Source organism: Amblyomma mixtum, chromosome 1 (assembly GCF_055824585.1).
Source record: "Amblyomma mixtum isolate Tamu chromosome 1, ASM5582458v1, whole genome shotgun sequence".
NCBI lineage: Eukaryota > Metazoa > Arthropoda > Arachnida > Ixodida > Ixodidae > Amblyomma > Amblyomma mixtum.
Genome location: NC_143012.1, coordinates 45099230 through 45243408, shown reverse-complemented (window position 1 = coordinate 45243408; position 144179 = coordinate 45099230). Strand labels below are relative to the sequence as shown.

At 47.7% G+C, this 144179-nt stretch overlaps 2 protein-coding genes across 6 annotated transcripts; both read right to left on the bottom strand.

Moving 5' to 3' along the window:
* Positions 1-59711: 59711 nt before the first annotated feature.
* LOC149366204 (putative sodium-dependent multivitamin transporter) lies at positions 59712-105028 on the bottom strand. Of its 5 annotated transcripts, XM_089549422.1 has the most exons (17): positions 104896-105028; positions 102160-102428; positions 101831-101896; positions 100436-100487; positions 98335-98402; positions 91016-91173; positions 90026-90166; positions 88537-88666; positions 87153-87241; positions 85747-85856; positions 85383-85450; positions 83864-83950; positions 82427-82593; positions 70178-70278; positions 68385-68482; positions 67875-67956; positions 59712-59793 (listed from the first exon to the last, which is right to left on the bottom strand). In XM_089549422.1, exons 1-17 carry the CDS (start codon positions 104966-104968, stop codon positions 59762-59764), a joined length of 1791 nt encoding a protein of 596 aa, XP_089405548.1. In that variant the 5' UTR covers positions 104969-105028; the 3' UTR covers positions 59712-59761. The 5 variants fall into 5 exon arrangements, 3 of the variants coding, with proteins under 3 accessions (XP_089405548.1, XP_089405540.1, XP_089405566.1); XM_089549414.1 differs by lacking the exon at positions 59712-59793 and having other exon boundaries at positions 67265-67956; XR_016283636.1 differs by lacking the exons at positions 59712-59793; positions 70178-70278 and having other exon boundaries at positions 67906-67956.
* Positions 105029-113336: 8308 nt separating this feature from the next.
* LOC149366203 (sodium-coupled monocarboxylate transporter 2-like) lies at positions 113337-143554 on the bottom strand. Its single transcript, XM_089569856.1, has 15 exons — positions 143178-143554; positions 140469-140534; positions 138074-138125; positions 136729-136796; positions 134720-134877; positions 133417-133557; positions 129697-129826; positions 126693-126781; positions 125608-125717; positions 123806-123873; positions 122969-123055; positions 121919-122085; positions 117169-117269; positions 114464-114561; positions 113337-113492 (listed from the first exon to the last, which is right to left on the bottom strand). Exons 1-15 carry the CDS (start codon positions 143457-143459, stop codon positions 113337-113339), a joined length of 1773 nt encoding a protein of 590 aa, XP_089425982.1. The 5' UTR covers positions 143460-143554.
* Positions 143555-144179: the final 625 nt, after the last annotated feature.

Here is a 144179-nt window from a genome sequence, read left to right as displayed (position 1 = left end):
CTGCCGTCATGTGTGTCTCTCCCGAGTCAGCAATGCGATACCATCAGCGAACAGAAGATTACTAAGGTATTATCCGTTAACTTTTGTCGCAGGTTAGGAGTAAAGGCGTGGTGAACATTCTCGGCGAGATCGTGTCTTCTGCCCGGTCACCCTTCCTTAGTGTAAATGTAATTATATCTCTGTTAATGACTATCTGCAACCGCTATAATATATTACAATACTCTTAAATACGCCTCTTCTGCACCATAGTTGCGCTACCCCACCATAACGGCTGTGGCCCGTACACAGCTAAATGCTTTTTTGTAATCTACGAAGTGCTAATATTTTTCATGCCAGTAATGAAGGCTACCAAGCATATGGCGTATGTCACATGCATCTTGCTGAAATGGTTTTCGATCACACCTCTCCTTTCAATAATATTGATAATTCGGCCGCGAATATGTAGATGTAGATGAAACCCTGTGGGTCTACCGGTACATATGTACACGTGCATCCTACACGTATATGTAGAGAAGTTTTCAGTTCGACATCAGAGAGCAACATATGAATCTTACGTAATCTGGCCTGACGTAACTGGGCCCGCGTACACTGAATGCAGTCAGCTAGGAAAACGTGTGTTATCTGCTCGTTATTACAGCGATGATTACGACATGCACTATTCATTCTGCGTGGGACATACGCAATATATGGAGGCTTTTTCCATGCAAGCGCTCAGCGAAGCAGCTGCGCTGTTCGACTTCGATGGCGAAAAAAATAAGGAAATGTCTACAACTCTTAGCGCCACAGTGAAATCCGTTTCCAGGTACTGCATCTGCGCTTGTAGCATCCGAGCCGTATTCGTTCTGAATGTAGTTAGTTGAATAAGCGTGACAAATATTGAAAGCTGAGTGAAATATTGAAAGGCTAACGGTTATCTTGCCTTCGCATTACACGCCCTGCCCAAGCCTGTTTATTCCTCTTGATTTTGACAAGGATGTCATTAACCCGTTCTTTATTCCTGACCCACTCTGTCTTCTTCCTGTCTCTTATGTTTACACATATCATTATTCTTTCCAGAGCTTGCTGTGTTGTCCTTAAGCTGAACCGTTTTCGTTAGCCTCGACTTTTCTGCCCCGTAGGTGAGTACCGGTAAGATACACGTGCCGTATACTTTCCTCTTGATGGAAGTGCCAATATCCCAATACGGAGGTAAATATATTAGATGAATTTCTTAACGTAAAAAATAGCATGGTCGGATCAAAAGTCATGTAACCCTCCAACAAAAATATTCAATTCCTTTCTCATAGAGCCCATTTCAAAATTTGCAATAAATGGAATATCCTTCAGTGCGCTCAGGAATTCAAATACCTAGGTTATGTTTCAATTGAAATTCAAGAAAGCGTCAGTTGATCTGTCGATGAGCCCAAAAACTTTGCGGTCAGCCTTCTTAATCTTCAGGAGTAGCGGCATTTGGGCCAGTTAGTGTTGACACAGAATGGAAACATTTCGTAGCATGAACTAAGATAGTGAACAAGAAGACCAGGACGAGAGCTGTCAGCGCCTAGAGAGGTTCGATTTGTTAGCAACCAGTAACTAATAATAAATCCAGAAATAGCCTTCCATAAGTGATTAATGGAAGTGGAATGCGAGGCTGTCATATTTAAAGTGTCAGCTAAATTACCTTGCAATTTCTCTCGTCACCTTCCCGACGGTGATTGTGCACAATCAACTGTTTCAGTTTTGAAAACAGCATTTCACAAATTTTCATCATAATAAGGTATTTTCTTAAAGAGGATGGCTTACTCAGGCTACATGCAATAATCGAGGCCACCTGTGAATTTGTTCTATCACAAGTAATGTATTGAAACGTCACTACAGTTTAAGAAACTAAATAACAGCAAGCAGTAGCTATCACGAGGCAAAGAGTTCAGCTGGCAACTAATAGGCCTAATTACGCGGTGAGGCATTCTGACCTGATCTCCTCAATGATGGCCGACAGGGCGACGTAGATCTTTCAAGGGAAATAAGATAGGGCAATAGCGACACATGGGCTAGTTTAGACACTGGCTATCTAAGAAAAAAATAGCGCAAAAAGATCACGGACGCAGAAAGGTGCTCGTCGTGTATGTTCGTTCCGTGTCTCCCAGTTTTTGTGTTATTTTTTCGAAGATAAGAATGAGGAGGAGAAACCAGAGAGGCTCACACTAGCCCGTTAAAACCTTGAACGTTTCCAGAAAACGAACAACTAGGAATGTGTACTGCATAAAGGAGAATTGATGCAGTCAACGTCTCTTCAGGGTGCCCAAACAGCTTTGACGTCCTCTTAAAAACGACCTAATGAGGTGATTAAGAGAGTGTAATGGCTTTTTTAGCGTGAGTCCACCCACCTTACCTAACACTTTTTGAATTAAATGATCACTGTGAGGATTGTGGACGAGTAGACGAGCTATTCAATCTTAGAAATTAAGTGGGCCCATAGGTGCTCATAACCGGTTAGTAGTGTTTTGGCACCTTTAAAAAAACGACAAAGAGTACGGAATGGTGCGTTAAGCGGAATTATTTGAAATGCGTTTTCGATTTTGTTTTCTCTTTAGTGAAGGTGTATGGAGATACCTGAGACGACGACACGCAATGGTTGTAACTGTGGTTCATTTCTGTTCGAATCACTAAAACATCTCTGTCACAAACAGAAACTCTCGACCCGGTCCACTCAGGTGCAATACCAGGAGGTAGACTCGGCTGGGCCATGGATTTCCAGTAGCGTAGCAGCACCGTTCCTTGTTGCAGCAAGAAATGAGCATACTGTGCTCTTGTCCTATGCAAAAAAAATATTCCCTGCTTCGCTCTTCGCTTTACTTACGACAAGATAGCACATGCGCGGCTGTCTTGTTATCTTTATTTTACGCAGGCTCTTACGCCACACCAGACAACGGAAATTTCCAGGTGTGCCCCTCAGCCTTTTGCTGAGCTCTTGGATGCTATATACATACATGTTGGTGCACAGTACATGCATGTAAAGGTATTTCGTAACGGCTAAATGTTTCCATACTTGTACGAGTATTTGTTCAAATATAAACGTTCATAAAAGGCTACACTGAGCCCCAAATACTTCGAGCAAGAAACACACGACACATGTGACATGCCAGGACAGCCTTCTTGACATTCATCAAATAGGTGCCACTTCACACTAATTCTCAGAAGCGCGCCTTTGTCATTCCCATTTTGAAAATTTTATTACGCACTGCCTCGAGTTTCAGGTGTGGAATGAACGTAAGTGATAGTGGGGATATGTGAATCTGACCACAAGGCATAACATTTGCAGCCGATATACCAAAAGACGACTAATCGCAGTTTTAGACATTTGAATTAATGAGAACTAAGATCACACTGGCTGTTCGTTCAGCGTCAGAAGCCACTTTTGATATTCAATTCAGGGTATTCGTAGGTTGTCCAAAGAGGTATGGCAAAGGCGCGCTTGTTACAGGCAATCGTGAAGTATTGCCACTTTCATGTGTAAGAGTCTTGACCGTCAAGTTATCAGGTTTAAAAAAGGTGGCTTTCGGGTGCATGAAATCAAAACGGTAGCGGAGGATTGACTGAAGATACGAAAAGGATGTGTCTCTCCTTTGTGAGGCCATGAATAGGAAAGAAAAATGCTAATCGCTATATAATATGTGCTTAAGCTCAGGTGCCACATTAAAACGGTAGCCAGCAGGCACAACCTCGAGTCTGTCCTAGCTACTCCTAGTCGTCCTCAATGTGTGTCTTGTTTGTTCAAGTACAGCGCGGTTTCCACACGACGAACCAACAACTAGTCGCTAGAAGGCAAACCGCGCCCGAACGCAAGACAGCACAGTTTAGTGGGGCTGGCAGCATATGGAAGCATTTGTGCGTTGCCAAGCGCAAGTAATTTACCCCATTTCTTTGTCTTGCGGAGCCATTTTGGTCGCTGTTTAAATGACAGGATGCAGGAACACCTACGAAACCTGGGATACATCAGGGCGCCGAGTTTGCTTCTAACATTGCAACTGTTGCGAACGTTGCAAAACAAAAAAAATATATTAGGAAAAAATTGCTGTTCTGGCAATGTGCAGTCAGAGTGAACAGGTAGATTATGGAGGCGTTCTTTATCGCCAACAAACGTGGCGATTGGGTCAGCAGCTCTTCAATAGCGCTAATGCCGTGCGAGACGGCGTTGGTACCCAAACAGTTGAAACATTTGATAAACGAGAACATTAACACGCATGCGTAGTGGTGGCGCCTATTTCGGTTTAATATGGTTTGGTTTGGTTTGGTTTATGGGGTTTAATGTCTCAAAGCGACTAAGGATATGAGAGACGCCGTAGTGGAGGGCTCCGGAAATTTCGACCACCTGGGGTTCTTTAACGTGCACTGACATCGCACAGTACACGAGCCTCTAGAATTTCGCCTCCATCGAAATTCAACCGACAGATGTGGCTAGGTGTTTTGAATAAATAAATAAATATCAGTTTCGAAGTTCATCAAAACACCCACGCGTTAGAATATTGCGGTCTGATTGGGCAACAACACACAACAACACACACAAGGTGCTCGGTTGCTAACCCGCGTCTTTCGGGTTAGCAACCGAGCACCATAGCCACTGAGCGACCGCGGCCGCTCGGCTATTGCAGAATAGTATTGCCAGTGTTGGCGCACATCAGGAAGGTGGCGATTCATGCTAATGAGCTCGTTTACTAATTTTTAATAGTGAACTTTTTAACTTGTGCAGTTAGGCGCCTAGTTGCAATTAGAGACGAATAATGAGTTCAGTCGAACATCGAGCCTCTATACCACTGTTAGCTGAATACATGTCAAACGTTCATGGACGAAATTTTTCAATATTAGAAGATTGTAAGCTAGTCTTATAGAAATTTTGATGACAATGGTCCATTCTTCCGATGTGTGGCAAAATATTCCTCAAACTTTTTTTCATCGATTGCATGAAGCAGTTGAGACTGGCATAAAAAACTAATGGGCAACGCTTTTGAAGATAGAAACGCTAATAGCAAAAGAAATGAAAGCTTGTCAAAGGGAGATCTGCGTATATAACGATTGTTATAGTGAAATCTCACGATATAAGAAAAAATAGCGTTAATGAACCCTTTTCACTTACAGATATTTTTTTCCAGAATTGTTGGGCACAAGCGTTAGATCTATCAGCTGGTCCTTCCAAGCGCACTCTAGAGCCTATCCTAGATCTCTTGTTTCAGAGCAGAAACTAACTCGGGGGTTTTGTGTTAACAAATCTCCAATGCATCCTGATCTGGAAAAAAGTCTGTAAGGATGCGCACAGCATAATAGTAAGAGAGAAAGTGCATTTTGCTGAAAGAGATGAGAACAGGTGGGAAGGGTAATCAGGAGAAGGTAAAGTATATCTCGCAAAATTAATGGAGGGATATGAAAGAGATAGGCAGAGTTAAAATTGAAGAACACTGCAAAATCAGTGCACACAGAGCAGGCACGAATCCTTCAAGCGTCATGGTAGGCACGCTCGGTACTGCAGGACAGGCTCCCCAAAAAGCAGAGTCCAAATGAACACTGCCCCGAGCTCGATGAGGCTAGTGCGATAAAAATATAAGACTGCTGAGAAACTTGGGTGAAAGAAAGGAATATATTTTTATTCTCTCCCAATTCTAACTTCCTCAGATGACTGGAACAGCAGATAGTCATGACGTCAGAGTAGCATCATTGGTCCCGAGTGTATCCCGGACTAAGGGTAGAATTTTTCGGGCATGTCTTCGCCTGCATGTAAAGAATCGAGAAGCACGTATTAAACTAAAGGATTTTTTAACATTTATATGATCATTTGCACTATAGAGAGCATTTAGCGCCGGAAAATTTCACGCTCAGAATGTTCACATTTTAGTGCAATCAGTGCCCTTTATTAGAAACAAAAGACTTCGCATGCATGGGATCAGAAAATACGCTCCTAGAACATTGGTTGCTAACTACTTTTAACGCAAGCTTAGAAACAATTAACCGACCCGTAGGCCATGACAGGTGTTTACTTACACCCACAAACTTAGTAATTCTTTACTTCTAACACGTCTTGAGGTGGCTTTAGGAAGATAGCGTAATTAGTCGTGCGGCTCAGGAGCGAACGAAAATCATTGAAGACAAAGTATAGCTTCGCAGTACTTCCGTTTACGAGCAAGCATGTCGTGTCAGTGTTCAGTAGCAGTCCTTTACAAAATTTGCGCTAGCAATGGCACGCAGAAAAAATGTTTTCCAGTTACTGGTTAATGCAGTTATCTAAGTGATTTGCGCTTAAACTCACAGAAAAGCGACCCATTCTTCAGACTTAAGTTCGTGACCTTGCGGCACGGCTTTCAGTGGAGGTTTTTTTTTGTTTTGGCTCTTTAGGAACGGAAATGGCGCAGTATCTGTCGCACATACCTCGACGGACACCTGAAACGCGCCGTAAGAAAAGGGAGGGAGGTGGGAGTGAAAGAAGAGCGAAAGAGTTGCCGTAAGGAAGGTCTTTAGAAGATGCAGTTGCTTTTATTAGGCGTGGTTGAGATGCGTCTCACGAACTTAGGCATGCCTGGTTGAGGTGCGCCTGACGAGCTTAGGCTTGGTCGAGGTGCTCCTCAGGAGCTTCATATTCCTTCACCTCAATCGGTTCGTTACAATATTCGGCCGCCGCGTTCCGTATTACAAAAAAAGGACGCCTAGAGGTGGAATACGGACCCGGTATCCATATCCACATCCATTATCGTATCCATCTTGAGAGCATGTGTGGAGCAGTACAGAAAGAAATCTATCAGCACGATTGCTACTGTGTAACACCACACTCAGTCAGGTCTGTATGTTAATATAGAAGCATTAGATGGCTCGTCGAACATTAAAACGGCGGCTCTCAGAGAGATCTGCTTTTAGGAAACTCGATCGCGATTGCTCGTAAGAACAGTGCGCCGTCATCAAAGGGGGATAACTCGAAATGTTAACCAGTAATGGTCAGTACTAGCAGTTATAGCTGCAATAAATACAAGGAAATGAAATATGATAAAGTAGAACTGAATATGAATTCAAATAAGACTAAATTGAATTAAATTAAGAATTAAGATGAAAAGGACTGGAAATTGCCATTCTTTCGCATTACTCGTTCGTACGTTTCTCACATGCCCCCGTCAATTTTTTTTTCATTTTGCCATATATTCATATAAATAGTTTTATTGTGACGAGAGCATAAATGAGTGAAAAGAAAAGTGTGGTAATATAAAATGTTCCTATAAACTGAAAATATCCCGGGTACAAACACAAACTTTTCTCGAGCCGATGATGTATCAATCATTGACATACTTTCGCTTAACTTCGATGCCTTTTCAGATAGCACGGATGATGTGCATTCGCTTTGGTGCAGGTTTAAAAAATTAGTAAAAGAGTGCATTGACCGTTTTGTCCCGCTGATAACTAAAAAGAAAAACGGTAGGAACCCCTGGATCTCCCGTGAGACGTTACGACTCCAAAGGCAATTGAAGCGTCTTAAGAAAAGATTAAAAATCCATGCTGCACACGCGGTCAAAAAAAAGATTGACGAAATTTCCTCCCGCCTTAAAAATCAAGTATATGCCGATAAACAACGCTACTATGGTGAATCACTGCCCAGTTTCATAACTACAGCTCCAGAAAAGTTTTGGCGTTCTATTTCTCCGACTTCCAAGGAATGTGATGTATTTCATGTTGATGGTAAAGATGTGTGCGATGGCAAGGTAATAGCAAATGCATTTAATAAACATTTTAAGTCCGTCTTTACTAAAGATAATGGCGTAATGCCGTCTTTCGAATTACCTACGTCACCTATACCCGATGTTAAAATAAGTGAAACAGGAATACTAAACATGCTTTTAAATTTGGACATTAAAAAGTCTTGCGGTCCGGACAACATTCCAAACACATTTTTAAAGCGGTATGCAGAATGGGCCTCAAAATACCTGCACGTTCTGTTCACGAGATCATTGTGCGAGGGACAAGTGCCGAGCGACTGGAGGACTGCCAGAGTGAAGCCACTACATAAGGCAGGAAAAAAGCAGTGCATTCAAAATTACCGCCCAATTTCTTTAACATCTACGGTATGTAAACTTTTGGAACACATAATTCATAATCATATCTCAGAATTCTTGGAGAAATATAATATACTTACGAAGCATCGACATGGTTTCCGAAAAGGCTACTCTACAAATACCCAATTGGTTCTAACAGTGCATGACTTTGCTAAAGCAATTAACAATGGGAAACAAATAGACGCTGTTTTTATGGATTTTTCAAAGGCTTTCGACAAGGTGTCTCATAAAATGTTACTTCACAAATTAGATGCAATACTGAAAAATTATCAACTAATTAACTGGCTTCCGGCTTATCTTGAGAACAGAGAACAAGTTGTTGTTTTTAATGACCATCATTCAGAACGACTTTCAGTTGGCTCTGGCGTCCCGCAGGGCTCGGTGCTTGGGCCTCTTTTGTTTCTTTTGTTCATTAATGATGTACTGCATGGCATTCCCGTTAAGGTTAAACTTTATGCTGACGACTGTGTATTGTACTCAGAAATAGAGAACGCCGCTGACCAGGAACTGCTGAACAATGCCTTAGGACAAGTTGTTGCCTGGTGCAAAGCTTGGGAAATGTCAATTAATTTTCAAAAAACTGTTTTTATGACCATTACACGCAAAAAGCACAAACTTAAATATCCATATGCTACTAACGACATATTTCTCTCCGAAGTAACACACTACAAGTATCTAGCACTCTGGATCACTAATGATCTCACTTGGACTAAGCACCTTGAATATGTAGTAGCTAATGCTAACCGCAAATTATTCTTCTTGAGGAGGGCTTTGAGACTTTCCACCCCTTCTGTCCGTCTGCTCGCATACAAAAGTGTTATTCTGCCGATACTAGACTATGCATGTGTAATTTGGCACCCTTTCACCAAGACTAACATCACCAAGATGGAAATGGTGCAAAGAAAAGCAGTTCGCTTCATATATAATAGCTCTGGACGTACATCAGTAACCGAACTACTAATGAAAGCAAACCTGCCACCATTAACGCAAAGAAACCGTGTATCACGACTAAAATTCCTCTTTCAACTTATTAACGGTCATTATAAAACCGACCTCACGGGAATAGTTATTCATCTGGGTATTCTACAAGGCAGAGACACAGTCGCACAATAACCGCCTTTAGCACCCATAATAACTGTTTTAAGTAATCTTTCTTTCCCCGAACAGTAACTGAATGGAATCTACTAACCAGTAATCAAATTTCAAAATCATCACTGTCGGCATTTGTTTTAGGTATTGTTTAGAAACCTGTTGTCTTTAACTGTTTATACGCTCCATGGATCTAATTTGTATTATATGCTTTGTCTGTGTTATTGTTTTCATTATGTATTTATTGTATCCCACCCTGCTAAAATCCCCAGCGGGGATTGCAGTATTGATAAATAAAAAAATAATAATAAAAAATTTTATTTCTTCGAGCAGTTTTCGGTCCAGTTATAAACTTGCCGCTGCCAGGACTGTCCGAGGGCGTTTTGTTTCATTTCATTTTCATTTTCGTCCTTTCACGGGCGCTTCTCATTATAAAATGGTAAATTGGTTTTGAGGAAAGGAAATGGCGCAGTATCTGTCTCACATATCTCTGTGAACACCTGAACCAGGCCGTGCTTCGCATAGCATTTTCCAATTATGTTCTTCTATAATATTACTTTCCACTATTTTCAAGCCATAAATTTGTGCAGTTTCAAGTATTACTGCGTATTCTTATACAGGGGGTTCCACCGGAAACTTTACACTTTTTTTTTAATTTAGGGTTATTGAGTTAGAAGAGCGCTTTTTTGGGCATAGCATGCGCTGTGAAGCACATTAAAAACGACAATTAGTCAAAATTTTCATAGCCATTGAATACGGCGTCCCTCATAGCGTGGGTCGCTTTGGGACGTTAAACTCATGTTGCGAACATGGCTATACATCGCTGCCAAGTGAACATGGTCATTGTTTATGTTCAAACACCACAACTTACATGGCATCCGGTCAAGGAGGCGTAATACGGCGCTAAGCACCTCTGGATCCTTATAGCGAATCATGGCGGTGAAATAAGAGAGCCACTCGCAGGCAATCGGCCAAATGTTGATCGGATATCCGTGCTTATGGTCGTTTTCCACAAAGCACTGTAAATGCAATGTAGTCGTTAACTTATATTGAGGAGCGCAAAGCGATCACCGTGTAGAAGCGAATTATCAGCTCTATACTATTTTAACTCTGCAGCACTGCCTCTTTTGTTCGAAGAACATCATATACAATCGCATAACCGCTGCCGCTGTAGCCACGAAATTGTTTCTTAGAACATTTTAAGTAGCCTATAGGAAAGGAATCTCAATATAACGATAGGTATTACATTTTAGATAAAAAATATGAATACTCAACATTATGTACAGCGCGAAAAACTAAGACAGGGGAAGAAACACGCAAACAAACAAGCGCTGACTATCAACTGAAAATTTTATTAGGAAACTCGTGGTTATAAAGGCTTCAACCCAGCACGCGCAGGCGCACAAAGCATGAAACAACAAAACAACAAAAACAGTAAAACAGAAACAGCAAACCAAACCACACGTGCGCATTAGCCTCATTGCACTGCCGCAGTACTATCAAGATACTCCAGTTCTACCTGGTGTAACGCCACCGAAGGTTTTGCAACGCATGGAATGCGCGATGTGGCGATCAGATACGCCTCTACTATTTCCCGGCACTTCTGATCCAAGTGCCTGAAGACAACGTCAGCACGCCCCAAGTCAGGAGTACACACGCTGTCATTTTCTTTACTGCAGTCACGGCAGTGCAGAGCGAGATTAGAAGCGGCAGACGTCCCCAGCGACCTCTCGTGTTCTCTCAGGCGGACGTTGAGGCACCTTCCAGTCTGCCCATAATAAATTTTCCCACATGATACGGGTATTCTGTACACAACGCCCATGTTGCACGGCACGTATCTGTTGGCGTGTCTGACAGCGCATGCTCCTGGAATGGGCCTCGACTCTTCCATCCTTCTCCTGACCGCGGCACAAATCTTGCCAACCTTATTCTCAGCAGTAAAAACCACTTGTATGCCAAACCTGCCTGCGACTTTCTTTAGACGATGGGAGACACCATGGAGATATGGAATGAGAACAACCTTTTTGTGGTCGGAACTTTCCTGGGCTTTTTGGCAACCCCCTTTGATCTTCACCAAGAGCCTCTCCGCCAGACGCGCGAGGCTCTGTACCGAAAAGCCAGCCTCTTTGAGCCTAGAAACCTGTGCGTAGAAGCTTTCCTCTGCCAAGTGTGGGCAGGACTTCTTCAACGATGACCCAAGGCATGACATTGCTACGCCATCTTTAACAAGCCTCGAATGACCAGACTCGTGGCTCAGAAGGGGCTTCTGAGATCGTGGTGCATATTTCCAACACACGTGATCTTCCGTAAAGAACATATTGATGTCCAGAAACTGTATATGTCGACTATCTGGCAACTCAAAGGTAAATTTCAAGCCTTGTCCCTTTTCCCTAAAAAGTTTCAACACGTCTACCGAGGTTCTCATGTCACTCCCTTCTCTAATGAACACCAGGTAGTCGTCCACATACCGGAATACTTTGGTTGCTAGAAGCTTGATATCTTCTTCGAGGGCCCTGTCCACCATCCCAAGGAATATGTCGCTGAGGATTGGGGCAACTCTGGAACCTATACACACCCCCGACCGTTGAACGAAGCACCGATCGTCCCACTTCACGAAGGTCGAAGCCAGATAAAAGGAAAGCAGTTCAAGAAAACTGTCAACAGCGACACCACTGGCATTCACAAACGCAACCTCATCGTTGTCCTCAGTTATCCACTGTTTCACTGCCTTCTACAGGCTGTCATGTGGAAGCGAGTAGAAGAGGTCCTCTACGTCAATGCTCAGCGCAGAGGAGGTCCCTGGATTCTGCTGCGCAAGGAACTCAATAACGCTACTGGAACCTGGGATTAGGAACGGGTCCACAATCTTCAGAGACCTCAGTGTCTTCTGTAAAAATCCCAACACCTCATACTGCCACGTTGACTTTTCGGAGACGATAGCGCGGAACGGAATGCTTGGCTTGTGCGACTTAGCACTGAAAAACAAGTCCAGCTGACACCCCTCGGCCGCCTTGACTCTTGCGTACAACCCTTTTAGATTGCATTCATTCAGAAGAGCGAGTGCTTGTCTTTTGACCGTAGCCTTGTTCACCTTTACTTCTCTGAAGTTCTTTTCCACCCCCTCGGAAGCTTTCTGGTTGAACCAGCCTTGTGGAACCACAACGAAAAAACCCTCCTTGTCGGAGACGAAAGGAATCAATCCACTGGCGGCCAGATAATCAACCAGAGGCCTCAGAGTGGCCTGGCCCCGTCTGCGTTGCTTGCGGCCTATCACGTGGGAAAATTATCATGTATCATGTGGGAAAATTTATTATGGGCAGACTGGAAGGTGCCTCAACGTCCGCCTGAGAGAACACGAGAGGTCGCTGGGGACGTCTGCCGCTTCTTCTAATCTCGCTCTGCACTGCCGTGACTGCAGTAAAGAAAATGACAGCGTGTGTACTCCTGACTTGGGGCGTGCTGACGTTGTCTTCAGGCACAGGGATCAGAAGTGCCGGGAAATAGTAGAGGCGTATCTGATCGCCACATCGCGCATTCCATGCGTTGCAAAACCTTCGGTGGCGTTACACAAGGTAGAACTGGAGTATCTTGATAGTACTGCGGCAGTGCAATGAGGCTAATGCGCACGTGTGGTTTGGTTTGCTGTTTCTGTTTTGCTGTTTTTGTTGTTTTGTTGTTTCATGCTTTGTGCGCCTGCGCGTGCTGGGTTGAAGCCTTTATAACCACGAGTTTCCTAATAAAATTTTCAGTTCATAGTCAGCGCTTGTTTGTTTGCGTGTTTCTTCCCCTGTCTTAGTTTTTCGCGCTGTACATAATGTTGAACCTTCACCAACTCGCCCAGTTTTCTGTTCTGCTTAAATATGAATACGATGCACCGAAATAGCAAAGCATGACACACGCCATTCATTTTCATTCTTTTGTACTGCTGTGCAGGCCGTGGATAGCACACTTGTAAAAGGAAGAGCTTTAGAAGTAGAAGGAAAGTACATCTTAAGCCAAGTATTGAGTAGTTGTAGCAATTATTTAGAAAGAAAAATACAATGCTAGTGAAGATAGTCTAGTGAAGACAGTGAAGAAGACAGTGAAGCTAGTGAAGTCAGACCAAATGTACTTGGTCCCTCCTTTTCGTGTCTCTAGCATTGAAGATGTAGCAAAAAAAGCTTGAATTGATACTTTCACGTGTACAATTTATTGGTCAGGAAGAGGTAAACGCAAAAAATACGAATAATAAATTCCTAGCTTCTTTGCTAGGCAGGGGTAAACATCAAGGCCAAACTAAATTCTACACTGTTCAAAGTTCCAGAAGGCAGAAGGCAGCATACGCCCCAGCGAGCCCTTGATATCACAACGCTTCTTTACGCGCAGTTTTTTAGCAGCTAAGCGCAGTTTCAAGGGAAGTCATCTTAACATTGCACGACCGAATCGAAAAAAATTAGGCAGTGGCTTAGCTCTGGTTAAGCCTGGATATACAAGCGAAAAGCTTCAGTTATGCTTGGTTTGACGTCAAGGCTGTCGCAGTTCGCGCACAATGCACTGCACAATGCACAATGCACTCCACAATAACGGTGGAGGCGTTCGGCCGTCCACACACTGCCTGTACGGAGGCGGAGGAGGAGACGGAAATCGGCGTGGTTAAAACTGCCCGCAGGAATGCGGAGAGGAGGGTTGCTGGCTGCGACGCGGGCAACACACGGCTGCAACGAAAGGTCAAACGGAGGGCGAGGAGACGAAGCGCAGTTGTAGCGACAGCGAGGAGGCGACGAACATGGCCAGTAGCGCGCGGCTGCGCCGAAAGGTCAGGGTATGGAGTCGGTGGCGGCGACGGCTGCGGTAGCGGCGAGGAGCGACCACCTACGCGTGACGTGACGTCACTCGGTTTCGCGCATGCGCATAACTCACCAGTTCGGCTCACGCGAAGCTCGGCTCTGACCCGCGTAGTGAAGCTTTTCGCTTCAAAAAAAAAACAAACAAAAAACGAGGCATCACAGTATTCTGCCCGAGGGTACCGATGTAAGGGTTCAACGTCAGCAAACATTACATTTGCACAGGGTGTGGTTCTTCGCGTCCACACCCGAAGAACGCTGGTTCTGCAACACATTTTACCAGCAATAACGGGCGCAGGCCGAAAAAGAATATTCGATAAGCAAATGGAATGCGCAATTAGCCCAACCGCTTTCAGTTGTGCTTGGCACTGCGCTGTCTACTTTTTGTACGGTATGCTCAGGCTTGGCCTGCATACGTATTATTAAAACTTCTCACGATGTCTAAGTTCTGTTCACTGCCTCCCGATTGGTTGATACTCAGAGGTAATAAAAGAGCCCCGCTGAAGACGAACGAAAGCAGAAAGGGCCAGAAATCTGCAGTGAACAATCGGTATTATAGCTGGAATAAAATGTGCCGCCTATGTATGTAACAAACAGGCGAAGCGAAATAAATGAAACTGAGCAGCCCTTATGAACTTTCTCTGCGTTAAAAGAAAGGACCTACCCGTATTAGGTGGGAATATTTATCAGCCGTTTTCTATCCCGGCAATTTTTTTGTATAGTGGTTACATGTCAGCCTCTGGATAACATGCATGTTTTTGCCGTTGTTTATGAGTTTTTCTTTCATTCATGACCTAATTTGTACGAGCAGGTGGCGCAATAAATGTTTTAAATCGCCTCTTTAGACACAGCTCGCATGTTCCTCTGTACATACCAAAAACATAGCGCTCATCCTTTCCTGAAAAAAAAATAACCGAGCACATTAGAAACGCACAATGCTTGTAATACATATGTGGTCATTATCATAAATAAGCCCCCAAGTATCCAGGAGTGTTCCATAGGGCGGATATAAAATATAGTGCTAGAAAAGTTTTTAGCACATTAATATCTAACACAAAGGAGCAGAAACAACAAATCTAAAGGCATTTGAGGGTGGTAACCATACATATATATGAATATAGATTCATATAGGTACATGCACACGCATATGCATGCATATAAATATCTATGTGGTCCGAAGGGTCAAGTGTGAAGAAAGCGAATCTTAGCGAGATAATGAAATTCTTCTCAGCGGAAGCAAGTTGCTTAAGATTTCACGGTGCACTTATTAAATCGCACAATGACAATTCGTCTCCATTTGTCAGGCAGGCGTGAATGCAGATATGACGAATGAATAAAAATGTTTCCTTTATAATGCCATCTAGGTTGTTTTGACTCCTCTTTTAGGTATACATATGTATGTTGTGCGTGTGTAAGTTTATAAGGGTTGCACGCTTTGGAAAAGTTTCCTATTTCCGTTTTGGTCCGAAATGAATGTTCACGTAAGCAGGTTTACAATGACGCCATGAATCTGTTTATTTTAATTGTAATGGGCATACCTCTATATACATATAGCTTATGGATTTCATTGTGAAGACAGTCTACATTCTTTCCTTCTGGTACACCTCGGATTACACATTTTCCCTGAACCTCCACTTAAACTCAAGCACATTCAATAAACAAGAGAAACTTAAAAAGGAAGAAGGACCATCTCAGGTACAAAATAATTCATTACTGCGTGAATGTTGCGCAGTAGTGTTGCGCAATGTTGTGCGATCCAAGAGGCAAAAGTTGGGACCAAAGGCCAGGCTGCCTCTAAAGCACCGTTTTCCAACACATTTAAGCACGCGCGCGGTGTCTTGTTCATTTCCCATTTTATAATTTGTCGTAAATTGTTTTCACACCAATGTAAACAAAATATCAAGTGGTTTTTAAAAATTGTTTCTACGCATTAAGTTTAGTTGAATAGCAGGTTTTCATCACTTCCAAAAAGTGCCCTTGTTAATATTTCGCGTTGTAAAACTAGCGACCATTTAATACTTGCGCAAGCACAATTAACCATATGATTCTGTAAATCTGAAAAAAAGTATTAATTAAAGCTATCTGGTGTATAGTTATGAAAAAATTGGTGCTAAAAGGGAAATGACCAGAATTTCTCAGTAGCCACTTACGTAGCAGGATCCTTCATTTTTCGAGCACTGCAGAAGAAAGAAGAAAGAATGGATAAAATTATTTTGCTTCTAATGATCCAACACGCTGCCCCTTAGATCACCACATTGTTAGCAAAAGTAGGAAGCACCAAGTATGTATAGAACGCCAGATAATGCGCCTTTCTTAAAGCGGTAACAAAGAAGCAGCCACTGTCATAAATTCGGCGCGTACGTTTTTTTCGGAGAAACGATCCCCCCGGACTTTTAAGCTCCGCGATGATAAAACTCTATACGTCTAGCCTCCATCTTTCGGGGCAGCGATGTGAATCAAATCATGGGGGTTTTCAGACGGCCGCCGTAAGCTGGCGCCACTATTCCATGTCAAGCAAAGCCGACTTAAAACGTTTCCAGTAGGGGTGTGCGAATATTTGAAATTTTCGAATATAATTCGAATATTATATTTTTAGTATTCGTATTCGATTCGAAATCCAAGTATTCGTGTTGTTTCGAATACTCGACACGACGCGAATGTTCGTATCTAGCCGAATATTCTATTGCGAGCACCGGCTTTCATTTCGGTTCGCAAGTCCTATCGACAGAGACATAACAACATGGCGGCGCCCAGAGCAATGCTCCTTCTAGCCACCATAGTATTGCGTAACGTTGGGCCATGGAGTAGCTGACTGCTCTGGTGAGCTTCTTTGTGAAGCTGGTGTAGTCAGGGCTGTGCACGAAATACCTCGCAATACGCGCCAGTTCAGTGCAAATTGAGAGGGCATTTTCTTTGGCTGGAGAAGTCGTTTCAGCTAGAAGGGAACTACTTCTGCCTGACCATGTGGGGCAGCCGGTTTTCCTTCACGACAACCTTTTATGTTCATCCAAGCAACGCGCTTTTGTGCTTATGGCAAGCTAGCCTTGATCAATGCTGTGTACTAGCCATCTTATCTGATATTTCCACTCTTCTAAGAACAATGTTCGAGACTTCGATACTTTTTGTGCAGCCACACACACCTTTTGTGCTCATTTCATCACTGATAGTTGAACTGTGATGTTTTTGGGTGCTCAAATAAGTGTTTTGTAGTGGTTAAATGCGTCTGTCCTTGATTATTCGATATTCGATTCGATATTCGGAACCAAGTATTCGTATTCGAAAAATTTGATATTCGCACAGCCCTAGTTTCCAGACAAAAAGGCGTGACGTTGTTTTGCCGACACAATGCGGGGGGTGACGTGGCACATGGGTTTCTGCACACAGCGCAGATGCCGCCTGTTCTGTTGAACGGGAGCCTAGAGGCTACTGCTTTAGCTTATTCCCCAGAAGCAGTATTCTTCGCCTGCTATGTATGCAGCCTACTGTAGGTGTCCTGTAGAATGCGCTGGCCTTGCTCAAGCGTCGTCTTAAGATTACTGGGACAGCAATAATAAGTTGATAAAAGCCGTGGTTCTTGGTGGAATTTTTGTGGCGAAATTCACACACATGACACGGGAAAAATTTCCCCCGCAACACCACATATGTGAGCCTGGGTGGCGATTTCTCCCTTTTTGGAATTTTGGCAGACGGGGTCGTATTCCCCGTCTGTGATGAGTGAGAGCCTAGAATGGCTAAGGATGGAGTGTGTCTGCAACCGGCGGAGCAAGGTGGCTTGCTCTCGATTTAAGTCGGGGTGGGGAGGCGAAACTGGCTTCAAATCGAACTCTGCATGTTGGCAGCCATTCCTCTTATCATGGTTTGGTTTGTGGGGGTTTAACGTCCCAAAGCGACTCAGGCTATGAGGGAAGCCGTAGTGAAAAGCTTCGGAAATTTCGACCACCTGGTGTTCTTTAACGTGCACTGACATCGCACAGCTCACGGGCCTCTAGAATTTCGCCTCCATTGAAATTCGACCGCAGCGGCCGGGTTCCATTCCTCTTATCAGCTAGCGCATTAAAAAGCATTGATGGCCCCACGCCAAGCCCGTGGCATGTTTTGCTGGCTACGGCTTGTTCTCCACCCTGAAAGGGAGCCAACGTTTATTTGTGAGGAAGAAAGACAGGGGCATGAAATGAGCTTTGCTCGCGGTGGCTGGTCGCTGCGATAGCGCTGTCCGGTGGTTTTACTTCTCCATATGAGCAGCGTAACGAAGTGGTTGCGGTGCTGAGTTCGTTGTCCAGCTATAAAAGAAGCGGCTGATGGCGGTGTCAGCTCATGCTGTGGAAGCAGTGAGAGACCGTGTGCACTGCTGAGCTCTGAGAACCGAAAATTTGGGAGGACGCTTAAGCTTCGCCTTTAAGAGTGGAACGCGACAGCATCTTGCAGCGCTGCCAGGGAGTCCAAGGAACGCCATCGTCCGTTCGGCGCGACGGCTTGCCGTCGGACAAATCGAAAATTGTTCGTTTTTTATGCGAAGCATACTAGCCGCACAACCGAGCTCTTCCTTGCTGCGCCGCGCACCGCCGCGTAGCTACCACTTGACCTTCATCGGCGCACCACGTGATATGACGTCACAACAGCTGTGAAAGCTGGGGCCTCGTGCGCTCGCTTGCGGACGCGCAGCCTCCGCCGGCGGCCTAACTCCCGCTCCTACCGCTAGGAGATACTGACGTCACGCAATTGTATAGAACGTACAGATTACGGAGCATGGAGTTAGTGATCTGTTCAGCACCAGGTGCGGAGTTTGCCCGGAGAATCAGGGGGGCCGCTATGATTTCCGTCTCCGTGATGTCGGTGTCGAGTGTAGGATTTGCTTGTCCTGTGTAGTGTGGGGGCGCCTGGAGACGTGTGGGGGCGCCTGGAGAGGTGTACATGGTTTAAAGTTTGTCTAGGAGGGTGTCGGGATTGTCAAGGCGTTCGTTTGTGAGGCGTGTCACGTGGTGTTGTGTTGCTGATTTGGTGTGTGCGGGGTCAATGAGGTGTCGCAGGAATTGCCATGCACGTTTGCTGGACATGTTTCCGGCGATGCCGTCACATAGCTGGCCCCAGTTGGACCGGCAGAGCTCCTCAGAGTGTTGTTGGATTTGTGTCTGCAGCGCGCCCAGCCGCTTTTTAAGTGTCCTATTATGTATGTTGCCTTTCCAGCGTTCCAAGAGGCTGTGATAAGCCTCCCAGAGGTGGGCTAGGCGTGTGTCGAGGGTAGGGGTTTCGGTTGTAGTTTCAATGTGTCGCGTGTTGTGGTGAACGTCATGCCTAAGTGATTGCACCCATGCATCGATGTCTGCGATGCGAGTGTCTGGGAGGGCGGTGCGTACAGCGCGAAATGCATCCCAGTTAATGAGTTCGTGTGTTGTATTTCCGTGACGGGGTGGTTTGTATGGGACAGTGATTTGTATAATGTAATGATCACTGCCCAGTGTATGTTGTGTTCTGTTCCAGGTAACACCGCGGATGTAGCGGCTCAGCGCCAGGTCTGGACTGGTGTCCATGCTTACACTGTTGCCGATCCGCGTGGGTGTCTTAAACCTGTTGTGCAAAGTGAGTTGGAGGTTCTGCAGGAGCAGCCAGAGCCTGCGACCTCGATGTGTCGTGGGTGTGTATCCCCAGTCAGTATGCTGACTGTTGAAGTCCCCACCGATGAGTGGGGGATCTTTCCCTGCTAGATGGTGTATGTTTCGCAGAAGTGATTCTAGCGAGGCCATCGGCTGTGACGGGGGTTGGTATATGTTTGCTATAAATATAGAAGGAAGTGAATGTGCGTGATATATAAGTTCAGTGATCACGCAGGGCGTCTCAGACGTGATTTGATAAGTTTTGTAGGTGAGGCTGCGGTGGATGAGTGTGGACGCCCTGGGTGTGTTAGTGGTATCTGAGTGTGTAGATGTGAAGCTGGGGAGGGTTGCCCGGTGTGCGGTCTCCTGGAGAAGAAGTATGTGGGGCGTGGGTGTTATGGTGGGAAGGAGAAGCTGCAGAGGTGCGCGCTTGGCCCGGAAGCCGCCGCAGTTCCAAGTTAAAATGGGGAGATAATTAATGCTCCTCCCCCCTTGCCATATTGGATAGTGGGGGGATTGAGGAGGGTAGTAAGACGGGTGTCAATTGGTATGTGTTGTTCAGGTGGTTTGAGCTTGCAGAGGTAGGATGGGGGTAGTGGAGGGGGTTTGAAGTTGGGTGAAGCGATGGATAAGATTATGTTCCAAGAGTTCCATCATCTTGGTAAGCATAGCGTCCATGCGCTGCTCAAGTTTTTCTGTGAGGGTGGAGGCAAGGTGATTGAATTTAGCCTCGAGGCGGGCGTCTAGCTCTTTAGTTTGTACTCAAATTTGGCTTCTATCTAGTGCTGCTAATTTAGCATCTATTTCTGGGGCACGGGAGGGGTTGTGGCGTCTGAGGTGCGTTGCTTCTTTGCAGGAGGGGTGCTCGAAGTGTCTGTGGATGATGATGTCGGGTTAATGGCAGGGGGAGCGGGTTGAGGGGGCATGGAGGGGGAGGGGGTGATTAGGAGGGAGGAAAGGCGGCTTACCTCGCCACACAAGGCCTTGAGTTCGTGGTCTCTGCCTTGCACGTACAGCACCCACAGAATCTGGCACCATCAGCTGCGCCTCAAGTAATTTGGGGTTGGGCTACTTTGCCCATGGTCTAGGTCTCCAATTCCGCCAGTGGCGACCGCACTTAGAATTAGGCGAAATGCAAAATCCTGTAAGATAGCTACACCTGTGGCTATCAACCCCCACAAAAACACTTAATATGGGTATCAGGTCATCAGGGCATCCCAGGGAACGAGACAGCACATGCCTCAGCGCGAGCATTTCTCCCCCGGGCACCCAGTACGGATGCCGCGGAACCTCCCACCCTAGTACTAACTTACACCGACATACTTCAGCACTTAATGTTATCCCGTCTGGTCTACGCTCCGCCGGCTAAGACACTATAAAGGGGAGGAACAACACCTCCGAAAGCTACAGACACTCACTTACAACAACCCACGAAGACTACATGCCATAGACCCGGAGTCATTTGACTCAGAATGCGAATTCTGCGCGGAGAAGGCGGACCTGTACTATATGGTATGGGCCTGCCAACGAAATCTGGCGCTCACTGCGTTGGCTTGTCTGCTGTGGCAGACAAGCCAACGCAGGAGGGGTGGGAGGCAGCTCTGTCCAGCTCGGACGAAAAGAGTCAAAAGCAACTCATCGAAAGAGCCCGGTGTGGTGGTGGTGGTGGTGGAAAACATTTATGTACAGGTATAATACCGGAGGTTATGCATGAGCTGACCCAGAGGGGGCCAGCCCTTACAAATACTAGGTGGAGGTCCCTAGTTCGGGACCCCAGTGGCATCGGCCGCCGCCCAGGCTCGCGCGACCAAGGCCTGTCGGGCCTGCAGGTCAGAGCAGCCGAGCAGGGTCGCCTCCCAATCCTCCCGGGTTGGGTTGGGGTGAGGGGGGATAGCAGGGTTGGAGGGGCAGGCCCACACCATGTGGTAGATGTCCGAAGACTTCTCCACACAGTGCGGATAGCTGCCCGAGAAAGAAGGGTCGAAGTGTTTCAGAGCTGCCGGGCACAGCAAAATATTAGTATACAGGCGGAGCAGAAGCCGCTCCTCCGCCTTTGACAGACCTTTACACGGGCGGGTATAAAGACCATGGCCAGATTGATAGAGTAAAACGATGTCTTTGAAGGTGTAAGCTGGAATAAATTCGAGTTCCTGATCGTCAGGGTCGGAGGGGAATGTCCGGTGAGAGAGCGCGCGGGCGGCGGCGTCAGCTGCCTCATTTCCCTCAAGGCCCATGTGAGCGGGAGCCCAAACGACAGCAGCCTACGCTAATGGCGTTCCGGACTGAGAGCTCCAACAGTCGCCGCAACCTCTTAAACTATTTCATTAATATTAAGCATGAAATGCTTTTAGCTCCCGTTGTCGGCAGTGTGGTGACGTCACGCCGAGACCGAGAGCCATCATCCGGGCACTGAAATCCACTCATCCGGGCACTGAATTCCAGTCATCCGGGCACTGAAATCCACTCATCCCGGCACTGAATTCCAGTCATCCGGGCACTGAAATCCACTCATCCGGACACTGAATTCCAGTCATCCGGGCTCTGAATAAAAGGGAAGTTTATTCAGCAGTGCAAACAAACAAAACATTGGAAACACACTCATGACTGAGGGCAAAACAAATGTATACAAAGTGGGTGGCCACCCAGAAACACCATGACCTTATTTTAACACACCGTACATATCACAAATTACAGCCTATAGTGCATAGAACGAACACTGGACAAATAAGAATCAGCCTCCCGTAGCAACGAAGCACGGGGGGGGGGGGGGGGGGGGCAAGGATCTTTCTCAGGGTGATTGGCCCTTTCAAAATTATACACCACCATCCTCGAACAAACCAGCATAGTCGGTAAAGAGAGAGGGGGGGGGGGGGGGGGTCGGCCCGGCTAATACCGCAGCGCCGGCATAACCAGCCGACCTTCGTGCACGACAAAGAAGCGTGTGTGCCACCGTCGCAGAAACCGCGTCTCCCCATCCGCTGCAAGGCTTTCAGACAGGTATTGCCAGATAAGGAGACGCAGGCTCTGCAACGCGGGGTACATAGCCGTCGCCGGTTGACGCCGGGCTACGGCCAGACAGCGGCGACGCCACAAAACAAACATAGCGGACATAAACACTAGTTTGCCAAAATAATCCCGTGGTTGCCGGATGCCTGGCCCGGCACGAACTGAAAACATCCGATACACCTGCCACCACATTATCCGGGCAACACGGCACTCAAAGAAAGTGTGTCGCGCTGTCTCTCGCGCTCCACATTGCGCGCACTGGGCGTTGGGCACAAGGCCCCATGATAAGAGGCGTTCGCGCGTTGGGAGGACTCTCCATCTCCTCCTCCACTCAAAGTCGCGGACCTGCGGAGGGAGACGACTTGTGCACCACGTGCGCCACTTGCGTACCGCGGTGCGCCGCTGGTCGTCGGCGCCAAGGCGCACGCACGCGATCATCTCGCTCAGCCGAGACGCGGGCGTCTCAGTCAGGTCGACTCCTGGCATGTCAGTACAAACAGACTTCTTAAAACCAGCAGCCGCTCTATAGAAGCGCAGAGGTCTCTCGGCCTGTGGACCTATATGGCGCTCAGTGGTGAAGAAGCGCCGCACTGTGCTCATCCAATAAAACATGAGCGAGAGTGCAGTGGGGTCGTGCGGGGACCCTGGGGCGTGCCCCGAATTCCTTTGTAAATAAAGTTTTCTCTCTCTCTCTCCACCAGCGTGGTTACGAGCTTGGCGCTGAGCGCACGCGCCATGGTGGCTTCACAGGGCAGCCCGAGTCCTCCTCTAGAAGGCGGCAGCTGGCAAAGGCGTCGAGCGATTTGCGCCGTGCCACCGTCCCAGACAAAGGCGCCCACAAGGGACGCGAGCCGACCCGCCGTACGACGCGGCATCACTGCTACGCGGGCCACATAGTGGGCAAAGGCGCACGCGCGGCCCTTGATGACGCTCACCCTGGCCTCCATGGAGAGGCCGAACTGCGCTGCCATCCTTAGCGCGCTCGTCGTGCGCGCAACAACTTCATCCCATGTCCGGGACGACACACCGCTCTGCTCAAAAAGGACTCCGAGCACTCGGACCCCGTCCACGAAAGGAATGGGCACCGGGAGGGGATCGATGAAGGTCCCAAAACGAAGCGCCCTGCTCTTGCTGGCGTTGAGCTCGGCACCAGACAGCGCCGCGTAAGTAGTAAATACGGCCAGGAAGGCCTCAAAACTCCGGGTGTCTCGGACGAAGATTGAAATATCGTCGGCATAGGCCGAGACGACGATTGTTTCCTGTCCTGTCAATGGAAAGCCGCGGATGCGTTCGTTGGAGGCGACGCTGCGCAGCAGGGGGTCCAAAGACAGGACGAACAGAGCTGGAGAAAGAGGGCATCCCTGGCGCACGCCACCTGTTACGGGGAAAGGAGCGGTGACTGACCCGTTCACCAAGAGTTCGGCCGTGAGGCCCGAGTACAACGATTTGATGCGCTCAATGAAGCTGGCAGGCAGCCCAAAGCACCGCAAAACGGAGTATAAGTAGCGATGCTCTACTCTATCAAAGGCCTTAGCTTGGTCTAAGGAAACAAAAACCCCGCTAGTCCCTTTCGCGTGTGCGTATGCGAACACATCGCGCGTGAGCGTGAGCGACGCAAAGACCGAACGGCCAGGAACAGCGCAAGCCTGGAAGGGGCTAACGAGGTTTGGCAAAAGAAGACGCAAGCGAGCGACGAGAATCGAGGCGACCAGTTTGTAGTCAGTATTGAGCAGGGTTATCGGCCGCCACGCCGCCGGGCATGACGCCGTTGTTCCCTGCTTTGGTATCAACACGATTCGGCCCGCACCGAGAGACGGTGGCTTAGCTCCTTCCTCGAGGAAGGCGTTCACCAAATGCGTGAGGAAGTCCGCGAGCACATCAAAGAAGGTGTAGTAAAACCCGGAGACTAGACCATCTGGTCCGGGTGCGGAGGCGCGATTCATGTCGCTTAAGACTGCGTAGACCTCCTCCCGCGTGGCGCGAGCGCAAAGAGCCGATTCCGCGTCGTCGGGCGCGTGGGGAAGGGCGGCGCAAAAGGCGTCTACAGCAGCGTCAAACCCATCCCACTCGCACAGGCCTTGCGACGCATAGAGATGGGCAAAGTGATCACGGAAGACGTGCTCGATGTCTTGGACCTGCTAGGAAATCGTGCCATCTGGCATAGTTACGCTTCCAATACGGGCCGGTCGGTCGCTCTTGTGGCGGCAGCTGTTCGCGTGAAAGAGGTCAGCGCGTTCGTGCGACGGCATGCGGAGATTCGCTGCGGTACAGGAGGCCTGGGACCCCTCTTCCAGGATGCGGTGGTACCGGACGCGAAGAGTGTCCAGGTACTCTCGCATCGCAAAGGTGAGCTCACCCCCACGCATGCGGCGTAGCACGAGAACATCCGGGCACCGTACGAGACAACGAGATTTAACGACTCTCTCTAAGCCCTCCTACGCGACCGGCATGCAAGCGCCGGTTGGTCTCCAAACGAGACAAAAAATAACTGCTGCCAGTGCCTTCTCAATGTTTATCAAGATATCAGTGGAGCTGTGGGTTTGATAATGCACGGAATTATAATTTCCGATTTCTAATAACGCGTGCAGAAAGCAAATAAATGCCACGTTACACTTCGTTGTCATACGTGATCTCTTAGGGGCTTCGCGCATCGAAGCAAAGCCGCGCAGGCGCGCAGGGGCCCGGGGGAGAAGCGCTGCGTTCAAAGGGCAAGGCATCGCGCCGAACGGGTGGTGGCGTTCCTCCCTTCCTTTACGGTGGGGGTTCGGGTGTCCTCCGAGATGGCAGAGAATTGCTGCGCCATTTCCTTTCCTCAAAAAACCTTGCGTTCAAATGGCAAGGCATCGTGCTGAACGGGTGGTGGCGTTCCTCCCTTCCTGTACGGTGCGGTTCGGGTGTCCACCGAGATGACATTAGGCCCGTAAACATTTCATGCTTACTCTACTCTCGTTTACGGGAGAGGCAGATACTTTTTTAGAGCGCAGCTCTTTGGCGTCCGTTCCTGGGTTTCGCGTCGTCGTCGGCGTCGGCGTCGGCCTCGTAACCAGCTCCGCCCCCAATGTCACGCTTTTCAATTGGTCGAAATGCTCGTGACATCACAGTGCGCGAATTTCAAATGGGGCCAATTGTACTTTGGCTAGTAACCATGCAACCAATCAAAGGGATCGTATAGTGATGCTGCAACTAAGTTGGACTGAGTTTAGTTAATTGCTTAATTAATCAATTAGCCTAATTAATATAGAGGAGAATGAAGAGGTCAGAAGAAAAGAAAAGAAAGACGCGCGGCGCAGCGACAACAGCGTCCGCGGAAGGAGACGCTGCTGAAAAAAAACAGATAAGTACGAAGCCGCGTTCCCTCCACCACCACGCACTTCCCCCTCAGTAAGACGTTGCTCGTTTCATATACGTTGTGTCGAACATCCTAGACAGTTCCAACAATTGACAGGTTAATGACAGAACACGATGGATAGAAATACAATAATATAAATATGAAATAGCCTAATTAACCTTTCTAGTTAGACCGCATAAATCAATAAAACCGAGAACGAAATTGGTCGAGTTGGGGAATCGAACCAGGGTCTCCGGAGTGCGATACGAGCACGCTAGCCACTCCGTAATGCCAGCTGAATGGTTTGGAATGAACAAAGGCGCGTCTAGCTAATACGGCTTCTTCGTTCACTCCCATCTTCCCCCTTTCCCTTACGGTGAGGTGCAGGTGTCCACCCAGATATGCGAGAGAGATACATTTCCTTTCCTCAAAAAATAAATTTACCGTCCAGCAAGGCGTACAGCCGAATTGGCGATGGCGTTCTGTGGACTCCCTGGCAGCGTTGCAAGACGCTGTCGCGTTCCACTCTTACAGACGAAGCTTAACATGTTAACCACACATCAGTAACACACGCAGACAGCCAATGGACGCGTCATTCGCTGGCAGCACTTGATTCATCATTCACAACCACATTCTTAACGTACGCTCCCTTGCCGCACATGCCAAGGACGTACACCACGATCACATTCTGCGCCATTCCTCTGTACTTTGCTTTGCTGAAACCTGGATGGATCCCGAAGAGCCTCTCGAAATCATAGATTTCCTATACTGCTGTGGTGCTCGCAGAGACCACAGCAGAGCGGCGGGAGTCGCTATCTACTTGCGCACAGGTCTCTCTGCAATACCAGTCGAAATGTTTGGCACGTCACATGAAGTTGGCGAACTGTGCGCCGCAAAGTTGCCCAACGGCTTGCTGGTAGTATCTGCCTACTTCGCTCCTACCGCACTCACGAAAGACGTCGTGCACTTCCTGCAACTCGCATTAACCGTCCATCGATCCACACCGATGTTAGTAGTGGGGGACTTTAATGTTGACATAAAGACAAACAGCAATTTCCTAACACTTATGCGGGAGAACATCCCGTTCCTCTCGCTCGTAACGCGTCCCACGGCTGTGACAACCTCGCGAGGCACTTGTATAGATCTCGTCTTTGAGAATCAAGCATTGGTGTACCAAGTCGAACATATATCACTCTATTTCTCCGACCACAAAGCTTCCTTCATGACTGTCAAGAACTGTTAGTGGAGTCTTTGTTAAAGGAATACGTGTGAAAAATAAAAAAAAATTCTGTGATAGCGCATACATGTGTTGCTCGATTTCTTTGCCTCAATCTATCGAAAAGGTGAAACAGCTTATTTGCTGCGCTCAAATTTCGCATTAGGAAGTAACGTAATCGTCGGTAATTTTTTCACCATCATCAGCCAGCCATCATCTATGAGCCGTCCTAGAGAGTACAACGCCTTGTTTGCAACGTTTTAAGCATGAAATGCTTTTAGCCCCCGTTGTCGGCAGTGTGGTGACGTCACGCCGAGACCGAGAGCCATCATCCGGGCACTGAAATCCACTCATCCGGGCACTGAAATCCACTCATCCGGGCACTGAAATCGAGTCATCCGGGCACTGAAATCGAGTCATCCGGGCACTGAAATCGAGTCATCCGGGCACTGAATTCCAGTCATCCGGGCTCTGAAACGAGAACATCCGGGCACCGTACGAGACTTAACGAGATTTAACGAGACTCTGTAAGCCCTCCTACGCGACCGGCATGCAAGCAACGGTTGGTCTCCAAACGAGTCACAAAAAATAACTGCTGCCAGTGCCTTCTCAATGTTTATCAAGATATCAGTCGCGCTGTGCGTTTGATAATGCACGGAATTATAATTTCCGATTTCTAATAACGCTGCAAAAAGCACATAAATGCCACGTACACTTCGTTGTCGTACGTGATCTCTTAGGGGCTTCGCGCATCGAAGCAAAGCTGCGCAGGTGCACAGGGGCCCGGGGGAGAAGCGCTGCGTTCAAAGGGCAAGGCATCGCGCCGAACGGGTGGTGGCGTTCCTCCCTTGCTTTACGGTGCGGTTCGGGGTTCCACCGAGATGGCAGAGAATTACTGCGCCATTTCCTTTCCTCAAAAAACCAAATGGCAAGGCATCGCGCTGAACGGGTGGTGGCGTTCCTCCCTTCCTGTACGGTGCGGTTCGGGTGTCCACCGAGATGACATTAGGCCCGTAAACATTTCATGCTTACTCTACTCTCGGTTACGGGAGAGGCAGAGATTTTTCATGCTGACATCTATCCACAGTCAAATTTATTTACTATACTTGGTTTACTACGTCAGTTGATACTTAAGAGCATCACCTTCCTGTTCAAAGTGTATGTAAGCGCAAGTTTAGAATACTTAAGTGAAAAGTTTTAAAGAACCAAAGCGGAGGAACGCGTTGCAGCGTTATGACGAAAACAGCTATGATTAGAATGGCGAAGGGAGTGCTGCGAAAACGCTATAATAAGAACACTTATGCGAGCTCTCAGGGCTCAAACAACTCGACGTAAGCGCAGAGCGCATTCAGCAAACATTCCTTGGGACTAACATGTGGGACTAACAGACGGTGGCGCCAGCTTTCTCTCTCGGTAGTATTCGGTAGACGGTGGACGCTTCGGTGTGTGTTCCGGCCGCCGGCTTGCGTCGGTGGCCGGTGTGTGACCTTTCGACGTACTGTTTTGTTAAGGTGTCCTTCGGCTGGCGGGCGCCTCATTATGGTGAGCCAGCCACCTACAGAGGCTCTGGCCTTTGATGTTGTCGTCCCTGAGGGGGCTAGTCCGGAGGATGTCGTCGATGCGACAGCCTCCGTTGTTGGATTGGAGGAAGTGTACTGCGTCCAGCACTTCGGTGGACGCAACTACCAAGTCACTGTGAAAAGTGAAGCCGCCATGGCTAAAATCGTTGAAGCTTCCTGCCTCACCATCGGCAAGGAACGCGTCGCCATCGTTCCCCTGAGCCCGCAAGTTACCCAGGTGACTGTTCTTTTTCTGCCCGCACGTGTACCCAGTGACGCCCTTGCCAAGGCTCTCTCCGCTTTTGGCAAGGTGCTGCACATTAGTCGCGGCGTCATGGGATCGCGTCCCACTGTCACCACCGGGACCCGCTGCGTGCGGATTGAAATGAAACCAGAGTCACCCGTACCCAACTACATCAAGGTCGCGGGCCACCGCGTGACGTGCGACTACAAGGGCATGCAGCGCGTTTGCCGGCGTTGCGGGTCCACTGCGCACTTCAGAGCACAGTGCACGGCTCCTTTCTGCGCCCGCTGTGGGGTCTTTGGGCACCAAGGCCAGGGTTGCGTGCTGCCATGTCGTCGTTGTGGTGATCCGCACGCTACTGTGGCGTGCGCTATCAAGCCCTCGTACTCAGAGGCTGCGGCCCGCCCTGCGCCCCCGCAGGCCGCTCAGGGAGCGGTTGAAGCCATCAAGGAGACCGGCGGATCCAACACCGCCGCCGTTACGGGTGCTTCCACTGCGTCTCAGCGTCGCTGCGTGGAAGAGCCGGAGTCTGCTGTTGATGCGTCCAGTGCTGCACCAAGCGAGCAGACAGTAAAGGTTCCTGCTGCGTCAGCCTCAGTCTCTCCGAGCGTCCCTGATGACACAGGGGCCGAGCCTACTGTGTCCCTGGAAAAATCTGAGGCTGAGAACGTGCCACCCTCGGAGCCCGCGATAAAGCCCGCGGCCAGCGTCGCGGTTTTGAGCAGGGACGCCGACATAGCTGAGGTCGACGGTGACCACAGCAGCTTGACGTCCTCGGCCTCTTCAGTCAACCTCGTCATTGACGAGACTGTCATCACGCCTGAGGAGGACCCGACGCCGCCATCGTCGTCTTCGTCATCGCTTGTACGAGAGCCAAGATCATCTCCAGACGCTGACCCTGTGCAGTCGCCGTCCTCTTCAACATCGAGGATCAGCGCTAGAACTTCTAGCGAAGAGTCGTAGGATATTGAGATGGTCGCTTTAAGTTCGAGCTTAAAGCGTCCACATGCGTTGACTACGGACTCGGACAATTCTGCCGGTCGGCCAAGGAGGCCTCGTGCCTCCTCTGGTCCGACCCTCCGCAAAAAGTGAGGTGGTTTAGCGCCGTTCGCGGCGCGCTTTGTATTGCCTAAGCATCACGACTGTTCAGGTTTCATTTTTCATTTCCAAAATGACTAACCTTCAAATTATTACTCTAAACGTGCAGGGGTTCCGCAGTGTTTTGAAGCAGGCAACGGTGGTCGCATTCGCTCGTTCCTCGGGTTGCGATATCGTCTGCCTGCAAGAAACCATTTTTTTTCATCTCAATGACGTGTTGAAATTCAAGCGTAGGTTTGGCGTCGATGCCTTCTTTTCGTACGCCAGCACGCGTTCTAGCGGCGTTGGCGTTCTTGTTTTGAACCGCTCACTGTTGCGCGATCATCATGTTACCTACGATGCGCTTGGACGCGCGTTGGCGTTCGACTGCACGTTTAACGCACTTCACCTGAGAATTCTTTGTATTTATGCGCCTGCGCATTCCAATTTGGTAAACGCATTCTTTAAAGATTTAGATGTGTATTTTCTTGGAGGGCGCAATGTTGTGGTGTTGGGCGATTTCAACTGCGTGCTCGATACGGTCGCCGATGTGCAAGGCCCTGGTAGGGGTAGGCCAGGCTGGAATGCGCGTGAGTTGCGCCGCTTAGTGAACCATTTCATGCTCACAGACGCGTATGAGCTCCTCTATGGCAACGTCTTTGTGTGGACTTGGCGTCGCGGGTTATCGTCGAGTAGGCTAGACAGGGCGTACGTTCCAGCGAGCCTTTCGCGGTCAGTGTGTGTAGCTAATGTACTGACGCTGCCATCCTCGCCGGTGCACATATCAGACCACCGCCCTTTTCTTCTATCACTCACGGTTCCGGCGCCTGCAGTATCACCCCATAGACCATGGCGGTTGGATGTACTACGCATACTTCACGATGCCAGCACTAAAGAGGGGCTCACGCGGGTCTTGCGTTTTTCGGTTGTTGGGGCGGTGCCTGGTGACTGGGACCGTCTGAAGGAGCAGTGGCGTCACCATTGCGCCGCATCTGGTCGAGCCCTTAGGGCTCGCGTGTCAGATGAGGTGCGCGTGGTGACGGCGAAGCTACGTGTTGCTCAACGCACCCCGTCGCCTTCGTCGCTTATGTGCGCATGGAAAGAGGAGCTTTCGGAGCGCCTACAGCGTCTTTTACGTGCCTCCTCTTTGACAGCGGCTGCATGGCGTTGTCGACGCAGTCCAACTGCTCATCCTGAGGTGCTTCGGTTGGCCCGCCAAGAGCTGTTGTACACTCAAGGTGCCCCTGCGTTTGCATCTTCCGCCGGGACTACGTCCCAACCAGGTGGCGGGAATTTCAGTGCGTTTTTTAGCCATTTCAGGGGTGTTGCTCAGTCGGTCATTCTAGTTGATCGCAATGTCGTTTCCGCAGCCCCATTTTTAGCAGGCTTGCCGCAGGTTTCAACTGAACTCCATGACGGCCTTATGGCTGTGCCAACAACAGATGAAATCAAGGAGGCGTTGGACTCCATGAAACGAGGCTCAGCGCCTGGTCCAGACGGCCTTCCTGTGGAGTTCTATTTAGAATTTTGGGATAATGTGGGCCCTATTTTCTCGGAAGTATTAAAAATATGCTTTACTGAGCACGTATGTCCTGAATCATTCAAAAGAGGCCGCATTGTCCTTATTCCTAAAAAGTCTCCTATGTCAACATGTCCGGCAGATTGGCGCCCTATCACCCTGCTAAATTCAGATTACAAAGTATTAGCAAAATTACTCGTTCGTCGTCTACGAGCTCTTCTCCCGTCACTTATTTCCTGCCACCAGGTTTGCTCCATCCCAGGCCGTGAAATACACAGTTTATGTTCTGTAACGCGAGACATCCTAGCGTATACTTTACGACGGCGCGCACAGGGTCTTCTTGTTTCCCTTGATCAGGAAAAGGCGTTCGACTTCTTAGAGCACCAGTACATTTACGGGATGCTGGATGCTTTCGGCTTCCCACCTTCTTTCGTGCTTCTCATTAAAGAGATGTACAGAGATATTTCAAGCACTCTGTTCCTGGGTGGCCGGGAAAGTACCGCATTTGATGTTCGCCGCGGCGTCCGTCAAGGTTGTCCGCTCTCCCCCCTTTTGTTTGTCTTAGCATTAGAGCCTTTCCCCTTGGCAGTCAATCGCCACTCCTTTATTAGAGGTCTGGCTTTGCCAGGCAGCGAAGCGGTACGCGTCACTGCTTATGCAGACGACATCACTCTGTACTTAGCTGATGAACGCAGCCTGCTTGAAACTTTAAATGTTTTCCGTGAGTACGCCTCCTTGTCTGGGGCTGCTCTTAATTACTCGAAGAGTTGTTACTTTTTTGTGGGGTCTACCCAAACTCGTATTACATCTTCAATACCTTTGCAGTGGTGCGCGCAGATGCGCATTTTAGGTGTGACCTACGACTGTGCTGGAATATGGAATGGTGTGTGGTCTTCGGTCGTCGAAGACATTACAGCTCGTGTGCGAAGGGGGCAGACATTCGATTTGCCTCTGCTTGAGAGGGGCTACCTGGTTCAGTCCGTCATGCTCGGTGCCTTCTGGTACCTCTGCTACACTGCTAAACTACCCCTCCGTGTCATAAGGCGAGTGCAGACTACAGTTTTTTCGTTCTTTTGGTCAGGCGGAACCGAGCTTGTGGCCCGTGCTGTTCTTGGACAACCTCGGGAGAGAGGAGGGTTTGCCTTTCCAAATTTGTCCGTCACGTCCTCGCTGTTAGCGTTGAAGAGTATTTTGCGTATCCTGCTGGGAAACGCGTCTCCGGCGCGAATCCTGGCTCAGTACTTTTTGGGCCCTTTTTTACGCTTTTTGGATCCGGCGGCCCCTGTTAATCATGGACCCCAGTCAGAGCAACCTACAGCTTTCTACGCTTCATCAGTGGCCTTTTACAGGCATGTTAGAGCAGTAGCACCTGCTGTCAACATCGTTGCAGACCGTGTGGTGGACATTATGGGCACGCTATTGTTACCTGTTGTGCCGGCGTCTCGCCGCTCACCTATGCGCCGGGTTCAGTGGGCGCGTTTAGCGTCGACACCTCTCCCAGATCATCTACGTGACTTTGTCTGGAAACTTGGCTGGGCAGTGCTCCCTACTTGTGATCGGTTAGAACGGTGGGGTGTGTTACGCTCCAGTACCTGTCCGAATTGCCCGCTCCCGGAATCTAATCGCCACGCTACAGTCACCTGTGTTGTAGCGCGTGTCTTTTGGCGCGCGGTTCATGCGGGATTTCGTGGGCAGGGCATTTCGTGCTTTGTCTCCCGCGGCCGCTTCCCCAGCGGCCGTTTTGCTCGCCTGTTAATAGTTGCAGGTCTTTTTAGTTTATAGCGCAGTCGATGCGCCGCGGTCGCTAGTGGCTTTCGACGCCGCGCTGTGTGGCCAATTCTCGGCCGTCTCCGACGGGAGCTGATCAGTTTTTTGTCCGAGGAACTCTTTTCCTTGGGTGAGGAAGAGTTTCTCCGACAGTGGTCATGCCCATTTATTTCTGTAAATAACGGTCGTATTGTCTTGGTTTTTAGGCGAAACTGGCGCTAAAGTATCCTTTTCAATGTTTCAATGTCCAGTTATTGCCTTTTCGCTCTTCTGACAATCGGTATATATGCATTCCTATTGTACATCGCCCATTCCTGTTAGTAACTTAGAAATGTTTATGGTACCTCTTTAATTGGCTCGCCGTACATGTGTCATGTGTTCTTGTAAATGTGAATGTATCTAGTAACCTTGGCATGTGTACATATGTAAATAAAATTTTTTCTAAACACCCCCTCTTTTGAATCGCCTCTAACGGAGAAGACATGCAATGTTTGTGATCAAATCGTCTTCACGTGTCCAGAGGAACGCTGCCCGCGCGAAGTCGCCGAATTTGTCTTGATTTTAAGGCAAAAGCCTTTAATGGCTCATGCTCGCGCTGTCCGTTCATGCTCTCGGTGTCCGTCCGTCCTCGCGGTGTCCGTCCTTGCGCTGGAATGGAGCCAACTGTGGCCTCTCCACCGCGCAGCAGCTCAACCTCCCCTGTAATTTCCTTTCCTCAAATTCATTTTCTTCATTACGGGCCTCCTTTCTGTTTCTTCTTTCACTCCCACTTCCTTCCTTCTACAAAAGGACGACGGGTGTCCACAGAGATATGCGAGACAGTTACTGCGTAATTTCCTTTGCTAAAACACAATTTTCATTTTCTTCACTAGGGCCCTTCTTTGTCTTTCTTCTTTCCCTCCGACTTCCTCCCTTCCTGTACGGTGCGTAAAGGAAATTCTCTGTCATCTCGGTGGACACCCGAACCGCACCCTACAGGAAGGGAGGAAGTGGGAGTGAAAGAAGAAAGAGAAAGAGGCGCCGTAATGAAACTGAAAATTGTATTTGAGGAAAGGAAATTACGCAGTGACTGCCACGCATATCTCGGTGGACACCCGTGAAAATTAGAGGGCACTTTGGCTCTCTAAAATGCTGCAATGGGAAAGCATTTCCTGGCGCACTTTTTGTTTTTATTTCCTTTTTAATATTCATAACTTGTTTTTTTTTTATTTTTACTCCTTTTCTTAACTTTACTGTTTTTATTTTTATTTTCATATCTTATTTCTGTTTTGTTTTTATTTTTGTTTATTTTCCTATTTTTATTTTTTAGTTCCCTTTTCTCTACTTATCCCTTTTATTTTATTTATGAAACCCTTGCAATGCGCCTTTAATCATGCTCAAGCCCTGAGCCTTCGTGGCGGAGTGGTAGCGTCTCCGCTTGAAATGCCAAAGGCCCTGGTGCGATTCCCACCCTCGGCGCAGTTTCTTTTTAAGCAGTGACGCCGAAAGGCGGACAAATCTGTCGACGCGTCTGTCGACACGGCTGCCGACGCGTATGCTAACGACAGTATGAGGCATTAAAGGCTTTCGCCTTAATACAGGAATCTAAATAACTCCCCGCAATGTGGCTCAAATGAGCAGAATTAAAATATAAGGGATTCAATGTCCTTTCAGGCAACAGTGCCTCGAAAACCAGGGAAAAGTAATGTTACGTCAGCAACGTGCTTACCTCTTGTAGAAACTCTGGCACACGAATTTTTGGAAGCAGGGAGCAGTTAAGTTCTTTCTGAGGTGCTTTTAGATCCTGTAGTTTCTTTTCGAGAGCATCAGCCACTATGGGTCAAGAGGTTTAAAACTGTTAAAATAAAATACCACTAACAAAATGCCAACATGTACGATTTTATGTTTGTATTCCGTGTAGTAAAATGAACGCTTTCAGACATTTTTAGTCAGACGGTCGAAAAAGAAGATTTTTTGGCAATATCTAGCTAGAGAGGCCTGACTATAAACGAATGGCAGTGAGACAGCTAGTAACTAAAGTTGACGTTTTACCATTTAAGTTAGCCCACTCTGCCAGCTAAGGCCAGGAGCGAGTTAGTTCGAAAACAGACATGAATTTCTGTTATAACCTTTTTAGAACGAGTGGAAAAATAAGGTGCGTTTTTTGAAATGAACCACCATTAAAGAAATGCTTATCACACATGAAGAAAAACCTTTTTTTTTCAACTTCCCACTATAGTAGTATACAACTTAAAAAACAGCAGTTGCTAACACTGGGCAACGGTCCGCAGCGTCCTGTATTACTCCACTGACCAATCGCAACTGCAAAAGAAATCAGGTTCTAATGTTTTACTATATCAAACAATCCACGTAGCAAACTTTTAGAGCTCATAATTTTTATATTATGCTAAGCTTCTTGTTTATGTAACAAGAAACTTTTAAGCAGTGCACTACTTTTTTGTCGTGGAGGAATTCTGTGCGCGGAGGCTGAATGTGGGCGGAGCTTCACGGCAGTCTTAAGTTGTATCCCACTATAACAGGTTGAAAGTCAGTGTTGCTACCCTAAAAAAAATATTTTCGTCAGGAGCTCATTGATAAGCTGAAAGGACGGAACCGACTTAGCACGCCATCCTGCGTGCCGTGGGTATAATTTGCAAATTAATTGAAAGAAACTATTCAGTTCGCTCCAGTTGATATTTGTGTTTTCGAGTGGTTTGAGGCTTCGGTTCCCTATAGGTTCGCGCTTACGTGGGTTCAAATGAGCTGTGGGTGATTGCAATTCTTTTCATCTCGTGCATGAGTGCCACCAGAACCGAAATTCAGGCCGATTTCTTTGCTGGACATTTTATGCAGTTTGAGAGGGCGTACGACTGCTTTTGCAGAGAATGGGCCTAAAGGGGTTTTTCGCTCAATAGAGAGCTTCTGACCCCCCCCCCCCCCCCCCCTGATACGGATTCCAATGCTCGCAAAGTATGTGGTGCACTAGAGATCACACCGACCTCCAAAGTGCGTTTTCATCAAGCGGAGAAGTCCTTCTGAGTAAAAACCAGGCACATTTCGCAGTTCCGAGAAATCATCCCCTCTCCTACTGCTCTTCGTTATACTTTACTTGCCAGCCCAGTCCCAGCGAGCACTAAGCGGGAAATCTTCGGTGTTATTAGCGTCAGGTGGCAGCGTCTTATTGCAGATAATTGCTCAAGGTTGCGAGCTGTTCTCCCTATAATGTACAATACCAATGCAAGGACGGATGAATGAAGATTAGAAGCAAGGCGCTTGCTTACGAGCATACCCTTTTAAACGGAGAGGGGAGTGTCTGAAGCGTGCGCTGCTTTCTTGTATATTTTCACAAACAATCCGTCTACCTTACGGTTTCTCATAAATTCACCAGTGTTGTTTAAATACATGTTGTAATGCTGAACTTGCACTCTTACTTCACCTCCCCTGCTTTTTGGCCACCAATTATACGATTGCTTTTTGCTAACTTTCAGCGCAGGATCTTTCACTTTCGAGTATGCTTTTGCAGGCTAGTTGTTGCTTAAGCATTCTGTGTTTTTTTTGCGCAAAAGACACGACACAAAAAGGAACGAGGTAGACAGGACAAGCGCTTACTAACAACTCCAAGTTGTTAGTAAGCGCTTGTTAGTAAGCGCTTCTCCTGTCTACCTCGTTTCTTTTGTGTCGTGTCTTTTGCGCAAAAAAACCCAGAATGCTTAGATCTTTCACTTTACCTTTGTTATCTTTAAATCCTGGTGTCTCAGGCAGAGTGGCGGTGCCTTCATCGACATCCGGATGAGTACTGCACTAACTTTTGAGTACTGTCATAACATGCCATAAGGCAGAAGAAATTAAACATATAACGTTTAATTGTTTCTACAGATTTACCACGCACTGCTCATATGCGTTACCTTGATTAAATTTCGTTTCGTAACTAGGCGTTCTAAGAGTCTAAGACGCCTGATGTAGCTTAAAAGATTCAGCCACCGCCTTTTTGGTTTATCATAGAACGATTCCTTCCAAATATCCCTTTTCCCATTTTTATGCAGCTATACATTCTGCTTCTGTTCTGTGCACTCGATGCAGTTGTTATCGTCTGAGTTTTTTAGCTGCGCTTTAAAGTTCTTAATTTCCCCGGCCATCTATCCTGCATTCCCAGTGCTTAGTTTCCAAGTCATTTTCCACCGCTGTGAATCAACGCTGTTTCTGCATAGGTATTTAAACACTTAAGCTGGCCACCGGCTGTCGTCAAATTTCCTCAAGCGCTCTTCATACAACATTTTACACCGAGTATCCCGTGCTTCGAAAAACGTCCAGCCCATATCCTCCTGAACTGGCTCGTTTGTGGTTGTGTCGTGGCCACCTAGCAGCAATCTCCCATCAGCTCTGATTTATTTTGTAGCGAAAGCTACACTGGCGATCAACTTGCGATTTCGCTGTGCCGGTGCTCCGAGGAGGCACAGAGACCGACCTTGAGCAGTTGCCTAGCAACCGCCGCAGCTGGCGGACCATCCATCCATCCATCCAACTCGTATAGGCAACTCCGTGACAAGGGATACGTGTCCGGACTTGACCTTCACCCACAACATTCAGTATGCAGACTCGGTCAACACCGAGGAAACCCTCGGCAGCGACCACTGCCTCCTGAACACTGCGATTAAAATCCATCCTTTCGCGCGACCAACAACACAAGCCCGACTCCCAGATTGGACCAAGTTCAGGCAAAATTATAACACTGCCACACCAATACATGAACAAGGCTACCAGTCTTGGTCAGAACAATTGGTCTCTAGCGTTCGCCCCTCCGAAACTCAAATTCAGCTCTCAGAGGCGGTTTCTGATGTGGACAACCACCTGCTCCACCTCTGGGAAGCCCGGCATTGCCTCGTCCGTCGGTGGCGTCGGCAGAAGCACAACCGGAAACTTAAAGCTCGCATCGCCGAGCTCACTCAACGAGCGGCTGAGTATGCGGCCCAACTCGCCGACTCCAACTGGGTGGCACGATGCAACACGGCCGCGCGGCAAATGTCCAGCCGGAACACGTGGCGACTTTTTCGCGCCCTAATTGACCCCACGCAAACACGCACGGAAACTCAAAAACACCTCCAAAGAGCCATACACAGCTTTCAGGGCAACACAACTCAGTTGGCGCACAAGCTCCGGGACCAGTACTTGTGCACCACCCAGGACCCCCGCGGGCCGGCGTACTCTTATGCAGGTTCTGAGAACGTTGAGCTGGATCAACCGTTCCAGCTCCATGACCTGAGGGCGGCCCTGGCAAAAATGAAACGTGGCACCGCTCCGGGTCGGGACAAAATTACAGTCAAATTGTTAGCCAACCTCCCCGACCCGACATACTTGTCTTTACTGAATTACATTAACTCAATCTGGCTTGGGGAAGTACCACTCCCCATCGACTGGAAGACCGCCCTGGTCACCTTCATTCCTAAACCTGGAAAGGCCATCAACACGGACAACCTCCGCCCCATCTCTCTGACTTCTTGTGTGGGCAAACTCATGGAGACGATGGCACGCGACAGGCTGTCCGAGTTCATGGAATCCAAACATCTTTTCGCAGACACCATGTTCGGGTTTCGCCCACAGAGATCTGCACAGGATGTCCTGCTACAACTCAATCGGGCGGTCCTCGACCCCGTCGAATGCGCTCACAATGACAAGGTCGTACAAGCCTTGGATTTGAAGGGAGCATTCGACAACGTTACCCACGAGATCATTCTAACCCACCCCTCTCAAACTAACTGCGGCAGAAACGCCTTTCAATACATTCGGCAATTTTTGACAGACAGACAATCTTACATTCGAATCCTGGATAAGGAACATGGCCATTTTCATTTAGGAACCAGGGGTACACCACAGGCCGCGGTGCTCTCTCCCCTTTTATTCAATCTGGCTATGATGCACCTACCGGCCCAGCTGGGCGCTGTCACCGGTGTACAGCATGCGCTGTACGCCGATGACATCACCCTGTGGGCCACACAGGGTTGCCTTGGAGACATTGAGGCCAACCTGCAGGAGGCGGCGACCATAGTGGACCGTTATGCTCGCCGCTGCGGCCTCCAATGCTCCACCCAAAAGTCTGAATTTGTGCACATACGCCCCTCACCAAAGTGCACAGCCAAAATTTCATTGTCTCTTGAGACAGGTCCAATCCCTGAAAAAATCGAAGTCCGGGTACTGGGGCTCTTTATACATCAAGACAGACGGTCAGAAACAACATTGGCCAAACTCCGTCAGGTGGGGGACCAGGTGGGCCGCTTAGTCCGCCGGGTTTCTAACAAGCGCGGGGGGTTACGATGTAAGGACGCCTTGCGGCTGGCGCATGCATTTGTAACCAGTCGAATTCTATATTCGACTCCATACCTCCACCTGCGGAAGCAAGACGAGGATTCACTCGAAGTCATCCTCCGCAAAATTATTAAGCGGGCTCTGGACCTCCCCGTGACCACCTCCAACAAGCGCCTCCTGGGGCTGGACATGGTGAACACATTTCGGGAGCTCCGGGAAGCTCACTTGACCAACCAATACACACGTCTCTCGAAGACATCGTCGGGTCGCCGCCTTCTTGCCCGACTACACATCCAACACACCACTCTCATGGAAGAGCGCGTACGTATTCCATCCCAGTGGAGATGCGCCCTCCACGTGCGCCCTCTTCCCGCGAACATGAACCGTGAGGACCATAATGGCCGGCGCCTGGCACGGGCGGAAGCCCTGGCCCGCCACTATGGATCGAAACCCGGCGTAATCTACGGGGATGCCTCCGGCCCCCACCATGGGGGATAGTTCACGGCCGCAGTCGTCCACGAATCCAAAACAGTGAACGGCCTTACTTTCCGAGCCCGTGACATAACACACGCGGAGGAGGTCGCCATTGCTTTGGCTGCATCTCATTCCAATTAAAAAACAATTATTTCCGACTCGCGAGGGGCATGTCGGAACGTCGAGCAGGGCTGGGTACCGTATCTAGCCTACCGCATTCTCCAAAACAGCGTCTATACCGGGGACCCCGCTCACCGGCGTATCGTTTGGGCTCCTGCTCACATGGGCCTTGAGGGAAATGAGGCAGGTGACGCCGCCGCCCGCGCGCTCTCTCACCGGACATTCCCCTCCGACCCCGACGATCAGGAACTCGAATTCACTCCAGCTTACTCGTTTAAAGACGTTTCTTTACTTTATCAATCTGGCCATAGTCTTTATCCCCGCCCGTGTAAAGGTCTCTCAAAGGCGGAGGAGCGGCTTCTGCTTCGCCTATATACAAATACTTTGATGTGCCCGGCAGCTCTAAAACACTTTGACCCTTCTTTCTCTGGCAGCTGTCCGCACTGTGCGGAGAAGTCTTCGGACATCTACCACATGGTGTGGGCCTGCCCCTCCAACCCTGCTATCCCCCCTCACCCCAACCCAACCCGGGAGGACTGGGAGGCGACCCTGCTCGGCTGCTCTGACCTGCAGGCCCAACGGGCCCTGGTCGCGCGAGCCCGGGCAGCGGCCGACGCCACTGGGGTCCCGAACTAGGGACCTCCACCTACATGGAGGAAGAAAAACTAGGAGGGAGCATGACGTCACAATCTTGAAGCCTAGTCATAAAAAATATAATGGAAAGAATCATGGGAATAGGCCCTCACGTGACAAGGCAGTGGTAGCTCTTAGCCGGATTTCGGTTTCGGTTTCGCTCTCTCGCTGTACGAGCAACTGCGCGACCATCTATCTGCTTGTGTTCACTGACGGCTCCGTGGTGAGCGCAAACTGCTCGCTCGCCGCAGCGGCCACCGTTCCCGAGCGACGCGTGCGCTGACTGCGGCGCAGTGGAGACATTGGAGCACATGCTCCTTCGCTGTGCCGCTTCTGCAGTGCCGCGTCGCGAGATTCTCGCGGCCTGCAGGGCGCTGGGAATCATCCCGGACAGTCTCGAAGCGCTCCTGTAGCCGCGCGGCAGTGCGCGCACCCGTGACAGAATAATGGTGAGCCTGCGTTCATCGAGCAGGCGGGCTTGACTTCCCGCTCGCTCTTCGCCAGGTAGTGCACGCGTGATACGAACGCTCCGTGGGTGCTACCTCGGATGGTATACGCGGCCGGGCGCCCCACCCCGGCCGCTAGTGCAGTGTGCCGCGCGCGCGATTAGTCCGAGACAGGACGCTACGTGCGCGCGGCTATGTACATACAGTTTGCTTTTTGTAAGTGATTGTGCGCAGTGGCCGGGAGACCCCGCGCAGGGGCAGACGTAAAGCCGCCGGCACTCTCTCTCGACAGCGAGAGAGAGAAATACTTCACTGCTGCATTTCACGTCGGAACCGCGTATGTGCGCTAGCGTATTCGGCGCGACTTGTGCCTTGAGAATAGCGGAGAACGGCGGGCACATGGGCGGGCCGAAGTCCGCCTGCCCGAGAAATAGAATCTTGCGCAGCGCGCCGGAGCGCTCGTTCAACACGTCCGTCCGCCGTGAGCGCTCTGGAAGCCGCTGCGCCCTTTTTAGAGGCTCGTTTCTTCGCCTACTCTCGAGTTCTCCGCTTATAGCATGCGCTGAAATAAACGCTCCGTATGTGTGTATAACGACGAAAGAAATTCCTCTCCATTCTCTATGAACCACAGTTTAACAGTGACGAGGTCGCGGCCGCACCCTTTGATGAAAAGTTTACCTTCAGTTTTCTACATTGCACCCAAAAGCTCAAGAGTGTAATCAACAGAAGTGTTGAGACGCGGAGCCTTCAGACAACCTCGAGCTCGGTACGCATTCCGCCAAAGCTGCAACACAGGCGCTGCGCTTCTGCGCTACATCGGAGCACGGACGTTCGCTAAAAAGCACCGCTGGTTGGCAGTCTGGTAACTGTGGAGGGCCTATTTCCCAAGAGTCAGTGCGAAAAAGGGCCCTCGGCAGCGGCGTCAGAGGAGGATGGCTTGCAGAGGCTGAGCGCACTCTCTCCTAGTTTTTTTTACCTCCATGTCCACCTTGTGGACTTGTGAGGGCTGGCCCCCTTTGGGTCAGCTCATACCTCACCTCCCGAAGTTTATCTGTAAATAAATGTCCACCACCACGGACGCCGCGCGCTCCCCGCGCCACCTGGCATGACGTCACACTGCGTGCCTCGTCATTGCGTTCGCCTTCGCTACGTATATCCTGGCATAGCCAAGCTAAGCAACTGCCAATTTTCTTTTGCTGACTGATTCTGTGCCCTTAGGCACTGATTTCTTTCCCAAAAGTAAGCCTTGGCACCATTTTGTGTTTCCGAATACCTCTCAATACATCATACCATTTGTGCTCTCATAATTCACTATGCTACATTATCGCGGCATATCTTCAACCCTTCGCCCTAACAGTCTGCACGTGATTTTCAATGCATTCCTATCCTTCATTTACCCTTACTCGTAGGTACTCGTCTTCTGCCAGTCTGGGCATGCCACTGCATTGTTTTGTGAGCCCGTTATTAGTGGAACCATTGACAATCATCAGATCGTGCTTGTTAGGGCTAGAACAAAAGCCTGGAGCCTCTCTTCCGTCTCCATAAGCAATAACTATAGTTTGTAGGTGTTACTGGCTATCAGCTGATAGCACAAAGTAGTCCGCATATATTAAACCGGAGAGCCGTTTCTCTGCGAATGTCCCGCGTAATTTCTACGATGGAATATTGCCTACATTACTTTCTTGTTGCCTTCTTTCCATAGTTGTATAAAATATGTATGTAGTGGTGATATAGGATAAGCCTGCCTTAATCTTTCCTTATCTCGGTATATTTCGTTTAGGAAATCGATTATCTCATGACCGATACCTGCATCGTTTAATATGCTCGACAGGAATTTCCAATTAAGGTTATCGTACACCCCTGTCACATCTTGGGAGCCTAAACACTGAGGCCTGCTTTCCGCCCTAGCTAATTATATGCATTGGATAAGCACGAACAAGCTATCGTCTAAGTGGCTACCCCCTCTAAACCGGTTCTTCAGTTTTCCGAGTATGATTTTATTTCCAATCTATATCTGCATTTCTAATTTTCCCGCCTGCGTTGCCAGCCTCTATGCAACAATTCGGCTTGTAATCAGTCTGAAGAATTTAAGTTGGTCTTAAATCCTTCTCCTTCATAAATAAAACTGTCTAAATCCTGCCGCCCCTTGTCCGGACTTTCCTAATTTGATACGGCAGTTCTCAGTGCTTTTAACAGCGTTACCTTACTGCTTAGGCCAGTTTCATTGATCAATTGGAATGCAATTTCGTCCATACTTGGTTTGGTTTATGGTTTATTGGGGTTTAACGTCCCAAAGCGACTGAGGCTATGAGAGACGCCGAGATGAAGGGCTGCGGAAATTTCGACCACCTGGGGTTCTTTAACGTGCCCTGACATCGCACAGCACACTCGTCCATACTTGCTTTCGTACATTTAGGTTTATTCAAGTCCTACTTTTTCGTGTTAAAATTGGTCAGATCTATGCTCCTTCGCGTTTTTTGTAGGGTACTGCTCCTGTATTCCGGGAGATATTATGGCTCCTAAATGATTCAGCTATAACTGTTGCATTTGACAGCGTTGTAAACTAAAACTTTTTCCATCGATATCTTGAATTCGTTCGTGATCATTTTTCATTACTTTCACTCGGGCAGTTTATAAGGTTCCAGAATTTTCTTGGCCGACCTTTAGTTCCAATGCAAACACAGCCATCCAGCGATCAGTAGACTGCTTTATTTAACCCCTGGACGTGGATCTGCACATCCGATTTCTTTTTCGATAAGATTTCCACTTGTAGACTGTTTACCCTTGAGAAAGCTCCGCTTTTAGCCTCTTTGTCGTTTCTTGATGCCACTCGTCGTTATTTGATGGCCTCCTTAATACCACACTCCACGAGATTCGTGGCATTTCCCTTTCTTGTCGAGTGGTCTCCCCTTTGCGGGCTTCACGGTTGTATTGATAGCGTCGTTCTAACTTATTATATTGCCACTTTACCATGGAGCCCTTATTAAATGTTTCCTCAACGCCTGCTGCTATTGGAGCTATTCGTTCACTGTTCAAACCCCTTTGCCTGCAGTCGCCTCGATGCTACGACTAAATAGAAGTGTCGAACGGGGGCCTCTTGCGAAGAGTGAACCGGTGACGAATCAGAGAAGGCGTCGTCTTAGAAAATAGGGGCTGGATCTTCACTTTCATTCTTGCGTATTATCGCCGCCACCCTAAAACCGGCATAAAGAAGCGAGGCCAGATATTGATGCCAGTACCTCTATGTGAATCTACCTGTCAGGATCATCATCATCATCAGCCTGACTACGCCCACTGTAGGGAACGTGCCTCTCCCATGTATCTCCAATGAACCCATTTCATTTTTCAGTTGCAGCCACTGTATCCCCGCAAACTTCTTAATCTGATTCGTCCACCTTACTCTCATGCGCCCCCTGCTACGCTTGCCTTCTCTTGGAATCCACTCCGTTACCCTTAAGGACCAGTGGTTACCTTGCCTTCGCATTACATGCCCTGCCCAAGCCCATTTCTTCCTCTTGGTTTCGACTGGGGTGTCATTAACCCGCGTTTGTTCCCTCACCCATTCCACGCAATTCCTATCTCTTAGCGTTACACCTATCATTTCTCTTTCCATAGATCTCTGCGTTGTACTTAACTTAAGCTGAACCCTCTTTATCAGTCTCCACGTTTCTGCCCCATAGGTGAGTACCGGTAGCATACTCCGGTGCCGGTACCTGGCCGGTACCGGTCAGGACCATAGTACATCCAAAAGTACGACTTTACAAGTCCATACGTCGCGCCACCACATCAACGTACAGAAGATGACTGCGCTTGCCCGACCTGGATGATGTTTAGCTTTTACGAAGCACAGCAACAGATTTACGGTCGCCAAGCACCTAGCTGTAATGAACTCAGGATTGCTGGTGTAAACATAAAATTATATATTTTTTTTTTAAAACCAAAGACGGTGGGTCTGTGTGGACAGCCACAGAGTAACTCACCTCCAGCGTGGATCGTCCTGGCTAACTTCATGATAACACCTTGGAACACGCTAGTTGCGGCCTCAGCGCTTTCCCAGTGCGTAGCGTATAATGTGCGCTGAAACAAAACGTTGTTTTTTTGAATAAAAAATTGGCTCAGGAGGCGAATGGTGCATCAGAGATGCTACTGAAATTGCACCATCTTGCCGCTCCGTAGAAGAGATGAAGAAATTCTTAAACGCTAACCAACATATGGCATTTATAATATGAGGTGATAACAGGCTGGTGGCCTTGTTAGACAGCATGAAATTGTTACAGAATTAAAGAATGGAAACTTTAAGATGGGTGCCGATGCCCCTGCTCTATTAGTTATCACAGCACTAAAAACATTTCATCAAGAGACATCTGAGATTTGCATGCAAGAAATTTAATGCCGCCAGAAGTAAAGTGTAGAGAGGTTGGATGAACAATTGGGCTAACTGGTAAAGGTTGCCGGATTTAGTCCCAGAAGTGAGACAATGAGGAAGTAAATGGAGGTCAATTTTGCTCAAAAAAGAACCACAGAAAGCGTTAGTCACCGATCCTTACTAGTACTAAGTAAGAGAATTGCTTTCCTTGACAATACATGCTGTATTGTTTTTAAATTTTTTCTCGATATTTTTGTTCCAAGATTTCCCCCAGTGACATAAGATGTGGTTGTTATATATTACTCTGAGTGGGCGCACGAGAGCTGTACGGTCTTGGGTTTCTAGCTATAAGTGTGTGCGTGTTTCTTTAATAAGAAGGTAGCTGCATATCAGCGCTCATTTGTGCGTTCGTTGTTCAGTTTCTGCCTTCCATCTGTTTGCCCCATCCATCTAAATTGACTGTACAGATGCTGCTTGATGCCTAGGGGAAACTTCAAGCCTCGCAGAAAGTACGCACAGCGTTCTTACTGAATGTGACTGCAGTAATCACTTTGTCTTCTCGAACGAATGCAAATAAATCTCAACCAGTTAAAGTTAACTCTGTGTTCAATGTAAAAACTGTTAGGCACTTACATTGAGCAGTTGCTGTAGAATAAAGCCGAGCTACAGGGCATGCGCAGTAAATGAAAAAGAAAATATAATGAAATTAGAGAGGCACCATCATATTTTTTTTTATCAGAGCGCTAGGACGGCTCGAGAATACAACAGATGTATTTATTATTTTTTAAGGAATTAGTTTTAGTATTTATTAAGGAAATCACTTAGAGAATTCGACCAACCATGTACTTCAGTGACCAAACTATCAAGCAGGCTTTCGGGATGGATACTTGACAATGGACCACGTTCACACAATGAATCAAGGGATTCATAAATGTGCATAATGTTACATCAGCCTAGATATAGACTGCATATATTACGAGACAGCATTTGACTAAGATATCTGCAATGGCTGTACAGCCACAATAGTCCTATATAAAGTCATCAGTCCAGTTCCAGTAATGTAGGGTGCCAGGCAGGATCCACTATCTCACCTGTTGTGTTCACTGGCTGTTTAGAGGTTTTAATAGGCCTACATTAGGAACAGTTACGGATAAGAGTTAATTGAGAATATCTTAAAAATTTCCTAAGTTACTCAGAAGAGGAACTGCGAAGCATTATCGATGATTTGGACATGGAAAGCAGAACAGATGTTGTAAAAATTATAATGCAAAAAACCAAAGTAATGTTCAGCAGTCGCCGAAGGCAACAGCAGTTTACAATTCGTTGCGAGATGCTGGAAGTGGCAAGGGAATACGTGCATATAAAGGAGGTAGTAAGCGCAGATCGGTACTATAATCCAAAGGCGCGTAGCATCTGCCTAGCGTGCAGGAGGACCGGGGTTCTAATCGCGAAGTTGTGGAATTCTCCACTGGACAAAAGAATACATCCGCCTGTCGATGGAACTGCATACGCAGACCAGCAGTGCGGCTTGCTCTCGGTGACAAGAACAACAATGCACTCCCTCACTGAACAGGATTTGGCTACACTGGTATAGTACTTGACCACACGTCTTATATGAATCAACCAATTGCACATCGGCCATCAGTCCCTCACGGCTGTGGAGCTACTGACCAAGGCGGCGGTCCGACCTGTGACCCAGCGGAGGGTGCCAAGAATCGGTCTCCGGGCAGGTCGCCATTGGAAACTAAATCTGGGAACGCTTACCGCTAGAACCTTACTAAATAAGCTAGTTTAGCAATGTTAGAAAAAATAGCGAGCATTAAATGGAATGTGCTAGGCCTTACCGAGATTAGTGGGACAAATATGGCGTATACAGTGCTAAAGGGTGGACACGTACTATGCTATCGTGGATTAGCGAGCAGGCAAGAACTAGGTTCGGGATTTGCTATCAGTCGTGATATAGCTGGCAAAATCGAGCAATTCGGTGTTAATTACGAAAGTTTGGCAGGTATTGTAATTAAGCTTAATAAGAGGTACAAACTGGACGCAATAGGTTTAATTTATAATTCGACACCAATTCATCACTGTAATTCTAGACCTATCGATTCATTCCACGAGCACTTCGTAAATAAATTTTTGGAACATGAAAATTCTTCGCAACTTAAATTCTTCGCAACGGTTTCAATGTGGCACTCCCATGAGAACGTATTATCGGTAAAGAAGCTTAGAAATTTTATTCTGGCCGAATATTTAAAGACAACCCAATCAAAATTTCTGCAATTCTCACTGTGCAAATATACGCTGCTCGTAACTTGAAATTAACGCCATTTTCTACAGTGGCTATGTAAACATGCAAACTGTGTTTTCTCTTTGTTCAGATGTGTATATTTGTTTTCAAACAATTCTAACTGTATAAATATCCCGTTGCACTAAGTTTAACGCATAACTCTCTGGCCGCCGCGGTGGCTCAGTGGTTATGGCGCTCGGCTTCTGACCAGAAAGAAGCGGGTTCGATCCCGGCCGCTGCGGTCGAATTTCGATGAAGGACATCTCGCTGGAGACCTGTGATATCTTCCACATGGTGTGGGCATGTACTCAAAATCCCCACCTCCCCCTTTCCCCTACCCCTTCCAGAGAGGCATGGGAGACTGCCCTTCTCAACTGCTCCTCGCTTGAGTCCAAAGGGCTCTGGTGAAACGGGCTAGAGACGGGGCATTGTCATGCGGTGTCCCGGACTAGGGACGCCGACCATGTAGCGTGGCCACTCTGTGGCTCCCAAACTCTATTTCAGTAATTAAAAGTTTTCACCACCACTACCATCTCGGCGGACACCTGAACCGGAAGGAAGGCGCATTTATTGCCCTCTTGGATCAGTGGACACCTCAACCATGCTTTAAGCTAAAGGGCGGTAGTGACAGGTGTGCGCTGCATGCGTTCACATTGACAACGCTGTGCTAGAAACACGGCGCTGAAGCCATAGGCCGTCGGAGTTCGTTGTGCTCATTGGTGTTGGCGTTGACAACTTTTAACTCCGATCATTTTAAGGAAAGGAAGTGCGTGTAATGGCTCCCTGGGTCAGTGGACGCCTTAATCGTGCTTATAGGTACGTGGGGTGATGAGAGATAGATGTGGGCTGCAGGCATTGACAAGGTTGTGTCAGAAACGCGGCGCAGAAGCCATAGGCCGTCGGTGTTCGTTGCGTTGTCGTGTAATCGGTCCGCAATTCAAACATTATGGTTTATGTCCTTCCATGTAGACCGACCTTATTAGTGATAATTTAGTTTTATCTGCAGCTCTTCCTGCTCTTAAGAATAGTGGTTTAGAGTTTACAATTCAGTACTCACATAGGCGTATCTGCCAAGGGGGTGCTCATGTGGACCAGGGCGCTGGAAAAGAAACAAAAGAAGATCCTTTTTGAAAATGTGAACTTATGCCTTGGAACCCGCGACTAGCGATGTGTTCACGTTTAAACCTGTGTATCTTGTCTTTCGCGCAGTGTCATTAGGGCTTACAATTCCACAGACACTATATTGGAGCCATTCACAAATTGAGTCGCTGCGCATAGCCCACCGTGGGCTTGAAATTTTCTCCTTTCATTTACCATCAACAATATCGCTTGAAAAATTTGTCATCTGATTATTAATCGCTCGGGACTTAAAACTTTATTCTTTGAAGCGGTAACTTATTTCTGCTGATATGGAAACGAGGCTAAGGAAAGAGCTTTATCAAAACAGTATGAGTGGAAGACAGGATCCTTGTACAAAGGTGAAAATTTAAGGTCACATATCCATACAGCACTTCAGGATAGGTGCGTGTTATGCGGGCTGCGCTTATGTTTGGTAAATTGCGACATGATAACCAGAAGGGAAAAGCTTTTCTCGTTGGTCTTTGGTTCACACTAGGTATTCTGCACTGCAGGATCATGAGAACTCAGGAGAGAAATTTTGCAATGTGTCTGTTAAACAAAATGAATTTACTGGAAGTGGTCACTATAAATTGAAAATGGCCAAATTAAGCTGGCAAGTGACCTAAGAGTAGTAACAAACATGATGTACACGAGTTATCCTGTCTTTATACTTAAGGTTAAAGTAAACAAAGCGCTTAATTGTATAAACGAAGCCATGTACCTCAAGTACTGGCGCGGCAAATTATTCTACGGTATTATTCTGTGAATAAACTTCAAAGTTAAGGTATCAAATTGCAAATATTGTATAACACTAGAGGCCGAATGTTTAGGAGCAAATAATGATACAATGCTTTGCAATGGTTGTCATTTCATTTCTGAAAAGCTGCAGTCATGCGGCTTTATCGCTTTGTTTGGGATGCAATACGCCACCAGATTTATCTCTATTGATCGCACCCACGCGGAGTCGACTGTGTACAGTTCTGAACTGTTGCGGTCACTGCTCCCAGTATCTCTAAAATTCGTCGTTAGCTTCAAATTGAGCACGGCCAAGAGCAGCGGACATTCTTCTCGATGACCGCTGAGCACGCTTGTTGCTACGCCGCCGCCGAGTAATTCAGTTCATTGTGGGAGCAAGTCAGCATAATATAGAGTTTTGTTTGGAAGCCGTTTCGCACTCCTTCTGCTGGTTGGGCTGCCGTAACCATTACAAGATGTAGCATCAAGCGATCATCGATCTGCGATCCAAGCTCATGACGCCTTCAACGGACGAAGCCATCCTTTCCCTAACAGCCTTGGAGCATTACGTTGGTCTGAGTGTCCTGGCGAAAGTCACCGCCTCGCTCTTCTCAGCCGTCATAGTCACCGCAGATGCCATAGAACCGAGAACATCGAAACCATCATCGAGGGGAACACGAAGTTGCTTCAGAAACGACGAATAGGAGCCGCAAGAGGCGTCTCCCATTACCACAATGGCCAAGCGGAAATGCTACAGACGAACTTCAACAAAAACCGGCACGTCAACAAAGGAAGGACGATTTATCTCTTAAGGCGCGGTCACACTAGGCCGACTAGACCCCGATGCCGACGCGACGGCGACGCCGACGATTCGCGGTCGCGTCGTCCATCCTGGTCATTCCCCGACTAGCCAGTCACACTGCACCGACGACGACGACGACGCCCCTAACGAGCAAACGTCGTCCTAGTGTGACAACGTCGCCGACCAATGATGCCGACGAGACCCGTCGGCCGACGTGTCTTGGGCAGATCGGTGGCCGAGCGAAAACATTCGCCGACGAAAAGCGAGTACCGAGCTCAGACCGTGAAGTGCAATCATTATTTAAACAAATAATGCACGCGCAACAACATTTATCAAGACATATGGCCATCGCCACTAACACGGGTATAAAACACTCCGCCCGTTTTTGAAATTCCTCTGCACGTGCGAACGGCTCGACGAGTTGTGCTCGGCTCCACCGAGTGTTATCATGATGTCACATTCGCCGTCGTTCTCAAGCGAAGGGGAGGCTGAACTGATCGGGCTCACTGAAGAAAGACGCTTGATTTGAGACTTGCGGCAAAAGCACTATCATAGATGCGATTTGAAAGAAGTCGCCTATAGCGAAATAGCAGCCGCACTTCGCGAAAACATTTTCGTTTTTTCTTCGGTGGCTCGTTAATCCCCTCGAGCAGCAGCGATATTGCAACAGCCGCGCCAGCTGCTTGAACATCACCCATTACACCGCCTCGCCGAGCCCGCGTCTGCAGCACAAAGAGACCATGCGAACCACGCGCACGAAGCAGCAGCGTCGAGCTGTCGGGATAGGATGACGTCGGCGTTAGGTCGGCGCTGTTGTCGGCAGAGTGACACACGGGTCGGCCGGCGGCTGCTATCTCGATGACGCGACAGCGATGCGCTCGTCGGACGACGATCGGCGCTCGGTCGGCGTCTGCGCAGTGTGACAGACGCGCCGACGGAACGCGAATCGCTACCGCCGACCGTCGCCAGACTGAAATCGGCCGATCGTCGGCCTAGTGTGACCGCGCCTTTAGACGAACTATCTGACATTCGCAAAGTCTTTGCTCTGTCCGATCGAATGCAACAAGATTCACCTAAGGTGGACCCTAAACCTGTCTTCGATATGCACCCATCCCTGCCCCGGAACACACAAGACCAGATCCGCAGCCTTCTTCGAAGCTACAGCGAGTGCTTCTCGTCATCGCCGATGGTCCGGAAAGTGCCAATTGCCAAACATGGAATTGTGACCGCCCAGAACTCCCGACCTCTCTGGCAAAGAACTCATCGCGTTTCGCCGCGAGAGCGTACGAACAATACGGGACCATGCGGATGGAATGCTTGGCGACGACTTTATTCAGCCTTCAAAGAGTCCCTGGGCTGCATCGTTCATCCTCAAGGAAAAGAAGGCCGGTAATCTCCGATTCTCCGTCAAATACTACCGATTGAACAACATAAGATGGAAGATGACTAGCCGCTGCTACGCCTCGACGATACCCTAAACTCCTTTAAGACGCGAAATACATCTCGTCCATAGACATAAAGAGCGGGAATATGCTAACCGATGTCGATGGAAGGGCCGTGAGAAGACCGCTTTCATCACGCCCGACGGACTCCACCAACTCACGCCTAAAGGGCTCTACCAATTCAAGGTAATATCGTTTGGAATTTTGTCTGCTCTACGAACGTTCGAACATGTATTGCACATAGTATTGGCGGGCCTCGGGTGGGAAATTTGTATTCTATAATTGTAAAACGGCGTAGTCTTTTTCGTCAGCCTTTGGCCGTTGTCTAAAGAGGCTTCGCACTGCGCTGGAGGCAATCATCAGGGCTCACTTGCGAATAGCTGGTGTGTTTCGGCCGCATAGTAAGCAACGATGTGATACACTCGGATCCGCAGAAAACCGCTGCTATCGCATAGTTTCTACTAACAACCAACAAGAAAGCTGTATGCAGATTCCTGGCGCTGGGCGTACATTATTGATGATTTGCGAAGAACTTTTCGCGTATCCTCAACGCAACCTTCACGCAGCTAACGCAGTCGAATGTGTTAGTCAGGTGGGAGGGTCCGCAAAGTGAAGCAACCTCACGAGACCTCACGCGATCGATCATTAACCGCCACCTGCCAGGTTGCATGCGGACGCCATCTTTTATGGGTACCATCGAGTATTCCACCCCCCACACACACACGCTCACGCGCGCGCGCACGCACGCACGCACGCACGCACGCACGCACGCACACACGCACGCACGCACGCACACACGCACACACACACACACACACACACACACACACACACACACACACACACACACACACACACACACACACACACACACACACACACACACACACACACACACACACACACACACACACACACACACACACACACACACACACACACACACACACACACACACACACACACACACACACACACACACACACACACACACACACACACACACACACACACACACACACACACACACACACACACACACACACACACACACACACACACACACACACACACACACACACACACACACACACACACACACACACACACACACACACACACACACACACACACACACACACACACACACACACACACACACACACACACACACACACACACACACACACACACACACACACACACACACACACACACACACACACACACACACACACACACACACACACACACACACACACACACACACACACACACACACACACACACACACACACACACACACACACACACACACACACACACACACACACACACACACACACACACACACACACACACACACACACACACACACACACACACACACACACACACACACTGAATGCACTCACTTGCGCATATACTGAGCAGCTCAGTGGCTATGGCGCTCGGCTGCTGACCCGAAGGACGCGGGTTCGATCCCGGCTGCGGCGGTCGAATTTCGATGGAGACGAAATTCTAGAGGTCCGTGCACTGTGCGATGTCAGTGCACGTTGAAGAACCCCAATTGGTCGAAATTACCAAAGTCCTCCGCTACAGCGTCTCTCATAGCCTGAATACCTTTGGGACGTTCAAATCCAGTAAACCAACCAACCTTTCCCCATTCGGTTAGCTCGGGACCTATCTTGACTGTTGCCCAAAGCTTGTGAGAATTTCCTCGTGCCCAATACTACCAAAATATTCTGCTCTCGCTGACAGCAGTCATGTGACGCATCAAGTAAAGGTTTAAAACGTTTATTTTTCTGCATGGCGCACGAACATACCTGACAATACTTCGATCATGACACTAGTCATTTCGTACTCACCCATGATTCGGAGCAATAGTTATAAGTAATCACACCCTTCTGCAAGAAAAGAGCAAAAAAGCACGCAAATGTAATCGTTCAATGTGTGAAGAGTAGAGTATTTTTGAGGATTCATAGCGCAGCGCTTATGCGCCCGTTCCTGGGTACAGCGGCTTGGCTCGGCGTATCCGAGTGCGGAGCTCCGCGTAGGATGAAAGATGGTGCTAGCGAAAATAGAAAAATTTGCAAGGGCACTTTGGCAACTAAAGTGTTGAAAGGCGAACGCCGAGGACACTTTGCCGTGACGACTACCAGTGAATGTGACGTCACACCGTTCCCGTGGCCGTGTCGACACCCAAATTGTACATATTTTGGGATCTGAAGTGTTAATTACCCTTAATTATACATTTTCCCATCTAATATGACACAAACGCGACGTTTTTCCGACCATTCTGTGGCAATTTTCACTATGCCGTGACGACTTTCGGTGCATGTGACGTCACACAGTTCCCGTGGCGGTCGACGTCCGCGCTATTTCGACGGAATTTTGCCATTCTATTCTATAATTAACTAATTCATCTATAGTCATCAAACGTGGCTTCTAGGTTCATTCTCTCCTGCTCTATCTGAAGCTACCATTGGTTTTCTTCGATAGTTTCTAGTTCCCGAGTTAAACGCGTGTGACTGGCTTGGTTAACGGACAAGAGTATGAGACATTAAAGGCTTTCTCCTTAATATCACGCTAGGAAGAAAGCGAAGTACGAGTGTACAGCGGCAGTGGAACGCAGTTTGCGCGGTGCCGACCGGCATCTCCCGACTAGCGCGCGACGTTCTCTGCTCGCCGATGACGTTATTGGCATGGTACACGTAGCTCGCCAGAGATGGCGCCAGGGAAGCGTGCTGTAAGCACAGGGGTCATTCGCCCGAAGCGCGGCCTATCGGCGTTGGAACTATGCAGCCCTCCTCAAGTCTATACATTCTAGTTCACTATACTCAAGTCGAAACCCAAGGTGCCTCCGTTTTTATCCGTTTATCCATCGAGATATATGAGACAGTTATCGCGTCATTCCCTTTCTTGAAAACCAATTTTCAATTTCGTTCGCCACTGCGTGTTCCGCACGTGGCCGCCTAGTTCGAGTACCGCCGCAGCTGCACACGAAAATAGCATTACTGGCATGTGGAATAATTTTAAAAAATTTTGCACAGTTCAAATAATTTTATTTTGGATTTGCGAGCTCCTTGTTGTTCAGCATTTACTGTATCGCGATTGCGAAAGTTTTTTTATCTGCTTAGTAAGCTTAGCTTAATTTATCCCAGTTAGAGATGAGAGCTTCTAAACATTGCATTAAAGGAAAGCAGGGAAATGTCCGGCCTTTGAGATGCAGAATAAAATTTATTAGAGCATTTAGAACTACAAACTCACCTCCACAAAGTGTTGGATCGCGTTTGCAGAAAGCCCCTGAAAAAGAAAACAAGCTCATCTGTCATTATCTGCAAAAATTGCTCCTGCGGAATAAAGCCGATTAAGAAGCTAGGCTCAGCGGCACTGTCGAAACTGCCCCAATTTTCACATATTGTTCATTTTGTTAACTACTGGCAACTATAGTTTCTCATTTTCGAAGTTGTAGTCTCCTCTACACAGCATAGCTGAGGCTTCTCGGAAAACTGGTAAGAGGAGTAAATGCTACTTCTTTTCCTGAGGCCACTGAAAGATCTTATACTTAGCTAATGAAGTGGAAACGTTGCATTTGTCCGTGTGATTTAGATTTAGAAAAGCAATGATTTTTCGTGGAGCAGAGATGTTCGCTGTTGTTGAATTCGTCACAAACAACTGCAGCGGCGTCATGAAAAACACAAGTCCCCTGGTCTGATAAAAAGCATATTGTATTTTGCGTGGTCCGTATCCTTTTTTTTATAATAATAATAATAATAATAATAATTCTTTATTGCGCCAAATATTAAAAAAATGTACAGAAATCCGGCCTGCCAAAGCCTCATAGGGCTTGAGCGGCAGAGCCCGACAGGCAGCGTAACCGCGCAGACATACACACAGGCAAAAAAAAAAACACATTCAAAATAACGGACATCAAATTAGTATGACGGTGAGAACAAAATAGACACAAGACTCATGTTACATGAAGGAAAAAAAATCCTCATCAGATTAAATCGCAAGGAAGAAAAACCAAAGTGGCATAACAATACCTCAGATCAGTGCAATAAATACAGCAGTAACCAATGACATCACAAGATTTACTTGACAGGTGGTAAAGCACATGCATGATGTCGTAAACCCTCTAATTAATGTATCGCAGCATCTTTTTTATTTTGTATTTAGTTTTTGCCCGGAGGTAACCTGTTAAAGTGAAAGGGAACCTAATAATCTCTTAAACGCCTTCCATATCTTGTAGACCGTCGGGGAATACAAAAAGGTTCCTTCGGTCGAAGAGACCGTGTGGGAACATACGGAATCTTATAGTCACTAAGCCAAAAATGTTTGAGGACGATCGTTTCCATCAAAAGGCGATCAAAATCAGGAAGAGAAAATACCTTAAAGCGCAGAAACTGAAAGCCGCAAAAGTTCGTAAAATATTTACTGCACGATTATGTGAACATTAATCGAATAAAAAAGCACACTGGAAATGATAGACGATGCTGTCCGGTCATTAATAAAAAAAATGGCTGAATCAAAACATTCCCTGCGCACCTGGTGATTTTGCAAGAGAATATGCCGGAAGTAGTGCCTCAGCCAATGAGTTTTAGCTTCACCGTGCTCTTCCCAGTGTGGAAAAAAAAACAAAACGCACAGGCAGGGACCCCCGGAGCACTCGACCAACTACTGCATTTCTGACATTCAGCTAAACCCCGAGCGCCTTCGGTGACAATGCAACAAGGGTAAGGAGGAGGAAAGAGACTTTAATGGATAATAGAGAGGTCTGCCTGGTTATAGGCCTGGCATGCTACTCCAGATGAGGATGAAAGAAGAGGGTGAAAAAAAAAGAAAAAAGAGAGAAAAAAAAAGTGACATCAAACATACTGAACACTCACGCACTCTCACACACACAATGAGTATCAAAGTATGTCCACTAAAACCTTGTCCCTTAGATGACTATCAAAGTATGTCCACTAAACCCGTGTCCCTTAGAAAAACTAAGAGAGCTTTTGTCCCTCGCTCAGCCGAAGTCGCATCAGTCCAGGGTCCAAGGACATGCTCCAGGTGCACGGGGTCGTCCTGAAGAAGTCCTAAAGCACCTAACAGTGCCTTGCGATGAGTATTAAAGATTTGGCAGTGGCAGATCGAGTGTTGAATATCTTCGCGCACACCACATGTCGGGTACAGAGGGCTACTTGATACACCAAGGGTAAGATGATCACACTGAAACAATTTTTGACTTCCTTCGAAATCAACACACGCCTTCCAAGTCATTGCCACAAATATTTCCCCGAAACCGCCCTTCTTTTCACGCGACACAATTTGATTGTCACCGGGTAAGAAATGCGTCGTCCGTAGCGAAATTCCCTAACTGACTGCTAAGTGATGTTACTAGACTGCAGCATTCCAATTGGCTGGACTGTAGTATCCTCACGAGACCGGAAGTGACGTCCTTCCGGGAAAGGCATCAAGAGGTCCAACGCATATCCTAAATAGGTGGCCCTGTGATTTTTTTAGCGATTGATTGATTGATTGATTGATTGATTGATTGATTGACTGATTGATTGAAAACATCTTTATTTGCTCAATGTTCTTAAAAAATCTTTATTTGTTCAATATTCTTAGAGCATGTGGGTGGGCCTCCTAATCCGGTAGTCCACTGGCTGCTGCTGCTGCGCTGGCCCTCCCCACCAGCCAGTGCTGACGGTCAGGATCATCGCTGAGCAGAATAGCCTCCCACTGCTCCTCGGAGGGGTTTGGAATGGGGTCAACTGAGGGATTAAATTGGCACGCCCACACCATGTGGTAGAGGTTGGCTACCTCTCCACAGTGTGGGCACTGCGGAGAGTATAGTGTAAGGTACCACTGGTGTAACTTAGTTGGCGTTGGGTATGTGTTGGTTTGTAGTCTCCTAAGCGTGTTCTCTTCTAACGTATTGAGGGATTTATGTGTTGTTGGGTACTGCTTTCTTGCTGTTTTGTGTGGCGCGAGATTGTCAGCATACACTGCTAAACCGACTAGGTCGCGGCACTATTCATGGTCATCAAGGGGAGACGCCCGGTGGAGAAGAGTTCGAAGTTGCTCACTTCAAATCCTCCTTCCCAAGTTTTCTGATATACTAGGAAGCTGTTGTTAAGCGTATGGTAACTGGCTCACCGCGAATACGCCTCACTTTTTTGTGTCCTTAAGGACATTTACAGCGCTAGCTGTTATTAAGTTTCTACAGTAGGATACAACTCAAGACTGCAGCGGCTTTAACCCGTCGAAGGACCTCCTTCGAACCAATGGCGTCGGCCGATTATCACGACCCTGCTAGCGTAACACTGCAGGTAGCGGCACCACAATGCAAACAGGGGTCTACCCCTGACCATAAATGAAAGGGATTATCCTCTTTCATCAACCACTCCTTGCTTTGTCACACTAGCTGGGTCGTGGGAATCGTGGGAAGTGGCTGGAAGGGTGTCCTTTGAAGTGGAAAAGTCGCTGCGTTCTTAAGTTGTATCAGACTACAGGCTATGCGTCTAGTGGCGGCTGAGGTCAACATCGAACGTCCGCGTTCAGGTGACCATCCCGAGGACTCTTCCTGTATCTTCCACTAACTTCGTCGTGATCTGTAGGGCACATGGTCGACGCCGGTGACTTGATACACCATTGAAGAAGCACCCTGGATGGACTGCATAACGCAGCATCCTGCAGATCTGCATAGTAATAGTTGCCGTACTTATTGTATAGCTATCACCGGCGACGTGTCGTACCGGGCCGGTAGCTCGAGGGCCTTAGATGTGGTCGAGGAGGGGCGTCGTGCGATGAATGGAGGCAGCCTAGCATTTTGGACGCACCTGTCTTGTATTTGTGCCAAACTGTAATTTAGCGGTTTAATCGGTGTTGAATTTTGACACATTCATAAAGCACCTCGGTTCTGATTGCACCGTATTCACCTTCGCAATGCTATCTGCAGGCGGGAGAAAGTGAACCGTAGAACAAGCACCTAACGAAAGCTAAGCTTAAATAAAATAGCATCCCTTTCTAGGCTGCAAACAGCCACAAAAGTTTTTGAAATCCAACCGTGAAACGGAAATTCGAACAGACGGTCTGACTGTGTCAGGCCTCTCGACTGGGTGTTGACATTCTGAATTCGAACAGACGGTCTGACTCTGTCATACCTCTCGACTGCGTGTTGAAACTCTGCACGCTAAATGAATTGGTGACAGTAAGTTCCGATGGTTATTTTCTAGGCTAAACGATTGACTGTCCGCTCAAGTAAATCAAACCATTTTCAGACGATGGCCTTTGGTCTTTGCGAGTTTGATGCTTAACATTTTAGTCATGCACTTAACACTTCCAAAGAGGCATTGCAGACTCTTTATTACGTTCTTTAAGTCAGCCATCTGAAAGAAGCCGTAGGGTTTAGTTGATTTACAAATAAACTTCTTGTAGCACAGTTCAATGGCTTCCACTAACGGTTACCGCCTGGCATTTCAGACACACCGCACATTTGGCTCTAGAGAAAAGAATCAGCCTTTTTTGTTCAGTAAGACTTAGTGCAATAATATTTGTGAGATACGTTTTCGGCATTCACTACACTTTGATTGTAAAACTTATTTGTTATCTCAGGAAGCCTGGTTGGCTTCTTACTTTATCTCGTTGAAACCCACTGCACTCATGAATTACGAATGGGAGCTTCTAAATACTACATTACAAGGAATTCAAGGAAGCGTACGGCCTGTGTGGTGCACAAGAAAATTGTGGTCATGCGTTTAAAACAAAAAACTCACCGGATTAATGTGTTGCTTCATGCGTGCAGAAAACACCTGCAAGAAAAGAGCTGAGTTCTCAATGCGCACACAAGTCTCCCTATCAAAAAACAGAAAACCTTTAAAACCTTCTTAATTGAGAACATACGAAATAAATCAAAAATAACTCGACTCTTTACTACAGATGCACTCTACCAATGTTTTGTATATCAGTATCATAAGGGCTTAAAATTCCCCAAGCCCTCTAGGGCTTGTGGAATTAAACAATTAGTTAATAGCGTCCATATATAGACGTTATTAACTAATTGTTTTTCAGTGCCGATAACACCATTTGGTTTCCGAAATGACTAGATGAACGTGATGGTGTTTACGCACTTGGCATAGATTTCAACCTTTTGTTTTCTCACTAGCAACAATGATTAAGAAAAACGATCACCTACTAAAATAATAGTTGTTATATTAAATTTTCGTATTTCTACCAATGGCCTTGGGCATTACGTAAGTCGAAGGGGCTGAACAAAAACCTTGACTGATACTGATTGCGCCACCGTACAAGCTATATACAATCAACAGCATTGATACACACTTGGGCACAACGACAGCAGTGCAGTGCGCATATCCATGACCTCTGCTGTACTTAATAGCGACTAGTTGAAACTTTGGAACTAGATAAAGAAATCTATTGCTGTTTCGTGGTTTTCTTTACAAGTTCTATTCAAAAGGGACACTACAACCCAAGATATGATTTGCGTACAGAGTTCCTAAGTCAAATATAGTGCATTCACAAGTTATGCCTTGAAGTAAACAGCGCAAAACAGCTAAGAACGGTAGCAAACAGTGCAAAATTTCGAAAAATATAGAACCTGTTTTATTTTGCCTATCGGCGGTTCAATGTTCGAAGTGCTTTTTTCTTGACAGGAGACAGGAATTCGTGGTTTATTCAAACTGATTTTGCACCTAAACTGGCCTTGCAGACTTGTTGAGCCACCACTGAAAGTGCAGTCGGGGACAAAAGTCTCCGGACCACGTGTTCCTCTAACGAAGCCTATAGCTCTGCTATTAGTCGGCGGCTGGAGACCACAGTGGTGGAGGTAAAAGTTAATTTTTTGTTCTTTCATCTCCAAAAGTGCGGTCTCCAGCCGCTGTCTGATAGTAGGGCTATAAGCTTTCGTTTGAGGAACACGTGGTCCGGAGACTTTTTTCCCCGACTGTACTTCACTGATGAATACTATAGGTCTGTAATCTGATGTACTTGTTAAAATGAAAATGCCTTTCTCCTATATCCTTGCAGAATTTACAACGTCTTTGAATATTGTACGAGGCCTAGAAAACCTTGCGCTATATGGCATAGCAGTCGTATATATAATACTTCAGAATGTTTTTCTGTTCAGTATGATGGTTCTCATTTCCATTGTTTATCGGCATATGCCGCGCCCCCCGAAAACTTTTATGCTGAGTACATTTTTATACATTATATTTAGGCATGATACCTCTATAAATGGAACAATTGAAACTTTGAGCTTCAGTTGCGTATTTCAGCGTTGCCTAAAATAGGTTTCTTCGCCCAGGAAATCGTGCTTACTTAACATGCACATTTTGTCTGAAAAAAAATATATGAATTTTTATTCCCGGTAATGAACTCTTGCTGAACCCTTTTTCGGCTACACCAAAATTTGAATTACGCCTTCCTGGTCTCTTCTTTTCAAACATCCCAGCCTGTACATTACACGAAAATGCCCGAGAGATCGTATCCGAAAAATGAGAAGCCATTGCGTAATCTCTTGCAACGCATTAGGCACAATATATTTAGGCTGCTTTTTATAATTATGTCAGGGGCATGAAATTTCTCTCTATGGCATAACTGTCTCCTAATTGCATCACTTTGCTATTCGCAGAGATTAGACAAGAAACAGCAGCGTTCAGGTCCGAGTAGTCTACATTGTAACGAAAACACCACGAGAGGTAATTATGTAATAACAAACCATACTGGTTCGATTCCTGGACTGGCTATAGTCAGAAAATCGCAACCTGTAAAAAAATGCAAAATAATTGAATGAGTGCCTCTTCTTTTCATATTATTGATGGGAAGAGTAATCAATTGAATGCAAACTGATGTCACGCCTAAACTTCTGAAGCTTTAAAGGGGATGCTGAAATGGAGTAAATTACAATAGTGACCATGTGCAGTGCCAGGCTGCGTATACTTGAAATTCCAAACAGCATGAACTGTGCGTGCTAGCAGACGGGCGTGCATATTGCCCATAAAAGTATTAGTATGACACCCTTTTCACGAGGTTGGCTTCAGTGTTTGGCCTTGAAAAACTATAGATGCACCACAGCAACACTTTGCATGCTTCTTTCATAAGTTTACTCAAGGTGTTACAGTTGGCAGACTTCTGTATTTACAACCAGCGTAGGCATGACAAAGAGAAAATCTACAAATAGGGGCTGCATGTATTCATCTACTTTTCGATTTAGGATAAATGCTATGACGTAATTCATCATCATGAACAGCCTAACACCCATCGGAGAGCAAAGGCCTCTCCCATATCTCTAAAATTAGCCTAGTCCTGTGTGAGCTGCGGCTATCCTATCCCCGCCGACTCCTTAATCTCGCCGCCGCGGTGGCTCAGCGGTTATGGTGCTCGGCTGCTGACCCAAAGGACGCGGGTTCGATCCCGGCCGCGGCGGCCAGAATTTCTTTGAAGGAGAAATTCTAGAGGCCCGTGTACTGTGCGATGTCAGTGCACGTTAAAGAACCCCAGGTGGTCGAAATTTCCGAAGCCCTCCACTACGGCGTCTCTCATAGCCTTAGTGGCTTTGGGACGTAAAACCCCATAAACCAACCAACCATCCTTAATCTCATCCGCCCATCTAACTTTCTGCCACCCCCTGCTACGCTTTCCTTCTGGAATCCACTCCGTTGCCCTTAAGCCCCTAAGGTCCAGCGGTTATTTTGCCTTCGCATTACATGCTCCTTAAGCCCATTTCTTCCACTTGATTTCGACCAGAATGTCATTAACCCGTGTTTGTTCCGTCACCCACTCCGCCCGCTTCCGATCTCGTAACGTTACACCTATCATTTTCCTTTCCATAGCTCGCTGCGTTGTCCTTAAGTTAAGCGGAACTCTTTTCGCTAACTTCAACGTTTCTGCCCCGTAGTCACGTGAGTACCGGCAAGATACAGCTCTTCTATATTTCTCTTTAGGGACATTGGTAAACTGCCTTTCATGATCTCAGAGAACCTGCCATATGAACCTGGCCTATGAGAGAACCTGCAATACCGTGAGATCAGGGTCCCTGATTATGCAAGATGCAAATGATTATGCAGGGCTCATGAGCAGACCCCTTTAGCTGCGTGCTTTTTTACAAAGGCTGTACAAGACTGTACTTCCTTCTTGTGAAGAAGGCAGGCAAGATAGCCGCGAGTCTTACCTAATGATGCCAGCGATTCACGAGGCAGATGGAGACCAGCTAGAACCGAGAAAATTAGTGGCAGCCACTCGGAATGCTTCATTTTGAGAAGGGAGAAATGCACGCAGACTTTCGCAACTGCTCTGTTCTAGCACGATCCGGAGAATTTATAATGATACGACAGCTGCGCGCTTAGTCGAGTTGCGTGCTGACAAAGCGCAGTTAACTTCCTGCCATCTGCGAAGTGCGTTACTTTGCTTAGCCTCCTCGCTTAATGGTCTTTCTGTGGATCGTAATAGGCGGCGCTTACGCTAATTTAAAGGTGGGTGAAAAACAGTTGACAGAATTGACTACAGAGATAGTTGTACAGATTTGGTTTGGCAATAGCATGGATGGTATAATATTACGATTCCCAAACCAGTGGAATGACAGTTTTGAATTTCCTGACATTACTCAGGCGCTAGAGCTACGCCGCGCCCCATGTTCGCTCTTTGATATTGTCCGAAGACTAGGACATGGCGTCTCTCCGGCCAGTAGATGTGGGAAATTCGGACAAGAAATTGCTTCGGGAAGCAATCGTTATAATATACCCACCCATTTGGTTAGCAACATGAATAAATTCCCTGAGCACATGTTTCACTTCAATCATTACATCACCACACTGAAATATGAAAAGTCACTTTCCATATGCATCCTTTTTTTAGTTACATGTTAATTTCCTTACGTTTCCCAATTACTAACCAGCCGTGCACTTAGAGCGACTGAAAGACGGTTCTTGGGGTAATTGAGAGGATTCCATGAGATTGCAACCATAAGAGCTTGTTTGCAGAGGGTGTGCGTGTAGGATGGGGTGGTATATAGGATATGGAAATATGCGGGAATATTTGACTTGACTTCATTAGTACACAAATCTCCGTACTTCAGCAACAAGGGAAGGAAAATTCCCCACGGGCACAGGGAGCGCAACGTGATAATATGAGCAGAGTTTTCATAGGAGAGTGTGAAATCAGAGGGATGTCGGGGGTACTTGGTCGTGCAGTGTACGTAATTGTGATAATAATATTAAAAGGTGGAGAGAAGCATCTGGTGCAAAAAAAAGAGAATTTTTAGAAGATCAAGGATATAAAGGGGGCAGGAGGTTTAACCTAATCCAAAAGAGATTTCTATAAGAAGCACATTCACGATATTTTTATGCACTAAGAAAATCATTAAACATTGAAAAGAAGATAAACGCCTCAAACAGTATAAAGGAAAGGAAGCCCTTGACACGTTTAGAACTGTACCTTGACCATTTGTCTATAAAACGCAATACACAAGTTAGCCCCAACATTATCGCTACCTAGAAGTGGTCTCTTATGGATAAAAAGTGACGAATAACCACCAAATCGACATTATAAGGGCTGTCCGTGAAAATTTGAGGGCGTTTGAAAGGAGTGATCTTTTTTCAGTGTACAGCTCAAGTGCGACATAACGAAAGGGCCAGGAAGCACGACACAGGCACTTACCAACAACCGACAATGATTTCCAAGGCGCTCGAACATAACAATCAGATACCTTGGCACACGATTATCAGGCAGTACTGGAAAATCTATGAGCTGTATGCCATGGCAAACACTCATTTAAAGAGCCCGGTGCTAACGAAACATTTTAAGCCTAATCTGTCCAGAACTACGCAATTTAGTTTTTTTTACGCAGTAGCGTAAGGAGCTCGTTCTGCCTAAAAACAGAGGTCTGCCGTCGTCTTGCGTCAGTCGGAAAAAATCCCAGAAGTTTCAAATGAAAGAATAAATCAGCCGGTATTGGAGTTCCATCCCAGGTCCTCAGCATGCCAGACGGGCAAGCAACGCATAGGCCAGGAAGCATATCGTTCGTGCAAGCGTGTAAGAGAGGCACCTAGTGGACACGTCATGTGTTATTAGTTAGTAAAGTGTTTGGGGATGTGCACTGATGATGTACTAATTAAAAAACAAGAACAAATGTGTATATGCTAATTAGGCGTCAGAAATTGCGCGGAATAAAAAGGCGGTGTTAGGGTGCTTCATTGTACTGAAACAAATGGTGTGTACGCGTACATGTGTATGTAGTGGCGTAGTACGTCGGGCTATGTAACCTAGTGATTGGTAATTGATAATAGTGATTGTAGAATGTTAATCTATAATTCTAGTCTAATCGATCAATGTGGTTGGCAGTGTGGTTGTTGATTGGTTATCGGTGAGAAATGAGGAAGAGAAAGACTAAAAAGCGAACAAAAGAAGGACGAGGCTCTATCGCGTCTACTCTATAAGGCGAAGCTTATGCGTCCAGGCCCCATTATACAGAAAATCCGGCGTCGGTGTTGTGACCGAAAAATCGCGAGCATATCTTTGGCAAGTAGCGCCCAGAGAGCAACCTAGGAAGCAGGTGGGCTATCAGGTCACGTGACATTGCGAAGTCATCACAACCTGCCACCAGATAGTGAATAAACTGCCCACCGTGGCAGGAGGCAGTTAAATTAATGATTGGTCTCTCAGGAAGTGCAACCTGGCCTGCACAAGAGCCCACCGCTGGGAGCACCTGCCATCGCAGGGCAGTGGCGCATCGCTAACTGCGGCACCACTACGCGACGAGTGGTATGAGGACTCCCAGGTATCTATGAATATGAACTAGAGAATGGCCTTCAACATATATGGTAATTAACCCATTACCCTGTCGTGCCATGCCCTTACGGTGGAGGTTAACTGTCCCATCCAATTTTTATTTTACCGCCTGTGTTTGGGCTCTTCGCTACCGCCGAAGGAAGTCTCCATCGCCGTTATTACTTTTTGAACAACACACAGCTAACCACCCATAAGAGAAGTGAGAACCGATACACACGTGCGGTAAACACTAAATAAATTATCTGAAAGCCCTTCGTGCCGAAATACGCACCAAAAGGCATCATTAAACACAAGGGCAAGTGGTTATTGCAATTGCAGTCGGTGAGCCGGTCAAGCGCTCGAACGCGCCACCATATTGGGTTTGACAAGCTTTGGAGCACAGTGGGCTCCTGACATGCTCACAGGCCACTTTCCTATGAAATTCGATGTTATTAAGTACCACACACACTACTTATAGCCTCTTCGCTATTGTAAATATGCAAAATATTCGTAAAGCACAAAAGCCTTATACTGCCTACGGGCAAGTCAGGCAGGAATGAAACGCGTTCACACACGTATGACCTTCTTTTCCACGTTGCAGGGAGATATTAATTTTGTCTATTTTTGTTTATAAATGTTTACAGCGGTAGATCCTTTAACCTCAGTCATGAATCACTTAGCTGCACACTTAAGCTGAAAGCACACAGTTAAAATATTTCGTTTCGTTCATAGGTGTGCTCGCGTCTTATTCCGGTCTGACTGTACAGTAATGGATGCAGCTTCGTGGAAAAAAACTTACTCCTAAGCAGTCAATATAAGAAGGGTAATGAAAAGCAAGAAAGTATGACGGGCCATGTGTGCTTCATCCACTGGAAGAATACCTGCGTATTGGGCGGAGAGGCAAAGCAGAAGTAATTCTTTGTCCAGGAGTCAGCTTCGCCCGAACTATTGCCCGCAACTGTACATGCCTTAAGCAATATTACGCTTTTTACGCTTTCATTCAGGACATTTTGCAACTGCCAATTGTGAAAAGGTTATCAGTAATATGTTTCGCCGTGACTAACGTCAACTTTTACCCCATTTTAGCGCTTTTTCGGTCCCATTGAATATCCGATAATGTCGCCCCGATAGCTGCAGCCCGAGGCCTTCGGTTGGAAATCCCGGCATTGGGGGCGATTTTCGACTTCGTTCCTGAACCCTGTTTCGCCACTGCGTTCTTCCTCAGTTCCATCCAAAGTGACGTCACGGACTCACTTGAAAATCCTTCCATCGTATAAATCCAGCATCATTGGTTAACAGCGTATTTGGATTAGGAAACATGTCGAACAGACAGGGTTCACTTGTGACGTAACATGTGACGTAGAAGGAGATCATCATTCCTAGATCATTTTAAACTACTGACGGCCGCAGTGGTTAGTGTTAGCAGGTAAACGTTTTGTGTAACACATTGATTGCAAAGCTCTAGCATGCAAAGAGTGATTGCTACGTCACAGCCATAGGTTGTTGGAGCACTGTATCAGGAGCGTTTATTATTTTCTTCCTCGCACACAAAATATTCTGAGGTATGTTGAGCCCTTCTCGCTGTCGAAAGAAAGAATTGAGCGTACAGCTAACGAAAACAGATATGGAGCTGAGGAAAAATGAGCACACACGAGTCAAAGCAGCATATGGTTCTCATTTAGACAGATATTGTTGACGACATGAACATTGGAGTCGTAAGACTTAGAACGTGAAAATGTTCTCCGAAATTTTTTTACAGGGGCCGCTCCCACAATGCACCCTTGCACCGTGGTGCCAGCTCCACATCCTTCACGAGTGTCACTCTGAACAGCAAAAGCAGCGAACACCTACGACAGGTACGTTCTTTGCCGGTTTGTCTTCGGCTCAAAGGCGATAGGCAAATGCACGCTCCCCTGCACTCGTGGTACACGCCGGCAGGAGATGTCGGCAAAACGTAGGGGTGTTAATGCGTCAAACAGTTGATATCGGAGGGAAAAGGGTACATTATACGGGCTTTTCATAGATTTTTTATCTAACTAATCCTGGTTTGGATCCAAAAACTTTGCATATATCCCGTTGGTAAATTTAGGCTCGGAGAAGTTGTTCACACCATCTGTGCTTTCGTGTAGTGGCTCCAGCTCCACCGAAGACGCCTTGATTCCATCTGCGTGCACGATGACCCGCAGTGGCTCCTGCAAACCAAAATGGCGGCAGAGCGCCATAGATGCGGAGTGAGAAGATGCATGCACACGCTAAGGCAGTAACGCAAATAGTTCGTATATTGCGAAAGCCAGTGGAAGCTGTATATTACAGGGTGTTCTATTTTACAAGAACATCAGGGCCAATAGCACGACCGGTACAGCGTCGCACGCATCTTTAACTTAGTTTAATTATTTCCATGAGATAGTGCAACCATTGCGTTGCTTTTTTGTTATGTTCTGGCAGTAGAAAGAAATCGCTTGATGTGTTCACCCAGTTGACACCAATCAGAGAGGCATATCTTGATACATATGTGACAGTGTTTTTAATATTCAGCTAGTCATAAACACTGCTTCATTTTCTCGTGGGGGAGAACGCTGAGTACAGGGGTATTCAATATGCCATTACACAACTCTCTCACCTTCTTTCTGCGTGGAAGCAATCCAGTCCATGCCCAGAAGTCCAAAGCTGTGGGGCTGGACAGGCTCATGGACTTCTCCAGATCGTCGCTAGGTCGAGCTGAGAGAGAAATTTGAGGCGGACGAACGCAGTTACCACGCATGTACTGATTTTGAAATTTGTTAACACTCCGCCACATTGCTTGTCCTTTGTCTTTCATAATAGATGACAGACACTCTGAGCAATCGCGAACGCTGTCGTGATGTGCGAAAATAATTTTCAATTCCAACGATTTCTGTAGTACTTCCAATCACGTAATTGAAAAGCTTTCTAGGTGTCCGCAGCAAAGCGCAAGGCTCGTATTTTGACCATTTTTTCGCAAGGTAATCACACATGATACAGCTTAGACCGGTCATCAGCGACTGCTTTAGAAGTCAGCGCTTAATGTGAGATTGGGGATAACACTTACCCCCTTTGCCAAAAGTAACCTAGCATCAGGATTTGCTTCTCGACCGTATAACGGAGCCTTTACGGCACCCCTAAAGACCGAAAGGTGTTAAAACGTGAAGAAAGGGGTTCACCTTACATTAATGAGATTCAGAACTTAAGGGCTGCTAGAAGTGCTTCGCTACGCGGCTAAGAAACAAACCACAGTTGCTCGGTTACCTTTGGCAAAGACAGTACGCCTGAAAGTTTTTTTTTATTAAACATTTACTGTCTGGCAGTCTCTGGCCATGCTGACGTTTGTTCCGCAGCAAAGGAAGCATTTGTAGACCAGAATATAGGATTAAAAAATCTTGTTGCCAGTCGGGTCAACCTCGTGACATCCTCACCGAAAACAGCGGATTGCCACTGTTTGATGTTTATGTCGGCCTAGCGTAGCATCTGAAGTTCGCCCGCAAGTATCGGTGTTGATGCATGCATTCTACTTCAGTCATTGGGTTGAGACCGCGACATCTCTATTTCACCTAGTGGCCTTGTCCAGCTTATAAAGGCTGCGTTTCTGTAGAAAATGGTTCTTTTTTTATTAGAAGGCGGTACGGTATTGATGCACGTTAACTTCTTTTTGTCCACGTAATTCGTTTGCAGGACATGACAGCACAAAACATAACCTATTTGTTTCTCATATGGACATCTCAGCCTCGTCGAATGTGCGTTGGCCTAAATGTAAAAACAAGAAAACAGGTATCCTTGCTTCATACATCCCTGAAAAGAAGAGTCCTTGCCTTCCACCCTTATTTCGATTTCTACTGCACACAACTATGCTAAGGAGTTTTGATCGTTGATTGAGTTACTCAGAAAGCGACTTGGTGTGCCATGCATAAACTACCGCATGAATATTGCCGGAGCCTAAGTGCAGCTTCAATTGAGAAGTCGGAGTAGGGGAAAGAAACTGTCATTTACTTATTCTTGCGGAGTACTAGTGCTTGGGAGTCTCGTTTCGCACTTAAGTATATACACATGGCATGCTGCTGGGCGAGTTAATTGGCATTTATCTTTCTTGGAAAGGCAGCTTGGATAGGCAAGAAGTGGCAACTTCTCCTTCTCCGTCGTCCCTTAGTGCTGCCTTCCCAAGAATGATAAATGCACAGGCTGAAAAAAATGCACAAACATTCGTTCAAAATTATACGAGTACCAGCGAAATCTGACGCTGCTTGATTTAATAATGCTGATCTAATAATGTTGACAGTTTACCCGGCCAAAACGTCTCAAGGGCAAAAAAGAGGTCTAGATGATTTCTTGACAAATAAATTTTAGTAAAGTTAATCGCGTCGTGAAATCTTCTAAACCAAGCGTTGGGAGCGGGACACCAACCTGACGCGATGCTCAGGGCCAGCCCAGTGAGCACAGTGAAGAACGCAGAGAATAGGCAGCCCCAGTAGGCGGACAGCCGGTACAGAGGAAACACGTCCTGGCTGCATTCAAATGCACGCCATCGTGGCGTTCACTATACTTTCGTTGTTATTGCATCGGCATGGCTCACACATGGTAATTAGAACAGTGTCCTTAGATATTGCATTATACATTGAAATATTTTGTACGGGTTCTTCAAAAACAATTTCAGAGACCAGTTATTCAATGGCTAAGCGCTGTGACAGGTGCATACACCAGAGAGGAGGTCCCCAGCGCCCACCTTGATTTTCTTTCTTTTAAATGTTAGTTTAGGGACCGAGGGCACCTCGAACAAATGTTCAACAAGCCCATAACACAGAGCCTGTAATACAGTGGTGTATTGAAACATTAATGCGATCAAATAACCGGGTTAGGAGAGTGAATAATTAACAGCCAGCTGTGCCCTTCGTAGAAAGGGTAATTCCTGTGATAGCTTCATTCTCTTCTCCCCGCTGGCCATATGCTTGTCCAGCGGTTGGTTCTTTCATTGCGAAAGCAATGGCTCCCAAGGCTCCCAAGAACAGCCTTTCGCGTAGCGGCGGCCACTTACCACGTTTCACCTTTATAAGCACCCCTGACGTCATACCATGTCTAGTGACGTCCCAGCGTGATGTCATACCAGGAGCGAGAGACGGGCTACCAACTCGGCTCGTCGGGTAAAGGCGGCTGCTTGCCACGGCGCGCCGCGCTCCTCCGCTAGAGATGCTAGTGACGTTATGGCATGACGTCATACCAGGAGTGAGAGACGGGCTACCAACTCGGCTCGTCGGGTAAAGGCGGCTGCTTGCCACGGCGCGCCGCGCTCCTCCGCTAGAGATGCTAGTGACGTTATGGCATGACGTCATACCAGGAGCGAGAGACGGGCTACCGACTCGGCTCGTCGGGTAAAGGCGGCTGCTTGCCACGGCGCGCCGCGCTCCTCCGCTAGAGATGCTAGTGACGTTATGGCATGACGTCATACCAAGAGCGAGAGACGGGCTACCAACTCGGCTCGTCGGGTAAAGGCGGCTGCTTGCCACGGCGCGCCGCGCTCCTCCGCTAGAGATGCTAGTGACGTTATGGCATGACGTCATACCAGGAGCGAGAGACGGGCTACCGACTCGGCTCGTCGGGTAAAGGCGGCTGCTTGCCACGGCGCGCCGCGCTCCTCCGCTAGAGATGCTAGTGACGTTATGGCATGACGTCATACCAAGAGCGAGAGACGGGCTACCAACTCGGCTCGTCGGGTAAAGGCGGCCGCTTGCCACGGCGCGCGCGCTCCTCCGCTAGAGATGCTAGTGACGTTATGGCATGACGTCATACCAAGAGCGAGAGACGGGCTACCAACTCGGCTCGTCGGGTAAAGGCGGCTGCTTGCCACGGCGCGCCGCGCTCCTCCGCTAGAGATGCTAGTGACGTTATGGCATGACGTCATACCAGGAGCGAGAGACGGGCTACCAACTCGGCTCGTCGGGTAAAGGCGGCTGCTTGCCACGGCGCGCCGCGCTCCTCCGCTAGAGATGCTAGTGACGTTATGGCATGACGTCATACCAAGAGCGAGAGACGGGCTACCGACTCGGCTCGTCGGGTAAAGGCGGCTGCTTGCCACGGCGCGCCGCGCTCCTCCGCTAGAGATGCTAGTGACGTTATGGCATGACGTCATACCAGGAGCGAGAGACGGGCTACCAACTCGGCTCGTCGGGTAAAGGCGGCTGCTTGCCACGGCGCGCCGCGCTCCTCCGCTAGAGATGCTAGTGACGTTATGGCATGACGTCATACCAGGAGCGAGAGACGGGCTACCAACTCGGCTCGTCGGGTAAAGGCGGCTGCTTGCCACGGCGCGCCGCGCTCCTCCGCTAGAGATGCTAGTGACGTTATGGCATGACGTCATACCAAGAGCGAGAGACGGGCTACCGACTCGGCTCGTCGGGTAAAGGCGGCCGCTTGCCACGGCGCGCGCGCTCCTCCGCTAGAGATGCTAGTGACGTTATGGCATGACGTCATACCAGGAGCGAGAGACGGGCTACCGACTCGGCTCGTCGGGTAAAGGCGGCCGCTTGCCACGGCGCGCGCGCTCCTCCGCTAGAGATGCTAGTGACGTTATGGCATGACGTCATACCAGGAGTGAGAGACGGGCTACCGACTCGGCTCGTCGGGTAAAGGCGGCCGCTTGCCACGGCGCGCGCGCTCCTCCGCTAGAGATGCTAGTGACGTTATGGCATGACGTCATACCAAGAGCGAGAGACGGGCTACCGACTCGGCTCGTCGGGTAAAGGCGGCCGCTTGCCACGGCGCGCGCGCTCCTCCGCTAGAGATGCTAGTGACGTTATGGCATGACGTCATACCAGGAGCGAGAGACGGGCTACCGACTCGGCTCGTCGGGTAAAGGCGGCCGCTTGCCACGGCGCGCGCGCTCCTCCGCTAGAGATGCTAGTGACGTTATGGCATGACGTCATACCAGGAGCGAGAGACGGGCTACCGACTCGGCTCGTCGGGTAAAGGCGGCCGCTTGCCACGGCGCGCGCGCTCCTCCGCTAGAGATGCTAGTGACGTTATGGCATGACGTCATACCAGGAGTGAGAGACGGGCTACCGACTCGGCTCGTCGGGTAAAGGCGGCCGCTTGCCACGGCGCGCGCGCTCCTCCGCTAGAGATGCTAGTGACGTTATGGCATGACGTCATACCAAGAGCGAGAGACGGGCTACCGACTCGGCTCGTCGGGTAAAGGCGGCCGCTTGCCACGGCGCGCGCGCTCCTCCGCTAGAGATGCTAGTGACGTTATGGCATGACGTCATACCAGGAGTGAGAGACGGGCTACCGACTCGGCTCGTCGGGTAAAGGCGGCCGCTTGCCACGGCGCGCGCGCTCCTCCGCTAGAGATGCTAGTGACGTTATGGCATGACGTCATACCAGGAGCGAGAGACGGGCTACCGACTCGGCTCGTCGGGTAAAGGCGGCCGCTTGCCACGGCGCGCGCGCTCCTCCGCTAGAGATGCTAGTGACGTTATGGCATGACGTCATACCAGGAGTGAGAGACGGGCTACCGACTCGGCTCGTCGGGTAAAGGCGGCCGCTTGCCACGGCGCGCGCGCTCCTCCGCTAGAGATGCTAGTGACGTTATGGCATGACGTCATACCAAGAGCGAGAGACGGGCTACCGACTCGGCTCGTCGGGTAAAGGCGGCCGCTTGCCACGGCGCGCGCGCTCCTCCGCTAGAGATGCTAGTGACGTTATGGCATGACGTCATACCAGGAGTGAGAGACGGGCTACCGACTCGGCTCGTCGGGTAAAGGCGGCCGCTTGCCACGGCGCGCGCGCTCCTCCGCTAGAGATGCTAGTGACGTTATGGCATGACGTCATACCAGGAGCGAGAGACGGGCTACCGACTCGGCTCGTCGGGTAAAGGCGGCCGCTTGCCACGGCGCGCGCGCTCCTCCGCTAGAGATGCTAGTGACGTTATGGCATGACGTCATACCAGGAGTGAGAGACGGGCTACCGACTCGGCTCGTCGGGTAAAGGCGGCCGCTTGCCACGGCGCGCGCGCTCCTCCGCTAGAGATGCTAGTGACGTTATGGCATGACGTCATACCAGGAGCGAGAGACGGGCTACCGACTCGGCTCGTCGGGTAAAGGCGGCCGCTTGCCACGGCGCGCGCGCTCCTCCGCTAGAGATGCTAGTGACGTTATGGCATGACGTCATACCAGGAGTGAGAGACGGGCTACCGACTCGGCTCGTCGGGTAAAGGCGGCCGCTTGCCACGGCGCGCGCGCTCCTCCGCTAGAGATGCTAGTGACGTTATGGCATGACGTCATACCAAGAGCGAGAGACGGGCTACCGACTCGGCTCGTCGGGTAAAGGCGGCCGCTTGCCACGGCGCGCGCGCTCCTCCGCTAGAGATGCTAGTGACGTTATGGCATGACGTCATACCAGGAGCGAGAGACGGGCTACCGACTCGGCTCGTCGGGTAAAGGCGGCCGCTTGCCACGGCGCGCGCGCTCCTCCGCTAGAGATGCTAGTGACGTTATGGCATGACGTCATACCAAGAGCGAGAGACGGGCTACCGACTCGGCTCGTCGGGTAAAGGCGGCCGCTTGCCACGGCGCGCGCGCTCCTCCGCTAGAGATGCTAGTGACGTTATGGCATGACGTCATACCAGGAGTGAGAGACGGGCTACCGACTCGGCTCGTCGGGTAAAGGCGGCCGCTTGCCACGGCGCGCGCGCTCCTCCGCTAGAGATGCTAGTGACGTTATGGCATGACGTCATACCAGGAGTGAGAGACGGGCTACCGACTCGGCTCGTCGGGTAAAGGCGGCCGCTTGCCACGGCGCGCGCGCTCCTCCGCTAGAGATGCTAGTGACGTTATGGCATGACGTCATACCAGGAGTGAGAGACGGGCTACCGACTCGGCTCGTCGGGTAAAGGCGGCCGCTTGCCACGGCGCGCGCGCTCCTCCGCTAGAGATGCTAGTGACGTTATGGCATGACGTCATACCAGGAGCGAGAGACGGGCTACCGACTCGGCTCGTCGGGTAAAGGCGGCCGCTTGCCACGGCGCGCGCGCTCCTCCGCTAGAGATGCTAGTGACGTTATGGCATGACGTCATACCAGAAGCGAGAGACGGGCTACCAACTCGGCTCGTCGGGTAAAGGCGGCCGCTTGCCACGGCGCGCGCGCTCCTCCGCTAGAGATGCTAGTGACGTTATGGCATGACGTCATACCAGGAGTGAGAGACGGGCTACCAACTGGGCTCGTCGGGTAAAGGCGGCCGCTTGCCACGGCGCGCGCGCTCCTCCGCTAGAGATGCTAGTGACGTTACGGCATGACGTCATACCAGGAGCGAGAGACGGGCTACCAACTCGGCTCGTCGGGTAAAGGCGGCCGCTTGCCACGGCGCGCCGCGCTCCTCCGCTAGGGATGCTAGTGACGTTATGGCATGACGTCATACCAGAAGCGAGAGACGGGCTACCAACTCGGCTCGTCGGGTAAAGGCGGCCGCTTGCCACGGCGCGCGCGCTCCTCCGCTAGAGATGCTAGTGACGTTATGGCATGACGTCATACCAGAAGCGAGAGACGGGCTACCAACTCGGCTCGTCGGGTAAAGGCGGCCGCTTGCCACGGCGCGCGCGCTCCTCCGCTAGAGATGCTAGTGACGTTATGGCATGACGTCATACCAGGAGTGAGAGACGGGCTACCAACTGGGCTCGTCGGGTAAAGGCGGCCGCTTGCCACGGCGCGCGCGCTCCTCCGCTAGAGATGCTAGTGACGTTATGGCATGACGTCATACCAGGAGTGAGAGACGGGCTACCGACTCGGCTCGTCGGGTAAAGGCGGCCGCTTGCCACGGCGCGCCGCGCTCCTCCGCTAGGGATGCTAGTGACGTTATGGCATGACGTCATACCAGAAGCGAGAGACGGGCTACCAACTCGGCTCGTCGGGTAAAGGCGGCCGCTTGCCACGGCGCGCGCGCTCCTCCGCTAGAGATGCTAGTGACGTTATGGCATGACGTCATACCAGGAGTGAGAGACGGGCTACCAACTGGGCTCGTCGGGTAAAGGCGGCCGCTTGCCACGGCGCGCGCGCTCCTCCGCTAGAGATGCTAGTGACGTTATGGCATGACGTCATACCAGGAGTGAGAGACGGGCTACCGACTCGGCTCGTCGGGTAAAGGCGGCCGCTTGCCACGGCGCGCCGCGCTCCTCCGCTAGGGATGCTAGTGACGTTATGGCATGACGTCATACCAGAAGCGAGAGACGGGCTACCAACTCGGCTCGTCGGGTAAAGGCGGCCGCTTGCCACGGCGCGCGCGCTCCTCCGCTAGAGATGCTAGTGACGTTATGGCATGACGTCATACCAGGAGTGAGAGACGGGCTACCAACTGGGCTCGTCGGGTAAAGGCGGCCGCTTGCCACGGCGCGCGCGCTCCTCCGCTAGAGATGCTAGTGACGTTATGGCATGACGTCATACCAGGAGTGAGAGACGGGCTACCGACTCGGCTCGTCGGGTAAAGGCGGCCGCTTGCCACGGCGCGCCGCGCTCCTCCGCTAGGGATGCTAGTGACGTTATGGCATGACGTCATACCAGAAGCGAGAGACGGGCTACCAACTCGGCTCGTCGGGTAAAGGCGGCCGCTTGCCACGGCGCGCGCGCTCCTCCGCTAGAGATGCTAGTGACGTTATGGCATGACGTCATACCAGAAGCGAGAGACGGGCTACCAACTCGGCTCGTCGGGTAAAGGCGGCCGCTTGCCACGGCGCGCCGCGCTCCTCCGCTAGGGATGCTAGTGACGTTATGGCATGACGTCATACCAGAAGCGAGAGACGGGCTACCAACTCGGCTCGTCGGGTAAAGGCGGCCGCTTGCCACGGCGCGCGCGCTCCTCCGCTAGAGATGCTAGTGACGTTATGGCATGACGTCATACCAGGAGTGAGAGACGGGCTACCGACTCGGCTCGTCGGGTAAAGGCGGCCGCTTGCCACGGCGCGCGCGCTCCTCCGCTAGAGATGCTAGTGACGTTATGGCATGACGTCATACCAGGAGCGAGAGACGGGCTACCGACTCGGCTCGTCGGGTAAAGGCGGCCGCTTGCCACGGCGCGCGCGCTCCTCCGCTAGGGATGCTAGTGACGTTATGGCATGACGTCATACCAGGAGTGAGAGACGGGCTACCGACTCGGCTCGTCGGGTAAAGGCGGCCGCTTGCCACGGCGCGCGCGCTCCTCCGCTAGAGATGCTAGTGACGTTATGGCATGACGTCATACCAAGAGCGAGAGACGGGCTACCGACTCGGCTCGTCGGGTAAAGGCGGCCGCTTGCCACGGCGCGCGCGCTCCTCCGCTAGAGATGCTAGTGACGTTATGGCATGACGTCATACCAGGAGTGAGAGACGGGCTACCGACTCGGCTCGTCGGGTAAAGGCGGCCGCTTGCCACGGCGCGCGCGCTCCTCCGCTAGAGATGCTAGTGACGTTATGGCATGACGTCATACCAGGAGCGAGAGACGGGCTACCGACTCGGCTCGTCGGGTAAAGGCGGCCGCTTGCCACGGCGCGCGCGCTCCTCCGCTAGAGATGCTAGTGACGTTATGGCATGACGTCATACCAGAAGCGAGAGACGGGCTACCAACTCGGCTCGTCGGGTAAAGGCGGCCGCTTGCCACGGCGCGCGCGCTCCTCCGCTAGAGATGCTAGTGACGTTATGGCATGACGTCATACCAGGAGTGAGAGACGGGCTACCAACTGGGCTCGTCGGGTAAAGGCGGCCGCTTGCCACGGCGCGCGCGCTCCTCCGCTAGAGATGCTAGTGACGTTACGGCATGACGTCATACCAGGAGCGAGAGACGGGCTACCAACTCGGCTCGTCGGGTAAAGGCGGCCGCTTGCCACGGCGCGCCGCGCTCCTCCGCTAGGGATGCTAGTGACGTTATGGCATGACGTCATACCAGAAGCGAGAGACGGGCTACCAACTCGGCTCGTCGGGTAAAGGCGGCCGCTTGCCACGGCGCGCGCGCTCCTCCGCTAGAGATGCTAGTGACGTTACGGCATGACGTCATACCAGGAGCGAGAGACGGGCTACCAACTGGGCTCGTCGGGTAAAGGCGGCCGCTTGCCACGGCGCGCGCGCTCCTCCGCTAGAGATGCTAGTGACGTTATGGCATGACGTCATACCAGAAGCGAGAGACGGGCTACCAACTCGGCTCGTCGGGTAAAGGCGGCCGCTTGCCACGGCGCGCCGCGCTCCTCCGCTAGGGATGCTAGTGACGTTATGGCATGACGTCATACCAGGAGCGAGAGACGGGCTACCGACTCGGCTCGTCGGGTAAAGGCGGCTGCTTGCCACGGCGCGCCGCGCTCCTCCGCTAGAGATGCTAGTGACGTTACGGCATGACGTCATACCAGGAGCGAGAGACGGGCTACCAACTCGGCTCGTCGGGTAAAGGCGGCCGCTTGCCACGGCGCGCCGCGCTCCTCCGCTAGAGATGCTAGTGACGTTACGGCATGACGTCATACCAGGAGCGAGAGACGGGCTACCAACTCGGCTCGTCGGGTAAAGGCGGGCGCTTGCCACGGCGCGCCGCGCTCCTCCGCTAGAGATGCTAGTGACGTTACGGCATGACGTCATACCAGGAGCGAGAGACGGGCTACCAACTCGGCTCGTCGGGTAAAGGCGGCCGCTTGCCACGGCGCGCCGCGCTCCTCCGCTAGGGATGCTAGTGACGTTATGGCATGACGTCATACCAGGAGTGAGAGACGGGCTACCAACTGGGCTCGTCGGGTAAAGGCGGCCGCTTGCCACGGCGCGCGCGCTCCTCCGCTAGAGATGCTAGTGACGTTATGGCATGACGTCATACCAGAAGCGAGAGACGGGCTACCAACTCGGCTCGTCGGGTAAAGGCGGCCGCTTGCCACGGCGCGCGCGCTCCTCCGCTAGAGATGCTAGTGACGTTATGGCATGACGTCATACCAGGAGTGAGAGACGGGCTACCAACTGGGCTCGTCGGGTAAAGGCGGCCGCTTGCCACGGCGCGCGCGCTCCTCCGCTAGAGATGCTAGTGACGTTACGGCATGACGTCATACCAGGAGCGAGAGACGGGCTACCAACTCGGCTCGTCGGGTAAAGGCGGCCGCTTGCCACGGCGCGCCGCGCTCCTCCGCTAGGGATGCTAGTGACGTTATGGCATGACGTCATACCTGGAGCGAGAGACGGGCTACCCACTCGGCTCGTCGGGTAAAGGCGGCCGCTTGCCACGGCGCGCCGCGCTCCTCCGCTAGAGATGCTAGTGACGTTACGGCATGACGTCATACCAGGAGCGAGAGACGGGCTACCAACTCGGCTCGTCGGGTAAAGGCGGCCGCTTGCCACGGCGCGCCGCGCTCCTCCGCTAGGGATGCTAGTGACGTTATGGCATGACGTCATACCTGGAGCGAGAGACGGGCTACCCACTCGGCTCGTCGGGTAAAGGCGGCCGCTTGCCACGGCGCGCCGCGCTCCTCCGCTAGAGATGCTAGTGACGTTATGGCATGACGTCATACCTGGAGCGAGAGACGGGCTACCCACTCGGCTCGTCGGGTAAAGGCGGCCGCTTGCCACGGCGCGCCGCGCTCCTCCGCTAGAGATGCTAGTGACGTTACGGCATGACGTCATACCAGGAGCGAGAGACGGGCTACCAACTCGGCTCGTCGGGTAAAGGCGGCCGCTTGCCACGGCGCGCCGCGCTCCTCCGCTAGGGATGCTAGTGACGTTATGGCATGACGTCATACCTGGAGCGAGAGACGGGCTACCCACTCGGCTCGTCGGGTAAAGGCGGCCGCTTGCCACGGCGCGCCGCGCTCCTCCGCTAGAGATGCTAGTGACGTTATGGCATGACGTCATACCTGGAGCGAGAGACGGGCTACCCACTCGGCTCGTCGGGTAAAGGCGGCCGCTTGCCACGGCGCGCCGCGCTCCTCCGCTAGAGATGCTAGTGACGTTACGGCATGACGTCATACCAGGAGCGAGAGACGGGCTACCAACTCGGCTCGTCGGGTAAAGGCGGCCGCTTGCCACGGCGCGCCGCGCTCCTCCGCTAGGGATGCTAGTGACGTTATGGCATGACGTCATACCAGAAGCGAGAGACGGGCTACCAACTCGGCTCGTCGGGTAAAGGCGGCTGCTTGCCACGGCGCGCGCGCTCCTCCGCTAGAGATGCTAGTGACGTTATGGCATGACGTCATACCAGGAGTGAGAGACGGGCTACCAACTCGGCTCGTCGGGTAAAGGCGGCCGCTTGCCACGGCGCGCCGCGCTCCTCCGCTAGAGATGCTAGTGACGTTATGGCATGACGTCATACCAGGAGTGAGAGACGGGCTACCAACTGGGCTCGTCGGGTAAAGGCGGCCGCTTGCCACGGCCCGCCGCGCTCCTCCGCTAGAGATGCTAGTGACGTTATGGCATGACGTCATACCTGGAGCGAGAGACGGGCTACCCACTCGGCTCGTCGGGTAAAGGCTGCCGCTTGCCACGGCGCGCCGCGCTCCTCCGCTAGAGATGCTAGTGACGTTATGGCATGACGTCATACCAGGAGTGAGAGACGGGCTACCAACTGGGCTCGTCGGGTAAAGGCGGCCGCTTGCCACGGCCCGCCGCGCTCCTCCGCTAGAGATGCTAGTGACGTTATGGCATGACGTCATACCTGGAGCGAGAGACGGGCTACCCACTCGGCTCGTCGGGTAAAGGCTGCCGCTTGCCACGGCGCGCCGCGCTCCTCCGCTAGAGATGCTAGTGACGTTATGGCATGACGTCATACCTGGAGCGAGAGACGGGCTACCCACTCGGCTCGTCGGGTAAAGGCTGCCGCTTGCCACGGCGCGCGCGCTCCTCCGCTAGAGATGCTAGTGACGTTATGGCATGACGTCATACCAGGAGTGAGAGACGGGCTACCAACTCGGCTCGTCGGGTAAAGGCTGCCGCTTGCCACGGCCCGCCGCGCTCCTCCGCTAGAGATGCTAGTGACGTTATGGCATGACGTCATACCTGGAGCGAGAGACGGGCTACCCACTCGGCTCGTCGGGTAAAGGCTGCCGCTTGCCACGGCGCGCCGCGCTCCTCCGCTAGAGATGCTAGTGACGTTATGGCATGACGTCATACCAGGAGCGAGAGACAGGCTACCCACTCGGCTCGTCGGGTAAAGGCGGCCGCTTGCCACGGCGCACCGCGCTCCTCCGCTAGAGATGCTAGTGACGTTATGGCATGACGTCATACCAGGAGCGAGAGACAGGCTACCCACTCGGCTCGTCGGGTAAAGGCGGCCGCTTGCCACGGCGCGCCGCGCTCCTCCGCTAGAGATGCTAGTGACGTTATGGCATGACGTCATACCAGGAGCGAGAGACAGGCTACCCACTCGGCTCGTCGGGTAAAGGCGGCCGCTTGCCACGGCGCACCGCGCTCCTCCGCTAGAGATGCTAGTGACGTTATGGCATGACGTCATACCAGGAGCGAGAGACAGGCTACCCACTCGGCTCGTCGGGTAAAGGCTGCCGCTTGCCACGGCGCGCCGCGCTCCTCCGCTAGAGATGCTAGTGACGTTATGGCATGACGTCATACCAGGAGCGAGAGACAGGCTACCCACTCGGCTCGTCGGGTAAAGGCGGCCGCTTGCCACGGCGCGCCGCGCTCCTCCGCTAGAGATGCTAGTGACGTTATGGCATGACGTCATACCAGGAGCGAGAGACAGGCTACCCACTCGGCTCGTCGGGTAAAGGCGGCCGCTTGCCACGGCGCACCGCGCTCCTCCGCTAGAGATGCTAGTGACGTTATGGCATGACGTCATACCAGGAGCGAGAGACAGGCTACCCACTCGGCTCGTCGGGTAAAGGCTGCCGCTTGCCACGGCGCGCCGCGCTCCTCCGCTAGAGATGCTAGTGACGTTATGGCATGACGTCATACCAGGAGCGAGAGACAGGCTACCCACTCGGCTCGTCGGGTAAAGGCGGCCGCTTGCCACGGCGCACCGCGCTCTTCCCACTAGAGGCGCTGCATATGCAGTATAAAGCACCTGCTTTTGCAACCAACCAGGCTTAAACAAAGCTAAGCCCCCGACAATTTTTTTGCGACACCTAATGATCAAATACTGCGACGGCCCGTGAGTATGACGCTGTTCACGGTTGGTCTCCTCTGCTGCAGTAGTAAACTGGAGAACACGCATTAAATGCATAATCCATTCTCGTCCAGCACTCCTTTGATCCTCGATATATGCGGCGTGATGCGAAACCTGTGCAATTTGCCCACCTCAGCTTTCTGTTGCAGTTTGTGCAGTGGCCGCATGTGCTTCGCTTCGGTAGTCGCCTGTTTACACCTCTTCTATACTATTCCTTTTCCGGCGTAATGTCCCTCCAGCGGGACCACAGTGACTATATACAATGCCTCTGGCGCTCACCCACCCAGGTTCTTACATAAGCCTCATCCCACTCCTTAATACTCGGAGTCTCGATACACTAGCGCGATTACAAACGGGGTGCCGGGGCTGTTCGAAGCTCCGAGAGCAGTGCCCGTTGCCTTTGGGGTCCTGCACTAAGGACCCCACCCTGAAATCGCATGGAACCTACATGCTGCTGAATAAAAGTTGTTCGTGAACTTCTTTCCATTCACACACCTTGCCGTAGTATCGGCTTTGTTGGCATTTTGCACAATTTTTCAGCGCCCCACACAGAGTAGCTCACCTGTGTGTCGATATGTACGACAGGGTATGGTTGAGGGCGAGCGTGGTGTTCGCAGGACACCGCTCCAGAGTGTAGGTCATCCGAGGCGGCGTAATCATCGACGCGAACCTGCCGGCTGTCTGCCATATTTGGACGAGGAAGACAGCCAAAGCAGCGGTCGCCGTGCCCTGTGGCAAATATGTGTGAAACGAAGGAAGTTACCAGGCCAAAAGAAGTAGTAGCGGGCGGTTCGTTAGCGAAGCTGCAACGAAATGAAAGCGAAGTGACCGCGGTGGCAAAAGAATAGGCAGGAATGTAGCCACCTGGCTGGTACCATGTGACCTGCCCGCTTAATGCCGTTCGCTCTTCAGGAACACTCGGTCTAGACCTGGCTTGGTCATTAATAAAGACCTCATTCTTGGGTTTACCCCTATCTCAGATCTCCCGGCTCCTCTTGGGTTGTGACACGCCTGGAGATGCGGTAAATGCTACCTTCTCTTGTGGACGACTCGACGCGCCCACCTCTTGTGACCATCCCTGTTCATCGCGTGTAAGCTGGCGTCTCCGATGTTTGTCCCCAGAGGTCTTTCTTTTTGACGGAGCGCCCCTGGCTTACATCGCAATCGTGGCTACAACACCTCTCACCCAGATCGGGAGTGGCTCTTCCGATGCTCTTCCTTTGCTCAGCCTTCAAACCCCTCGGACCTCTAAGCCTCTTCAGGGTAATCAATCTTATAATGCCGAGAACTGGCGGAGTTCTAACGGGTTTTGAGTTTGAAAAGCTGGGACGATGCTGCGAAAATGCAGAACGCGTATTACAGCCTAGAAGACAGTGCCCAGACATGGTTTGAGGGCACACTCCTCACGTGGTCAGCGTTCCGACGTCAGCTCTTGGTACGTACGCCAACAGTGACGGCCAGGAGAGCACGGAGTGTGTCCTGAACTCTCGCACCGAACTTCCCAATGAGGACGTCCCAATATATGTTGAGGACGTGACGCGTCTGCCATAGCGCAGATGGACACAGAAATGGACACAAGAAACTGCTACGCCCGGCAAACTTATTTTAAAAGAAAGCTGAAAAGAACCAGCCCCAATTCGTTGCCCCCGAGAAAAACTGACCGCTTCAAACTGGCCCATGATACAACCTTGGAAAAGACCGTGGATGCAACAGTGACTAATACGATTCTACTTCCTGAATTTGAAATTGTATCGACATTATAAGGCTGGCTATATGCTATAGGTGAGGCTGTACCGGTCAATGTTATCCGTACTTTCAGAAGAAAGCCGCGACTGTGAGACTGATGCCGTCTCTACGATACCTGCCCCTTCCATTCACACACGGTTTCCCAGAAAGTACGTATGCTGCGCTTTTCTTTGACAGGAAAACTTTTAGTTTAGTGAAGCGAAAAAGGAGTCAACAAAAACGAACAACTTGACAATCAATTGTTCCCTCATACCTTCGCGTTCGCCCAGGGAAAGCAGGTGGCCAGGATGATTATGCCAGCGAAGGGACCCGATGCTGCGGCGTAGAGTGCGATGAAGAACTGCGATGTAAAATGGCGTTAGCGAGCCCCCCCCCTTCCCCCCCCCCCCACACACACAACCACACAAATAGATTTATTGCACCGGCTGTTCGTTCTGCCAAATATAGTGTGTACCGAAGCTAACGTTAGTGAGAGATATATGGGACACCTATGAAGCTCTGTTGTTGTACTTCTTTCGTAGCTTTATTCTGAAGCGAACTTAAGCTAACAAAAAAAGACGAGTCCTGAGTACGAGGCTGACAGGGCAGGCGCACCTAGTAGTGTCGGCATCGTCTTCAGTGTTTTCTGTGTACGTCTGCGTGTTTGGAGTTTAAAAATGTATACAGAAAGCAATAGGAGCCATCTACATCAAATATCTCATTGACCGGGATAGTATAGCGGTTCTGAAATGATTATCGCTCACTTCTGAAGGTTTTCCACTTTGATTACTCCCTTCTTCAATGCAACACTACGTTATTACAGGACTCTGACAGGCACCGGTCAGGCTGTCAGAAGGAATAGAATGAAATGGAGAATTTTTCGGTTACATACGTTAATGACTTTTCCGACCACCACAGGTAACCGGCCCCGTATTGGTAATGGACGGTCTCACTCTGGTCCTTCGTAGGATCGGCATTTGCCAATACATTTCCAATACTGGGCCGATCAGCTGTGCTGCTCAGGTTAATTATACTGTACCTAGTTGCATGGTCTTCCAGTAGAGTAACTACACTCCCTTGATTCCTAATCATTTATGTTATAATACAGCAATCACCGTGCTGCTAAATGATATCTGTAAACGCATTGGAGAGGTTTTCAAAGAATTTTCTCGAAGGAAATCCTTCAAAAACTAAACTCGTGTGTTTCACAAATGCTTTGAATGCAACAGTGATTGTCTGTCTAGTTTTCCTTCATAACAAGCGTCTTTAGACGTGTCGTTGCTCCCCAGTTGAATATGTCTCCTCAGTACAATACATGGGATTGTTCTTTGAATCGAGTGTGTCTTGGGCAACGCGCTTAACGCATGTTTGTAACCGGCTTAGATGTGTTGTTTGGCTGCTTGCGAACTTCACCGAAGCGCATGTCTTTTGGCGCAATTTAGGCGAAATTTGTTCGGCAACAGCGCCAAGCGTGAGTACGCTTTCGGAACTGTAATAACTGATATAGATATTACTTACGGTGTTGTACTCGCTACCAATTAAATAAAGAGACTAAGAGGAAGAGTTATAAAATTGACTAATCAGTATCAGTAAGCCATCCTGCCAGTGAGCACACCTTAACCAGTATTCGAATGCGCTACACAGCTGACAATGCTGTGCCAGAAAAAAAGCGGTCTTCTAACTAAAAAAGCCAATTTCTAAAAATTGAAGTACATCTTAGGTGAAACACTCGTTATTGTTTTCATTAGTATAAAACAGCACGCAGTAAAAGAGCAGTGCTTTGCATCCCTCACCCTTGCGGCAGATCCAATGTAAGGCAGCAGAAGGCCCAGGAGAGTCATGACTGTGCCACTTCCAGCCGCTGTAATTTAAGAAAATATGCTGGGCCATGGGATTCGAGAAAGATACTTTACTAAACATAGAGAGTCGGTGCTGGCACGTATATAAGACAGGGCGCATAAAACGAGACATATGTAAAAAAAAACTCTTGGTCGTTTTCTTACACCTCACATGTCTAATGGGCGTAACTTGATGTCCAATGCACTCTTCAATGCACAACAAAGCACAGAACCGTTCCCCACATCATTAAATTGCTGACACCTTCCACATCCGTATACAGGGCTTACTTGTGTTCACATAGAATAATATTGCACTCACCAAGAGATGCCATCACAAGGCTTGATCTTCTTTCCGGAATGTTGATGTACGGGGACACGATGTCTACGTACAGGACAGCAGCATGGGAATTCACTATGGATGATATCGTGCTACGAAGCAGAAGTGGAACAAACAATACCAGAACCACTTAACTCAAATGATGGTCTTCTCTATTACGAGGTTTTGATGAAAATAACTCTAAATGAAAAGCAATTTCTAGTAGAAAACTACGAAATGTATTCAGATTGCCTACCAGGCGCCAGCTAGGCAACTTAGCAGTTGGCCTTTTCAAATTTTCCTGTGACCGAGGGTAGCAGAAGTAGCTGCTCAACGCGGAACGAATTGTTTGATCCTGCTGCGGGCGCCCACTTAGTATAAAGGGTCATCGCAATTAATCGTGGAAGAAATTCTTCTTTTGCCTACGCATAGTATTTATTGCGCTCGATTTTAATCAACCTGATCAGGATCAGACGTGGGCGTGCTTTAGCGGTATTAGTATTTGCCCCAGCGTAACAGAGTGAGATGCCCTAAAAAGCATAAAAACAGGATAACTCTACAATTTTAGTGGAAGGTATGAAACTTTGTGGTTTATCTTCGCTGCCACGTTTTGCTCTGTACGACATCTTGAAAGAGTTCACCTGATATAGTGGGCAGCAAAAGTATTTTCGTTTAACTGGAGTGGGGGAATGCGCGTACATCACTGAGCAAGTCTGCGAGTTTGTCTCTCAAGCGACGGATTACTCAGGGATCTATTAACGGATAGCAAATGCAGAGCTTGGGAGGGGGAAAAGAAGTGGGTTTTTCTTTTCAGAATTAATAATCAACCTTTGTCTTAAAAAAAACTCACCCTAATGGTAGTTATTCACGGAAACAAAGTCTCATTAGATTCGAGGGGGTGTGAGGTAGGGGGGGGGGAGGCATTGGCATCTTGTGACATCGCTCCTTGAAGCACCTTCAAGTGAAGAGAACCAGGAGCCACGGCTACCGTGTTTGGTGCAGTTCGAGCCTTCGAATTTTTACTCATACCGATACGACTAAACAAAACGTTTAACTGCATTAGCACATGACGACAAAAGTCGACACATCAATGCGGTGCTAACAACTTAACCTCATCCTGTACATACGCAGATCTTCCTGGCTATTATGTTTTGCCACTGCGCATACTGTAAAGGCATACTTTGCACCGGGCAGTTCCAAGGGATCGACAGGTGTGTGGATTGCTGCACGCCATCTGCTTTATGCATCCAATTAATGACACTTTCGCTCGTCAGTAGAGTTTCTAGACGGTTTTGCAACAATAACTTTGAAATCATCCAAATATGCACAAAAAAACACTAGTCCAAACTTTAGCTGTACTTTTAAGACTTCCGGGCGCAGGAACTTATGTTATTTCAATACCCATTTACCTGATAGACGCACTAATGATTCCAGCCAGAAATAAACCCCTAATCCCCATCAGGGCACTCGCGCTTTTGCTGATGTAGTACGGGACGATCTGCAAGAAAAAGAGATGACAGCCGGCAGTCACATATTTATCGCCGTGCATCTACGCGATAGTATTTCATAACGGCTTGTTTCTCAGTATGCAAGGTCTGCGTTCGTTGGCTACGCTTGCCGTCGTTGGTTTGTGCTTGCGCACTCACATATCTTGTAATGAACGGCCGACACCAACAACAGCCTGCTGTCTTAAACTGCGTTTCCTCGACAGGCGGTCTTTTCTTTTTGTGTTTCGCATTCACGACGATTGTGTACCTTTCGCATCCTTGTTTTTTTATTTTCACACTTATCTATACGCAACATATTGGCGAAAAAATATCTGTGTCTGTAGAGTGTGAATGATTTCAGGGAAAAAAAGCACTAGAATGAGGCCTCCTGAAAAGGCTGCACTGACAGCCGCTGCTGCAGGCTGTTGGTAGAGAAACATCTTTGAGGTCCTTATCGAATCCTATTTGAATTCAGTGAACTCAAGATAGGCCAAGCCCTAGCCGCAATCAAGCGCTCAATTTGCGAAAAACCTCTTAGGCAATCCTCGGTCTGTTATATCCTAGGTGGCACAATTAGTTTCGTTATAACCGAGGTCCAGACACCAAGTTCGTTATGTCCTAGGTTGACACACGAAAGTTCCTCATATTCGAGGTGGCATACTAAAGTTGGTATTGCGACGTGCCAAGCGAGGCGATGGTTGCCATTTATGCTTGCACAGATCTTTCTAATGCTTCGGCATTAATAAAAATTTGCTCTGCACAGCTATTGCGCTCATATCAGCAGCTGAAACTACAAAAGCAACAAACAACTTCCGCATGGTCATTGTCGTGAACTTTATGTTCAGCTGCAACAAGAAATTATGGCAGCTTCCTCTGAAAGTTTCGAAGTTGATTTCACCTGCTGTTAAATCCAGGATTCCTGGACATCAATTTTTATTGCAAGGCGACTGTGGAATAGTGTGATATATTGTTATAGAAATATTGAAGGTAATTGTTCATTCTTCCGGTACGGAGCACAATATTTCTTTTGAAGTTTATCCATCGTTCGAATTGAGTAATTAAATTGTCATGGGAAACTAATGGTGGACGTTTCTGACGCTACCAAAGTGTTAATAGCACAAAAATTATAAGCCCGCCGAATGAAGATCTGCGGATATGGTTGCTGTAACGAAATCTTGCGGTATATGACTAACGCAATAACTTTATAGTATACAGTTCAATTTGATGTCAACTTCGGATTGGCAACAAAACAGGCATCATTCTGTGCTGCAGCCGTGTGTAAAGATGACAATAGCTCCATCGTTACCTGCTCGTAGCGAGGAATGCTTCCAGAAAGAAGCGGGTCGCAGTCTCTGAACCAGAAGACGATGGACAAGGCTGTCGCTCCGTTGAGAACGTAGAAAAACGATAGGATGCCGATACAGAAAAATGCAACTCTGAAAGAAATAGAGAAAAAAAGAGAAATAGGAACAAAGCATGATAGCGCATCGTTTGGTCTGCCATTCATCATCGTTTTCACAGCCAGCTTAGATAAGTCGACTGAAGGACGAAATCCTGTCGTGCTCATCTCCAAGCGTTCCTGTCCGGCTATTAGCTGCGACCACCTTATTCCTGCAAACTGCCTAATCTTACCTGTCCTTGTCTCACTGTTTGCCATCGCCGTTTGCGGTTTCGCATTGCATGCCCTACCTTCTACATTTGATCTAGGATATCGTTAACAAACTCGTGCATGTTTTCTGAGTGCACGGTACAGTCTTTCCGTCTCTTAACTTTGCTCCCATGATATTCCTTATGCGATGCATGCCGCAATAAACTGCGTGAAAATTCCACATGAACCATGACGTGACGTCATGAGGAGGGAGTTAAAGGGACGCGTCATTATTGCTACCGATGTCATTAGCGCTTACGATAAAATGTTTTTTACTTGAACCTTCTTTGGTCATCTGCACATTTCAGTCCGCATCTTTATAAGACTATTCCAATAAATATACTTCCACGACACTGTGCATAAAATTATATGGTGTCTCAATAATGCGACCAATTAGTAATAATTCATGCGACCGACAGGGCCGCTGCGGTGGCTGAGTGGTTACGGTGCTCGGCTGCTGGCCCGAGTGACGCGGGTTCGATCCCGGCCATGACGGTAGAATATCATATGAAGGCGAAACTCTAGAGGCCCGAGTACAGTGCGATGTCAGTGCACGTTAAAGAACCACACGCCGTCGAAATTTCCTGAGCCTTCCACTACGGCGTCCTCATAGCCTCAGTCACTTTGGGACGTTAAGTCCCCATAAACCATAAAATCACTAATGTGACCAATTAGTACTTCATCCCCCTTTGCGCTAGAATTATCTATCACTTGTGAACTACACGGCAATAATGCATGCAAGCTGAGCATTTGCCCAAAGCTAATGCAGCTTCTTTACTTGTTGCTTTGGCTCTCGCTTTTCAGGACAATCTGCTCATGAACTATTGGCTGCCGGTTGCAGGGGTAAAAGCTGGTGCCGCTCTAAAACCTTGTGATTCTGAAACCTTCTGAAGTCCGGAAGCATTGCAAGTGGCAGAAGGGCTAATCCCTGGGTTACAAATGCCCCACCACAACACTTAACAGCTGGACCATTACTGAACGTAATCACGAAGGCCAGGTGCGGCGCACCTGGGCTTTCGGGGCTACATATGCGAATGCGCTGTTGGCGACAAATGGTAGCGGTACATAGTCGCTGTATACACATTAACTGCAAGCTAAAACTATTCTGTGCGCTCCTTTCATTACCTCTTGTGGCATGTATACGTACGTTCTTGCGTCACGCATTGACTTGGCCGCCAGGAACCGCTGCGTGATCATCTGGTCTAGGCCGAGCCTCACCAAGTGCAGCGGCAGGGCTCCGATTGCGGCCGCCCACACGGTCTCGTCGGTTGTCAAATCCCAGCTGGTCCTGCGGGACACAGACGAAAGCAAAAAGGGAACAAGAACTGGAATCTCGTACGCGTTCAGTAATTAGATTGGGTAGTGCGTGCACTTGAGTGATCGCGATCTAAACTTCATGCGATTCGTGCTGTCTTGATGAGTTTTATTCTGGCAAATAACCATTTTTTATCGGGTTCAAACGTGCTGAGATAAAACATTCGTTACTCTGTCCGTCGCGCCACCACGGAAGAAAACAGCGCATGCAAAAGCGGTAAAGTAAACAAGAAAAAAGCGAGCGGAATGGTAGAGGTAGAAAGTCAGAAAAAGAGATAAATAAACAAAAGAAAAGAAGCAAATAAAGAAGTGGTCCGAAAACAAAGAGAGCATGAAGGATCGAAAGAAACAAGGATATACAGGAAGCAAGAAATAAATATTAAAACAGTAACGAAATACGAAAACAAGGAAGGAAAGAAAGGAAGAAGGAAATGGAGAAAGGAAATGAAGAAATTGAAATGTAGAACTAAGAAAGAAATAAGGAAGGAAGGAAGGAAGGAAGCAAGCAAGGAAGGAAGGAAGGAAGGAAGGAATAAGAGGAGGATGGCCCCACGACGTGGAACTTTTGTGTAATTGTGAAATTACACTTTTGTTAATTGCACTTTTGTGTAATTAGCGAAGAACCGACCTACTCATTCCTAACTAGTATTTTAGCACCTCATCCTGACATTATATTTTACTCACCTAGTAGTCGTATAATAGTAGTCTTTGTAAACAAGCTACTATATCATAAAAGCTACTTTTTTGTTTGGCCGCTACGGTAACACATAAAATATAAAGCAACCATTGAAAACTAGAGGTTTAGGAAGGCCCAATAACTTACTCCCAGAAGTAGAACGTCGTGTTGAAGTCGGTCAGTGGTCGTAGAGGAACCTCGCTGTGTACCGAGTCGTACACAATTTTTCCTATTATGATGAAGGGCGCGGCGGTCATGATTGCTCCCTGAACGCAGTCCGCCCATACGACGCTTCGAAGTCCTCCCTACGGAGAAAAGTCGAAATGAAAACAAAACAGTCGAAAAACTTACGTTATTTTCACGCGATTTTTACGCTGATCAATACTTTGAGAAGAGTTCAATATATTCATCACTGTAAGGAAAGATGGAGGTGTGCCAACACAACATGGTATCGCCTTTGTGAACGCAGCCAGATTTTCGATTGGGAGGTGGCTGTTGAAAGGGTGAGTCCCAAAACATACCTTTCCTGATGGGCCTTTTTGACGCCCTAGTTGGTGCATGAAGGTAACTGAAGTAAAGCAGCGCAAAGGAAAGGAACGTGACACGACTGCACAGACGTAGCGCTCGTGTAGCCGTTCACCTCCCTGTTTTTTGCGCTGTTTTCCTTCGCATAACTTTTCTGTTTAATTTTCATTCCTTCACGCCGTTTTTCGCTGACGCAACACTAACCATGCCCCGTCTTATCGCCTCCATAGCCAGGCAGCTTGGAGAATTGTAAGTATCGAACAAGGCTTTCAAGTTGGCAGTTTCTAATTCATACATGCGCACCCCTTGCTTATACGCAGGATGTGTACTGTTTAAAACATTGTGATCTTGAGAGTACTTTACTACAACAGTGCGGCAGACTTTTGAGCTGGAATGCAGAGCCTCTTAGGGCGGAGTTTCTACATTTGGTCCAATTTTGTTTTTATACCATCACTTATAACCAGTCGGCCCGTGAGTAAACCAACTTGTAAATGATAGTCTTGGCCGAAAGTTATTCACCCCTGTACAGTTTGCAGTATTCGGACCCCGGTCTTAGGAAACAGATGAATTATCAGAGTGGCTTAAATATTGAACGAAAGAGAAAAATACAGTTTCAAGCGAATAATTGCCAATATTTTCGCCTAACGCTTTAAGCGTGGTAGCAATTAAAGGGCCGTCTAGGCAAAACAACCTTGTTAAGTTCCCTTGAGACGCTGCTACTATGCCTAGATTAATGCTTCAATGCGTTGTGTCTGCCGCCTTCGGCCGCAAATGAGTGCTTCTCAACTCAGAGCCAACCACATTAGCAAGCATCACTCAAAGAAAAAGAATAAATTCGGTCATTTTTGAAGGTATCCGTACGATCAGATCTGGCACCGCCGAAATGTTTCGCAACAATGGCCAGGCCGGAGTGGAGTTAGTTGGCTTCCAAAATGATGGCGAAAGTGCTTCTCTGGTTTCTTCAAAAGCAATGCCGTCGAGTTTCGGGATGCTTGTCGCTTTTAAAAAGTTTCCTTTAGGTGGCCTCAGCCATCTTCGTGCGTCGCCTAGCAAATGGTTGAGGTCAAAGCTTTAGTATTCACCTCGTGCTGAGTGATGTCGCTGCAAGATTTTTTAGACTTCCGAACAAGCTTACTGCGACCTTGACATCTTGGCGGCGTGCAAGAACCGGTGGAATCGTCATGAGCGATCATGGTCTGCCGGTTATCGCCGCTAGTATCTTGAGGCAATTCCAGCGCCTACTCTGGTCGCAGTTGAGCGTTGCCTCGGGTGCTTGTTGCAAGAAGTCTCTCATGGCCTATGGTTCTGTGCCGGCCCCTACTTGCCCCTACGCCAACAGTGATAACAAACGCGTTACCTAATAGCACTCACTCTACTTTGCGCACAGCCACCCTGGAGGCCCCACACCTTGCTGTGACTATACCTTATGCGTTTGAAATAGCGCGTCCTTATGTGTTGCCTACATTTTTAAGTATTTTGCAGAGAGAAAAAAACGGCCTGTCTGTGGAAACTGTTCTTCAGTATCTACACTTCCATTAATGTCATATTTATCCACAAAGCCAGCCCGTGAGCATAATTCCAAAGTTGTCAGGGATTTAAAAAACAACAACAGAAAATCGGCTTTCGTATCACCGCTGAATAGATCGCGATGCGTTGGTCACCCGTAAATTCGATCGAAATAAAAAAAAAACAAGTGGAAGAAGTGCTAAAGAATGAAGTCAAGTTGTCATTTTTTGATTAATTAGTAGTACTTGCAGCCAATACCAGCTCCTTGTACATGGACGAACTTTTCGACACAGCCATTTGTTACACCTCACTTGCGGTAACCTCAGCCCTATTGAGTGCATGATGTGTCTTTGTAAGCGACGGACTAGATCTCATCGCCATATATTTCATCGAGACCTTGCACTTTCCAAGGAAAGTTTGAGGAGCTCATATAGTCTGCTATATTTTACTTGTTTCTCAATGATGTATTATAATCCAATTTCTTTTCCTCGTATATTCACTGTCTTCCGTGTTTTTTCAAACCCAGCTTGAAACATTTCACGAGGTTTATGGCTTTCGGCGTAGACCTAAACATAAATAAATCTCAGCGAATAGCGAGAAAAAGAATATGATGAGGGCAGCGCTTGCCATACGTCTGTCCTTCTTTGGATGGCATCTGTCTCAGGCAACATCAGGAAATCAGAGAACGGGCATATTACTGCACACATGCGGCCGGAAAAGCATTGCACGCTCAATCCAAGACAATAACACGACGGAAAACGCAAACAGCGGATCCCTTAGCTCGCACCTTCGCGCATAATATTACTCTACGGAAACGTACGCCCATGACATATTGAGCAAATTGTTACGAAAGAAAAGCCTTCGGGTCATTTAGAAACGCTGCCTCGAAGAACACGAATGCCGGAAATAAACAGAAAAATAACACCATCACATGGCACTAACAGAGAGGACGCTGCCGTAGCCTCAAGGTGATGACTGCTGTGTAAACAATTTCGTAATTTTTGTTTTCGAGCGAGTTGACTGCCTCATTCCGGATCAAGAGATGTTAAAATTTATCTCTGCACCTCTGTCAGGACCCTGACCATATATGGAGCGCCCAAAACGACCTTGCAACTATTGGTGAGCTCTATCTCTCGAGGAAGTCTCAGCAGCCGCCTTTTGTAACACGCACTAAGATTATAGACCGGATGTTGGCTTCGCTGACAGGTTATTGTATTGCAACGCATTTGCTGTTGATTTCACAATCGGTGTAAGCGATTGTTGTTGGTATTAGAGTCATCAGCTGTAGACGGAGTCATCACGTGCAGTTGAAGTGGCAACACTGGTCTTGATCCTCATGTCTTACATGTTGCAAGTATAACGAGTGGACCGAATGCAGCACTGGAAGTACGACTTCCAGGAGTGTGTCCAGCATAATCATACACTCCAGAGTTCTTCCCATAGGATGTGCCTGTGCACGTTAACACAGTCCTGGCAGTCCCCCAGAAGGCTGGCGAATAAAACTCGGCCGAGTGCTACACAGTGGTACTGGTGCCAGGAACCCAGGGCGGGCTTCGTCTCGAACGGCGCACGTCTTTAACAGCGTTGAGGCTGCGTTTGGACGCACTCCGTTCTCTTGGTGCGCCGCTTGTTCCATGGCCAAACTTACTTCACCTTGAAGTGTGTGAAAGTGTCTGCGAAGGATGAGATGAGCCAAATCTTGTAAAGGTTATTCCTGTGTTCTTCTGTATTTTTCGCGGTTAACTATCCCTACAGCCTAGGCTCTCCCTATTTCGGCCCCTCCTGGACTGTCCCCTCTGTCGTTTCCCCACTTCAACCTTCATTTGACGGGTCTAATGAATGATTTCCAGCACTTTCTTCATGTCATTATTTCTTAAGCCCTCGCTGTTTTTTATGAGCTGCGGGCTTCATTTTTATATATTCATCATCATCATAGTCATCATATATTCATATTCATCATATTGATTATCACAAGTAATGTGTAATGCAGAAAAGGGACACACGAACGAAAACAGTGATTCATTTACGACGTTTCGGCCGGGGCCGGCCTTCGTACCAGAAGAAAGTGGGGTCCCGGCCGAAACGTCGTAAATGAATCATTGTTCTCGTTCGTGTATATATATATATATATATATATATATATATATATATATATATATATATATATATATATATATATATAGCAGAAGGTATATATAAAGAGTTGTTACGAGGAAGGCACTGTAAACCAGTTTTTTTAGCTCTCCATGCTAATTTATATCATTCTTTTGTTGCCCGTTGTGCCTTGGGCGCTGCGGGCTGGGAATTTTAATTGTTTTTTTACTTCACTGTCCAACGTACACTTCCTTATTCTTTTCAGGAAGAGTCACTGAAGCTTGTCAAAAGAGCTTATTTTTTCTTTGTGTGTGTGTAGAGGGGGGTGGGCTTCCTCCCATAAAACTCCGCTTGTCGGAGAGTTGGTCCTTATAAGTTGATACTTAAACGTGAGGCTCAAAACACCAGATGAGCATACCCCCATTGGGCCAACTGTCGGTGCTGGGTCGGTCCCTTTAAACATAAAACTTTTCCGTCTGTTAGCATATGTACGACGCATTCGCGAGTCCGGACAGGAGATATTTTCCAGGATAAAATGTTTCTTCACCTACATCATGTTCGAAGGAGTGTATTGCTTTCAATCGACGTTGTCAAATTTGTCGGAAATAATGCAGCCGGTACGGCTTTCGCGGTATTGGGAAAATGGCGCCATTCGTTGAGTACGACTAGTCCGGCAGGGGTGTGATTGTGACGGTGATGCGCAGATTTCGGTTGCGTGTATTGCCATCTCTCCGTAGATGCGAACATAGCTGTCACGTTACGTCGCATGTGGCGCCGCCTAAGGTTTGGTTTATGGTTTATTGGGGTTTAACGCCCCAAAGCGACTCAGGCTATGAGGGACGCTAAATTGAAGGGCTCCGGAAATTTCTACCACCTGGGGGTCTTTAACGTGCACTGAGATCGCATAGTACACGGGCCTTTTGAATTTCGCCTGCATCGTAATTAGATCGCTGCGGCCGGAATCGAACCCGCGTCTTTCGGTACAAGTATGCAATGTTTCTACATAATATCAGTACTCATTAAATTGAATTATCTCCTATTTACAGATTGTAAATATTCACATTATTTTTTGCAGAAATTGCCGCACTACAGTACAAATATATACGCAAATCATACTTCATACAAGCCGCCGCGGTGGCTCAGCGGTTATGGTGCTCGGCTGCTGACCCAAAAGACGCGGGTTCGATCCCGGCCGCGGCGGCTAGAATTTCTTTGGAGGAGAAATTCTAGAGGCCCGTGTACTGTGCGATGTCAGTGCACGTTAAAGAACCCCAGGTGGTCGAAATTTCCGGAGCCCTCCACTACGGCGTCTCTCATAGCCTTAGTCGCTTTGGGACGTTAAACCCCATAAACCACAACCATACTTCATACACGTACGCACTAAAGTATTTTACCCCCTGAGTGCACGCATATGCAGCATGCACATACTTCACAAATAAAAGCGGAAAGAACAAATACATTTGTACATATTTTTTTTTTAAATTCTGGAATGCACATCCTGAATCTATTACTTCACACTGTTAGGTTTTCTTTACCGCCTCCGTATTTATCACAAAGCTCGTTTCCTTGCGGGTTCATACGAAGACCGTCCAGAGCACTTACACGCAACACATTTTCCTGCTGCAATCGACACGAGTATTTCAAATACAGAAGAACACAAAAAATCCAATTTGAAATGGAAGATAACGCTGTGAAAGCGAACAAGTGAAAAAAATTTACGCAAGAAATAAGGTGGCTTAACATGCCAAAACCCCTTTCATATTTACTTCCGTGTGATGTTCTTATTCATATTTCTTCCCTAGTGATACATCATCCGATAACCTTGGGGCACCAACGCGTATTTACGGCTGCGTGCCTTGAATTTAATGAGTGCATGGTGTCGCCAGGGAGTTTTAAACCGAGAACTTTTCTTCGCATTTTTTCGCTCGTTGATGTGTTGGCTTACCGCCCATAGGGAATTAAAGCTGCTCACGTCTTCGCGTAATGGGCCCGGTAGATTATACATACGTTCTAGACACGTACATACGTTTGACTCAGCGCTTCTGGCGAGCCGCACTACTTCATATCAATATTTCCCTCATTTTTTCTATCGCATGCTTATTGATAAAATGTCACGAGACAGTCGACGTGGCAGGTGTTTTTTCGTAGTTAATTACAGCCCTTGAATACAAAATGTTCTACACGAAGCTGAAAACGAAAATGGCTGCGATTTAAATTGCTTCAGCGTAGTGTACGCCGTACTGAATGCTTCATTCTGTTTTACTGACAAATTGCATTTGTGTTGGCATTGCGAAACAAAGGCCTGTCCCATATCTCCCCAAATACATCCCGAGCTGAGAGAGCTAGGGGCAGCTTACAAGATGCAGGTACGCCAGGTTGATTGTTGGTTAATTTTGTTCCGTGTAACTGAAAATAACCGCGACCTCTTTCAGTGGGCACAACAGGCATGTAGTTTTGCCTCCAGGTGTGCTGCATTTGTTTTGACAGCTGCACAGCATGTGAACGCTTTTTCTTCAACCTACTATTCCTTAATTCTTCCAATGACACCTATGTTAATAAAAATGGATTAGGGTCATTTTGTACTATCGGGACAAAAGTGGTATACTCCACGGGGCGGGAGCCGGAGCAACACGGACAAATGCTACGGGTTTAAAGCGAACAACTGATCGTGCTTTACGCACCGTCTTCTCCTCGTGCCATTCGAGCCATTTCGGTTTCAAACATGGCTACGAACCAACTAGCCCAAACCAAAGTACTTCTAGAACTGATCATACGTAATTTTCAGTAAAGTTCGAACAGCCTCTTTACGCCTTTTGGCCAAATATGCGCAATGAAGACAATCTAGAAGCGACGCAATTTCAGGCTTTTTTACTCACTCGTGATGTGAGGATGATAATTAGGCGTATCATAACCGCCTTTGATATATGCCTCGTGTTTAACGTCGTTGTTCTCCTTACGCCAAAGCGCTCTCCGGCTTCTCAAAGTATCCCTGATATATCCACTGCACTGCGCTTACAAGCGCAAAAGGAAGCTGCCATGGGTACATCTTTTGGGGTTAAATGCTCTTGCTGCGTTGCTATGTCACAAGCCACCAGAAGGGGTCAGACTCACATGCAGCGCAATTACAACACGTTCCTAACATTACGTTATGAATATAAGACAAGATATCTACTTAGGGTAACAACATTGGTGTCCTCTCGCTGTCAAACCTATATGTGAGCATGGCGCGGAACTCTGCCTTTTCAGTTTCCCGTCATGATCGCGCCTGTCGTTAAAATCGGTTTAGTTCGAATTCCAGCCACGCAAAACCCTCGTAAAGGAGAAATCAAGAACACACTCACAAGGGCCGTGTAGATCGTTCCAGACACGCCGAGGACGATACTTGAAATAATAGCTGATATTCCAAGCACTGGAAGACACACAAAGAGAGCGGTTTGTTTTCAGAAAGAGTAAAGTAGAATCACTGAAATCTTAAGCCGTTAAAGAATGTTCAGGTTGAAACTTTAAAAACTGGTCAATCAATCGGCTTCTTTTCTTCCTCCTGTGATGCGATTAGGAAATGGCTTGAGCAAGACGCAATGCAGCCACATCTACTTCTGTTGCGTTAAGGGTTCAAGGTACTTACCTGTGTGAAAACTAAACGATTTGAGAGAATTGCCTGTCTTGTTGGGATGGATAACTTTGGTAAATTGCGACACATCTGCAACTAAAACATTTATAATTTTAAATCCCAAAGTTTCGGAGCAGACTCGGCTCCTTCTCGAAGGGTGACAGGCGACTGCGACTGGCGTGTTTAAGTGCATGGTGGGGACGAAAGAAGGAATGTGGTGTTGTAAAGGGTGCGGCATAGTGAAGGGTGCGGTAGGAATTGGGACGCACCCTTCACAGCGCCTCATTCCGTCTTTCCTCTCCGCACGTAAACACGCAAACCGCAGCCACCTCTCACCTCTGAAGAAGGAGCCAAACCAACTGCGAAATTTCGGAATTTAAATTTGAAAATTTTCAGTTGCAGACTTGTCGCAGGATACTATATGTTGTCTATACACACAGGCTACCTTTAGGCCTTTACTTAGTAAGCTGTAAATTGCATGATGTGAATGCCTGTGGCAATGCATGTCAAAACGAAAAAAGTACACCCTGGGCTCACGTAAGCATCTCAAGTCGCATTGCGGGTCAGTTGTCGATGCGGGCACAAAGGCTAAACTCATGCGTCCACGGGGTCATCTATTTATTACCTTTTCTTCCGCTAATGTTTATCATTTTTTGAAACGCTCTCGGTCCTAATCCCCGGCTGAGCTGCTTTATAGTTGATTGCTGGGTTCTATGGGGTTTAACGTCGCAAACCGACTCAGGATATGAGGCACGCCGTAGTGGAGGGCTCCGGATAATTTCAGCCACGGGGGGCTCTTTAAAGCGCACTGATATCGCCTCTGACATTTCGCCTCCATCAAAATACGACCGCCGCGGTCTGCATCAAAGCCCCGTCTTTCAGGTTAGCAGCCGAGCATTACAAGCACTAAGCCACCGCGGCGGCTAGTTGCTATATGTTTACAATGACTTAATTCTTATTTAATAATGCGGGCCTATCTTGGTGCTCAGCTTGGGAAGAAATGCCGTATTAAGATTTTCACAATTACGACCGAAGGACTCCCGCAAGAGAGCAAATAAACGTGCCTTTTTGCGTAATTCAGAAAGAGCGATATTGTTTAATGCAGCCCAAACAGATGATAAATAATGTATTTAAATTTATCATTAATACAAGACGTTTCATTTTAAAGGGATAGCGTTTAGTTTGTGTTCCTGCAAAAACCATCCGGTTTCTACGTAATGAAATTTTCTAATTTATCGAGAAAGTCATGACGTCTTCGGCATAGCCAAATAATTATAAATATGAGGGCTAAAGTGTTGGACTACCTTCCACATGATGATCATAAGCGATTATACCCCCCTCCCCCAAACCGCGACAAACTAATCACAACTACTTTAGGTGAATCCATCCACTTAACTCCTCCAATCCAGCTGAAAAATTCGCTAATTCACAGTCATCAACACTTATCCACCTTAATCCTACCACTAACCCATACTTTTCCACCTACTAGTCTACTTAATCTAATTTTAGGGGTTGGCCTACTTCCAAAATTGGGGGGGGGGTTGGAATTATTGCGGGTGGGCCAATTTCCAAACGTTATCGCATTTTCTTTAAGAATGTGTTTAAAAAGGCCCCGAGTTTTTATTTAATGCGTAATTATTGGAAAATATTTTTTCTACAATTCGCACTTTGATATGTGGCAAATTTGCCTAAAATTCAAGTGTGGTCATGAAGGTAACCTCGCGGCGAAATTACCCAACTTCAAAAGCGCTTCTGCAGCATTATTGACATCATGCTATGTTCAACAGCACGGTGAGTAACGGCACAGCTCCGATAATTATAGGTAAACTTACTTGTTGATACCGCAACTGCAGCACTGTAGATGGCCACTGCGCCTAAAGCTTGCTGAAGTGTGCAAAAGAAAGGTTTAAAAATCAGTCTACTGGCTGAGTGAACCAGCAGTAAATTAACTTCTTAGGCAACGGCCTTCCTTAGAAAGGGAACAGTGAGACTTATAGCGAAATACCATTTCTATATATCCCAGAAATGTACACAAAATGCAAAAGCTTAGCAATTGGCTCTGAGACGTTAGATTGAAGTAGGCGCTTTGGCTTAAAGTTTCTTTCCATTGTCTTGTGCTTTCGTTCAAGGGGTTGTAAATGTTTGTTTTGTTTCAAGCCTACTCAAACTTAACGGAACCTAGTTTATTATATATTTGGAATATTTCATAATTTTACTAAAAGTACTCCATGTCTTCAGTTTGTGGAGATATTCATTCTTACTGGGCGCAGATCTCTTTTCAGTATCGCATCCGTCACCATTTCTGATATCCCTTTTTTCCTTTTTATTTACCGGCACTTCGAAATAAACTGTGGTTTTAATACAAAACATAGAACCTCTAGCTTTTCTGATGTTCTTGCAAACTGGAAAAATGTATAATTTACGCAATCACAGTTAGCTTTATGAACTGCGATATGTCAATGGCTACGGTGCTTATAACACCAACTGCAAGGAGACTCACAAGCTCAAGAAGTTGCAAGCCGATCATGCATCTGTAGCTGTTCTAAAAATTGGAAGCAGCCCCTACCGCAGCAAACCACGCTGTGGTGTGCTTTCAATGTTACGAATGGCACGTTTACTATTAACAACTCACCAAAGGCTGAATACGCACCAAATGAGCGTTGATTTGCGTATAACTGCCAGTCCTCTTCCTTAAGCATGCGGCAGCAAAGCAGGAAAGTGCATGATTTTAATGTTTAGAACAACCTCAAGCTCACAATCGGACAGCATCGCCACGCGCCTGCCTGTGCCATTAGTTGTTGCTTCTACCTGCACATCTGCACTTGGTTTCTCAGGTGTGTAAGTTGGAAGCATTAAACGAAAAGGTAAATTGGATTTCTGAAGGCTTGCACATGCAGTTTTTATGCCGAAGCTGTCGATTCTTGAAAGCAGTGATTAACACTTCTAGGGCGCGTTGCGTATTGTTTTTTTGCGGCTTTGACCTGGTAAACTTACGAACAGGGACACTTCCTATGACACTTTGCGCATTAGGGGGAGAGGTTATGGTAGAAGAGTGTACCTAATTGAAATTTTAACTATGTCTGCCCTACTTAATCCGGGCAGTTTTTTACTTAATTTAGTGGCACTTATAAATAAAGCTTCTCGGGTATACGGTCTCCGATGTTATGTAAGTTTGCCAACCATATATAAATCACTAAGGTTGACCGCATCGTAGTTCAGATACTTACGCTTAGGACGAAGTATATGAAAGACGACGCGATTCCAACGCTGTTGCCGTAACGCATACGGAGGTACTGGTTCATGAAAGAGAGAAACAGAAAACGTGATGCTCAGCTTCATATAGCAGCGAGCTTCAGTGGCTGGGAATTAGAGCCTATTATTTCTTTCTCATTGACAGAGACTACCAAAACATTTGCTATAATGTGTTATTCATCATCATCATCATCATTGACTTCGCAAAGTCAATCAGGATAATGAAAATTCTGTGTGCCCATGATGAATTTTATGTTTTCTAGACAAGACGATGCATGCAAGCATGTTTCAAAAGTGCAGTCACCTCGAAGACGGAGGTGACCTTGAGCTCGTACATGACGGGCAAGAACAGGCTGGTGATCAAGATGCCTGCGGGCAGGAAGGCGGGTACGGACCACAGCGTGTGGAAGCCGTACTCGTAGTAGTGAGCGACGAAAGCGATGATGCTCATGGCCGTCACGCTTGAGGCGACAGCAGACACGGCCAGCGGGAAGGACGGAATGCTACGGCCTCCCAGGAACGCCTCATCACGACTCCGGCTCTTCCTGCGGAGTGACAAGTAGAGCCCGGCACCTGCGTACGCAACAACGGACCAGGGGACGCGTTCCATAAGCTTTCCATGTTCCTTTGTACATTTCCAGTCTATTCTGTCCTCTCTCATTGGTCACTCCGGCGTACTCGCGGCTTCCGAGCGTCCGTGGGAAGCGAGCCGACTATTGGGTAGCTGGCTACCGGACCTCACTATTGGCTACCATTGAATGTGATATGTGGCCAGCGGTGAGGTGCAGCGCAGCGCTCTTTCAAAAGCAGTTTCCCGCATCTGTCCACTGGCTGCCATTGGTCTCCATTGTTCTCTTTGTTTACGCTCGAGTCAACTTTATAGATACAGACTGCTCAGTCCATCTTGCGAATCATTTTTTTTTACTGTAATCGTGTTTTCGTCGGTAATTTGCTCTGTGATAGGTACCGTCTTTGTCAAAAGTAACCAGGCTGCATGGTTTGCTCCTAGCTTGTACAGTGGAGCCCTTATGACTTTCCTAAAGACCAAAACTTGTTCAAAGGTAAGAAGACTCCCAGTCCTTATCTTTAACGACCACTTCAACTTCAGGGAAGTTGTAAGGGCTCCACTGTGCGAGTTGGAAGCAAACCATGCAGGCTGGTTACTTTTGACAAAGACTGTACATAGGTACAACTTTTTCAGTTCCTGGTGCCGTCATCTAGTGACTTTCTCACACATGGCGCCTATTCCGCGGCCGCATAACCACCGGGAAAGGGTTACCGCACACAAATTTCACATGTAGTTTCGTACACATGTGGAAGCCTCCGCTTACCGCCATGTTTTTTAGCAACGGAGTACTCTGACAAGCATTGTCTCTGCAAAAGGCCGCAACTCAGTTTGGCGCGGGCTTGGAGACTTTTTTAGAGCAGCAGCATGCGATCAAACGCACGGATAAAAAAAAAGGTGCTTATGACTCTCTTTTCACGCATACTTTGGGACTTGCTGCCAATTTTTCGCATTCCAAGAATTCAAATCTCTGGAGTCTGTAATACGGAACGAGTTCTGCCTTCCTAGCCTAATATGATACATGCGTCCCTAAATGTACAGTCGGGGACAAAAGTCTCCGAACCACGTGTCCTTCTAACGAAGCCGATAGCTCTACTATTAGTCGGCGGCTGGAGACCATCCTTGTAGAGGTAAAATTTAAATTTTTGTTCTTTCATATCCACAAGTCCGGCCTCCAGCCGCTGTCTGATAGTAGAGCTATAAGCTTTGTTTGAGGAACACGAGGTCCGGATACTTATGTCCCTGACTGTGCGTACAGGTGCAGTCAAAAGTAAATGGAAGGCAATATTCACGAAAAAATTTAATCATTGGCCCCCCAATTCATGCATCCTTGAATACATATGTGCAGCCTGATTGTGATTTTGCAAATTGCACTGTGCACCAACAAGCATGGACCACTATGCTGTAGATTTAAAGAAATTAAATTTTTTTGACAAAGGCACCTTCCATTTACTTTTGACTGCACCTGTACATTGATCTTTACCGGCAGCCATCCCAATGTCCACTTAGAAGTTTACTGCTTCGCTGTAAAACTATCGTGCTACCTTCGCCGAAAGCCTGGTGTTTATTTTGAATTTTTTAAACTGAGTGTACGTGAACTCTTACAAGTGGCTACGAATCTTCAAGAGCACTAAAAAAATTTCTAGTTATGCAACACTTCCGGCTCCATAACTCAATAGCATTCTGCATTTCATCGTCGCGCAATTCTGGCTTATGAGTTCTTGTTAGGATAAACTGTTTCGCCGGTGTTCCCTCATGTCCAGCATTATTTCACAGTAATTTTGAATGTTCCAATACGGTAATGTACTGTGCAAATATTGAAGGAAACGGTCCACTCTTTCGATGCGTAGAAAAAGTATTCGTTTAAATAATTTCCATCGCTCGCATCGAGCAGTTAAGACTGCCATACAAAACCAATGGGTAGCGGTTTTGATGATTGAAAAAAACGTAATTGCAAAGAATCTTCAAGTCAGCCGCCAGGAGATCTGCGGATATATTGATGACTATTTCAGTGAAATCCTACAATATACCAAAAATTTACTTTTTCATAAACTATTTCCTGTTGAGAAATGGTTTTGTCCAGAATTGTTGGGTATTTTGTAATACTATTGTTTCTGTAATTGTACAATTTCTTAGTAATTGTTTCCTAGTGACAATTTTGTCACAAATATAGCGCAAGAGATTTTTGCTGCCCATCATTCCTACACTAGAAGTTAACTGCTTCTTATCTGGATTTTAATATCTTGCATTATTTACTTACAATTCGTATTTATTTTCCACTGATGTACGATTGATAAATTACTGAAGAGTGTTTGAATATATTATTGCTATTAGCAATACTGTTCATTTTTATTCTCCGGTCGTTCTGAAATACGTCAGGCTAAACATTACTGACCTCATAAAAAAAAATGAAAAAAGCCGGCTTGTGAATTTGGAGAATTCAAGTTTGTCGGTGTGAATGAACTGATCACTTACCGAGGCTGACGCCGGTGAGAGTGGCAAGCAGGATGTAATCCAAAACATGCACAACCGGAGTAGCAGAATTCATGACGTGCGGGCTCAGTCAGCGGTAGCCGCGATAGTGCAGTAGAAGCAGCACCGATGGCGGTGAAGTCTAGGTGCGAGCACTTCCCACCGTATACAGTGGGCGCTCACGGCTGGCAAGTTTCCGAACGGGAGAGAGGGTTCATCCTCTCATTCCGGCCGATAACACTCTCTCTGATTGCGCTTCTCTCTCTTAAAACTATACGCGCTTCAATCGCGGACGCCTCTACAGATTGCATGCCGAATGTTATGTGTGAAGTAACCTCACTGAACGGAAGGGCTCCCAACACTTTTCGGTGACCATGCCGGTATGAGCTCAAGCACATTCAGCAGACACACTGACAGGTGGGTCAACAACACTAAACAATCTCCCTTGTCGTGTCCCTTCTCTTGCTTGCCCTGCATGAGTTAAGAAGCCTTGTTCTCTATTTTAAATGCGGAACAAATTCTGGGGTATAACGTACCGAAGCGAGATATAGACTATGAGGGACACCCTAGTTGTTTGCTCCGGATTTATTTTTGAACCACCGGGGGTTCTAATACAAGCACAGACTAGCAGAACCGTAGTTTTTCGAACTCTTTCGTTACCACCTTCCCCTTCCCCTGCCTCTCGTGGAGCTAGTGGCGTAGCAGGCCGCACATATTAGAAACATTTAGCATCCAGTCTACCGTGTTACCGTTAGCAGTACCGCGTTACCCGCGCGCAGCCAATGATCATGCACAAATCGTCTTGACGGCGCCAGATGGCGCCAGGTACCCGGCCGCTGCGCTCGCACCTGCAGCATCGGGGCCAACCAGCGTGTGCTCACCGGCGGTGGGCGGGATCCCTGAACTCATGTAACGGTGACGGTAACCAATAATTTTAAACTAGAGAGGAGAATTCCCCCCCCCCCCCCCCCTCCATACGTGGCGTCGTCTACAGACGAGATCGATACGTACCCCATCACTCCTCGCGCACATTTATCCAGACCTTTACAACCGAAATTGTAAACACTGTGGCCAACCAGCCACCAATGCACACATCCTGTGGGACTGCAAAATAGAGCCACCTCCGGGTGGTCTAGTTACCGCTCCTTCTCTCGAGCGGTGGGAGGCCGTGCTGGCTAGCTCTGACCCCAGAACGCAAGTTTTGGCGGTGGAGTGGGCTGACAAAGTCGTCGAGTGCTATGTACTCTCGACCACTTAACGCGACCTCTTACCGAGCTCTTTCCGGCGAATAAAATGTTTTACAATCAACACGGTACACGGTATGATAAAGGTGTCTATTGCTTTCTGGCGACAAGCCTTAGAGCCGCACACCCTAGATACCTACGGTATTGGGTAACAAAAGAACGTGCGCTGAATCGATAAAGTTGCACTAATGAGGATTTTGAGTTCAACTTTATATCGCGGGTACTCTATCTACTCACAATAAGCGTTCTTGAAACTGGAAATTATTTTCCTTTGTGGCCGATATCCCGCTTTTTTTTTTGTTTTTGAGCTTACCGCGGAGTGTAGGAGGAGTCGACAAACACGTCCGCCATGATGAAGAGCAAGCGATCTTCGAAAACGTGCGGGCTGCATGCTGGTCTGACAATGTTCAGCCTGAGCAGGCGGTCGGACGCATCGCCCCTGTGACAGCAGACGGGGAGGAAATATAGTCCGCTTTCTTCACTTTTGCTAGTTCGGTGATGAGTTCTCTCAAGCGCAGATATGTAGAGGTTTTATCAAAGTATTATTTAGTTCCTGTCAAAAAGGAGTCATAAAAATTACCTTGGATGTCTTCACAGATAAAAGTATTTTCATTGGCCATAGCAAAGCAGTGAAGTCGAGTTCCACGTAAGCAAATAGACCCAGCTTATTTTTATTACCGCGGGCTCAATTTGTGGCTGCGCTGCTTGCGACTGAAACTATTTATTCGCGAAAACAAAAACCAAGCTGAAAGCGTAAGCGAAGTTTTCCGGGACACGCTTCAGTGCACCTTTAAGATGAAATGCGCCACTCACCACTGTATCTTATGGAAGAACACAGCGCTATAAACTTCCGCGAACCGCACCTTCGACATGTATTCTCCTTCGACATGCAATCATCCTGCCAGCGAAGCGTTTTCCGTAAGGATTGCAATAAACTGCTGCGAACATTCAAGCTTGGTAAATAGTGCGTTGCAGTCCTGTTTCATGTCACAATGCTTCAACTTAACGTTAACATGAGCTGCTTCGATTTGGACAGGTTGCTTGCATTCGCTTCGATTTCTTCTCCTCGCGGCGTTCGCCATAATTTTTTATTTACTCTTCCAGCGAGAACCATTGTCTCCCTGTACGTATCCAACCTTCCCGCCTTTTCAACGGTATGGATACACGACGCATTCGCTCGTCACGGTTTCTGCATATTTCAGTAGGTCACTACTATCAACTGTCGGCGGTGGGAATTCGAAGAAATCATTTCAGCTTACGACAGCGAGCAAACAAGTGTCGCGTGTACCAGGTACCCAGTGGCGCACGTCTTAACGACGCCTGACAAAAGCTACTCCCAAAACTTAAGTCCTATTCCAGGAAGTAGAAGTGAAAGAGAACAATGTACCGCCCCATCTGGCATAAGTAAAGCTGCTTGCAGGTCCAAATGCAGGGCATGACCACAGGTACTAATCGCGCAGGATATGATTGCAAGTGAAGGTACTGGTATCTGCAATATCTAATATTTTGGCATAAAATCTGCAATCTACACGATGGCAACGGAAGCACAGCGCGAAATATGACCGAGAGAAGCATGCCTGGATAGAGAAAATCATGCTGGCGATGAGGTGTTAGAATAGATAATTTAAAAAAAAAAGTAAATACGCAACTCTCTGGGCCTGGGAACATTCTGTGAAGGACAAAATTTTCTCCCTTAAGCATTTATAATGTCCGGGATGTCCTCCCGAAATTACGTGATTACTTCCTGTTATGTGCAGTAGTTAGAGGTGCATTCAAATTGGCAGCAGTTATCCCGGTCTGCTAAAGACGGCAATTCTGCTTTCAGTGTCTCGCACCGAGAAAACGCAGGAGTCCACAAAGCACAAAATCTTAAATTGATACATCTATAGCCCCATGACCGTACGTCGAAAATTGCGATATTGCTTTCTGTCCGTAGAGACTGCAAATGAGCGTTCAGATAAACGTCTTCATCTTCCCTTTACCGTCCGAGAGCGCGACTCCATCGTGTTGCTGCTTAGCTGGACATTAAAAAAAAAAAAAACGCTGCACCATTGGCAAGCGCCAACAGTGAGTACACACTGTCGGCTTCGAACTTGGCTGTGCTGCAGTGCAAAGAAAGCAGCTGTCTTTCGGAGATACAGACCGGAAAGAGCGGAGTGCTGCGTGGCCGATATCACAGGCGCCAACGCCAAACAAGAATTGAGCGCCAAAACTGAGGACAACGTTCTCGACGGCTGGCAGAGTCGAGATGCAACAACGTTCTCTCAGCAGCGCCGACATATCGGCCTCGCGAGCAAGCGGGTTCAGTTAGCACGGTGGCTATACGAAATACCAAGATGACGGCTTAAAGAGAACGACTCAGCCTCGTGATCGGCACAACGGCGTGAAAAACGCGAGCAAGGTTTTCACTCACACATCTTCATCTTTCTCACACACGTCCTCACACGTCACACACGTCCTCATCTTCCTGTGTCCTGCTTAAACGCTACGTTTGTTCGTTCAGATTTCACTCACACCTTGAGCGGAGTACCGGTATAGGAGCCAGCTTTATTGCACATGTCACAGCGCAGTATTTGGGATGGAGAGCCGCTTCGTATCAGGTCTTGCCTGGCTTGCGTTACTTCTCTTCCCTGCGTTCTCAGTGTCGCGAAAAAAGTGCCGTCATTAGAAAGCTCCGAATGTTCGAAGTGGTGTGGCGTCATAAAAGGCACGAAATTAGGATTCTTGAACCAGTAATAGTCGGTACTAGCACTTACACCTGCGCCAACTACAAAGAATGGTTTACGATTTATGGGGTTTAACGTCCCAAAGCAACTCTGGCTATGAGGGACGCCGTAGTGAAGGGCTCCAGAAATTCCTACCACCTGGGGTTCTTTAGCGTGCACTAACATCACGCAGTACACGGGTCTCTAGAATTTCGCCTCCATCGAAATTCGACCGCCGCGGCAGGGATCGAACCCGCGTATTTTGGGTCAGCAGCCGAGCGCCGTAACCACTGAGCCACCGCGGCGGCCCAACTACAAAGGAGTAGAAAAGAATTCCAATAGAACAAGAATAGAATTTGAATAAAATTAAAATAGCATTGAAAAATAATGAGAATATATTTACAATGGAATTGGAATAAAACCTCGTTAGAATTGGGCTGCTTTCGTATTGCTCGCCCGTATGTTCCTTGGGTGCCACCAGTAATTTTTTCCACTCCAGCATTCAGCGGTCGTAGAACTTAGCGTTGCACAATGGAGTCCATTCGCTGAATTTTTTTTTTACGGGCTTCTCTTTATGAACATCACATTTTCGTTCACGTCACGTACGTAGTTTCTTTATTAGCCATTTTTGTGCGTTTATTTTCTTGCAGATTTTTGGTTTTTTCTTTCTTCATTCTTCTCGCTCTATATATGCTCGCTCTCCGCAAAATAAATTTTCATTTTTTTTTTTTGGGGGGGGGGGGAATTGCATTATCTGCACACAAAAAATATACATTAAATACAAAACAGCTAATTGTTATCGAGGGCGTCAACCTCTGTCCGCGGAGTGCTCAGGCATCTTGTTGGACTAACATGGCTGCTGACTAAGCCCACGGTGAAAAGTATTTACGTAAGCCTATCTAACCGACCGCAGTTTTGTGCGTGACCGCAGTGACATTCAACTGCAACTTGGTGTTGGGAAGTTAACCTTGTCCAATCGCTAGTTATAGGCGCTTCACGCTTATTCATGCGATCTAAAATGCCTAAAGTCGTCCGTGTCATGCTGAGTTTCGTATTCGGTAAGAAGAGATTTTCCAGTTTATTGTCTATGGTGCAGGATACAACGCGAACACAAGATAACTGACAGTCGTTTCTGGCAACGCAGTGTATCGCAATAGAAAGGAAGCGCAGCCAATGCGTAGGACTGTTAGTATGACGGCTCATATTAGGACTATACGAAAGGCAAAAATTTCATGTGTGGTAGGTTGTTCATGTGTGGTAGGTTGTTCATGTGTTGGTTTTATTGTTTTGTCTCTTGTTCTGTAGAAAGTTAACCATCAGAATCTAGGAGCACAGCATTCAGAATATTCAGAGATCTGCCTAGCATGCTTAAACGAAACATTTAAGCCTTAGTTTTGATACCGTATAGGGAGGATTTCCTATGCCCTTTACATTTCCACGTAGATAAACTGACAACACACGTGCGCTCGAGAGTAAAAAGGAAGGAATTTGAGCTGTTTTCAGAAAGGGTTAGTGAGGAGAAGCAACATGCTTTCGTGAAGGACATTAAATATTCAGTTGCGTAGTTTTTGATTTCTTAACGCGTGCTTTTTATGCCCGTGGAAATGGATCTCCTATTTAACTGGAATGCCGGGTGACAGCGACAGTTTGCTCAGGCTTCGCTCAGATAATTTTGTGGATCGCGCAGAGTCACGACATTTTAGAATTTTGCCCAGACAACGGAAAAATGAGCCTGTAGTCGCAGTTCGGTTGAGACCGTAGAAATGTTTGTCATGAAGGTCTGATTGAGTGCATTTAGACCACGTGCTGGTGTATTTTGAAGACTAATGTGAGGCCAGCTGACGGCGTCACAGAAAAAAATTAAAAAGGATGATTGCATCTAAAATGTCACTTTCCTGTTTTACTGTTTACTTATTCAAAGCTATTTTTAGTTTTATGCCCAGAGCCATGATTAAACCTTCCTTGTTTCGTTCTATGGGATCCAGGTTAAACTGGACTCTTACCCCCTCATAGCGAGACTGCAACGCAGCAGGGGACAAGGACACACGAAGAAACAAACACGGGTGCTAACTTCAAGTTTTATTTCACACATGCGTCTTATTTATACGCCAAAACACATGCTATCACTTGTGCTAACAGTATTCATGCATTCATGAATTCATGAATGCATTCAGTATTCATCCATTCAGTAGTCATGAATACTGTTAGCAGAAGTGATAACATGTGTTTTGGCGCATAAATGAGACGCATGTGTGAAATAAAACATGAAGTTAGCGCTCGTGTTTTTTTGTATCTTCTTTGTGCGTCCTCGTTCCCTGCTGCGCTGCGCACCAACCACCAATACGCACCAGCAAGCCCAAAAAGCCACGCTGTTGAGACGCTACCAGTTGAGCCTGTGTCCGAGCTAGCCGTCGCCCCACGACCGCGCTCACAAGTCACGAGACCCACACGGCGTGACTCGCAGACATCGCATTAAAAAATTCGTTAAATCGGCCCCCTTTTGCGCAATTCAGTTTTCACTGAATAAATATTTCAAGGCTCTTCTGCCTGCCTGCATGCCGACTCCAAGATTGATTTCGGGTGATGAAAAGTGCTCGTGTCGTCGCCGCCAGAGCGTACTAAAGTCGCTCTTTGAAACTGAAACGAAAATGACGACCACATAGGGGGAGAAGCGGCACGTTAAAAACAGCACCAAACAGGAGAAAAGCAACAACCATGGGTGGCACAACAACCCGGCGCCTTTCTTAGTTCTCGATGGCGCCAGCCTCGATGGAAGCCGCTCGTATTCGGGGCCAAATATTTATTAAGGAGAGGAGGACTGCGTCTCTGATTTAATGGGTGCCGACGACGGCAAAAAAGAGTTCATCAACAAGACCGAACAAAGATCTTTTTACGCCAAGCGGAGATAGACAGACACAATACTCCCACTGTCGCCAACTTGCCCCTTTGGGCATTAGGTGCGATCTGTCAGCCCTGGGATGCCTGAATACCTACAGTAGGGTACCAACAAAAACATTAGGGTAAGGCCGTATCGTCGGCGAAATGGCGTGAATCATTCGTCCTTGGAAGTAGCCTTCGGGATATAAAGTCGGCTGGGTATGAGCAAATCCTTCCGCATAAGCATTAGTATGTCGTAGTAAGCAGCGGGTACTACCCTGGGCTTCGATGCCAGAGCTCTATGATGCCATGCGCGCTTTCTATAATGTCTATACCAGCTCCATATACTCCGTACTGGCTCCATAGAATTCATACGGAAGTATATGGATTATATGAGTCGCCCTACGGAAACTTTCAGTAGGGTGATCGCGCAAAGATGGGCGATAAAGAGAGAAGGTAAATAAAATGCAAATAGCGGGAAGGAAGCCAGTCAAAGAAAACAGGAGATATTGAACCCAACGAAGTAGGGTGCCTGGGGTGCTAACCATTGAGGATGGGAAGCCAGGGTGGTGATGTCACCGTAGGTACCAGGTGACATGGCGTTCTACGTCACACCAGCGGTAACTCAGGACGTTCCACGTTCGCCGCTTACGAACGTGGGTGGCGCTGATGAACACTCTCAAGGTTAGGTTGTTTGTAAACATAAATACCCCCGAAAGCAGAAGGTTTGACAGCCGTCGCCGTAGCTCAGAGGTAGAGCACCGGACGCGTAATTCGGAGGTCGTGGGTTCGGATCGCACCGGCGGCATGTGGTTGTTTTTTTTTCTGCTTTTCTAATCAATTAGCTTTAAGCCACAACATATTCAGTAGTACTCTTACTTGATCAACACCACAAAAAAAAATCCCCTGTGCCCCTTGGTTTCTGTGCCTGTTGGCTTCTCTCATATTTATAACGAGCCCCTCATTCCTCTTCTCTTATTTGCTTAATAATCCAGGAGGGTTAGTCCGCAGAGGACGGAGACATCGCATGCCACGGCCAGGGTGAGGCGGTAACCGTGGTTCAAGCGGCAGAAGGATTGTCAATTGGTGGTAGCGGTAGCGGCATGAGGCTGAGGCATCCGAGCGGCCAGGTCGCTGAACACGTCTATACATACGGGTACCCTTAGCGCTCACAGCAATCACTTCCCACCTCGGAGCCTAAACGTATCGCAACGGCGGCTTTCCCTGAATGCATCACCCACAAGGAGAAATTACCTTTGTCTGGCAATGTAATATTATGTCTGCACACGATGTTGACGTGTTCAACGAAGACTTGATCCTGATACGAATTCCATCGTTACGATGAGACCCTTTAACTACACTTAAAAACCCGATTCTCCCGATGAATTTGAGTGCCACGCGTATTAAACAGACATGAAAATGGTGTAGTTTATTCCTTTGGTTTTTCTTCAGTTCACTAGTGGGAGACCCATATATGCTTGTTTACTTAGCATTTTGTTCATAGCTTGAGCACCTACCAGCAAAGCTCAAACAGGAAAAAAAAAAACATTAACAAGGGTCGTCACGGGTGATCACAGAGACACCTTGCTTCTACACGCCAGTCGTAGCAGTGGTGGTACTATGTATTCCTTGTGCATAAAAAGTTCTCATGAAGGCCGTTGTTGCTGGAAGGCTTAGCGATGCTGTCAGCGTGTTCTGTACTTCCATGCAGTGGCTCCAGCTCGAATGACGGTGTCTTGCATCCCGGGTCGTTCATAGAGCCACGTAGAGACACCTGCGGTAAAAAATGAGGACGTACGTTCGGTGATAACGGGTACGACTACTGCGGTTCTTCACATTAATTCAGCGGATCTGACCAATGGCGACTGTCACATTAAGAGACGCTGACGAAGTGGATAGTCCTTGAAACGAAGTGAGATTTTCTTTTTTATTGCCGCGGATGGTGGAATTGAGCAACTTCAACCGGTATTAATGGCAGCATATTTGAATTAGAGCCGACAGTTTCCCGACATTTTCATTCCAGGCAGAACCCTACATCCTTGGGCCACATAAAACTCTGTGTTTATAAGTCGGATTGAAAATATTGCCACGATAATGTCTGGCAATGGTGTTATTCGCAGTAGCAGAAAGCAGTTGATTTCGGTTGAAAACGGGGCCAGAAACCTTGCTGTTAATTATACGCTGAATTGTTTAAATCACATCCCATTGTGATTGCTTTCGAGCCTTTACTCCATCTTAGGAAGTTACGAGAAATTTATTAAGGCTTTCAAGGACTGGCTTCATAAAAAATGCTTATTCTCAAGAAAGGACAAGTGGGTGTTTTATCGAGCTAAAGTAGTTTGGGGTGCTTAAACGCTTAATAGACTTTTTATTTTTTTTTTGAAATGGCACCAGAACGGCCATTTAGTACCTGCGCTGCAATCTGTCGGCAAGCCATGAAATGCTTAAGAGTCCTACTCGCCTTAATTCCGACATACGGGGCCAGAAAAAAATGACAACCTGCACTCGCCCTAAGCCAGAAATGGCAGTCGGCTTATGGCGAACCTGGCTCGTCCAAGTCCGCTACGGGGTTAAGCTTTGTGTAACCGAATTTTAGAAGCGCTCTCGAGCACATTTATATAGCAACTGGTGGCTACTTCTCTACTCCTTTTTTTTTTTCGACCTTAGCAGTAAACAATGAACAAATAGCTTCTATAAGGAATGGCTGTTTAAGATTTTAGTATCATAGTTCTTAAGCACACCCACCTTCCTCGTAGGGGGAATCAGTGCTGTCCATGCCCAGAACCTCAGGGCTGTCGGACTTGATAAGCTCATGCGCTTCTCCAAGTCATCAGCGGATTGACCTGGATAAGAGATGCAGTATGAAGGTTCAGTCCAGATGGTGTTTCTTAAGATAGCGTAAATCCCTTCCAGATCAGCGCTTTTTATGATATTAAGATGGAAATTTTGGCCTAATTGTGCATGCATGACACGTTGCTGCCCACAAATACAATAAAACAGGCTAATGAAAAGGTGCAGATGAGCAGCACTCACAGCGTACGTCTTATTTGTGATTAATGCGCCTTTAAATAGCTGACAGAGGGCTATCATAGTCGCCATCGTTGTCAGCCTGAATCGGCAAGGAAATCGCAATTTTCTTATCCGTTATGGCTAGTAGAGCTGCAGTGACACAATGGTGATGCACGCACCTCTTTAGCCAGCGGACAGTTTCTCACAGTAAAGGAGAATGTCATATACATCTCATCGAGCACAATCGGTGCATTTCATTTTTGTATTGTCCTGTGTAATGATTTCTAAGGACAAAATAACGCCTGTAAAACCCATCTGACGCTGTTTCCAGACGTTTGACGCTTTTACCTGCGCTGCGTAGCAATTCACAGTGAGAAACGGAGCATAGGTGAATCATGAAGGCCCGTCAAAGGTCAGGTAATAGAGCATAGACCTTTGCTGAATAGAATTCCGGTCAGTGAATTAGCTATGCACAGCTAATTCACTGACCGACGTGACAGTTGTCCAGCACAATAATAACAGTACTACTCGGAAAGTTTTGCAGGCCTTCAACGTACCCCCATAGCACAGCCAAATACGGAGTGGCATAACCGCTTGCGGATTTCGTGGGATAAAACAACGTGGCCAAATGCTAACAGCCTCCTGACAATTTGTACGCTTTTTACGCACATATACATAAGATTCTCGAATAAGATGTCGAATGCGCCGGTGTCCCTGTTCCCTATCTTTTACCGCTCCAGGACGCGAAAGCATTACAAAGGCCTTTGAGTTTCATGTGCTTGGGTTTAAAGGCCCATGATGCCGAGAAAAACTTCGTAGTGAAAGTGTCCTCCGAGACCATTTGAGCCCAAAGCATCATATTCCGTGAATACCTTTAAGGGACTAATATTCTTGAGAAACCTTTGTGGACGTCAGTTAACTGTTGTTTCCGTATATTTTAGGGAGCGGCTTGTTTTCTGATAAGGTCTTATGACGGTATCAATGAAGCAGCAAGAGTGAGTGGCCGTGGTGACCAAGACAAAGAACAAAATCTGCCATTCCTACCTCGGGAAGCAGTAAACTATTCTCTTATTAAAAGGAGAGGTAAAAACTTCTAGGTTTAACGTCTTAACAAATGTTCAGTGCTGCCACATACACGCACAAAAGTGCCAATGAAAATTTTTGCACTGTTCTACCTTTGGGCCTATTTTTATCAACTCTTTCCACTTTTGCCTTATTTCAGCGAGATAAAGAACTTTTGGTGGGGAGTGGCTTCTTATCAATGCGATATAACAGTGTTTGAACTCGCTAGTTGTATTTCGTAAAACTCTTTCACCGCAGCTTTAAATATGTAAAATGTAAGTTAATTTTATTGAGTGCAATAATATCGCGATTTTAAAGTTGGAGCATGGAGTTTAACGTCCTTATCCACAGAGTCTATGAGAAACGCCGCAGTGGAGCGCTCCAAATAATTTGTGCCGCCTCGGGTGCTTTAACCTGCGCTTACATCGCATGTATACGAGCTTCTAGCATTTTGCCTCCATCGAAATGCTACCGCCACGGCCGGGATCGATCCCACCTGTTTTGAGTCAGCAGCCTGCATACTATTACCGCTGAGCCTCCGCAGCATTTTTTCTTTCGTGCTATTTTTTCTACATGGTTATGTACAGAAAGGATATATACACATACGCATGTGTGTGTGTAGACAGACAAAAAAAACTATTTACAGAGCACCTAGGTAGGCGCTATGTGGCACAGACATGATAGAAAACATAATAGAGCTAAAAGGCCCCTTGTTGGCCACCGCTGCAGCCACAAATTTTTAAAAATATTCTGAAGGTCGTCCTTAGGCTTTTCCACTAGATGGCGTAACTGAGAGCTGCACGAAAGGCAGGCATTTTAGTGGTACTTCATTTTGTGACTCTAAAACTGTGGTGCTGCGGTGAGGGCGAGTCACGTCTATCACATCTCACCATTGGCGCTACATAGAGAAACGATCTTGTTTCGCCAGATTCATGCATGAATTTCTCACTAACCTGCAAAATGTTTTAGAGGTCTATGGTTTCGTTTTAGCCCAAGGACGCAGACACTTTAACACAAATCCTACCGATTTTCCAGTCACTCAAGTACGACCCTCAACTTCCGAGATACGCAGAAGTGTGCAATATCCAGCCCTTGTTGCTCGGTGGCTGATTGTAGGCGAGACATCTTACATGGTATACAACGTAGACAGTCCAGTAAAACAAAACGCTCATAAAAGACCACAGGACAAAAAAAAAACGTTCAGTCACTTCTATTGTCGTGACATCGTTTGCTTTGTGCCCTTCTTTACCACAGAAAATAAAACGAGCATGGCACGTGATTTTGAAGTCGTATGTGCGATAATGAACCTCACCAGAAAAAGGTCAACGATATAAGGGGCGTGATGTAGTTTCGAGCTTGAAAGAGAATGGTGCACTCACTTGTAACGAAGCTTAGTGCTAGCCCGATGAGCACTGTTAGGAAGGTTGCTAGCAGGGAGCACCAATATGCGGAGAGCCGGTAGAAGGGAAAGACGTCCGGGCTGCATCGAAACGCATAGCATCAGGCAGTTGAACTCATTTAAAAATATATCGACACATCTAATAGATTCTCGGACAAAAAATTTAAAAATTAAGAAGTTGAAAGATGCTGTTGTAGCAGTATTGACGCTGTTGTGGCAGTCATGGCAAGAACGTCAGATTCATGTATAAAAAACAAATCGCAGTGGCAGGCACTAGGGATGGGAGAAGAAACATAAATCAATCTCTATTGATCCCAGGCGTGTTGCTATTAAAGAACTCGGTTTTCTTTCTAAGCTCATTAATAATAGGGAGAGATTTTCGAAAAACTTTTAGTATTATTTTAGAGATTGAACATCTAATACGGCGGAGATCTGCTCGGAATGCATGCTTGTTCTTCCAACTCCACACTGTGCTGAAAAGCGGCACCGATAATAAATTGTTACGAGTTAGCAAAGTACCGTCAAAGGTGCAGAGATCTGATATGTTGTACTGATTTTTATTTGTTTTAGGTGCCCAGCTAAGGGTGTCCTCACAAATTTCTAAGCTTAAGTGGTACTTATAGGTAGGAAGGAAGGAAGGAAAAACTTTATTTTACTCTAGTCCTTTTTCCTGCGGTTTGGGAGCATCTTCAGAGACGTTTTCTCCTTGATTTTACCCCCAGGAGTCTTCTCTGTCGAAGTCGTCCGCCTCTAATCAGTGGTCGGTTGCCCTCAGTCCAGGGCTCCGCTGGCCACTGCCGCCCGTTGAGCTCGCTGTACCAGACCTTCTTGGTCTTCACAGCGGTCGCTGGACAGCAGAGTCTCCCACTGCTCCGCACTCGGGTTTTGTATTTTGGGGACCACGTCTATCTTTTGGCAGGCCCATGTGATGTGATAGAGAGTAGGTTTTCCGTCGCACCAGGGACATTTGTCCGCGTATATGGTAGGGTGCATTTTGTTTAGTATATGTAGGTTTGGGAAAGAGCCTGTTTGTAATTGTCTCCAAGTGACAGCTTCCTCTCTGCTGAGAGATTTGTGCGGTGGGGGATACCGCAATCTTCTGCCTCTGTAGTTTTGTAGTATGGCCGAGTAATCCCTGGGTGCCGACCTATCCTGCCATTCATGTAATTTCGGCAGGCTGTTTGAGAGTCGGTGAGTATTGTTAGCGACCGCCCGGTTCTATAGCCCTCCGCCACCGCTAGAGCAACGGCTACTTCCTCGGACTCTGCAGCTGTGCAGCCTCGGAGAGACGCGCTGGTCATTTCGCGTAAAGACGAATCGACCACCGCCGCCACAGCGATTTTGGTGTCTCCTCCTCTCCAAGACGCGTCTGCATACACGGTCGTGGCTTGAGGAGCGTATGTTCTTTCGATGAAGTCGGCCCTCGCTTCTCTTCTGCCTCGATGGAGGTTGGGATCCATGTTTTTTGGTATTGGCGCTACCTTGAGGGTCTTGCGAAGCTCGTCGGGGATCGTTGCCGTCCTCGTCATTTCTCGCATCTGCTCGCGGTATCCGAGCCTCTGCAGGAGCGCTCTTCCAGTCGTTGTCTGCAACAGCCTGAGTTTTTGCGACTCAAGCTGCGCCTCTCGTAGCTCCTCAAAGGTGTTATGTAATCCCAGGGCCATGAGTTTTTCGGTTGACGTGTTGCGCGGAAGTCGGAGCGCTGTCTTATACGCTTTGCGTAGCAGGGCATCCGCTTGTTGTATTTCGTTTTTGTTGAGGCACTGGTAGGGTAGGCTGTACGTGATTCTACTAACTACAAGGCTTCTGACTAGTTTGAGTGTGTCCTCTTCACGCATGCCATGTCGCCTGTTGGTGATGCGGGTGATCATGCGTGAGACTTGTAGTGTTGTTGCTTTGAGCAGGGTAAAAGTGTGAGTACTGCGCTGGTTGGATTGAACCCACATGCCTAAAATTCTTATTGTTGTCTTTTCGGGTATGGGTGTCCCGTCAAGGTAGACGTTGAGTTTTAGGTCCTCGTTGGTTGGGACGGTCCGGTTTTGCTTGCCTCTCCAGACTCTCAGCAGTTCCGATTTCTCGGTCGAGCATGCGAGTCCTCTTTCTGCGAGGTATTGCTCTACACAAGAGGCCGCTTGCTGTAGCCTTTCTTCCTTCTCTCCGAGACAACCCGTGTTTGTCCAGACTGTTATATCATCAGCATACATTGCATGCCTGATGCCTTCGATGTTCTCTAGTTTTCGAGCTAGGCCTATCATAGCTATGTTGAAAAGTAAGGGGGAGATAACTGATCCTTGGGGTGTGCCCTTATTTGGAGTGCGAATTTTGTCCGATCGAAGGTCTCCTATGCCGATGGTGGCAGTTCTGTCGGACAGGAAGGCTTTGACGAAGCCGTGGATTCTGCGCCCGCAATCCAGCTTGTCTAGGCCCGTAAGGATCGCTTCGTGGCTGACGTTATCGAATGCCCCTTTGATGTCCAGGGCCATTATGACATTTTCTCCCGTCCGAGGTACGTTTCGCAGGACATCTTCTTGTATTTGGAGGAGAACGTCCTGCGTCGAGAGCTTCGCTCTGAAGCCGAACATGGTATGTGGTACACAGTCGTTGTCTTCCATGTAATTTTGCAGTCTTAAAGTTACCACCCGTTCGTAAAGTTTGCCAAGGCACGACGTGAGTGATATGGGCCTGAGGTTTTCAATTTGTAGCTTTTTACCAGGTTTAGGTATCATTATTACTTCGGCGTGTTTCCAATCTTCGGGAACCGTCTCCGCCTCCCAATGTTTGTTAAGAAAGCTGACGAGCTCTTGTATGAGGTCGTCGCTCAGGTTGCGGATTAGGGCGTTGTCGATTCTGTCCGCTCCGGCTGCCGTGTTTGTGGTGGTGTTTCTTATGGCCGCGTAAACCTCTTCCACAGTTATGGGGCGGTCGAGTTTCTCGTTTTCGGCTCCTCGATACGTTCCTTGGTATCGCGGGGGGTTGTGATTGCCGAAACATTTTTCTCGTGCCTTCTCCATTAGGGTGATGTCTGATCCCTCGAAGGAGTGGATGAACCTGTGGATTGCTTTATTGTTTTCTGATTTTATTTTGGTCGGATCGATTAGTGCTCTTAAGAGATTCCAGGTTCTGGCCGTGCCTAGAGTTCCCCTAAGCGAGTCGCTCAGTTGTTCCCAATTTTGTTTCGCGAGTTGCATCGCATATTCTTCCGCCTTTGCCGTAATTCCTGCTATCTTTAGTTTTAGTTTCCTGTTGTGTTTTTGCTTCCGCCATCTTTTGGTGAGACTGCGTCTCGCTTCCCATAGTCTGAGGAGGTGGGCGTCTACTTCAGGCGTTGCTGTCGTTCTCCTTAGACTTTTTGTGCATCGTTGTCGCGTTTCTCTCAGCATGCCGCTCCATTCCTCCAGTGATTGGATACCGCTTTCAGATTTGTTGCAAGCCCCGCGAAACGCGTTCCAGTCAGTGATTTTCGCCTGTCCAATCTGGCGTCTTATGGTGTCGGATGCTATTCGTGTCCGGAGGATAAAGTGATCGCTGCCTAGATTTTCCATCATGTTTTCCCACTGTGACTCCCTGCTCTTCCTTACGAAGGTGAGGTCCGGGCATGTGTCCGTGCTCACGCTATTTCCGATTCTCGTGGGGGTCGCAGGATCTGTGATTAGACTGCAGCCAAAGTACTCCGCTACTTCCACTAGTGTTCTTCCCTTGATGTCTTGTTTCTGGTATCCCCAACTCCTGTCCATGGCGTTGAAATCTCCTACGATGATGAGTGCATTGTTTTTGGCCAGCTTGTGCGCTCCATAGAACAGTTCGAAGAGTTTGGCTTTTCTTTGTCTCGGCGGGCTGTACACGTTAAGTAAGAACGTGCTGCTTCCCTGTCGCTTTTTCGGAATAATTTCAACAAGCGCGTGCTCGATGTCGGTGTCGGCGATGGTATCGTGCCTGATGGCGGTAATGGTTTTGCTTATAGGTAACTTCAACGGCCTGCTTAACATCCATAAAGGACGATTTTTTTTACTCTCTCTACCCTGACCCGCTTGCACAGCTGTACAATGCACGGGAACTAAAGAGTGCGTGTGGTGTCAGTCATGTTACGAGTTGCGGAACGAGTGACACTGTTGGTGGCAGCAGAGCACAGTAAATAGCGCGTATGACGGTACCATCGTATCTTCAGAGCTTCCGTGAACGTTGTTTCTGCATATGCCTGCACGAGTACACTTCTTTCTCGAACCTTTTAAAGCGTTTCACATACAACTGCTCGTTCATCGTACATTGCTGTCTAGCTAAACGTGCGAACACGCTCAGACTCTCCTCCTCTCCGCAAGCATGGGGCTGTCATTGCCTGCGAGCACAATGGACACTGTCGCGAGGAATACCGCTAGCGGACGTAACCTTGCGTCACTTTAGCCTTTGCATACCAATATGCCCACTGTAAGCTATAGTTCAGTTCAGTTCAGTTTATTACCTTAAAAGTCCCCCGTAGGGGCATTACATAAGGGAATTGTAGGCTGCCTTGTCCAATGATCAGCCTTCTTGAAAGCAGCTACCACAGTGTCGCTCGGCATAAGTGCGCCGTACCGGCATGTCCAAGCTCAGGGCAAGGTTGACGCTCATTTGATGAATTGATGCTCATTTAGAGGCGCAAAGAGCACCAAAGCTTCCCGGCCACTGCTGAGTGCTCGGCACATTGGTACCTAGCAGACATAGGCGTCAAGTTAGACGCTTCTGCCACAGCTCACCTGTTTGTAGGAATGTACGCCAGGGTATGGTTGATGGCCAGTGTGCCGTTCGCCGGACACCTGTCCACGGTGTAGATCATAGGCGTAGGTTCAATCTTTGACGCGAAGCGACCGGCTGTCTGCCATATCTGCACCAAGAAAACTGCCAGGGCTGCCGCCGCTGTGCCCTGTTCATGGATGCATAGAGTTACAAACAATATTAATGCGATAGAATTAGAGTTCTCATCACATCCAAATCCCGCCGATGTCCGGTGTCACGAAATTCGCTGACCAGTTGAAAGTGATCACGCGAATTTGTGACGTCACCACAACGTGCCCTAATAGGGCACTCCGATTGGTCGAGGTCACGTGACCTTGTGAAGCTATCCGAACCTGCCCACCGTGGCAGGTAAAAACCTGGTTACCGTATTGTCAGTAACCTGACCACCATGGCGGTGCTAAGGCAACCTGACCCTGTGAAGTCATCATAACATGCCCGCCGGATTGTGAGCAAGCGGCAATGAGAGACTGGTAAAGTAAGGTTTAAAATGGCCAATTCTGCAATCATAGGCGTGAGGCAGAAGTTAGGTGACAGAGGAGCACAGGCGCAGAAGAGATGTCTAATGGTATCGCAAGGTACTCTGAAGGGTAGGTGAAGCGTCGTCCAAGAATCGTGGAGAAAAGGCGGCGGGATTCGCTCTGTCCGCACCATCGTCGATATTCCAGCAAACAAAAGCTTATTCCGACAAAAGATAATACCGCGGCTCAACAATAATGCGAAGGGGTCTCAGTCCTGTCTCTTGACGTTATGAGAAATTTCAAGGTCGTTTTCACATATCGAAGAGACCAGCCTCCGGTTATTTCAAATATTCCAAAAATTCCAAATTGTCCTTTTCGGTACATTTTTCCTCTTTTTTTGCCAGCTGTGTACTAAATACATGCGAAAGAAGAAAAAGAATGCCGTCGTGACTTTGTATCCGCTATGTCTTGGCCAGTCCCCCTCGTGGGTATGTGCCATTAACCTGAGGACAGCATTGGCATCATCATCATCATTATGTTAACTTCCGATACCTTAGCGTTCGCCCAAGGAAAGCACGTTGCCAGGATGATTATTCCAGCGAAAGGGCCAGACGCCGCCGCATACAGTGCGATGAAGAACTGCAGAGAGGAATCACAGGTCAAATGTGAACGGGGAGAAAAATACACGTTTCCGTACTTTAAAAAATGTGCTCTCTCTAATCGTGATTAGCAGAGATAAATTTCTGCAGATGATCTTTTGAAAGTTATGGCCTCACTTAATAGCCATGCGAGGGAAATTAAGTTATAACTTATCTTCTTATCAGTAGTAAATTTCTAGATGTATTTCTGCGACTGTAGAAAAGACAAAATGAAGGTTAAATAATTGGCTTCTTAAAGGAAATGACAGTGTGGCCTTGAAGAAAACCTACTAGGACGAAGTACGCAAGACTGTAAACAGACCATTACGATCAAGTAAACACGCATATACAGCCGCAGGAATTTGTGTCTCGAACAGCGGCACGCCGTCATAAAGCAAGCCTCTAAAAGCAACAGTAATGGAGGGGTTGAGATGAGTTTGTTCCACATTTCCAACTCAGTGCATTTCTTTCCTTTTTCTTCGAGCCGGCCTATCGTTGAACTGCCATGTAGTCCATTTTCTACCTCCTTGTATGTACTGCACCAAAAGTCGTCACTTGATCTATGAAGCTCGGGATGTAGCAATGATCGCCAAAATTGTAACCACTCTATGCAATCAAAAAGGAACGCATATGGGTTGGGCAAAATGCTTTTGTTCAGTTCACAAAACAAAGCAAGCGTATTTCTGGTGCAACTGTTAAAGGTCCCAGAGTACATTCTGTAGTAAAATAAAGAGGCATTTTAAAGCCTTACCCTTGCAGCCGATCCCAGATAAGGCACGAGGAGGCCAATAATGGTCATTATTGTCCCACTTCCGGTTGCTGCGGGGAAAAAAAATGTCTAGTCACACATTTGAACTGGCCAAAGTAAATATGGCGGAAAGATGACGGAGTGGCCGCGAATTTCTGAACCGAAACACATTTAGAGAAGTGCATTAGGCGGAGAAGCCACGGTTGCGAGTGGGAAACTATCGTTTAATCCACACGCAAATAACACTGTCGGAACCTTTAGATTTCACCTTGCTTCTTCCTTGCAGACATTTGAAGAAATTCATTTTAAATTATGCAACTGATCGTCTATGCTCCTATTTAGAGAGCTGTATACAATGCATTAAAGGTCACCCTCAGCAAGTAAACTAAGTCTAGCTATCTTGAAGGCCCACAACTGAAAAAAGTACAATAGCAGCAGTCAGATCAACATAAAGCCCGTTCGACGAGCTCTTCTAGCCACAAAAAAATTACATCGGGTAAGGAACAATCCATCGAAAAGCTCTCCCCGCTGAGGCGCTTCCGCTTCTGTGCAACGCTGGCATAAAGGCCGCAGATTCCAAGAGCCGACCTAGTCTCGATCTCTTCCCCACGCGGAAGGAATTTTAAGAGCAAGGACGAATGACAAGCGGCTATCAGTAAATTCATTGCTTTGGGTTTAAAACTACGGTCAAGAGCCTTTATTACACCGACGTAGAGTGCCTGCAAAACGACAACACTATCGTTGGATGTAACGTAGCGTTTCCATGGTAACCGCTCGGTTTGGTACGAAAGGGAACAAGCGCACTTAACGTGCCCAGCCGTTCTTGCGCCGCACCCCAAAACTTTCTGGTCAGTAGGTTCTAGAAACGCCCTTATCGATGCCGGCTGGCCGCGGCATCGGTGAGCCGACCGCGAATGAGTCAGTAGCAGCATCATACCCTCGAAATAAATTTTGTAGACAGTGTATAGACTGTCCACAGACTTCTGACTATAAATCTATAGACTCTCTATAGACAAATCCTAGATAACAGTCCATAGGCACTATGCTATAAAGAGTCTATAGACAATCTATATATTTATGACCATACACTTTCAGTAGACTTTGGCCTAGGGCAGTCTATATACTAAGAAAGATATGTATTTATGACATGCATTTTGAAAGAAATTGTCCAAATAAACAATGAATGAATTAATGAATGAATGAATCAATCAAATATAGACAAAAAGATATATATATATATATATATATATATATATATATATATATATATATATATATATATATATATATATATATATATATATATATATATAGCAAGGCAATAGAGTCCATAAGAAGTCTATAGACTGTCTACAGACCGTTTTTACAAAGGTAGCAACGCGCGGTGTTTCCTCTAGCTCGCCTAGGCTGCCTTTTCCTCCCGAATTTGCCCTTCAGGGGACGCTAAGTAGAGGACGAACGGGAACTGTCGCGAAACGAAGGCACGAAAACGCTCGAAACTGCAGGTACGGAGACACGCTAGCATGGCCGATGTCATGAATGCGGCCAATTCATTGCGGACGTCTCTGTCGGGATGTCGTTTACCCGTCGTCGGCCCCCCTATCTTTCCGCAATTGACAGCCGCGCGCTAAAGACGCAAGGAGCAGCATAGTGAGCACGCCCGGGACGGGACCCAACTTCCAGCGTGGGTGAGCTCCTAAAACGGCTTTTCGCAGTAAAACGCGCTAAAGCTGTTGTGCCCTCTTTTGTTTTTTAATATGTTACCGCTGTTTAGCAATTTCCCGAACGAGTAATATTGCACTCACCTAAAGCTGCCATCACAAGGCTTGACCTTTCTTCCGGAATTCTGATGAACGGGGACACTATGTCTACGTATAGAACAGCCGCATGGGAATTGACTATGGATGATATTGTGCTGCAAAGAGAAATATACAAAGAAACCAGAAAAAATATACAGCAGCATGCCACCTTGTCTATTATGTGATTGGGGGAAATTCTCGTTTGTTTCTTTTCGTTCGGCCGTTCGTTCGGGCGGGCACCATCCTCGCTGGCTAGAAGCGCAGCCAGGCACTGAGGGGTGCATTCTGCTAGCTACGCTGGGATCTAAAAAGCACGCTCTTCACTCCATGGCTGCATGCTTAAGGTGCCCCATAATTAGGCTTTGTTGCACTTTTCGTGTTCCGAAAGCTTTTGTGGGCACCTGTACCACCCAACTTTACGTGATTCACACCTGCTTACAGAAGTTATGAGCTATATTCCCATAGCGCCATCGTCAACAATAACATTGCTTCAGATGAACAACAAATTAACTCCAAAAAAAGAAAAATGCTGCTACATTTATTAATTTAGTCGTGATAAGCCAATGGGCAAGTTTGGTCCAACATAATGGGCCGTAACTGGACATGTCATGCAGTGTTGGTAGCTGGTACACCTCAACCTGGTTTTGCAGAGCAGGTCGTCAAAGAGTGGAAAGACAAATTAACTCATCTGACTCCTTACCCTTCTCTCTTTAACTCCCTCTCCCTACCAAACGACCCACGCAAGCCCAAACCAAATCCTCTTTTCCGAAATTCCTTCCTTCCCCTGCGTCAACTACCGCTGAGCACTCGCGCTGCGTACTCGTAACGGTCGAGTGAGTTTTGGCAGAGCCATCTTTTTAAGGCTCAATAATTATTGATCTGAAACAGTTCATGTATTTTTGCCAATCTATTTCAGAGACGACCGCAGGGGAAAATAAACTCTCGTCTTGTTTGTAAATTAGCCTTCTTCGTAATCACCTAAAAGCAGCCACCACGAAAGCAATTAGCGTGCAATCAATGCGTACTTTACGCTGACATCGCGACAGCGTTTTTCGCGCGGACGCAATGGCGTCATTGTTGGAGGGGCTCACCTGATAGACGCACTGATAACTCCGGACAAGAACAAGCCTCTGATCCCCATCAAAGCACTTGCGCTTTTGTTGATATAGTACGGCACAATCTGAAAGAAGAGAGCGGAAGTGTCGTCAGTCATATTAATGTCTCAGGACGCCCTTGGTTTCTTCCTTTCGAACTTAATTTATTCCAAAATATTGTGATTTGATTTCTTGTAACCATACCAATCTCAGAAGTTAACCAAAAAAAGAAGATCCTTCAAAAAAGAATACATGTACCCATTCTGTTCCTGGTAAGCGCCTTCCGTTTACAGTTTAAAGCCGAGAAATGTACAATTATTTATAATATGTGCTGTCGACCACCGCGCCATGCCTCTGTCCACTCGGCCTTACGCACAAACGCCGCCCGAGAGTAACTCAGGGTTTCATGTCTCCGCCTACATAGCATTTGACGCACGCAAATAGGCCCAGTTTCAACGCGTGCAACTTTCCTATCACAGGGAGCGGCACGATCTGAATAAATTTGGTTTTTCCGACCGCACATCTCAGCTCTTGGCATTTCTATTGGCCCATATAATGACCTCCCTCGCATACACGTCTCCTTTCTCTCTGCCCTAAGTATATCTCTCTCAACCGCTACTTCCTTCACATATTTATCAATCAGTTTAAGGAAACCTCAGCACCCTTTCAGTGCAGACTGCGGGTACTGTATACAAAGGAAAGAAGCTAAGAGGAAATTTCAAAGCAGGAATTTCAATTGCTTATCGTAATTACATCTCATCCCAGAACATCTTCAGACTTTGTTGAAAAACTTGCACAACGTTTTGAAACGGTAGCGTTTCCGGTCCGGGTTCGAAATGATTACACACCTTTACCATACCGCGTACCGTGTTACCGTTAGCGTTACCGGATTACCGGAAAACCGACCACAGCCAATGCGCATGCGCAGATCGCCTTGATGACGCCACGTACCCGGCAGCTGCGCGCGCGCCTGCAGTATCGGGACCAATGAGCGCGTGCTCACTGGCAGTGGGCGCGGTCCCGGTACTGCGGTAACGTTAACGGTAACACGGTCCACGCTATGCTAAAGGTGTCTATTGCTAGTTTGTTATTGTCGTAATCGTAAAAAAACATCCATGCAGACTATGGGGACCGGCACGAGATGGCAAGGGGACGGGCCGACCGCCCGGTGGGGAAGAGGAGGGGAGAGGGGAAGTGGGGGCGAGGCATGGTGCCATCTTGTATGAGCACGCCGCGAGGGCACGATTAACGAGACGATCACGTGCACATTGCTGCTGCTTCGCAATCGCGCTAACCTTCCCAGAACTAAAACACGGTCGTCCAAACCAAACTCATACGGAGGAAATGCAGCCATTGCAAATCCCCAGCAGGGGCAGCTAGCAGCTTCCTTTCAGGGGGCGTTTACAGCTTGCATCTTAAATTACTTCAGTGTAAGCGTCTGTATACCGTCTCGAGCGCTCACTGGCCAGCCTGCATTACCAACGATGGCATTCTCTTCTCCTGTCTCGGTGTGCAATCCAGATTACTAAGCTGCCTTTTCGTTACGATATATTTTTCACTGCAATAGGTCAAGAAAGTTTCTCCAGTACCGTTCTATCGTCCTTGCTTAGGCTGTTTAATCTAGCTCTGCATAACATAAGCGTCTCTAAGCTAGCAGGTATAGACCCCTAACGTTCAACCTCCCAAGTCGGGCCCTTTTTCTTCAGTGTCTTTACCATTAAAGCCTAGATGCAGGTCCGGCACATGGTCCGACACATGCATAATATGTATGAGCACAACATGGTTCCGCTTTCAGACAGCTGCCCACAAAAAGCGAATACCTTAATGAAAGAAGACGTTATATTGAAGGCTTTGGAAAAGGTTTCAGTACCAGCTGCTGTTTTACAATAAAGTCTAAGCAGATTTTTATGCCGCAGTATGCAAGTATGACAGCTGAAAATGTTATGTGGGAACACTAGCAGCAATCGTAAATATTAACGCGGCAGCATTAAAGACCCCGCTGCCGAGAAAATTCGGTGTCGGCGTTGTTAGCGAGAAATCACGGGCAGGTGGCCACCAGAGAGTAACCTACGAGGTAGGTGGGCCACGTAGGTCAAGTGAACTTGCGGCGTCATACAACCTGCCCACAGGATAGTGAGCAAACTGCCCACCATGACAGGTTGCAGTTAAATTAATGATGAACCTTGGCCCCCCAAGGCCCACCAATAGGACCACCTGGCATCGCATTGCAGCGATATATCGCTTAACCGCTGCAACACCATGCCAGGAGGTGTATGAGGACTCCCGGGGATCAGTGAATATAAAGTACAGAATGCATTTCTGCATATAGGGGAATTAGCCCACCACGCTATCGCGTCGTACCCTTAAGGCGAAGCTTAAGTGTCCTCTCCAATTTTTATTGACGGTGTTGGCCAAATACTCAACACGTAGGCAAAGATATTTCATATTAGAAAGTTCGTTCTTCACATTGGTCATCTCTACAAGGAAATGACTTCTGACTGAGAAATATGCAAGATGTTTGTGCCGCAGACGAGGCTGTCAAAATAGTTTTATCTTAGTCATTTTGAAAACAGATTTTAAATGCGATAATTTTCATTGCTATAACTATAACAGGAATGTAGATCGTTAAGACTGCATTTCTGGCTAGTTGGTGCATATCGTTATTGTAAAGAGTTCTAGCGCGAACCAACACAGACTATTTGAAAGACGACGCACACACCAGCGCTATACAGGGTGTTTCAACTAAGGCTTTACACAATTTTTAAATATAGGCTTTTTGAGTGAGAAGAGCGCCTATTTATAAAAAAATGTGTAAAGACTTAGGTGAAACACCCTGTATATACCGCTTATGTCCGTCGTGTTTCTCGTGGTGTGTGCCTGTTTGTGCTAAAATGTTTTACATGAAGTCGTGCAGAATCCACATAACACAAGCGAAAAAAAAATCGCTGCGCCTTCTGCATCAGTCTAAAGGTTTCCAGATACAAAAAGGTATCTCCTTCACCTGATCGTAGCGCGGAATGGCTCCAGACAAAAATGGGTCACAATCTCTGAACCAGAATATTATGGACAGAGCTGTAACCCCATTCAGAGCGTAGAAGAACGCCAGGATGCCTATGCAGGAGTACGCCACTCTGAAAGGAGACAGACGAAAAGCGAAAGGACGAATAATTAAAGGTAATAGGGACACACATGTTCAGTGCTCTTCAACAAGAACTTTTGAATATTGAAACACTTTAACGTACTGTTAGGTAAATATTGTAGGTAATTGCTCATTCTTCCGACGCGTAAAGGTTCACCTTTTCAACTTTTTTCATCACTGGCATGGAGTTAAAACTTCCATGCAGAGCCAATGGGCAACGTCTTTGACGATAGAAAAAACGTCAATAGCAATAAAATCGAAGCCTGCCGTCGGGAGATCCGCGGCTACATTGAGTGTTTTAGCGAAATTTTAATATATATGCAAAGACTTCGCTCACAAACACATTTCCATTGAAAAATGTTTGTTCAGAATTGTTCAGTATGAATCGAAACAGTGACATTACTGAGCGAATGACGTGAACTAAATGCTAGAAATAATGTTGCCTCTAGCCTCTAGGTAGAACCAGATGTCATAAGAAACAGCTTAACCTGTGGGATGCGCAGTTTCTAGAGTTTCAAAAGATGGGAAGGGCAGAGACGCAGGCTGTACAACATATGACTTGGAGCCCAGTGAAAACGGGGTATGGAATGGAGAGTTTACATTGCATTTGTCGCTGATTGTCAGACGTTTTCACCTTAGCCTATATAGGTCCCTTCCCAAGCAGCTGAGGTAATCGATCCCTTATTAATGCGAGAGCATTATGTGACTATTTCACGTCAGCAAAAATTGTCCACAATTTTTTCTCCACGATTACGTTGTTCTCTGAAGATAAATTTCCGAAAGTGTGACTCTGACTTATTGTGTGCCTTCATTTTTTAGCGATTTAGCAGCACAGCAAAAATCTACGTCTGTGTCCCGCACAATTCTCTCCGCACGCCTTGGCCTCAATCACGGAAAGTTTGATTAGTGAACTTTCATACCATTTGTGATGTCCCATGGGAGCCAACAACGACGTAAAATATATGAATCTCATGTAAAGTTGGACAAGCAGCGCGCTGCCTGGCAGTGGCCGTAACCAGAACTAAGTTTAACCCTGAAGTTGTTGTTTTGACGACTTGTTTCTAAGGACTGATTCATCAAAGTTGAATCACAATTAGGGCTTCCTGGACGCGAAAGATACGACTCCATCTCCACCATGTGCTTCTCAATGAAAACTAATAGCGAGTAAAGAAAGTGTAGTCAGAAGTCCGCGCCTCCTCTAGACGTTGTAACAAGTGACGTTAACTGTCACGTACCATAGGCGGTAGAAAGAGTTCACGCTACGGATGCAAAAAATGTTTGCTTCATCGATATCAAGTCCTAGGTATTGACCCTTTAACGTCACCGTCCCTACCGAGTTTGCTGAGTGTTGGCTGCTTCTTATTGGTACAATGTTTTGCCAAGACGAATGTTTTCCCGTCAAATCAAACACTCGACTACGTCGGCTATATCGCTGTGTTGAGCTCTGCATAACCTTATACCTGTTTGCTCAGCGAATGCCGCTGTTGATCAAACCCAGTGATTAAGTTGCGATATGCAGAGAGGTAGGGGAAGGGGGGGGGGGGGGGGGGGGGGGGTAGGGGGGCCAAGTAAAAAACATCTTTTTGAAATGATCGAAACGCATTTTACATTTTTTGCATTTGTGGAGTGTCCATAAACTGAGGCAGAAAGATCACTTTAAATGAGCCTAATAGGGCTCAAGATAAGCAATGCACTCCTTTCCTTGCCACCAGTGGGACACTGCGCGGGATAGCTTTTCCTGAAATACTGAAATGCAGTAGCAAAAGCGCGCACGCTTTATATAACCTGTACACTCTCGCGTTCCATACTTATCGCTTTGTCAGTTAACTTCCATTCCTCTAGGCCTCACTTCCTTTTCCATGTGTTGTCAGCGGCCTTGATACTGCAGTCACAAGGGTTGTCGTAACAGCACGGGACAAGGAACACAGGCCAAGATAGTGAGCATCGTTTGACAAGTATAACGAGGGCAGGGGCTGTGCATGGTGGTATATATACCGGGTGTTTCATGGAAGACTCGCTAATTTTCAAAAATAGGATTTTGGAGGTAAAAATATAGCTTTGGCGCCATGTTATTGCCAGTAATGGCGGACAACAGAAAACAGGTGAATCGTCTTAACTATTAACTTTACTAACTAATTTCGAATGTATTAATCATTAACTATTAGAGTTAGGCGACTGGTTGGAATTGTAGATTTGTAGCAGGTCGTTAGTAACCGCCACGTCCATTTTTAGAATTGCGAGGGCGAGATTACCCTCGGTGCTTTGGTCTAGCAAACTTTGGCTACATCGTGCCAAAATACATGCGCATTCAAAGAGCATGCAGGCAAAGCAGCCCCTCCAGTGCGCGTAACTAGTCTAAATAGCCAAATTTTGTCGAGCCACAGCGCCGAGGACAAACACGTTTTCGAATTTCTAAAAACTGATATGGCTATTACTAACGACCGACTACAAATGCTTAATTGCAATCAGTTGACTAGCTGTGATAGTTAGAAAGTTAATTATCACAAATTGGTCAACCACCTTCCTACCTAGAACAGTTGACCGGTTTTCGAGTGTCCGCCACGACTGCTAATATTAGGCTGCAAAAGCTATATTTTCACCACCAAAACTCTATTTTCGAAGATTAATTAAACTCTTCCCTGAAACACCTGGTGTAACAGCCCTCGTCTTGGTTTCTATCAGTACTAGTCCGGCCGCCGCAGTGGCTCATTGGTTATGGTACTCGGCTGCTGACCCGAAAGACGCGGGTTGGATCCCGGCTGCGGCGGTCGGATTTCGATGAAGGCGAAATTCTAGAGGCCTCTGTTCTTTTCGATGTCTGCGCACGTTAAAGAACCACAGGTAGTCGAAATTATCGGGAGCCTTGAACTACGGCGTCCCTCATAGCCTGAGTAACTTTGTGACATTAAATCCCAAAAAATCAAAAAGCAGCACCAGTCCCGTGTACGCCGGAACCCATCCCACGTGTGTTTAGGGACTCAGGTTACAATTGCCCCAACGAAATACTGAATAATCCTGAAAGCAAACTAGCCGCCGCGGTGGCTCAGTGGTTATGGTGCTCGGCTGCTGACCCGAAAGATGCGGGTGCGATCCCGGCCGCGGTGGTTGAATTTCTTTGGAGGAGAAATTCTAGAGGCCTGTGTACTGTGCGATGTCAGTGCATGTTAAAGAACCCCAAGTGGTGGAAATTTCTGGAGCCCTCCACTACGGCGTCTCTCATAGACTTAGTCGCTTTGGGACGTTAAACCCCATAAACCAAACCAAACCAAACCAAAGCGAACTGTTCATTGCTCATTCCTGTCTCTCCAGAAAGACACTGGAGTGCATATTGCAACCGCGCAAAACGACGCAGGACGAAGAGAGGAAAGCACAGGACACGACGCGGACAAGACGCGACGCAAGCACAGGACAAGACAAGACGCAAGCAAAGGACAAGACGCTTTCCTCTCTTCGTCCTGCATCGTTTTGCGCGGTTGCAATATGCACTCCAGTATCAACCATCAACTAGAGTTACTTCACTTGTTACATCTCCAAAAAGACTGTCACTTTGTGTGCCACGGGGTGGATAAGACGTTTACCTACTTTCTGGCGTCGCGTAACGACTTGGCCGCCAGGAACCGCTGCGTGATCATTTGGTCCAGACCGAGCTTCACCAGCTGGAAAGACAGGCATCCGACTGATGACCCCCAAACCGTCTCGTCGGTTGTCACGTCCAAGCTGGTTCTGCGGGGATAGAGACGGAAATAGAAAATGCACGAACAGAGTAGTTCACATACCCTGGCACACAAAACTCCGAAGTATTTCCACAAGGGTTCATTTCAGCCACTTTTGCACCTGAATGAACGTGTTTTACTTTCAAATATAAAAAATAGGGGTGGAGCCACGCGAATTCTTCCACAGCACAATTAGAGCATGTATTCCTGAGCCCAGCAACAAATATGGCGTCGGTCCTCAAATTTGTTCTGAAAAAGGTCGGCCTTTGGTTCCAAATTTTGCAGGGTCATTGTCTGTGCAGGATTTCCTGAACTCGGTATTCCATCTAGTGGGTCAAATTTAGTGGGGCATAAGAAAGCGGAGCATGTGCGGTAATGGGAAAAAGACGGTAGAGATGGTCACCCCAACAGACCTTTATTATACGATTGGATGAGCGCCTCATGTCCCGACATCCACCAGCGGTTTTACACTATTCCAGCTGCCACCTGGCAAGTTGGTACACTGGTACACAAGTTGGTACCTGGTACACTGGAGAGAGAGAGAGAGACTCTTTAATGAAGAGCAGAGAATTTAGCCGGCGTTTTAAAAATCGCTGGCATGCTACTCTGCGTAGGGAGGGGAATTTGGGAGATAAAGACAGAAGGAGAGCAGAGTGGAAGAGGTAAAAAAAAAAAAACGAAGATAAAATGCGGCCATGAAATGGGTACTAAGGATGCAATGGCGAGTATTGATGTAACCTATGGAGTGATGGAGTGCATAGTCCGTCAAATGGGCTGACGAAGTTCACTGCATGAAGAATGCATGAAGGTGACGTGCAAGTGAGTTTAAAGCTTATCGAGATGTCCAATGTGTGCTACCTGCCACGGGCAGTGCACGAAAGAGTCAACTATGACCCGACATTGCTGGTAGGTGGCAAAGTGGAGCAAGAGCTGATTATGTTAAATTATGTTAAATTATGATTATGTTAAATTGCCTATAGTGTGTGCTTTGTTTCTGCCTCGCCCCGCGGTTGTACTTATGCCGCGTGCCTGACCACATGCTGTATGCCATGTCTATGTGTGGGGCCTCAGACACTCTCAAGCTGCTCCTTTGCGCTTTTTCGTGTGGGGCCTCTCCCTTGAATTAGGATAGGAATAACGACTTTCTTATTATGAGGAAAAACACAACTTACTCCCAGAAGTAGAACGTCGTGTTCAAGTCAGTCAGTGGTCGTAGAGGAACCTCGCTGTGGGCAGAGTCGTACACAATCTTTCCTATTATGATGAGGGGCGACGCAGTCATGATGAGGCCCTGAATACAGTCAGCCCACACGACGCTTCGGAGTCCTCCCTGTATGGAATGAACGAAATGAATAATGTCATTGCAATCATTGCCAGTCATTGTCAAAAATATACACCCCGAGGGGTTTGCTTTCAAGCTGTGTAGCGTGGCTCTTTAGAACATTTGACAGTACTAAGCTTGAATGGGTTCAGGACTAAATTTTCTCCCGCCTTCACGAGATTATGGTCCCCCGGTAAGCAAGAGAAGCCGCGCTGCACGGATTAGAAGCGGACCCCTTGGCCTGTATACGTTTGACAAAGACTGTACAAGCCATATGAAGCGATACAAACACGGCACATAAGAAACAGTGTTATTTAAAACTGAAAAAACTTGAGAACTGAAGAGAAATATCGCGTGCCTTGTCAACCTTTTTTCGAAACGAAAACTAATACAAATAAAAAGAAAACCCTGCTTCTCGCACACATTTGTGGATTGATTGCTTACAGCGTTTTGATAAAGAGCTCTGTTTCATATTGCTTTGCTAAGCGCATACAAATGCTCGCAATACAAATAATTAGCAAGAACTCAATGCATTTCAACTAATGGGTAGCACCAACGGATGAATATGTATAAAAATTGCGTGATAAAGCAAATTCCTGTGAAGTGGCTCGAAATGTGATTTCGCGGTTGTGTTATTCGGGCCTTGAGTATTTAAACGTTTGTTCTAAAAAACAATAGGTCGGCTTATTGAAGCGCTTACTTAGTGTTTATTATTTTCTTCTCTCTCGTTGTTTTTGAACTGTCGTTTGAAGAGAGCTGGCTTTATGTCTGTTCGTGTGTGTGGAAACGAAAATTGTAATTTTACTGGTAGATACAAAATACGGCATATTTCGCTGGACCTCTCCTGCTTTGCGTCAGTATACTCAGGGAATAGAGATCAATAAGTTTTGGCTGCACCACATCGAAGGATTGGACGTAGAAGTATGGCCAGAATAATACGGAGCTCGAATCTGGCGTCTGATTGATTCCAACGTGTTTTGCAAACAGAATAATAAAGTTTCTAGCATCAGCACGCAACCGCACCAAAGGCATTTGCTTTCAAATTCAAGTTTATTCGTGTAGGTATATTAGCGCGTTTTGTTAACAACTATGTAACTCAAGATGCAGAAAGTAAAAAACATGCATCGCCACACACGACCAGCTGTTCTGTCAAACCAACTGCGGAAACGTGAAGATACTTATCTCTCGCATGCGAATTTTTGAGAATATGCCGCAACGCTGTTCTAAAATTTTGAAAATTTTCAAACTCAGGAAGGCTTCTGACAATGGATGTGACTTTGAAATGTCTCATGTTGATTGTGGCCCATTACACAGCTTGTCACAACGAAAACGTAATAACGATCAGTGCAAGAGTTGTACTTCTTTGCAGACATACGCGTTCAATTAGGCAAACATACGCACAAAATTTAAGCATGCAAGCGTCAGAAACTTCAATGCATTTTACGATATCTTCTACCTTATTTTCTGTAAACAATGCTTCATGCGTTGCCCTCTTGCACGTGCACGCATGGACGCCCACTGACACCATAAGAAAGATTTTCAAACAATGTTTTGCGCAAAGAAAGCCTGCGCCGGAATTCTCGTACTTCCAATCTTGGTCATCACTTCCTCGGGTCCCTTCGGACGTGGTGATCCGGTGAAAATCGCAGAATCGCACAGCTTATGGCAGGAAAACACGTTAAAATACCACGAAAGAAACAAAACTTTTTTCTCTCATAGATTAGGAGTAATCATCCTCTTTAGGCTTTCTGCCGAGCCGTTGTAGATATCTCAAGAAAGTGATTAACTGCAGCGAGCAAAAAGTGGTCACGCCCTGAGCAGCCACTTGTATTAATTGAGCGCTATGAAAGGGAGACTTACCAGTGCAGTGTAGACTGTTCCAGCTGCACCAAGCGCGATGCTAGAGCCTATAGCGGATACCCCAAGCACTGAAAGAGGGATAGCGAGTGCACTGTAGCAAAACGAAAACAAAAAAAAAAATGTCATGAAAAATTGTAATTTATTGAAACGTTTCTTTTTGAGCAGGTTACGCTAAGTGTTTAGCACAAAGACAGCAAAGGCACTTCGCTTTGCTCTCTTTCTTTAGGAGATTCTCGAGCGCTTCTTCCTGAGTGCAAATGGCTCATACTCAAAGTTGGCTGTAGGGTTGCAAAATTTACCTGGAGAATCAGAACAGCAGCATAACCTCTTGAAACCCGACAATTAAAATTGTGCAATATATCGGACAACTGAATCGCAGGAAAAACAGACAACATCGAAGGTCTACAGCGATAAAAACGTCAACGCAGGAAAAACAGACAACATCGAAGGTCTACAGCGATAAAAACGTCAAACTCAGCTAATATTTGGACCTGCTCTCCTATATACTGAGTATTGTGAAAGTATGTCTCCATTTCAATTCTGTTTAAGTGCTCTTAAAGGATGGGAAGCTGTGCGAGCCTGTTTTATATTGGTAGATTTCGTAAGAAGCAAAGGCAGAGAGTTGACAGTGCGACAAAATAAATTCTTTTGTGGTTCCGACCACAGCAAAAACAGCGCACAATTTTTAAAGTAAATACGCTACCAGATCTTGTTTGCAAACAAGGGCTATGTTGTAAGCAATATTCAAATTCTGCACAGTTCTGTAGCCTGTGCCAGGACCAAAACATCACTTTGGAAGCTGAATTCGCCTGTTTTATTACAGAATCCGACTCGCAAAACAGGGAAAGCACTATTCCATTTTCCAAAGAGTTGACGAGGAGGCGAGCGGTTCGACATAAAGTGGGCGAACAGTCATAAACCCATGTAACAAGAACTTTGGAGGCGATTTAATTTCACTAGGTTTCAAACGCTTCCCTTCCAGCCCCTATTCAACATGTCATCCAGTAGGATCAAATAGACTTGTTTCCAGAAGCGATGGCTTATTTTCTTTGACAGAATACAATACCAAGGGGATTTTAACTCACTCATCCAGTCGTAGTTGCATATGCGAACAAGACACTCATCCCCCAGACATGCTTTATGCCGGAAAAATGGGTCGAAAAATATCCCGAAGTATTCGCCCTACCAGCTTTCCCCGAGAGGTGTAGGATTCGTGCCAGCTCGTTTATAGTAGCTACTGTTCACTCCACAAACACCACATGCAATGTGTATACTTTAACACACCAATCCAGTCCCGCAACACTGGCAGTATTATGAGAGGTGCCAATAAATCATGGTATCTTACTTGTGGACATGGCGACTGCTGCACTGTAGATTGCCACTGCACCCAGAGCTTGCTGAGAGGGTGGAAAATAGAGTTAATGAGCCATCAACTGTAGCGATGGCCCAATCAACTTACTAAGTCTTGTAAGTAGTCAATGAAAGCATTGCAATCATTTGAATAGCACAAACCTAGCGTTAGTATAATCATGTGTCCCCTCTGCAAATGTTCGGGCTAATTCATTCTCGTGCATGGTAAGGCGTGATAACCTTCCACGCAAGAAAGTTGAGATGTGCGTGTGAACATGTGTACATTAGCATGTGCGCAGTCTTGGAAAATGCAAGTAGGTTCTTGTACTCTGATATTATCGCCAACCTATATATTATAGCATTTCCTGCCCTCCCTTTGTCCAGTTTGAAGTAGCGGGCTAGAGACCCATTTCTCCAGTCGACATCTCCACCCTTTGCTTTGGGACGTTAAACCCCATAAACCAAACCAAAACAAACCAAACCTTCCTGGCATTCAGCCTTCACCTGTCTCGAAGGTATTTAAAAAAAAATTGAGGGGACACTTATGTTCCGCCCTTTGTTGTGTTGCCTTTGATTACGCTTGCGTTATATTTCCACCTTGCTGAAACCCCTGGTGGATTGCACTATCTGTAAATAAATATAAATAATAAATAAATAAGAGTATGACGCGATAGCGTAACGGGTTAGTTCCCATATATGCAGAAGGTCACTGTCAATTTAAGTTCATACATCCCTGGAAATCCTCATTAGGCAGTGGTGCAGTGGTTAAGCGATGCGCCAGTGCCCTGCGATGGCAGGTGTTTCCAGCGGTGGGCCTTTTGTAGCCCAGGTTGCTGTTCTTAAGCGACCAGTCATTAATTTAACTGCCACTTGCCACTGAGGGCAGTTTGCTGACTCTCCAGTAGGAATGTTGTGGTGACACTGCAAGCTCACTTGACCTACGCGGCCCACTTGCCTCCTAGGCTGTTCTTTGGGACCATCTTCCAGAGCTATGCTCGTGATTGTTGATGGAAGGACAGAGCAAAAAAAGAAGGGACGAAGAACTTGAAGGAACACATGACGAGCGCTTTTTTTTTTGCGTTCTCCTTCCACCAAATGAACGAATACCAACATGCCCAACTCTTCGCTCTGCTCGTAATTTTTCGCTCACAACGTCGACACCGACAACGCTGACACAATTATGTTTCATGTATGTACCAGTGTCGGTTTCAATAAACTTTCAGTTGTTAGTAGCGCTTCTCCTTCCGTCTCTTCGTGTTCCCTGACCCCGGTTGCAGCGTTGGTGAAAGTTCCGAACATAAATCAACTAGCTCAAATATCCGTATTACTGCCCCACCATATTTTCTAGAGAACGGGGTATTTAACTCTACCGCGTCAAAACAAATTTATGGCTTCTTGAGCTAATGCATGGTGAGCCTTCGATAGATGGTTAAGTTAGTTTACAAAAGCTTTTACGTACCATGGCATGAGTTCCGAAGCTGATGCAGACAGTACAGCTCAAAACATTCCACAGCGAAACGACTAAGTTAATTCCCGACAGACCAAAAAGGTAAAGTAGATTCACACTCGCCATCTTAATCGCGAATGCTTCAGTAGTAGCAATCTTTACATTTAAAACCGTAACGTACTAAAATAGATACAAGCGATCGATCAGTTTGGATACGATGGTATTCTTCTCTAGAGAATGACGAAATATAGACCTAGGCACATGTGCGCTTTAAAACACATGATAACCACTTCGAGAATTAACTGCGTTGGCACAACCATAAGCTCTTGAAGGGCCAGTGATTACTCCCTCAGCGACTAACAACAATGGAATTGGCAGCACATACAGTCTTGACTGGTTGTTTCAGAAATTAGGCGCTACAGTTTGAGCCGTTTCCCCTCTCGTAAATTGGAGTGTAAACACTGCATGCCTCCGTGCCAAAGGTGGTCCCGAGCGTTTCGACCTAGGGCTTTCGTTCCAAAAGGCAGTCTTAAACCTTCTTATTTGAGGCCTGTCGCTTGACGATCACGAATATCTCATGCATGGTGCATTTTCTTTTCCTCGTTTCTATTTTGCTGCAGTTTTGTAGTTTACAACAGTGCTAATTTAGTATGATTACGAAGAGACACCGCTTACTTACTATACATGCAGTTCCCATGGTCGCCTCTTCGAAAGTAACAAAAGGTTGTAAAAGATCTTTCAGATAAGCTTGGGGAGAGAACTCCAGTATATCTATCTTTTCATATATTTTCCTCCTTTTGCCTTCAATAAATATTTTTTATCGAATGAAGTCTTTAGTTTGAATTACCTTATTCAATTTCAGATATCTGCCCTAATGAGGCCTGTTTCCCATTAAAAAAATTAATTGCCATGCATCACGGCATGACACATTATGTACACTTACGCTGAGGACGAAGTATATGAAGGAGGAGGTGATTCCAACGCTGTTCCCATAGCGCATGCGCAGGTACTTGTTCATGGAAGGGAAACAAGATGAAGATAAGGTTTACCAGTTGTTTTTGTGCATTTAGAGAAGGGGGCGAACTTCCTTTTCTTTAAAGGGGCCCAGAAACACAATCTTAGTTAACTGTTTTGCCTGTTGATTGCATACAGTGAGTTATAATGGTGCTATTAGCGTCGGTAACACCGCGTATATTCCGTTTTTTAATATTTTAATGTCCCCCCAAAAACAACTTCATGGCTCTGATGGTGTCGCCACACAGTGGCGGGTTTTTAGCAGCGGATATGACATCACCTGGCGCGAGCTTGATGACCGGACAAACAGTAAATATACTGCAAATTGTGTGAATAAATGGAGAAACATTTTGTCACTTGTCTGCGTTTTATATTATATCAACAAAGACAATTTGTTTGTCTTAGATAAAAGCCCTGCAAGGCAAGTAAAATAAAAATACACCACCAGGGGCGCTCTGGCATGGAAACAACGCTGCCAGTCTCACAGAGAGCAGGCAACCATGGAGTACAAACTTCCGCGACGTGCTCTGGCTGGCTGTTTTGATTGGTTGCGCCACGTGCCGTCATTGGGAGAGCGAAATAGGAGTGGGAAGCCCCGCCAAAATCGAGTTGAGGGCAGCGTTTTGTTTGCTTGTATTTTGAAATTTCTTCACTGAATAACTCCCGTTCCTGTGCATCGATTCCTGTAATTATTTTTAAGTCAGCATCTGTGTGACATAAAGAACCCACCTGAGGTATAGCCGGTATTCCCCCAGGCAGTGTTTCGCAGCCCCTTTAAGCATTCAAAAATTTTCTCTCGTTCCTCAATTTCTGATCTAAGAAACGTGGTTAACTACAGAAAATAGCTTATGCGATTTGCCAGAAATGCAAGCTGCTTACGGTTTATTTTGTTTTCGTTGCTTGTTAAAGAAGCGGTAGCCTATGTTGTTTTTCTGCTTAAAATTTAGTTTTCACTTGACGGAAGTGGTACTTAACGGAAGTGGTCTGTTAACAATCCTTCGTTACACTTCACAAAGCTTGTGAGTGATGTATTTCAGCGCAGCGTAATGCTAAGGAAGATATTTGTGTGGCGCTTATATTGACCATGCCGTGACGTCATGTTAATTTCTGCGCGGTAAGTGGTTTTTATTTGTAATAAGATACAAACCAAGTAAATGATTTTGCTAGCCGCGGCATCGACCAGCAGAGCCTAAAGCACGTAAGGTGCAGCGGCCGGAAATAAAAGGGACAGTGAGAGGAAAACGAGGGGTAAAGAATGAAGGGAGCAATAGAAAGGACTGCGACAGGGTGGCGCGGTACACTGTACGCTATGCAATAATAGTCACTTTCAACGAAGCGTGTGTCGCTACCGCTTACCGCGTACCGTGTTCTGCCACTGCTCCCACGCTGATTGGTTCCGATGGAGCAGTCGGCGCGCTGCTGATGGGAACGTGGCGCCGCGCCCTCAGTGTGATCTGCGCAGTAGCGGGGCGCAGTACGCGGTAAACGGTAGTGCCAGCGGTACGCGCTAAGCTAAAAGTACCTAATATATAGGTTCAAGGCGCGGCAACCACTTTTAAGGAGTATTAAGAGAGTAATTACTCATTGACGTCCACCCAAGCGCAGCCATACTGCTACAAAGGAAAGCTAAACAGCTCTCTCAGAAACTTCGCAGTTAAAGAAAAATTCGTCTTGGTCCGGGGTTCGAACCCGGGACCACCGCTTCACTAGAGCAGTCGCTCTACCAATTGAGCTAACCGGGACTTTTTTTTTTCTTTCATGGTATTTACTTACATGGATTTGTATAGAAAGCATATATATACATATGTATGTATGTATATACACACACACACACACACACACACACACACACACACACACACACACACACACACACACACACACACACACACACACACACACACACACACACACACACACACACACACACACACACACACACAAACACACACACAAAAACAACTATTTACAGAGCACCTAGGTAGGCGCTACGTAGCAGAAACATAATAGTAACATATAACTAAAAGGCAGGTAAGGATATACAGCGCATCAGGAGAGGAAACCAATCCGGTACAAAGTCAAATTTTTTGTAAATGTCCGTTACCTCCAGCAACATTCGGCTAAAGTGAATTTTGGGCGAAACAACACGCGCATACAAGACCACAACGTTGAGCTAACCGGGACGGCAAGCTTATGGTAGGGCGAGAGAGAATTGATCAATAACTCGAAGTGGATAACTCGAATGATCAATAACTGGAATGATCAATAACTCGAATGAGCTTTGCCGAAGTTGCACTACCTCCTGTTTCTCGGTACTCTTAGTAATACAGCCGTCAGAACACAGAAAGTACGAATGACGAAATGAAGAAAGAAGAAAAGAAAAAGTGAAAAATGTGAGAGGGAGAAAAAAATACAAGAAAGAGAACAGGAAGGAAGGAACAAATGTTTCAAGAAGAAAAATCCAAGAACCGCACGTGCACAAAGTAATTATTTCTGGCTTCATTTTCAAGTTCGAGGGTCCGGTTTGTTGCGCCATGCCCGACAGATGAACCTTACCTGCCATTAAGATGGTGTCATTATGCGAGAAAATAAAGCTAAGCACGTGAGTTGCGCAAAAAGCAATTTAGCGCGCAGTCACCTCGAAGACTGATGTGACCTTCAGCTCGTACATCACAGGCAGGAATAGAGTGGCAACGATGATGCCAGCGGGGAGGAAAGCCGCTATTCCCCATAGCATGTGAAAGCCGTAGACGTAGTAATGGGCCACAAAAGCGATGATGCTCATGGCCGTGACACCGGAGGCGACCGCGGAGACTGCCAGTGGAAAAGACGGTATGCGGCGGCCTCCCAGGAATGCCTCATCTCGGCTGCGGACCCGCCTGCGCAGTGACAGGTAAAGGCCGGTACCTGCGTACACCATAAACAACGCATCGTTGTGTACAGAGTCGATCACAGTTGCCTAGAGCGCTCAAGCGGTGCCGTCCGGTGGAAATAAAGCGAAATTCGAAAGAAAGCATTGACTTTCACTGATCATACTTGCGCTGGGGAGAAGCCTAACAGACTGGTGCACCACACAGGCACCAGTGCCTTACCCCCAGCAAAGCAGCTGCGATAAGATTTAACTTATTTTCTCCCCAGCACACCGCTCGAGCTCTCTGGACAGGCGTGATCGTCTCTGTAGACACTCACTTCATTCAAAGCTTGCCACTTTTTCTCGAAGGGACAGGATACACAGCCGCATCAAGTTTTTGCAGTTTGTAACCTGTCATTGTTCGATTCTTTCGGGCTATGTCGAAATACGTTGTGAGTAAAAAAGGCATTTATTGCGTAGGAAAACTTGACAGACGCTTAAGCTTCGCCTTTAAAAGTGGAAGGCGATAGCGTTTTCGGGTTCCGATCGCATCGCACACTCAGTTGCCCAATTGTAAATAGCATACTCGTAATTACTCATGTACGCCTTGGTATATGTATCGAAACACTTTACTAATTCAGCCGCCACGGTGGCTCGGTGGTTATTGTGCTAGGCTGCTGACCCAAAAGACGCGGGTTCGATCCCGGCCGCGGCCTGAAGAGGGACCTTATCTCTGACGGCGAAAAGCAGAGGGCATAAGATGGACTTTAGGCCATGCACTCCGCTGTT

Excerpts from the sequence above, each read along its gene's own strand:
- LOC149366204 (XM_089549414.1), bottom strand. The coding sequence starts at position 104,968 with ATGAATTCTGCTACTCCGGTTGTGCATGTTTTGGATTACATCCTGCTT. Across the intron at positions 88,667-90,025 it reads TCAATGCGTGACGCAAGAAC|AGTTGCATTTTTCTGTATCG; the intron begins GTACGTATACAT and ends TATTTCTTTCAG. Across the intron at positions 68,483-70,177 it reads GGCCCTGAGCATCGCGTCAG|CTCGACCTAGCGACGATCTG; the intron begins GTTGGTGTCCCG and ends TTTCTCTCTCAG.
- LOC149366203 (XM_089569856.1), bottom strand. The coding sequence starts at position 143,459 with ATGGTGTACGCAGGTACCGGCCTTTACCTGTCACTGCGCAGGCGGGTC. Across the intron at positions 133,558-134,719 it reads ACGACGTTCTACTTCTGGGA|AACCAGCTTGGACGTGACAA; the intron begins GTAAGTTGTGTT and ends CTATCCCCGCAG. Across the intron at positions 123,874-125,607 it reads CCTTGTGATGGCAGCTTTAG|CAACCGGAAGTGGGACAATA; the intron begins GTGAGTGCAATA and ends TTTTCCCCGCAG.